The 144,179-nt window shown below is 39.6% G+C and overlaps 4 protein-coding genes and 2 long non-coding RNA genes across 13 annotated transcripts; 1 reads left to right on the top strand and 5 right to left on the bottom strand.

Moving 5' to 3' along the window:
- Nucleotides 1-36,543: 36,543 nt before the first annotated feature.
- Nucleotides 36,544-45,193, bottom strand: LOC138105701 (uncharacterized). 2 transcript variants are annotated; one of them, XR_011148624.1, is made up of 5 exons: nt 45,000-45,193; nt 37,413-37,576; nt 37,246-37,290; nt 36,911-37,002; nt 36,544-36,804 (listed from the first exon to the last, which is right to left on the bottom strand). It is a non-coding gene; the product is annotated as an uncharacterized lncRNA (long non-coding RNA). The 2 variants fall into 2 exon arrangements; XR_011148623.1 differs by lacking the exons at nt 36,544-36,804; nt 36,911-37,002 and having other exon boundaries at nt 37,070-37,290.
- Nucleotides 45,194-47,248: 2,055 nt separating this feature from the next.
- On the bottom strand, nt 47,249-57,357 carry LOC138105700 (uncharacterized). Its single transcript, XR_011148622.1, has 3 exons — nt 57,234-57,357; nt 51,180-51,230; nt 47,249-47,335 (listed from the first exon to the last, which is right to left on the bottom strand). It is a non-coding gene; the product is annotated as an uncharacterized lncRNA (long non-coding RNA).
- A 275-nt stretch (nt 57,358-57,632) lies between these two features.
- STK31 (serine/threonine kinase 31) lies at nt 57,633-70,607 on the bottom strand. Its single transcript, XM_069004754.1, is given in 9 exon segments — nt 57,633-57,698; nt 58,460-58,580; nt 58,582-58,637; nt 61,305-61,423; nt 67,009-67,169; nt 68,015-68,129; nt 68,959-68,962; nt 70,043-70,210; nt 70,563-70,607. Coding segments are annotated over 9 exon segments (855 nt in total).
- Nucleotides 70,608-79,576: 8,969 nt separating this feature from the next.
- On the bottom strand, nt 79,577-87,921 carry FAM221A (family with sequence similarity 221 member A). 2 transcript variants are annotated; one of them, XM_069005810.1, is made up of 7 exons: nt 87,813-87,921; nt 86,032-86,205; nt 85,377-85,567; nt 83,137-83,343; nt 82,213-82,323; nt 81,473-81,561; nt 79,577-79,754 (listed from the first exon to the last, which is right to left on the bottom strand). In XM_069005810.1, the coding sequence occupies exons 1-7, from the start codon at nt 87,866-87,868 to the stop codon at nt 79,692-79,694; spliced, it is 891 nt and encodes a 296-aa protein (XP_068861911.1). In that variant the 5' UTR covers nt 87,869-87,921; the 3' UTR covers nt 79,577-79,691. The 2 variants fall into 2 exon arrangements, with proteins under 2 accessions (XP_068861911.1, XP_068861910.1); XM_069005809.1 differs by lacking the exon at nt 87,813-87,921 and having other exon boundaries at nt 86,032-86,294.
- A 6,835-nt stretch (nt 87,922-94,756) lies between these two features.
- On the bottom strand, nt 94,757-111,826 carry CCDC126 (coiled-coil domain containing 126). 4 transcript variants are annotated; one of them, XM_069007120.1, is made up of 5 exons: nt 111,776-111,822; nt 111,362-111,479; nt 99,665-99,798; nt 98,638-99,041; nt 94,757-96,359 (listed from the first exon to the last, which is right to left on the bottom strand). In XM_069007120.1, exons 4-5 carry the CDS (start codon nt 98,873-98,875, stop codon nt 96,178-96,180), a joined length of 420 nt encoding a protein of 139 aa, XP_068863221.1. In that variant the 5' UTR covers nt 98,876-99,041; nt 99,665-99,798; nt 111,362-111,479; nt 111,776-111,822; the 3' UTR covers nt 94,757-96,177. The 4 variants fall into 4 exon arrangements, with proteins under 4 accessions (XP_068863221.1, XP_068863222.1, XP_068863223.1 ...); XM_069007121.1 differs by lacking the exon at nt 111,776-111,822 and adding an exon at nt 111,660-111,716; XM_069007122.1 differs by lacking the exon at nt 111,362-111,479 and having other exon boundaries at nt 111,776-111,826.
- A 3,640-nt stretch (nt 111,827-115,466) lies between these two features.
- Nucleotides 115,467-140,949, top strand: TRA2A (transformer 2 alpha homolog). Of its 3 annotated transcripts, none has more exons than XM_069007119.1 (8): nt 115,467-115,680; nt 124,611-124,744; nt 126,292-126,451; nt 129,965-130,153; nt 138,273-138,388; nt 138,913-139,020; nt 139,730-139,797; nt 139,974-140,949. In XM_069007119.1, the coding sequence occupies exons 1-8, from the start codon at nt 115,645-115,647 to the stop codon at nt 139,982-139,984; spliced, it is 822 nt and encodes a 273-aa protein (XP_068863220.1). In that variant the 5' UTR covers nt 115,467-115,644; the 3' UTR covers nt 139,985-140,949. The 3 variants fall into 3 exon arrangements, with proteins under 3 accessions (XP_068863220.1, XP_068863219.1, XP_068863217.1); XM_069007118.1 differs by having other exon boundaries at nt 115,468-115,680; nt 126,286-126,451; nt 138,916-139,020; XM_069007116.1 differs by having other exon boundaries at nt 115,469-115,680; nt 126,286-126,451.
- Nucleotides 140,950-144,179: the final 3,230 nt, after the last annotated feature.

Genomic DNA, 144,179 nt, shown 5'->3' with positions numbered 1-144,179 from the left:
CCTCTTATCTCACAAAAAATGCAGTCAGAAGAGAATCTATCCCATAAGCACAAGTAAACATTTAAGAGAACAGACAGCCTGTAACAAAGAGTTGGAGTCATTAAAAATATTAAATAATAATTAATGACAAGATAGAAAAGACATGTGTGAAAACAGCAAATGCCATGAAATTAGCTCTTTACCCTCACTGAAAACATAAACATCAGGATATAGAAATAAACTAATGAAAAGAAATGTATTTTGAGTAGCAAAATGTTTCCTATGGCATTTTGTTGGGAAAGATGCTGCCCAAAGATACCATAAAGGCTAAGTATCCTTAAAAGAATTCCCCAAAGACACCATTTTCACAGAAAAACAGAAGCCTCTAAGTAATATTTGGCACATTAAAAGATGAGGGATTTTAAAAAATACTTTTTAAAGTATTTTAGTGACTAAGCCAAAGAGTAATTGTGCTGAATTAGAAGGCACCTGCCTCTCTAGGAAGATTATTCCATAGCATCTATCAGTGGGACAAACTTTCCCCTTCAGCATCTGCCAGCAGTGTCAGCCAAAGAAAGAGTTGGTCTGAACCCCCTTATTTTACAGCAAGTCTCACTAACTGCCTCTGGCAACTGCACTCCTGGGAATGAGAAAATGCTGTACCTGTGCCAAGGTTTATGCCAGTGGCATGTAAACAACAGGCAAACCAACACACGCTTGGCAAGGGGCTTGTGAGGAAGAGCACGTGTGCTGTACTTCCAGCTGCCAGCACCAGCCTGCCCGGGCACGAGGGCTGGCTCCAGTGCACGTGACGGCTCCAGCAAGAATCACTGAGAGCACTGATCACTCCTAAAGCAGCTTTTTGCCATCTCCTCACTCCCAAATGCTGCTCCACGCTCCCTGACAGTGTGTATCCATCACGCCCGACCCCGCAGAGCCCTCTCCTGCAATTATCCTATTACACCTAACACACTTAAAAATTAATTAACGCTCCTCTGCACTAAGATGCCATAATTAAACTCTTTCTCTTTTCATTTAAGACTGAATTTAAATGGGGGTTTAGTGGCACTGCAGTACAGTAACACTCATGAAGACAACACTGACCTGAGACTTTTGCAATGGGTTTTGGCCAAATAATTGCCGAGGGCTTCCTAGAGCACCAAGATTTTGACCTTCAGCAATTTACATTTATAATCACCCCAGCTTTCAACAATATTGGCTGAAACATACACATGGGTGATGATAGAGATCTCTTCAAAGAGAAAAGTGAAGTCTTCAGGACTTTTTCCCCCAAAATGAGTCCCTCTACCTTTCTCTCATATATGCAGAGTAGTCACCCAGCCTTTGTGGTTGAATATGGAGAAGAATAAGATGATATTTCCTGACCTTTAAGAAGCATTTGCTGATCAGCACTAACTGCACCATTTCACTCATCTTGTTACTTAGTAGTTTTGCTATAAACTAAAAAAGAGAAAGCTGAATTTTGCTCTTTATGGAATCCCACAAACATTGTCCTGTTCTCAGTGCTGTCACCACACATCTTGAAAAGAAGGGGGAAGCCCTGAATTGTTGTTTGCATTCTGCTCCTACTGAAGACAGGAAGGCTGGAAATACCTGGCATCAGATTAATGTACATACATAAGAGAAGTGGATTTATTAAGTTATGCATAAAGAAAAAAGATCAGCTTTTGGTCAAAATGGACAGCACATTTTTTTTCTTTCTATTTTTTTTTTAATTAAAGCTCGAATAAAACAGTAGTTAAGAACAGATACTCCAAATCTAAATAGCATTTCATTTAACTCCATGTAAACAGTATATTTTCTTAATATATCCGTAGTCAGCCACACTAAGAAAGTTAATCTTCAGTGCAGATGGAACATGGTACTGCTGTTTACCTGCAGGCATAAAGACGTCTCTGAACCACCTAGAGTACACCCTTATCACACTGTGGCCAGAGCAAGGTGGATATCAGTACTGACTGGCTTTCCACATGTTCAGCCAGGACCCTACACAAGCTTTGCAACTTGCATAATCACAGTTGATGGTCTCTGTTCCCAATGCACAGCTCTGGGCCACTCGGCGCATGCACTGATTCACCTGGACACAAAGGACCATTCAGCATCCAAGAGGGCACTAACACACTGGGGGCACTGGTAGGCCTTCAACTTACTGCAAGGGAGTGTTTTGGCAGTTCAAGCAAAGCCTCAGGGAACAGAAATGACTAATTTCTTTCTCAGAAAGGCTGATTTCATCTTGAGATGATGCTGACTGGGGATTGCTCCCAGTTCCTCCCAGGGAACGTCTGTTCTCTCAACACCGCCTCTGGGTGGATGAAGCCTTGTGATGGGCCTTTTAATGTCCCTGTGGCACTCACCATGCTCTACACATCCTCTCAGCACTTCTTGATATAAAAAAAATTACAGGGAGCTTGAACAAAGCACCAAACTTTACCCCAAAACCTACCTGCATGACCACTGCCTGACAGTGTTATTATGGGTATTCAGAGCACTGGGAACGGACTCACCCCGAAGAGAGAAATGCTTTCAGACTGCAGGCCTGAGGAAGAGTTAGGGAGGAAAAGAAGTATAAGTATTGCTGGGCAGGATGGAAGAGTATGACCTCATTTTTTGATGGGAGATTCTTGGGAGTGGGAAAAGGAAGCACTCTTCTTGTCTGGACAGCCATGGGATTAGTGCATAAGGGAAAGCCTTTTTGTCTTCCATTTCCAGGTCTTGTCTCCCACATGTACATCTGGATTCTAAAAAGAATAATTAGGAATTTGCAAGAGTTTGCTTTGACCAGAATATTCAGCTGCTTTCCCTCTCTGCTGACCACTACCACCAGTAATTATAAGTGTACACTAGCAAGATAACCCTATTACTAATTATGATATCAGGACCTTTAATTTCCATATTCTCACACTTTGATTACTGCACACCCCACAGCTCCTTTAGTATAGACAGACCCCTGTCTTTTACTCATGCCATAGATTTTACATATATGTACACCCATACACACATACCTCTTTTTTTCTTACATATGCCACACATAAATATATTTTATTTATCAATCATGCAATCAAACAGCATGATAGCAAGACCAACTTTGTTGGCAGTTTTAAAGTATGTTATAGAAAGTTGAGAAATAAGATTCAACTCCTAAGAAGTGGGTGGAATACTAGGGAGTGGCATTTACAAATACTAGATTTGGAACAGGAAACACAAACCAATAAAAAAAATCTGGAGTTTAAGAGTTACTTTTCAGTATTTCTGTCCTCTTTTAAATTCTTTGCAGTTCATTGTTGTAAGTCTCTATTGACATTCTTAAAAACATATCCTGTATTCACACTTTTAATGAAAACATGTTGTCATGGGATTTACTGCTGAGCAAGGGTGAAAAGTCACATTGTCCTTGAGGAGCTAAAACCTGCTCTGGCTGTAACCCTGTCAGAACAGGCTCATCTGCTCTGACTGCTTTCCTTTGCAGACACCCAGAGAAAAGTGTGTGTGGAACTATGCCAGTCTACAAAACCCCCTGGCCTCCCTCCTGAAGTCATCAACTCCATACCATCATTTGGGAGGGCCATTCCAGTGACCATTCACTGGTTCATTAGTTAACAGACTGATCCAGTGAGGATTTCTTTCCTGTGTCCATAAGAAAATCAAATCCATGGATTAATCCTCTTGTCTCAGTATATTTCCTTCCTGTTTTCCTCCTTCCTCCAAAAATATATTAAATATCTTTCTCCATCTTCACCCCTTCATCCCATTAAGTTCAGGTCACCAGAGGTTATTCCTGCACTTCTCAGATGCACCTAACAATGTTTCCATTTGCTTGTGTCTTAACAAAATGGTTCACATAGTCAACATAGGTTTTTATCAAATGAACGAAGAAAGAAATCAAGTCTTTCCACTACTTGTTCAGTGGATGATTATCTGCATTTATGGTTTAATATTTGTGTTCACTTATGCTGTGCAGGTTTGTTGCCTCTTATGTATACTACTATTGATGAATTAGGTGTGCAAGATTTTCCTACTTCTTACACAAATCAGTAGAAACTTGGAGCCCAAATAAACATGGAGCTAAGAGAGAAATTAAATTACTGTTTCATGGTTGCATGGACTGGAAGGAAAACAAAAAATGAGATTAACAACCTTAAAAACAAGAAGCTGGAGGTACAGTAAATAGTACAGGTCCATCACCTCTGACTTGTGACACCTCTTATAGTGATGGGAGGGAATCAGAAGAGTGGCCTTGAAACATAACGAGGTAAAATCAACAGAGAAGGCAGGAAGTAACACAGTTATGTACCCTGTGGAAAGGAAAAGGAAGGTAAAACAGAAATTCATTTCCACCACTGTGACCCTTACAAACCATGACCAAGGAACAAACCAAGACAACACATCTTCATAGAGTCAATAGCCTGCAAGAAGCATGAAAGCCTGGAGAGCACATCTCACGTTAGTGACCACCACCCCTTGGTCAGCTGCCATGGCCCACCAGGCACCACAGCAAGCTACAGTGAAGGTTCTGAGTAGTTACTGAATTTCAATAGAGAATGAAAGTTCCTATTTCTCCATTCCTTGATTTCTCATGAAGACAAAGCATTCCAATTTCATTCCGCATTTATTTCCACACTGTTTGGGGGCTTGGTTTGTATTTAAATAGCAATAAAGTAATTGTAACCAGCAATCCTAGGATGAAACTGTTGCATCACACTTCTGTCCTTGATCTTCTGGCTTAGCTCAGTGGGATGGCTTTTCTCCAGCATTAACTTTTTTTTCCCCTAATTTTTTCTCACTTTCTTCATGTTCTCTGTGCACAAAACTACAAATTATTATTTTGAGATAGACTTTTGCAATACAGCTTCATCCCATAACTGCCCTAAAAATTACAAGGAACTCATCAAACAACGCAACTCTCACCCAGAGCAAGCATACTGTATTCTCTCTCATTTGATGAGTCTAATTAAAGTTTTCAAAGTGGATACACAAACTGATTATCTGTTCTACAGGGTTTCAGAAGGAGCAGAAAATGTTTAAATCTCCTAAAATTAGACTTATTTGATTAAATGCCCTAATTGTGCTTCAAATATTTTTAATTTCCTTTTTTTTAAAAAACAAAACATACATGTCTTGGAGTGGGGGATGCTATTTTTTTTTTTTTAACAAGGTAGCTGTATTATTTGTAGCTATCTGTTTTACATAAATATTTATATAGAGATAATCTTCTTCTTCCCCTCAAAAAAAAAAAAAAAAAAGACCCCATGTACCAAGTCAATTCCTACTTTAACTGTCGAGGGAACTTGCCTTGTCATACTATTTTGCAGCAGATCCCTATTGTTCCAAATTTTCAAGACCTGAATAAAAATGAGAAGCTATTATGCAGCACAGAATAAAAAGAGATTGCTCTGTAAATTTTCTTAGAAATTACAATGTTTTATGCAAATCAGCACATTTCAGCCAACAGATTTGTTCTGCAGCTTCAGCATATATAATTTGATTCCACATCAGCCTGTGGGCATTTTTCAGGTTAATCTCCCCTCATCTTTTGGCCACATCCTTTTAGTGTACAATAAAAATCACAGTAAAGCTTCAGTGGAGTCTAAGCAGTCCCAAGAGGTTATGGCTCTCTCTGAAGAGCATAGTCCAGATGTAATTTCAGAAGAAACCAGGTAGGATTTGCATTTCTGAATGTACATATGATAGATCTGTGTCCATTCAAGTAAAATCCTGTAGCTTCTTCCAGCAGTGTTTCCTCCCAGTTGTGCTAAAGCATCCTTATCACCAAGATACACATGCAATCAAAAGGAAAGTTTAGGGTTTGGAATTTTTTTATTTGTTTCTTTTTCTAAACACATATTATGTATTCAACCCATTGCACAGTTCTAATGGTTTAGAGGGAAGTTTTCTCTATTCTTTTTGTCTTCTACACCTTTTTTCCTTGAAACTTCTCAAGGAGGAACACTTGCGCTGCTGGATTAAGGACAGGTGCAGTTACTGTCCCAAGGGTGTTCGCTGTTTGCATGCATTACTGTGAGAGAGAACATCCCTTAGGAGGGATAGGGCTTCAGGCTAGGAATCTGATTCTCTTTAGTGCAGAGGGTACCATGCCTCTGATACACGGTTTGATCTCAGCTACTTTTCCGAAAATATAGATTAAAGGAAAAACACACCATGCAATATGTCAGTGCCCATAAAACACTTACCTATTTCTGCCTTTTCTCAGCTGTTACATTTCATAGCATTCATGCCATCCATATCCTTCCCCCAGGCCCAGAAATATCCCCTGCTACTTCCAACATCACAGCAGTTTTTGTTGCAGAAGAAAATGCTGGGTGAGGCAGTCAAACTTTTGTCCTTGTTTGATTGTAAAGGTCTGAAAGCTTTGAGTTTTCTATTCCTTAACTATACACTGATGAAATATTTTGACAAGGCTGAATTGAACTTTGGTTCATAGACTATGGTAAATTTGATCTTCATTCCATCACTGGACTCTCAAAAATTAATTTTCTTATCTCTAAACCACAGAAATATGAATTAGAAAATTGTGGAGCATTTATCTTACGTCAAGATAAACTGGCAGTCTGAGCAGCACTCTTTCTTCTTTTGCTACTAACACCCACAAAGAAATCTGTTGACCTGGTGTAAGAGCATTCTTCCTTTTCTACCCACCAGCTGAAGCATTCCTTGGAGCCTCTATTTGTCATTATCATTGAAAATTGATTTACAAAATCTCTGGAAAAAAATGCCTGTGCAAAATCCACATTGATGTATTGATTCAATAAACATAAGTTTATCACACAAAAGCAAAAATTTTACTTGTCTGTCATTAGTCAGTCTTAATCAAGACCTTTTCAGAAGGCTGAATGGAGCCATTTTCTGTAAAACTGTTTTGGCACCTTCTCTTTAACAAAGGTTTTACATCAAAATACAGCTGAAAATGCTGTATTTTGTTAGTAGAAGTTCAAAGTTATGATTAGACATAGGCTTCCAAGGAATATTAAAAGCAGGATGCCAGGCACCTTCATTAACACCTTCCAGTACAACACACAAAGACATATGAAAGTGGATGACAGCACAGCTGTGCAGGCACATCACTGTTGCATAGAGAAATTACTGCAGGTAAAGATACAGATCTCCAGGAACTTAGACAAATTATACATGAAATACCCACTCACTACATTTTTGCATGTATGGACACATCTGCATATAATGCACTTGTAAAAAGCTTTTTCCCTAAAGTTTTCCATGAGATTTGCTGCCAGAGAGCTGCAACATGACTGCACTGCAGCCAGCTGCTCACACAGGTGCAATGGCTCCAACACTGATGGTTTAGCCAAAATTTCTAAGGCAGGAAGGTACTCCTTGATCATCTAAACCAACCCCCTGCTCAAAGCAACATCAGCTTCAGCAGAATACACAGATACACAGGTTTGAATATGTCTGAGAATCTCATCAGCCTCTCTGGGAGACTCGTTCCAGCATTGACCACATTTACAATAATAAAAGGTTTTTCGTATGTTTGGGTGGAAAATCAGTGGATTTCCTGTATTTCAAATTGTGCCCATTGTTTTTGTCCTGTCAGAAAATAAGAATGAGAAGAGCCTGGCTTCGTCTTCTTTGCATCCTCCCTTCAGGTATTTATACACATTGGTGAAATTCCCTTGACCTGAGTCTTCTGTTCTTCAGGCTGAACAGTCCTGGCCCTCTCAGCCTCTTCTCATGTCAAATGTTCCAATCCTCTCAGCATCTTTGTGGCCTTTTTCAGAACTCCCAGAGTCTTTTCTACAAGCTGCTTGTTCACTTGTGCAGATTTCCTGCCACCTTTCCTTTATTTCCTGCTTGTCAGGATGGACCACTTCAACTTGGACGTCATCCTTGACAAATGAACCAGCTCTCCTGGACTTAATCACATGGGCTATTAGTGCCAGTGTTAGTCCAGATCCACCTACTCCCCTGACCAAATCACCAAACCCCCCAGCAGCAAAGCCTGGCGTGCTATAAGTGATGTCTTGGGAAGAAGTATCAAACTCAAGGTCCAACCCTGTGGGGTCATCAGCACACTGCTAAAACAAAGTACTTAACCCTTAGGTGTCCTCAGCTATCCTGAGAAAACTGACCGTAAGGTTGATGTGACACTTACCCCACATAAAGCTGATGTGAAACTTACTCTACAGATAAAATGAAATTCACACTACAGGGTATATTTGAATCCTGGATAACCTAAAATGAATCATGTAAGATGTGAGGCCATCCATTTTTCCATAGGAACCATGATTTCTGAATTTCTGAATTGTTTGACATATCCCTACATCTGAACTCTTAATTTTCCCATTGAACACAGCACTAATTGGATTCATGACTAGGTTTGGTATAAAGACAGCTACACCATGTCAGACAAGAAGCCTGTTTATTCCTGTATCTTCTCTTTGGCAGTCAACAGATGCTGAAAGAATGTGAGAATACTCTGCCTGTGTCCTGGCTCTTCTTGTACACGCGTTCCCACTTTCTGCAATCAGTACCACAGGACCTTCCTACAAGGCTCCACGCTCCTTGAGAAGCAACAAATAATCACTTGCCTCTCCACCCCTTTGCTGTCCCATAGATTTTTCTCATTTCTTCCTTAGTCTCTTTACTACTGAAGTCCTAATCCAGTTAGTTTCCAGTCAAGAAGAACCTATGCCATGTGCTAGGTCATTCCTGTTTCCCTTTTCTGATGCAGTCCCCTTGCTCAGCTAACTCTCTTTTTAAATAAGGTAATGTTCGAGATATAAGGGCAGCATGTGCTTATACAGTGGTAAAAATATGTTTCCTCTTCAGTTCTCACCTTCCTTCTTAATTAATTTCTAACAGCTTATTTGCCTTTCTGACCACTGGAAAGCGCAGAGTTGGTATTTTAAGAAAGCTTTCTGGTATAATTCCTAGTAATTAGAGCCCATAATTGTCAAGGTGCACTGTGGATTTTTTTCTTCACATGTATTATTTGTCCTTTGGTGACCTGGAGCTCCATCAGAGAGCCAGCACGTCTCAATTTTGCCCATGATCTGGTGATTCTGACTGACTATATTTGTCTGTTCCTATAAAAATACCACGTGAGGTGTTCTGAAGTTATTGTAGCTGTGTGGTGGATGGCCACTAGCACCAGGGAACTGAGTGTCCTTTCTCATCACTCTCTAGGTATCAACCACCTCTTTGCTATTGCAGTTGGGGGAGACCACCACAGGGTTGGAGATGCTCTGGCTCCATTTTATGTGGAAAACACCTAATACAGCTGAACTAGAATTACAGGGATCACAACTTAGCAAACACCACTGTGATATGGCCTGTCCCCATCACAGTGTGGGAGGTTCTTCAGCCAGCTCTAAAGCCCCAGACTCTGGCCTCACTTGTATCTTTTCACAGACTCTGAGCCACTGGAAAGCTAGAGCTGAATTAAATGGAAGAACATAAACATTATTCCTCTGATACTGGAACAGCAATTAATTTCCCATTTTTTTCCAGGAGTCTTGTGTCCATTATGTGTATATATATACATATATATATATATATATATATATATGTATCATTGCCTTTTCTTTCAAAAGTATTCAACATTTTCTAGGGCTCAGACCTTCATTAATCTCATACCAAGTTGTCTTGCTCTACAAACTCTGATGTTTAATCAAGGATTTTTAGAAAGAGGCTCTGGGAATAAAAGTTCAGCTTTGTCACAGGTAAACATTTCAAAGCCAGAGACACACCTTCACCCTCACACACATGCATGCACATACCCATAACTACAGTGCTGTGTGTACATAACCACATAGCAAGTGCTAAAAACTTCAGTATTTAAAAATACACTCTTCCCTGAAGTTTTTTTTGAGAGTGCTTTATGGAATGTAATTCTAAGTGATCTGAACATGAAGGGAATGTCTCCAAGATTTCTTTCATTTTCTCCTTCTCCATTTCTCCAAGGTATTTTTCTCATGCTCTCTTCAGCCAAACAGGATTGCATGGACTGCTATTTGTTTGAAAATTCAGCAAGAAAAGACCAGCAAGAAATTTCCCTCCAGAGCTATGACCAAAAAAATTATCTCCAGACGGGGAATTTTGTGTTTTTGTGAGCTCGTAAAAAAGTACAATATTTACTCTTGTATTCCATAACGTTTACTCTTGCTTTAATTTTTTTGCCTAAGTTTAAAATACTGGTTTTGACATTTTTCCTCAAGAATGTGTTGCTTAATCTGCCAAAAGGGAACTAGCATGAGCTCAGGCTTTATTGAGGAGGTGAAATTTTACTGTGCTTCTCCCACTTTTAAAAAATTCTGTGTTGTAAAATCTGGCATTATTGTATATTCCAAATTCCATATGTACCAAACAAGCTAATCTAGGACAATGCAGACCAGATAGGCTTTTAAGCAGAAACTATTCCTGGAACAAAATCTGACAGGTCTGCACAGCTGGAATAGGTTTAAGCCCTGCCTCTAAAATATTTTGGAGAGGTTTTCTCTCACCATATGGACTTTGAGAACACAAATTCTCTGGAGATGATGTAAACTTCCAAGACCAGATCCCTGCAATTTCAGCAAAGAGGCTGAAAGCTAATAGCAAAAGTTGTCATCCACAGTGAAAGAAGTCCTGTGGGACTTCTTTGGGATACATAAATATATATGTCCCCATATCCATGAGTATGTGGAAGGTGTATGCAAAATAGAATTTGTGATCATTACTTGTGGTTTGCATCATTGAATTTGTTGTCTGCAGCCAGAGCCCTAAAATCTATACCTTGAATGCTTTCTTCCTATGAATGCCTCTCATAATTTACTCTATACCCCTGAGAATTCTGTACCACTTACTCTCTTTCATAATATATTTGTTTACTATTCAGTAAACCTCTTACCCTGCTTTGCTGCAAAAGCAGCTAGAGCCCTCCTGATTGTTTTGTGGCTCGTGTAGTACAAACAGCTCTATTGAAGCTTAGGAAATTTCACAATGTGACCATGCAAGCACTATTAACATTGCTGGGAGCCTCTTGTTTTTGTCCAAGGTAAAAATCCATCCCTTCAATAATGTACATCATGTTGTGTCTGAACATATCCTACTACAAAATACAAAGATGTGATAATGTGGAGCCTGTAAACCTGCAGACCAGTATTGCTCTCTCCTTTTGCACATATTCCCAGCATGTCATCTTCTGTGCTAACCCTCTGAGCCACCAAGGACAAAACATAGGGTGGGATGCCTTTTGTATTTCATTATGTCTCCAGATGACACATTACTCATGCTTAGAAAAACAGCACCTTCAAGGAATATGTTTCTTCCGAGACCCTTGCAAAAATAATCAGTAGTGTTGGGGTTTATCTGTGCAATCATCCTGCAATCTGGGTCAAAATCAGCAATGTTTAAATGGTAAGGTTCCTTTTCTCCTTATAAAAATATTAGTTTTCCAGCCTAGAGTTAGAAAATTTCAGATCTAGAGGATCTGTCTCACAGATCTAGAAACACTTCTCAAGACCTTGAGTTTGGGGGCTCAGCACTCCTAGTCTACCAACAGCATCCTCCTGCCAAATTATCACTCCAGACGCACATGAACCTCCCTGAGAGCCCCATGGCCAAGGTGCCCCATGGGAAATAAAGTACTGTTGGTTACTCCCCCTCCAGAGGAGACAGCAGAGTGCCATAGCCACCAGAAAATACCACTGCTTTCAGCCGGAGCTAGTTCTGACAGAGCATTTTTAACCCATCCTGTGGGGAGACCTGAGTCCTGCTGCCTTGCAGAGGCCAGCAGCTTTGCTGACTCACCCTAAGCAGCAAACACATGAGGAAAACCTTCTTAAGTGATAAGCCTACAGCTGGGCAGAGACAATGTGGAAGATCTGGAAGAGCTGTGCTAAGGAGAACACTGGGAACATAAAACATCCAAGCCGTCTTACAACACAAGGGCACTCACAGTGCCAGCTCTCCAACAGTACAGAGTTAATGGGAAACTGTTATATCCTGCCTCTGTCTGTTTCTTGGCAGTCTCTCAACTTCATAATTAAGAATGATGCAAGTGTGATTAGAATATTCAGCAAAATCTGAATAGTTATGGTTCCTACTAAGTTATTTCCCATGAATCTGAAGAGCTCATAAGATCATTCTGAATAATAAAATAAGTTATTCTTATAGGGACAAGGTATCATTATCTAATATTCATCATGACAGAATATAGTCATCTTACAATTTATGCTGCGGTATCCAAGATATTATCTAACAGCCATTATCAGTTATGTCTTGAACTGCCTATATTACATTTATTTAAAGAAATTCAGACAGGTGAGATGTTCTACAGAGAAGCCATTTTCAAACAAGCAAATGGGGGAAAAGGCATTGACTGCTATAAATGCAATAAATTCCTACTGACGTCTCAAACTTGTTACAGTTCACTAAAAAGTATAAGGCTGGTTATATTATAAAATAAATAGAGAGAAATAGCTTCCTTTCCTTTATAGGAAAGGAAGTGCAACAGCTACTCCTTATCTGCCCAACGTGTTTCACATCCTTTTTGTTAATGCTGCATTCATAAAATAGCCCATTTTTTCCCCTCTATTTTGTAAAGCCAGGCATTGAACACAATTTAGGATATAGGGAATGCAATTTGAGAGCTATATTTACTATTTCTAGGGAAGTAATTTAACTGATCATTTCTTTTTCAAATCCAAAAAATTAAAGAAATTTTGCAGTACAGTTGATATGCCAGTTCCTCCCTCTGGCTTACCAATAATCAGATGCCAATGAGATTAAATTTAGCAGCATGCAACTAGGCAACTAGAGTACCAAACAGGTTTTAAAAGACTTGATCCTGTCAAAAACCTCACAGAAATATAAAACCCACCAGGTATGTAATCAGTGGTAGAAGAGTTAGATCATTCTATTCAATCATCTTCTCGACACAAACTAGCACACTGAAACCCACATGATTTGATAACCCTGTGGAAAAAAGCTATTTTGGAATGATAATGGTAAATATCAGTTCAGGTAAAACAGACAGGATCCTGATGTCAAAATATATACTTGGAAAATACTTTTTTTGTGGTGAGTTTTTTCATGGTTTTCCCTTGCACATCATGAGGATTTAATCTTGCCTGAAATTTTCATAGCTGCTTTCTTATTGATGATGTTAAAAAGACAAGTCAGACTTGGTAGGATGCTAGAGGTTTCCCTGGAGCCTGGGAGGAGTTGAGCCAATTCCTCTCAGCCCGTGGATGAGCTTCAGTACCTGTTCAGGGGCAGGCAAAGCAGGCAGTGAGGCTGAGCCCTTCCTCCCTTCTCTCCACTCTGCTTCAAAATCCCTCAACTGCCTCGATAAAGCACAGTTTGCTAGTGATGCCAGGATGCCTGAGGAGCAAACAGGGCAGATTTACCGTGCTGAGTGCATCTATTCAAAGTCTTTCTGGTTTTGTTTTCTAAATTATTGAACAGCAGAGTAAAGTAAATGAAAAAGGGACATCAAAACACAGCTGCAGTCAGACATCATTTAATGTTTTTTTTCCTCAAGGCCAGATATATATCTTCATGTTACATAATGCTGCTATAAATCAATTAATAATTTGACAAAATAACTGATTGTTTGCTCATTTAAAGATTGCTTTTCCTTATGCCAGTCCCATTTTGATGATGAGACATGCACATCAGGGCCTTCTTAATCTCAAGCCACAGCCATGCTAGGATTTTTCTGAACCAGAGCATATGGAGTCAAGGATGTAATACATGGGTGACATTGCATCTCAGAGCAGTCTCATCTGAAACATTAGTCTTTTAGCTTTCCCCACTGAGAAAGAAAAGGAACAGAATAATTTTAAAAACCACCACAAAAACAAGAGTACTGGGGAAACTTGAAGCACTCATCTCCTTCTAAAAGTGTTCAAGAAACGACTGTGTGTGGCACTTCGCACCATGGTCCAGTTGACAAGGAGGTGATCAGTCAAAGATTGGATGTGATGATGTCAGAGATCTTTTCCAACCTAAATGATCCTGTGGTTTTGTGAAAAGACTTTTGGCAGTGCCCCAAAACCAGCACCTGGCCTAATGCCCTAGAAAGGCCAAGGGAGTGCTGGCCTGCCAGCACCACCAGTACCCAAGGACTCTGAAGCAGAGGTGTTCCATCGCTCTTCCAACAGCCATCACCAGGGGCAGGAGCTAACAAAAATGCTGAATCTGTTTGGCCATAGGATCAGGTTTCACATATCTCACTGAAGTAAAGAGAAAAAGTGCTGCAGGGGGTGTAAAAGGAAGGCCCCAGCCCTGCAAAACTTTGCGCGGTGGAAGGCCCCTGTGCCTGCAGTGCAACTTAAGGGTCTGGGGTCAATAGACACTTAAAGAATCCCTTTCCCCATTAATTCAAGCCTTTTCCATGCTGTTTGCAATTAAGGGATAATGCATTTAATCACTAATTGCACCAATCAGTCTTGATTTCCAAAAAGTCAAAGGAAAGTCGCTTTCCCTTACTTCCACTTACATAATTGGCAAGCACAAGCCAGTGTGCAGACTGAAACAGTAAAAGCAGTGGGTTTATCTATTGGACCCAATATCCTTCTTCTGTTCTAGGCTGCTTTGGTGACAATGATTCTGGCTGGACTTCTGGTCCCTTGCTGCACAGTAGTTCTAAATTGGAAAAAAAAAAAAGCAAAATAAACATTGCGGAGCAAGCATTTCTTTTATAAAAATACCATCCTATCTTTAAAAAATAAAACATAAAGACAAAAGCAAATATGCAAAAGAAAAGGAAAAAATGTTCAACCTCTTAAATACAAGAATAAACATCCAAATCTGTCTGTAAATTGTTTCAGAAATATGTGCTGTGGTTCAAGTTTGGCTGTAGCACAGGAAGCTAGTCTCTCTTGAGGAGAGATGCCAACAATTTTGCAGTGAGCAATGTCATTCAAGTCTTCCATGTGAGCTGCAAGCCTTACAAAAAAGCTTTGCGGTGTTTCTGAGCTGGTGGTATTATTAGGCAACAGCATATGTAAGCATCCTTGACACATAGAGCTTGTCAACACATTTCAATCTCAGGAGGAGTCTAAATAAAATCTTTGCCTAGCATGTTCAATACTGATCTCAAGAGGTGTGAAGGAAAGGGGAGGGTAAGATTAAGGCATATAAACTGTGGAGATCTTGGATTTTGAATCATCCAAAGCAATGAGAATCAGCAGTGGCTTTCTTAGTCTTTTATTTCCTTTCCATAATGAGCCTTCCTCTATGAATGCAGTTCTCTTGCCTCTCAGCTGTTTTTTGCCACTTTATAAAGCAAACACAGCTTCAAATTTGACAGTTTTGTTGTTGTTAGCTTGTGTTCTGGAATGAACTCTCCTGTTGATCTAAAAAGCTGGCAACTCTCAGTCCCATCCTGCTCTCATTACAGTCTTGTCTCTTCAGTGCAAAGACTTTCTTCAACTTCTTGTTTTTTCAGTACTTTACCTCCGACACCACAAACTACTGCCACATTTGCATTTCACCCTTAACCTTACAAAGGGAAACCAAAACTAGCAATGCTGCAGGGCAGTAACACTGCATACTATAAACTGTCTGGTCTTCAGCTGATAGAAATTTTTCTGACAAAACTTCCACTGCAAAAAATTTTGCAGGACAGGACAGCCAGTAGCAAATTCTACCAGTCACAGCAGCATTACAAACACCCACAGAAAAATTGCTTGCTTCTTCTATCAAACAGCTTCTGAGGGAGGACACATTTTGGGAGTTGTCGCTTCTTAAAGCCTGCAGCGTATGAGCAACATTAGCTAGGTTTGTAACCTCTTGTTGGAACAGCTATATTTAATAAGAACAGTCCCTCAGAATGTGACAGAGGAGCTGTCTACTTCACATCCAGACTCCCACAGCAACAAGCAACAGATGCCTCTGATACAGAACAAGTACTGGGCAAGTATGTCAGGATACCTCCCCCAGTGCAACTTCCCTGCTTCAAACAGCCTGAAGTTTGGGCACATCCTCAAACAAAAATATGATCTACAGCTTAGCAGGCAAAGGATTTTTCTTCTTTTACTTTTTCTATGTTTTTGCATAGATAAGCCTTTGCAAATAAAGCCTTCTGTAACAGTGATTCTCACTGTTGGCCAGATGCTGTGTAAAGAAGGGCCTCTTGGTTCATTTGCAGCCTTCACAGACTGATTCAAGACTGCTCATTTTTGTAGTATAAAAAGTTATAATGACAAGCATTACCACTGCATTGTTCAAATCATGGCATATGCAGCATTTCAAACCTGAGCATTTTTTCTTTTACTCTTCAATTTCAGTTAGTTTTCAAATTCAAAATACTAAGCTCAGTTGAAGGATCCTAAATACTCATAAAAACAGCAAACTAAGATGTGCAGTTTCCAACTTCGTTAAATTCATGAATTGTTTAATTTTAAACAAATATTTCTTTTTTTTTTTCTTTCTTTTTTTTTTTTGGTAGATAGTAGAGATGAAGACATGTCTAACACTTACTGGGAGAAAAATCTTTTTACTGAAAGAAACTTTTGGATATATGCCTGGAAGTCAGGCATTCAAGAATGATCTAAATGTATTTTAACCCTGGTGACTGGCCACCTAGTTTCATGTAAATCTGCTTGAGTGTATGCACTACCACAAGAAAGATTTCTGGCCATCCCCTATTAAACAAGGCAGATACTGATGTGGCCCATCAACCCTTCCACATGCCATCTTCTCTGCAGAACCTCAAACTCCAGTCTTGGGCCTGCTCCAGACATGTGTTGAAATGAAGGGAACATAAGAACATATGAAAAAATCAAATTGAACTGTGGGTTTGCTCTTTCTCTTAGGGTAAAGTCCCAAGAAGGAGTCACAGTTACTTTTCCCTTATCCACTTCCCAGGGTGTTCAGCACACACAACTCAGTACACTGGAGTCAAACATCCCTACTCCCTAACACACTTATGGCTGCTTCTAGCGCTGAGCAACTGTCCCCAAAGCAAGGTTAATAATGCATGTAACCCATTTGTGAATATACACTTTACAAAATGCTTCAAATCCATCATCACTTGTTTTTTAGTGAAGAATGCACAGCCATGCAAACTACCCCATTTGCCATGTGCGCACACGTGGAGAGACAGGAAAAAAGATGTTAAGAAAATGCTTCTATTTCAAGGGTCTGATGATGAGACATTTCCCAGCAAATAGTGTTTGGGCCTCAAGACAGAGAAGCAAAAAAAAGCCCCAACTTTAGCAGCATCAGTTTCAGTGAGCTTTGGTAAAGCATGGCAAAAACAGTAGAGACATTCCAATACTTACAGATACAACTTTTTCTCTTTAAATTAACAAATTATGAAGAAAATAAAATGCTAAGTACAAAAGCTGATTAAAAATATCACATAAAGAGACTAATCAAAGCTTAAGCATGACTTGCGTAAATTCACTCACAATTATTAAATTTGTTGTTAAAGTGGCCCAAGAATTGGATTTTCCCCAGACAACAGTAACAACAGGTAAAAAGCACTACTTATCAAAGCTCATTGAGAGAAAAAAAGCTTTCCAGCAGTATAGGAGGGCTGTTCAGAGGGGTATAAATACCTCTTACAGTCTTAATATGTAAGGGCTATTTTGGGTGGTACTATCTGTTCCCCCTCTTTCTCCCATACAACTCAAGAGTTCTCATGATGAGCAGCGCTGCCAAAGTTAACAAAGCAGATTCAAATAAACATGTTCATTACCTGCCAAGCTCCTCAGTCCAGCACATCTGTCTATCCACTCCTGGTGTGCTTTCAAAGTTGGATGAGGATCATCTAAACCTGCATTCTCATCGGAAGGGGCAGAGCTGTCCCCAGCCATTTGTTCATCCCTGTGCCAGAGGCTGGGCTCACACAAACATATGGCTGTCCAGATTCGCAAGCTGATGCACAATTGAAAATTAACCCTGAAAAATAAGGTTCTTGGCTGAAAACACATTCAGGTCACTGCACAGCTGCCTGTAAGTCATGTTGACAGAGGGAAAGGAGCATATGAAAGTATGCAGACAAAGGGCAGCAGTGGCTGGTTCAAAGATGGCTTGGACTTAGATTGAACCGGACCTGTCAGCAAACTGCACCCTGAAATCAATCCCTACATTGCTCATGAGGGCCTAGCTCCCAGGGTTGTCAATTTTGTTACATCTTTTGCTTCATAATGTGTGTTTCTAGAACAGCCAGGAACTTCCCTACCCAGGGAAGTAGGGGACAGAGCTTGGTCTTCCACCTGCCTATCTCCTCAAGAATTCCTATTCAATCTCCACTGCTCTATGCCCCATTCATAGTGGTAGTAATCAAAATTACCTAGATCCCTACAGATTAGTATTTGAATAATTTGAAATAATGATCATCTTTGTAAAACTTCTCAGAATACACGAAAGCACAAATCCTCCTTTCCTTTTGGTACAGCTTCTCTTGAGGCCATTTCTCTTAGGACCACATGCAGCATAATGAATCATTTTTCCTTGCACTTACACAGTCTACCTTCTCCGGTTTACCTGGTTTGGTATAAATGGGACATTCAGCACAGGTTATCAAATACAAGTATCTGAGATTAATGCCAGGAGACAAAATAATTGTTGTCTGAGTTGGTCATCAGCTCATTAACTAATGATTAGCTTCTTCCAACCTGAGATCTCTTGAGATTCTGCCTGAATACCAGAGGTCCCTTCTGGTTAGCAGACTCTTTATTAAAAAACACCCTAAAGTTACAGACAGAAGACAAATCAGAATTTGGAATAAAACTGTAGTTTGGATCACAAGTACGTCAGCCATCTGGCTCTGTGCAGATTGACCATCTCACAACAGAGAGGCACTTACAACAAATACAAAATGAGGGAGAGTCACGGTGCAGCATCTAACCCACAGATTATCCACAAAACTGTTTCCCTCAAAAGTCTTTCTCAGTGCTCAGGCAACAACTCTGGAGGTGTGTTAAATGGGACAAAGCTCACTCCAAGGAAGGGAAGGTCTAAGAAACAGACACTATAGGAATATAGCCACTTTGTAAGTAGGTCCCATATAAGCATAATTTTAGAGGCCTGGTGGGAATAGGTATTGCTTTGATCTTTATGTGAAAGCAATAGATAGAGAATATGCAAATGAAGTTTAAGATTATGTTTTTGTCACATTTCAGGGCTTTAAGATCTCCACATGGTGAGGTCCTCAGGGTATGCGTAGCAGATAATTCAAACAAAAAGCCAGAGGAAAAAATCCACTTTCCAATTTCAGAAAATAAAAATAATCAGAGAAAAATTATCAAACCTTGAGCTATTTTTTCCATTTGAAAATAGAACAATGCAAGAGTTGATGACTGAGTCGTAAAAATTAATGATTCAGGCTTAACATGCTTTAGAGGAGATAAACTTGAATTTAAAACAGTTTTGTAAAACAGGGCATGAAGTTGCCAGCCACCCAGTAAGGGAGGGTTTGCCTCTTATTTGATTACTGACATGAAAGTCACTAAATCCCAACTCTCCTGATGAATCACTGAAAGTGGGTTAAGATAAGCCACAACTCTATATTTTTTGTTTTTTCAAAGTTTTGTGTTACAGTCCAATAAACGAGATTCTCTTGAGTCATCAAGCAGTCAGCTATCAGCATTAGATTTATTCTGTTTGCTGAAGAGCATTAGCTGCCACCATCACTTAAGCCAAACAGCTCGTTTTTGCTAAAGTAGACAAGAAATATTACTTGTTTTAACAATGAAAGAGGGCGATATTTTTAAAGCTAGCATATAGCATACTTGTGGCAAAAAAGTCAAGAAACCTTGATCCTTTTTGAGCACCTCTTTCTCATAGAGCCTGGGAAAGCAGTAAATCACCAACACATCTGGATATCAGAGTCTGTATCTGAAGGGATCCATTTTCTTGATTATATGATTTATAGCCATTTATTACCACAGCTTGTAATCTACACCTGTTTGTCCACAACACTCACAGCAGTACAGAGTGGACCAAGAGCATCTATACAGATTTAGCTCTACAGGGGATTTTTGATAGCTGTCAATATCTTACATGGTAATATCATTTCCAAGCAACTAAATCCTAGACAGAAGCTGTCACTAGGCCCTTGCTGGGAGGGAGAGAAGCTATTAAACATACATCAAACCAGCTGCCATGCAAACCTAAAATACAAGAAAAAAAAATGTACAAATAGACTTACAGAAAATGTCAGGGAGAAAAAACTAAAACCAAACAAAACCCAGTGGTTTGAGGCTAATAGTAACCACAAGTTTCTCAAAGTACATTCATATGCAATAAAAACAGCCTTCAGAGATGACAGCCTCTGCTCTCTGGCCTTTCACAGGTCAAAATGCAAGTAGGTCCTTCAGAGTGAATCAAGGCAAAGAAAGCAGAAACAATTTCTAAAAAGGAGTAAACCAATCTGTAGCTGTTAATCGTTGCCACACTTTAGGAGGAAAAGTGAATAACTAGCTCTTTTGATCCTGATTAATTTTTACCAGGTTTTACCCAAACATACAGTTTGACACAAAAAGTATGCAACCAGTCTGGGACCTAGTTCTCAAAGGTGACGATGCAACTTCGTGTTCATGCAAGTTGCATGTCAATGGGAATTGGGTGTGATAAACACCTTTCTGTGGTGGGAACATGAATGCAGGCAGAGCATTTCTCCATTCACTCATAGTCTACTCTGTGGGTGGTTTGTCAGATCTCAGCCTTGGTAGGAAATGTGTTCTTTCTCACAGACCATCAGCTCTTTGCAGATACTGCCATTTTTGCATTAGTCTAATCTATCACTGTTCATGGAAAGAAAGGGCTCTTTTCAGAAGAGTTACAAGTAAGGAAGGTTGTGGCATCCCCCTTCCTGGAGATATTCAAAAGCCATCTGAACATGGTTTGAGGCAGCAGCCTGCATTTGGCTCCACTTAAGTGGGACCAGATGATCTCCAGAGGTCGTCCCCCTCAACAGCCTCAACCACTCAATGATTCTGTGCAACCTCCTCTCAGGCACCTGCAGAGGGATCTGTAGTTCTGAATTACAGAAAAATGTTGCCAGAACAGAATTAACTTTAGAGCAGCAGTCAGAGCATTCGAGTGTCACATATAAGCTACACAGCAAAGAAACTCTGTCTTCAGGCCCAGTCTTTCTCAGGGCTTAAATACCTGTATCAGTTTGGGATTTACAGGTTTTCTAGATCACAACAGATTATTTCTAAAGCAGAGCAGAAGCCATTTCAGACACTGCCTGGGAGCAGCAACAGCCCCCACTCTTTGTATGGTAATATCGCTGCCTGAGCATCCTGGCTGCACTGCTGGCAGGACTTCTGCACACCTGGCATCAGAGAGGATTCAAACCCACACACCTACACTCCTAAAGCTACTGGAATTTTGCAGAAGTTTAGAGGGAGAAAGATTTTCAGCCTGTCAGAAGCCACATTGTTGGACCAGAGCTGTGCTTGTTCTTGTGAGTGAAAGAAACCAGCAGTGTTTTTGCAGAGATGGGAAGAGCCGTTCCCACTGCAGCATCATTAGAGCGAGATGCTGAGAAGGAAATGGCTGGCTGGCTCATGCCAGGTGTCTCATTTCCCCCAGATGAATTTCATAACCACCAACCAACTCCACATACATGGGGACAGGATGCAACTGCCCCTCTTTTACCCAATTGTTTGGGTAAAAGTGTCTGGAAACCACTATTTCCAGAAGAACATTTAGATACCAGCTGCTTACTTGCAGTCATAGAGACTGACAGATATGATGGAAATTCTACAGCCCACAAGCACACTCATCATTTGGGTCCCAAAGGAGGCTTGTAAATGTCTCAAAATTACCCTTTGGGACTTAGGCACCTAATTTTGCTAAACCCTAAATGACTAAACCTTTTTGTATTTCTCTGAGATATGACTGCAGGTAGGGATGTATGAATTAGAAAAGACAAGAATGAGAACAGATTAGTATTGAACAAGCAATATAATATAGGAGAATATGAATTATGCAGTATCTGATAGTTTATTAACTCGCTTCATTTGGCATTCTGCAGTGATAAATCTTGAGGAAAGACTGTTAGTGCCATTTGGGGACAGAAGTCTGAACAATTGAACAAGATTGGTTGTGCCTTTGGAGAAACAAATATTGCTGCATGTCACTCTTCAAATCTGGCAACTGAAACAGGCAAAGCTACCAAAAAGAGAGAACTAAAATAATGGATGTTAAATAATGGCATATCCGTGCCATTTTTAAACTCTAGATTTAAAATTCATCTAATTGCAAGCAGAATACAATCTCCCCAATGTATCAAATCTTACATTTTTCACTAATTATGAACAATATAAATTTAATCTTGACTCCATAAAATGATCTTTCTTTTTCTCAGCAATGGCCATAAAGAAACATTGTGCTACTAAAGCTACCCAGATTAATTTGTGAGGATGGCAATACAAAGATACTGCTCCAGAAGCAGCTTTAACATTTACCAGTCACTCATAGATTTTTATTTCCAGTCAGGAAGATTATGACTATATAATCTGGGCTGCTATGAAGCACCAGTTACAGGCAAACAATTTCTGCTTCAAAGCCCATAAATTCCTGTTGAGACGCCTCCTCACTTTCCAAGGGCCATGTAGATTTACAGTTTTTATGTTATCTTGTGGGACACAGTGGCTGTTAGCTCTTTCTGTCAAGTATGTACCCCACATGCATAAATAGAGGGTCTGTGTATACACATGCATGGGTCTTGGGCTATAAATTAAGAAATCTTACATCTTTGAGAAGAAGCAATTGGATGTACACTGGAAGTCTACTTGAAGTGTCCTTCTCTTCCCTTGACCCACCCCCAAATTGCACCAATCAAACATTGTGACTGCCTCATCACCTGGGGCAACATTGTGACTTCATCTTCTTTGTAAAACCTGGACCACAAGGGCAGGACACAGGCCCAGTCCATGTCTTAATAAATACATCTCCATCAAGGCGCTGTATTGTTAGAAGCTCCGCGGGACGAGGAGCCTGGATCCCTGGCGGGGGGAGCGAGAAACAGAATCCAAACCAATACGGTTGATAAATGAACTCCCTTTATTAACAGTCCAAAGGCACTTATATAGTATACCAGCTTGTTAGCTCCTAAGTGGCTTATAGCTTATCAAGACACATTTCTATTTCTACATAATTGGACTACATTGGCAAGTTTCCACAGTCTTGTTATGATCAAAAGAATTTTGTGCTCACCTCCCTTGTTCACTCCCGGATAGCACAGCTGCAAGTTTTTCACTCCCTCTCAGTTTTCTCAGGCCTGTTTGTTTCCTTCACACAGGGACTTTCCCATGGAAAGTTTTTCTCACACACAAGCCTAAAAACTTCCAGGCCTATTGCTTGCACAGTTCTTTTATTGATCCCAATAATTCTATTTCCCAGCACTGTATCCCCTGAATCAGCATTTTCTTGCTATTAAGGGATCTGTGGGTCCTAATACCTCAAAGGACACCAAAAAACCTTTTTCCTAGAAGTACAAATGCAAAATCAGTTTTTGCATCACTGTGGCAGGAACTTATGCTGAAACCAGCTATAATATTGTCGCAGAGTAGAGTAGTTGCAAGCTTATGGCTTTCCCTAGGTAATATCCTTTGGACCATGAGCTGTCTTGAAACTCCAGGCTTTCCAGAACTGAAGGCGAGATCAGTCTTCGTGAACAAGTGTGGTAGTGAAGGTTTGACAAACAGCCAAACTCCCACCCAGCTGCTTGTTCTCTCCCTGAGATGTTCACACCTCCCAGCTTGTTCCTGTCCCCACAACTGAACTTATTTTACAGGAGAGTAAATAGGAAGAAGAGAAATAAAAAAGCTTGTGCGGTGAGATAAAAATGGGGAGATCACTTACTGTTACAAACTCAGCTTGATGAAAATTAACCTAATTTTTTGCCTACTGATTAGGGTGGCAGGAAACAAAAAGACAAATACTTGAACAATACCTTTCCTCTTCCCACCTTTCCCACAACCAACCTCCTTCCTTTTCTCCTGCCTCCTCTACCCATACCAGGAGTCTTGGCTGTAGATGAGGATGGACAATTATGGTAAGTACACAGCAGTTCCTATCTGCTACTCCCTCCTCCTGACATCTTCCCCCTGCTCTGGCATGGCTTTCCATGGGCTACCGTCCTTGTTAAGGAAGTCTGGTCTGGCATGGTCTCTCCCCAGGCTGTGGTATCTGTTTTGGCACCTGGAGCACCTTCTTCTCCAGCCTTGTTGTTGAACCCAGTTGTTTCTCACTTTTTTTTCCCTCCTCCTCTGCCTGTCCAGTATTTTCTGCCCTTTCTTGAGCACATTTTCCCAGAGGCACCATCAGTTTGGCTGATGGGCTCAGCTGTGTCCTGCAGTGGGTCCACTGGAGCCAGGTTGTGCACGGGCAGACCTTGGTCTCTTCTCACCGTGGTCACCCATGCTGCTGACACCCTGCCGTGGTCACCCAGTACAACAGGAGGCAGAAGGAGGCAGCACCACACTTCCAGTTTCTGCACCACCTGACTGTCAACACCTGCTTTGGGCATTTTGGCACCTACCAGATTGAGCGCTCATTTCCGAAATCTGCCACTTGTGAGGCACTGGAAACACTGGCAGAGCACGAGGTTTTACTATATAAAGCCTTCTAAGAAAGAAATTAGAATGGAGAATGGAGTTATTTGGAGAGAATGTCCTTGCTGGTTTCAAAAACCTGCTGTGTAACTGGGTGGAATCCAGACTTGCAGACAGCAGAAATGGAGAAGGAGCTGGTGAATCTGAAATATCAGAAAATAGAGGAAATGTCTTTTCAAAAAAATGCAAACTTATTGGCACTGCAGTAGAGAACACGCAAAGATTTAATTTTCATATATTTAAATGGTTCTGAAATGTACAGGGTGGAGACACCAGGAGTGCATATTCCCACACTAAAAACAGACTCCTTATTCTGCAAATTACCCTTATCATCCACATGTGGAATAAATCCCCTTGTACTATCTTCTGTCACAAGAAACACTGAGCTCCAGTGAGTCTTTTGAAGGCATCAGTGCTTCCTCAGGTGAAACTTGGCAAATGCTACTGCTATATATAGCATCTACTAGATAGGAAACCCCCTCATCTCGACGTGATCATATGTTCTGCATCATAGCAAAGAAAAATCTCTAAATCTGAAGAGCAAGATTAAGATGGAAGAGGCTGGTGGAAGGAGTGCTCTGTGCCTTAAAGAATTAGACATGTTTGTTACAGAATTTTCTTAGTCATATGAAAATACCATGTAGGGGGCTTAATTTCACTCTGTTTTTCAGTATTAGACAACGTTTGAAGGCATTTCAGGCAGCATTGTGGAATGAAATAATAAGAAATAATTATTGGTCTGTGATTAAAACATTAAAATGTTGCAGCTAGAAATCAATTATTATTCTGATCACTTTGAGCCCCTTTGTAGGACTGGAGCTAAACTCTGACCACAAAATTCTGCACTTCTGAAGACTGTCCAGTTCTCAGAAGTATGAAAATGCTCAGGGAAAAATAATCTGGGTCTCTACAGGCAAGCTAGAGTTTAGGTTTGGTAATACTCAAATAATCAAACAAAAAAGGCTCTCTCAATTTTCTAGCTGTAGACAATTTCTCTCAAGAAAATCGAAATGAAGTATGACTGCACCAGTTTTCCAAAGGCTTTATTCTTTGCTCTGCCCTACTTTTTATTTCTTCCCCTCAAGTAATGTCCCAGGCTTTTCTGCTTTATTCTCATCATGATTTTGTTTAGCAGTGGTCTTTCTACACCAAATTCAAATAGTGCTGCTGTTTCTCATTTAAAACTGAGAAGGTCTCTAACTACTTTAAGATCAAGGAAAACTGGATAACCAGTACTGGTAATGCTCTGGAGAGCACCCATGTGGCAGGTCATCTAAATGGGAGTATACAGAATAAAATCTTTCCAGTCCTCTCCAGGGCTACCCCATATTGATCAGTGTTCCCAGAAACACACTTGTCTTTTTCCAATGCCATACAGCCTGATGGGAACCAAAGAAGCACAATGTTTGATCACTGACTTGTATGAGCACTGAATCCAGAGACATGATTTCAAGAATAATAACACAGAAATGTAACATTTGCTTCTAAATATTTTTTCCTTTACTACCTGGCTGGAAGTTATAGCACTTGTACTTCTTTCTTCTCTGTTTTTAAATCCTTAGCAGTATAAGTAAATGCTGCACAGTTTTGGGCTCAGCAAGAACAAGATAAACATTGTATACAATTTTAGGATCTCTGTGGCTTTCATGTAATCCTCAATATGTAGGGTTTGGCATCCAAAGTCAAACAACATTTCTGAGATTAGGCATTGGAGAGGAGATGAAAAGCAAGATAAAAACAAGCTGAAAGTTTCATCAGCACAAAGCCAGAGGTGGGTGAAGGTGGGGTTTTGAGCTGTTTTCTTCTAAACATCTGCTAAGGCTGAGGCACTGATTGAAAACAACTGCATTTGAGCGGCTGCTCTGACTGCAGTAATTAGTCCTACAATCACTGCATGCAGGTGTTTAATTACTGAGGTCCCGCTAGCGACATGGTTTTATTGAATTGGCGTTTTCCTTTTGTGGCCTTCACCGATGTGTGTTCAGACTTGATGGGATGATATCCTTGAGAGAGCACATCTTTGACCTTCAGGGTTTATTTCAGCTGTCTGAAAACAGGCAGCCCCACAGGCGTGCATGAGCCCAGGGCTGAGCATCATGGGAGCAAACAGGCTGTGCCAACAAAGGTTACTCACTAAGGCACATCCTGGGGGAGGCAGGGATTCACGTTAGCTCCTGTCTTCCAGGACATGCATCACCTTTTAATCAGCCACTCCAAGATCAGGATTAAAATTTTCCCTCATTTAGAGCAGCACCGAAACTATGTGCACTCTGCAAAGCCATTTTAAAAGTTTGGTTGTTATCTCACATTAGATCAGAACCTTCAGGATAAACAACACTTAAAAGTTCTTTGCTAGTGTCCATAAAACAAGAATAAAAGTGTATAATCTGTTTTGCTGCTTTAAACCATCTCTTAAGTGTCTCAAAAAAGGAGCTCCTTTTTTAAACAATCGGTTGGAGTCAGCTACACATTTCTTTCCCAGAAGCACAAAATTCCTATTCCAATGTTATGAACAAAACAATCTTCATGCTGAGACTGACAACTACATGCTTAAAGAGTGGTGCAACCACCTTCACTTTCACAGCAAAAATAACCAATTGTTTATGAGGTTTGTTATTCTCTCCTCAGGAAGGCAGGTGATTTGAAAGAAACAGAGAGTAAAGTTGGCCCAATAGAGTAAGCAATGTTCTTAAAAATTTCTGCAAATGAAATCCAATGTTCACTAGCATTTGGGATGAGCTTTTGTGTATTCCTCTCTCCTTCCTTTCTACATATGCTGCCAGTGACCACAACTGAACTTTTGAGACCCTTCCTTGGGAATTCATCCCCAAGAACAGAAGAAGTACACTTCCCTGAAGATGTTCACGCCAGAAGTTCCAGCACTAAACTTATCAGTTCTGTCAGAAGTACAATACATTTCATAAAGACGTTTAACCCTGCCTTGAACCATGGTAGATCTATCACATCCAAGAGTAAGTTGTCTCCTTTGTTACTTTCACTTTCAATCTTGTGCAACACACAAACTCCCAAAACTGTATTGTCATGGTGTTATCCCCTGAACCAGTCTCCTCACTACTACAAGCTATCTGCTAATCTTTATACCCAGTGTTCTCCTCCTTATGCAGAGATTTGGCAAGGTTGAGCACCAGCTGACACTCAGCTTTCTCACCTTTTAAAGCATTACAGCAAATTTTTGATCCTCTCTCACCATGTGCACAAGAATATTGGAGGCATTTTTATGAGAGGAAGGCTGTCAATCAAGATCAGCTCTTTATGGAAAGGATGTGATTTAATCAAATGGGAATTAATCCAGCGAAGCCTTATAAACCAAGCTATGAAGGATGTCAAATATGACAACTTGGCGTCTCTGTCACTGGTGTGAAGTTGCAGGCAGAGCCCTGAGCATGTGAAGCCCATGATGAATGGACACCTAACCTACACCCCATTCCCATGCTGACAGCTTCAGGATGCCCTGGGATGCCAGAGACAGAAGGCTCTTCTCCTGGCTGCCATTTTTTGGTCCTCAATAACCTCAGATGGTTAATGAAAGCTGGAGTGGTCTCCTCCTGTCAGCCATGACATTGTTTTCTAAGAGCTGTTCACTCAAAATCTGCTGCCAGAACTACCCTGACCATAAAACAAACAAAACCCACAGTTGTATGTGTAGTGTTGGCTTTACAAATCTGCAACAGAAGCAGTGAAATTTGCAGCTCTTGTTTTACTCCTAACAGAAGAGAAAAAGAGAAACATCACCTAGTGCTGGAAAGGGCAGTGACTATTGCCATGAAACAAGCGTATGCTGCTGGAAGTTTGCTCCATCCTCACCAGTAAAATTTCTGGAGACACACAGGATGCATACAAAATGTATTGGTAGAAACATCAGGATTAATTCTGCAGAACACTCAAGAGCAGTGCTGTGTTTACACCCCAGACCAGTCCAGAAGGTGCTCTGTGTCTCCTCTTGTATCAGCACCAGCCTTCACCCACGTAGGGACATTCAGGCACAGGCTGTGATGAGGAAAGCTGCACTGTCAGTGCTCCTTACACTACCCTAGTACCCACAGGGCATGTGCTCTGCGGACAGGAATGAGAAGAGCAGTGCTGGACACTATTTGCCTGGAAATTGCTTTCTGTAGCAACAAGCTGCATCACACAAAGAGGTTTGACGATGGAGCGCAGTGGGAAATCTGAGCTGTCAAAGGGCCGAGCAAGGCTCACCCGGACAGCCTCTCACCCACAGATGTGGTCACTTCCTAAACGTAAGAATTTTACGTGACCTCTGTCTCTCCCAATAAAAGCAACAACTCAATTCACAAAGCAGGACCTTTGTTTTTATTCATCAGGATTTCAGAAACAAAAATACGGGTCTGAGCAATTATCCTCAGAGAAAAAGCAACAGCGAAACTGGAATGCATTAGCCATAAATGAGGCAATTAAGTCTAACCTTTGCTAACCTGGCAGGTCAATGGTATAAACAGTATGCTAGGAGTTATTTGGGTCCTATAGATGTCCTTTAAAAAGCCAATTATCTGGAAATGAGTGACTGTCAGATGACAATATAGCAGTCCTTCAGAAAGTGCTGGGAGGGGGGTGGGAGGGGGTGTCTCTCTGCCTGGGCCCACATGCAGCTTTCCAGTATAATTGAACAGCTCTCCTCGTTCAGAGGAAGGCAAAGGTTTCTTTCAGTGGAAGGTCTTTGAAATTAATTACACTGCCTCTTCCTGGGGAACAGTAGGGCACCCTTGCTTGGATGCTATGTCAACATATGAGTAGGTTACTAAGGTGGAAAAAAAGGGTGCAAATGCAAAGCAAAAAAAGACAGGAGACACAGCAAGATGTATGAGAGTGCCAAGTCTCAAAAATGCCAGGATGAGATGAAATACAACTAACTCAGCTTGTGTTACTAAAAAAAGAAAGAGGAAAGCACTAAAATGGCTGTCAGGGCACGTACACAAACAATGGTTATGAAGCAGATAGGACAGGCATGCCCATCCAAGGACAAGAATAGAAGGTGAAAGGAGAGCCTTGATTTCAGTTTGGCTTTTTAAACAAAAATGCACATCTACATGCTATTTCAGAAAGAGCAACACATCAGTCATGGGACTTCTCCAGGTGACATGGCTGACCTCACAGCAGGCATCCCTGTCAAGTGATGGGGATTGGATTCCAGGTCCCTATACAGATTTGGGCTCAATTATTTTGCCTCATCCCTGATTTTTTTTTTTAAGTTCATGAAACAAACTAAAACTACACTACCCTTCTAAGACTCAGCAAGGGAGAATCAGGAAAACCTGAAAGAAAGGCAATGAATGACATTTACCTGTCATCTTTCTTCCTATCTACTGGCCTCTCCTCTCTCTGCTGTCTCACTTATTCCCATCTTGCCCCATCCTCACTTGCCCCGCTGCTCTGAGCATCCCTCCCATCTATCCTTCACTTTCACTCTCCAGCATCCTCAAGCAACAGACTGTAAAAGGGCATCAGAGACCATGTTCATGAGCTAGCACTGGGATGCAAGCCAGCATGTGGGCACACATCCAAAGGATATTGCTGCTGCTTGTTTGGGATGGGCCCTGATTATCTGCATGATGGTCAGGGGACTCATGATGCTCTTGGAGACTCATCTTGTGCAGACCACTTCTTTCTGCTTGTGCAGGATGACAGGCTGGTTCTCACCGGCCCCAGTGACACACTAGAGCCATTGCATGGGAAGAGCCTCCAAAGCTGTACGAGGCTGGTGCTGTCTGGGGTGATGAAATTACGTACAAAAGCAGTGTTGCTGGTGTAGGCTCCTGTCCGTGCATGTACTTGTCTTCACGGGCCAACAAGGGAGAATATGAAAATCCTTAAAGCAGCAGCAGAGAGCAATCAGAGAAACATGAAATTGTAAAACAGTGAAGTACTGCAAAGTAATTATATGCTCAATTTTGACACACAGACTGTATGGCTATAGCTTTGGAAAACAAAACATGGTTATCACAGCATCCAAAGAAACTGAAACAAACAGCAGAACTAACCACATCCATCAGCTCTGTAACTATCCCATACAGCCCTGCCCCAAAAAAAGCTTTTAATATTAATTTGTTTCCCACCCCAAATTCAGATTACATCAGTAGACTGTTTTCTCCCAGGAGGCTGTAAAGGACTCACTTCACTCACACCCCAGTAGCCGCTGCTCTATAACAACAGTCTCTCTGTGTGTCAGGCTGTTACACAGGTGACCTGGACAAAAAGCATCTCCTGGGGTATTGCACATTTAATGAGCTCAAGACTCTTAACAAAAACAAATTTTGCAAATTTTATATTTAATGGAGCTTTCAGTGTATGTAACTACAATGCACAAACCATTAATTAAGCTGCTTTTTTGGTTGATTGTATTAGTAGAATTCTCTGGTGATCTGACTACACATTACCCCTTACTTAATAGCAGCAGCTGTTGGTGTACCTGATCTGACGTTCATAGAGCTTTACAGTTCCTTTTCTAAGAAAAAACATCTCCAGAGAAAGTAATTCTGTGGTCCTTCCAATGAACTGTAAGACAAAGAGCACACTAAGCTCTTCTCAGCAACACCACTCTCCTCTGTTATTAACTTCCCACTCAGTCTACTTAATGCACACCCCACTGACACTGGACCCAGCAGCTTGTTTCTTGGAGGTGCTTAAGCAAGGTCTTACCAATTCATCTCTGTGCCCGTTACTACCTTTTTTTCATTTCATTAACTGCTTAGGTCAGGTTTTTCCCCTCATTTATGTTATCATGGCAGCAGTTTCCATACACCTCAAGCCACCTTCTGTTCAATAATCACCAAAGTCTCAATAGTGCTCTCAGCTCCGTGTTGACTCGGTCCCGCTGAGACAGCCCAAGATTAGGTCTGCTCACCCTGCAGCCTGGACACATGCTTCCATTGACTCTCAATGGGAAAAGCATTAGTACAGAGGGCAAAAAAATCTTACAATCTCTACTTAGCACTTTTGAAATCAATAAGGGCTCTCGCTCAGATCTGGCCTTCAATCAAGTACACAGGACAACCACAAAAAAATCCCAAAGCCTGAAGGTTACTAATGAGCACTGCAAGTAAATCTCAAACACCTAAGAGACACCCTTTGGAAAACAGCAGAAAATTTGGAAGGCAGACCTAACCTAGGTGTTTGGCATTACTTGTGCTCCAAGTTCAGCAGAGCAGACTTTCTTATTTATGGATGATGTGTGAATCAGCTCCTTCTGCCATGTAAGATTTACCCACTTCAAGAAACTGGCAAAAACATGAAAAATAGAAGGCCCATGGAAAAACATTCTTTTTATTTTCCTTGCAAAATAAAAATTGTGCTTGATTCTGCCTCAAAGTAGTTGCTTTTTTAGCACAAGGGAACAAATCCTATTCTCCTGATGTCATGGCAAGGCTTTTACTGAAAAGCACCATAGTGTTTACAGGTCTGTCTTCACACACATGCCTTATAGGCTGAGATTTCTCTTCTTTCCTATATTCTGCATTCAGTTCAGCTTCTTTTCACATGGAAAAAGTGACCACAACAGTTTAGACATCCCAGCAGACTTGTGCTTGCACATGTAGTGTTCAGACACAGTTCTCATTAGATATTGTACAGAAATAAGCTTGATATTCCAGAGATTAACTCTACAGCCTTTGCACCACTGCTCCATTTTCCCACAGCACATCTCCACTCCTGTTTTTATGATGCTTCATCTAATGTTCAGGATCTGCAGACCTTCAGCATCCTCTCTCTGCTGATTCTACCCATGCCTGACCAGTGCCTGCAGTCCCCTCTTTCAGAAGCTGGAGAAGTCATCCTGCTCAGAGAGGTTTCTTCAGCACCACAGTCTGTCCAAACCCACCATCTCATGTTTGACCATCTGAATTCCCTCAAAACAGCCTCTATACTGTTTTTTCTTACTGTCTGCCATAAACGCTCATCTCTCATTTAGCTCAGTCCCTTAGATACTCCCTGCATGGGAACCCAAACGGATCTGCACTGGCCATCCAGCATTTCTTCCTAATTTAACTCTTTCTCACTCTTCTGTACATATTCTTCTTTCACAATTCATTTATCCCATTTCTCTGGTTTTAGTCTCTGTTTCCAGCCATTACCAATCCAAATTTTTTTCTCATCCTTTTAAAGATTTTAAATATTCTTTGCTGATTAGTTACCTGTTGCTCAGTTGGTTTTGGCCAAAGACCCAAATAACAGGTCAGAATCAGCACACTGTAGCATCATAGCCTATCTCTCTGTCCTCGTTTGTTAACAAGACTTCTCACCAGCACTGTTTCAGGGTACCAGCCCCATTCCCCATGGTAATTAATGACCATTCATGAACTTCTCCTGCTGCTTACACTCCAAGAGGACTGTGTGTGAAGTCAGTGCATATGAGTTCTTACCTCCAGCTGCACACAACAGCCAGAGGATGGATGGACACTGGTGTTGAACGTTCTCATGAGTGAACAGTTTTGATTTCTCCCTGGAAATCTCCCAGCTTCAGAAGAGATACCAAGCACTCCTGTCACCTGGAAGAGTTAAACACATCACGGCAATGGGGAGCAGAAGGTACCTCAAGTACCAGGAGGGAGAAAACTGGAAAAGGGGAATAGAAACAAGAACAAAAATCACTTTATCTGAAAGACTCTTAATCAAAAGCAAACCTTAACAGCAATGCCCTGAAATCACAATGCTCCTTCAATATAATGTCCATGGTGGCAATTAAACTGAAGGGAAAAACATGATAAAACATTTGAGTTTGGAATTGTTACAAACCTTTGCCCTTAGGTCTGTACTAAACCCAGTTTGCCTGCATTCATACAGGAAAAGTAATCAAGGATTGGAATTACCTCTATTCATCTGTTTGGGTTATTCTTGCCCCATGGTGCTGTAACAGACACAGAACTCCCTATTCCTTTTTCCCAACAAAACCAAATGATTGCCAGTTTGTTTCCACACTCAAACCTGAAATAAAAACAGGGATCCCACACACTCCTTGTGCAGCCTCTACAAAGGGACTCTTTCTTGGAGCAAATTACAGTAATATGGATCTTCTAAGGCAGGGACTCAGCAAACAAAAAAAAAGCGAGGGTTATCATCTCCTTTTCTTTTTTTATGTACTGGAAAGGCAGAACAAATGGTTTGTTTTGCTGGATGTAAGGCTTCTTTCTGTATAGCAATTTGTTAAAAAAATTTAGGTATGTGAAAAATGTTACATCTTCACTCCAAAACAACCCAGAAATATCAGGTAGGAAATAGGGTTCTGCATGTTTAGCATTGACAGCTTTTCTTCCATTTGCCAGGACTTTAAGATAAATCTGGTTTATAGACAACCTACAAAAGAGAACTGTAAACAGCCTTAGAACAAAGAATCAGCCTGCCTCAGTTAATCAAATTCATTTGTTTATAATGTATGATCCTACTAGTACTCTAGTCTTTCACAAAAAAATGGGGTAGGGAAGATAATCTCACATTACAAGAAGAAACAAAAGAAAAAACTCTAGGCATCATTTTAGCACATCTTAGAACAGCAACAAGAAGCCCTACTTTTTCTATTTTGCAAATGATTACATCAGTAATTTAGGAGCTGCACCATCATTTCCAAATGCATTATCTACAACAGGAAGCCTCAATTAAATCAGTTATTAAACCTAATTAATTAAAGTTGCATGATTTCTTCACAGGTGCACTTGTTTTTGTTCAAAGGAGTCTTACTTACTCTTGGTCTTTTTTCTAATCAACCTAAACAAAATCGATATATGAGAGTTGATACCACCTGTTGGTAGTTGAAGAATGAATTCCAAGTCATTTAGTTACAATTAATTTGGAAACACTTTCTCTACTACAGAAAGCCTACTGAAATTGCCTTTCTCTGATGTGAGAATCAATAGTTTCATTTGAAGATGGGGAGGGTTGAGGGATACAACCCTTCACTCTGCAGTATTAAATGACTAATTAATGCTTTCTAGGTAACATTTGAAGTTAAGAGGAAAAGGAGAACTTAGATGATAACAACTTGTCAGAGCTTGAGGAAAAGCTCTTCTCACACAAATGGCCATGGTTGTTTAGCCAACACCAAGAACTCCCACGAGCTGCTCCACACAAGGCATAACACAGAAAGGTTTGCCGTAGTTTTGACTCATCTTCCCTCTCTTCCCACTCACATCCCGCCAGCTTTTCCAAGTATTCTTCATTTAGCTCTTCCATTCAACAGCTCCTTCAGATTTTTCTCATGGCTCCTACATTCATTTCTTGTCCCCTTTATATCCTCTCTTCTCCTTCTCTCCCTTTGTCTCCTACCTTCTCCCAGTTTTTCTCCTCCAAGATAATTCCCAGGCATTTTAAACGTGGCTGCTCAGCAGTCAAGCAGAAAGGGAAAACCCAGGCACCAAGGGAACCTTACTGGCTAGGTCTAACCTGAAATAGACTGACATGGGAGCAATTAGAATGTAATTTTATGTAATAAGATGATTTATTCATTAGTACAAGGCAGGGATAAAAGCTTACAGCTGATGAGAGAAGCAGGTTTGTTACAGCTGTCAGTTCCACCAGCAAAATGTATTAGTCATTTAATTTCTTTTTTTTTTTTAAACACCAAAAGCATCCTATAATTACATGTATGTGCCCTGCCTTATAGCAGGAGATTTTGCACAGAGTTCTTTATTTTCATAATGAAAGAAGAACAATTAAAATGTCATGAGATGATTTGTCTGTCAGTGAGTTTGATTGACCATGTACTACAAAAAAACGTATTTTTAAATAAATAGTAAGATGTTGGAATCAAAATACCCATACTTTTTCATAAATGGAAGGTTAATAAGTATCAGATACCTTATCCAAGAGACCTATATGAAGATTCAGATGGTTTCTTTTCAAGGACAGCTGCTTTAACAGGAGTCAGCTCTTATTTCTTTACTGCTTTCAAAGCAATTTCAGTATAGAAGTCTGATTATCAACATCCAAAGCACTTCTAAAGCTGGGCTTCCAACCCATACTGATTAGTCCCAGCAAAGATTGCCATGGAAAGCCTCTGAATCCTTGATGATGTGGAAGAGAATAAGAAGGTCAAGGCTTTGGTTCATCATCTCACAAACCAGACAGAAGGCCTGAGACTCTGCAGAAAGTAAAGAGCACTCTGCTTCATCTCTCAGTGATCAAAACTGGAGAGCACACTTCCCACTTCACAGTACCTCCAGGTAGAATTTATGGTGGATAGGAGTACTCAAAGCTTGTCCCTTTCCTATCTCCTGGAGAACAGGAATGCTTAGTCCTCAGCAAAACCATAGCTGAACAATGATTCAGTACTTAGTGGGACTTAGCTGGCAGCAAAACGTGGCAGAAAGGACCCTTGACTAGTACCAAGTTTCCCAGGTCCCAGGTCATTCCACCCTCCCTCTACTTCCTGCCCTCCAAGGACTTGGTGTTCTTCAGAATATGAAATTATGGACTAGACACCAAAGAGAGGTGCTTATCACAGAAACACTGGTGATGCTTCACTTTAGGCAAGATTCTCAACCTGCACCAACCAGATCCTGCTTCTGCTATTCACCACCCAGCAGTGGAGAGCAGGAGCACTACCACTGCACCGTTGTGGGAGGATTGGGTTGTTTTTATGTGTCAGATCTCAGTAATTATATTAGTATGTGCAGCCCTGTTAACACTTCAGACACCAAGATGAAACCACAAAGAGCCAGCCCATGATAAAAAGGAAGGCTACTGGTGTCCTGATCCTCCCCAGGGCTGTTCTTTCTGGAGTGGGGTGGACATCTTTACTCCTGTTCCCCTCCATGACTTGCCAACACAAGCTGCCAGCTCATGGTGGGACCTTGAGCTTGCCTGGGGTTTTCCTGCATCAGGAAACTGCCCCCCTATCATCATGATCCCCCTCTTATCTGCTGAGTGTGCCTGCAACAGAGCCGATCACCGCAGAAATCCCTTGTCATTCAAGCGACAAAAGATTTTTCTTTCAGTTAAACTACACCAAGTATTTTCAGATTCAAACTTTCCCCCATCAGTCACCAAGATCACGAACACATACAAAGTACTTACACATCTGCTCATCTCTGCAGGTGTGCAGCAATGCATTCAAATACCTCCTCCAAGACATCTCAGGTGGGATCTTCCCTTTACTGGGGCAGAGGGGAAGCACCTGCCTGTGCCAATCACCAGCAGCTCAAGAGAGGTGATCCTTCCCCTTTACTCAGCACTGGTGAGTCCTCTGTACCATGAAGTCCAGTTCTGAGCTCACAACTACAAAAGGGACATGGACATACTGGGGGAAGTGAAGCAAAGATTCATGAAGATGCTACATAGTCGCCACACCTGGAGAGGTGGAGAGCTCACAACCTGAAAACAGGAAGGCTCAAGGGTGATCTTACCAAAGTGTATAAATATCAGATGAGAGGGTGTAAACCAAAGTGAGCCAGACTCTTCTCAGTGGACCCCAATGAAAGGACACAAAGGGCACAAACTGAAATACAAGAAATTCCATTTAAACATAAGAAAAAGCTTTTTTTTATTGTCAAGCTGGTCAAATAATGAAACAAAGTGCATGGAGACATTTGAAGTCTGCATCTTTGGAGATATTCACTACCTAACTGATCATGGTCCTGAGCAGCCTGCTGTAGTTGATCCTGCTTTGGACAGGAGAGAGGACTAGACAATCTCCTGCTGCCCCTTCCAACCTTGCAAAGAGTGAGGTGGGTTTCTTTACCTTCCTCTGGTTCAGCATTCCCCCTCAGCCTCTGATCTTCAGTTTCTATTAGAAAGACGTTAATAGCAAAAATACAGTATGAGCTAATGGTCTGGAACGCTTTGCTCCCTTTAAAAAACAAGTCTGCTTGCATCATACTTGTGCATTATTATTAATATTACTCCTACCAGGAACAGCTGAACAAAAGCAGGAGGTGTATTTCTCAGAAGTTCCCCTCCTTCTGCTGCTTATTTCTCTGTCTGAAGGCAGCTATGACTGGATCAACATAAGTACCTCTGCTGCAGATATGCCAAACAAGCACAGTAGAGGGAAATCAACAGCAAATTATGACCTGTATAGAAAGAGACACTGTTTTTGTAGTCAGGTACTGTTTGTAGAAGAAGAAGAGGCATAAAAACAGCCTGTAAGATTCTGGTAAATTCTCTCAAGGGACAAAGCCAGTCCTGTTTAAAGCAGATATTTGGGAGGCAGTTGGGTCCCATGTGAATACTCATGTAAATGCAGTTTCCTGCCCAGCCCGATTACAATTTACCAGAGGGCAGTGTGTTATCTGGCAAATGTTCCCCTGTGAAAGACCTACAGGCAGCACACGCTAAATAGAATGTTTTCCAACAGGATGAGGTACTTGAGGGTATTTTGAGCCTTGTATCCAAACAAAGCTCAGTATCTCACTAATCATCCACCCATAACATTCTGGCCAGTGCAGCTTGCAGCAATGGATTTGACAACCAGCTGAGGACAACAGGCCTTTGCATAAAATAGATTAAAAACTTTAAAAACTGATTTAGAGATGTACTGAACAAGACTTTATAATGGAGAAAGCCTTTGTTGAAATCATCCTTGCAAGTAGAACCTATTAATTGGAGTGCTGCAGGTCTCTGCAAATGTCAGGTTGCCTTTGGTACAAAGCAACTTGTGTGCAGCTTCCAATAAAGGAAAAATGTCAGCCACTTTTTAAGTTTTCTAGGGCTGACAAATCTCAATTGCACACAGTTAACCAGGTCTCTGTTCCCTACCGTCTGCAAAAGAGAGTTTATGACACAGGTTTCCTCTTTTTAGTTTACCCACTTCAAGGTACTTCGAGTTCACACACTTTTTTCTTGCTGATACCAGCCTACCTAATAGTGATGGCTTAAGGCAATGTGATACATTAAAAAAAAACCACAAAAGACAGAGCCAAGTAGAACAGAAAATATAGTTCTTCAGCCCAGCTTCCACTCAATACTAACTATACATACCTATGTCACTCTGCCAGACAGTTACCTTATCTCACTACTAAGCCATACATTCCAGAGTTTAATTATGCTGAATTAGAATGGGACTTTTTTCCCGCCAATATCATAGAGTCATAGATTGATTTGGGTTGGAAAGGACCTTAAAGATCATCTAGTTCCAACTCCCACCAGCTATCACTAGACCAGGTTGCTCAGAGCCCCATCCAACCTGGCCTTGAACACCTCCAGGGATGGGGCATCCCCAACTTATCTGGATAACCTGTTCCAGTGTCTCACTCCCCGCAGAATAAAGAATTTCTTCCTAATATCTAATCTAAACCTACTCTCCTCCAGTTTGAAGCCATATCTAACTTTAACTTCCTTTGCTGTAAAATTCAATCTATTAATCCCCAAAGCAAAGACATAGGAACAACTCCATTTTGTTCAGCTCTGTTCTAGGTTTCTGCCTCTTTGAAGAATTAAACCTTCTCTTTACCCAAGTCTTTTTTCTAGCCCATAGATCCCAGTTTGTAGACATTTGACTTTCTTATACTCCTCTCTAAACTGTCTCTGGTGAGTTTTTATTCTTCTTTGGTGACTGATGTCAAAATCTGGAAAAGGTACCTTGACTAATAAGAGTTTCTCTGTTATTTTACTGAAGCAAGAGATCATAGCACTGAGGTCACTGCACATATTTTAACTCAAAAAATTCCGTTTTCTCCAATTGTTTATGCTGGTTACTTGGCATTTAACTTGATGAAGCTAACTTAACCTGGTTTTTAGGCTACTAACATGACCAGTGCAAGGTCAAAATAGATGATTTTGCATACTCTTTAGAAGTGACATAGTCTTGCACAGCAACTTATGCAAATGGAAGTTAGTTATCATACTAAGATTAGTAAAAACAAGGAAAGAATTTGTAGATATTACACAGTGGCTGATAGTTCACAGATTATTCCAGAATTAACATAGCTTTTCTAATGGCACAATTGAACCACTTTTCACGCAGCCCCACAGAGCAGGGATGTAGGTGAATGAAATGAAAACCAGAAAGTAGCAGTCATAGAAGAATCTAAATACAAACACCAAAATGCATACATGTATGCATGCATGTCATGGACAGACACGTGGCAGAGAAGGACCCTGCCAAGCATTTTAAAAACCCAGGGTTTGGGGCAGTGAAAAGTGCTGCCTCTTCATGGCACACTGTGATTGTATTGTTAATTTGCCAAGAGCCAACGACCCAGCACTTTCAGCTTGTATGACATTTACCTTAGCATAAGCTTATTTATTTATCAATGTCTATCAGTATCTGAAAGGAGGATAGCAAGAGGATGGAGCCAGGCTCTTCTCAGCAGTGCTGAGCAATAGGACAAGAGGCAATGGGCAGAAACTGATGCACAGAAGTTCCACCTGAATACGAAGAAGAACTTGTTTACTGTGCAGGTGACTGAAGACTGGAACAGGTTGCCCAAATAGTCTCCCTCACTGGAGATACTCAAGAGCTATCTGCACACAATCCTGTGCCCTGTGCTCTAGGAAGGCCCTGCTTGAGCAGGGAGGTTGGACCTGATGACCCACTGTGGTCCCTTCCAACCTCATCCATTCTTTGATTCTGTGAACTGAGAATACTGATTTTATAATGAATAACCAGAGCTTCAAAGACCCTGGTCATATATTTATATGCCCCTAACTTGTTTCTTCTTGCCACACTGGTTCCTGAAAAAGCAACATTATTAGAGCAAATTCATTCTCCTGAATTAAGGCAAGTTCTGATTTAATAATGTATCTCCAACTACCTATCTATCTAAAGACTGATCCTTTCTGTAGGGCTTTTCAAACTTCAAGTTTAGTTAGTGGCAGGTACTGTGGCTGGCATGGCACCTAGAAAGAGGGGACATTCCAAAACAAATCACACCACCTGAGGATTTTAAATTGGAAGTGAATCCACAGAGAGTAATGGAAAAAGCACAGTTTCTGCAGTTAAATTAGAGACATCAACTATTCGAGGGCCTGACAGTACTTCTGTAGTAGCACTGACTTAACATTAAGCAAATGCTGATCACTTCCTGCTTAAGTCAGCCCAGGATCACTTTGTGTGTGTCTGTGCACTGATCCATGGTGGAAGGTCACCTTCAGCAAATGAACAAATGCATTTCTAAACAATTTGAACAAAATATAAATTTTAGGTTGAGGTAGTGGTCATTTGATAATCTGAAAGCCTTAATGAGCTAGTGCTCCACTGAAGCACGGGAAGATGTTTTGCAGATTTAAGAGGTCAGAGGGACAGATTTACTATGTTTGTATAGGAACAATTAGACCTGCCTTCTCTCCTACAACCGGGGTGAGACAAGACAATTCTGCCACCTTACTGTTGAGCTGTTTATCTGACGACACACTAAAAAAAGAAATGAATAGATTTATGAATCATAAAATTATACTAACTGCAGCGGATGATGAAATTCATGACTCAGACTACTAAGATTACCATGTTCCAAATTATACTACTTGCATTTCTTTTATTTATTGCTTTGCATCTAGTATAATTTGTAGTTATCATCAATTAAATGACAGTCATAAACGAAACTTTTAAAAGATAAAAAAATTGATCATGATGTTGAGCGGAAAAGCAAATAAAAATGTCAAAAGATTAACTTTATAAATTGCCTGAGGTATTAAAATATTAACGCAACTTGCTGGCCTGTCAGCGTGCTCTGACTAGAAAATTTTCAATACACCAAGTGTTCAATAAACCAGGTTCAGCATTTTGGCTTACCTAACAGCACACACAAGTTGTTTCCTGACACTGTGTTCTTGCAAAAGACTAAAACTGTAACTTCTGATAGAGTTAAGAGCAGCAGGAGCTAATACTACCCCCCGTGTTTGAAGCAGTGTATGGGTGGTATGTATAGGCACTATCAAGTACACCTCATATAAACTCCTTAGAGCGAGTTCCAGTGCATATTTATTAAGCTTCCTATCAGAACCTGTCTTTTTTTAGAGAGGCTTTCACTGAAACAAAAATACCCAGAAGGAAAAAGAGGCATTCAAAAACCAAGTCATTGGTATCCAGTATCTCCCCAAGTTCCCCACACCATTTCTGTCTGCAGTAGTAGGAACAGAAGACTATAAATAAGAGTGAGATTTTTGATCCTATCTTTAAAGAATAGCTCTTCCCTAGGAAAACAGTGAGAAAATCTGCAGCACGCATGCAGGCAAGGCTGGATGTCTATTATTAAGTTGGAGGGAAAAAGGCTGCTCCGTGACAAATCACTACAGAATATCCAAATGTTCAGCCTCACATTTCATGCACATTAGCAGTCACGTTACTTGCAAACGGCACCATCAAATAAATAACACTGTCTCCAAGAGAACACTAGCACCAAACCCTTCTCACAATCTACAATAGCAACATTTGTAGAGGCAACATAGAGAATTCATACTGAAATACAAAGTCTGTCAAGTCATAGTGACTGAACTATAAATCCTCAACAGCAAAAGGTGTCTCAAGAATGTAACAGCTTTGCAGGTATGTCCCTGTAATACAATAAAGTCAGGCTCTGGTTAACAAAATACTTCAAAAAAAATATTAGGAAAAAGGCATTAGTGTAAACATACTGTTGTCCAACCAGAACAACTTTGAAATATTTCTTTCTTTCATGTGATATGTTGGAAACTGTGGCCTTAACTGTGCCTGCAAGTCACAACCAGCCCTGAAGGAGAGCTTGGCTTTACTTTTGTGGAATCACCATTTTGACAGTTATGTTAAATTAGGAGAAGGAAGAAAAGTTGCTGTGGAACAGAACTGCATTTCCCAACAGCAGATTTCAGCTTCAAACAAAGTTCTATGAGGAAAAAAAGTTTTTGAAATAATACCACTTCTACTTCCAGCAGCCTTCACCTGCATCTCCTGATCTAGAGGCCAGTGGGCTTTTCCTTTGGCCTATTCACCCAGCTTTCATCGCAGTAGCTGACCAAAGCATCTTCAATCTGCTTTCTCCAAAAGAATTCGCCCAGTTTCTCTCCTGAGGGAGAGTAAATCGATCCTGTGAACTGAAATGCTTGTACACAAAGAAATCCTCTGAGTTGTGCTGGCTGTACAGATTCACATGTGACTTTTACGCTGCACAAGGCTTCTTGTGTGTTTATTCAGTGTTTCAGCTGGTAGGACTAGCACAGCTTGCAATTAGTACAGTTCATGCAAACACAGCATAAAAATTTGAAGTGTGTTAATTGCCACTTAAAAATCCTTCTACAGAGCTTCAAGACACTGCAAATACTGTCTACTGGATACATAGCTCTTATTCTCCTTCAAGAATTGTCCTTGTGTCTACTCTACTGCTGCCTTGGCAGGCCAATAACTTAACCCACCCCAGGGTACATCAGGTAACAATATTAAGAACTTGAATTTCACAGATTTTCGGATTCCAGTAACATCACAATAGACTGTCTTTGAGAGCAACAGAGAAACTTTATTACCAGAGTAGGGAGAAAGAACAGAAGAAAAGTTCTCAAGAATCTGGTTAGAAAGAAAAGCTGCAGCAATGCATGGAAAGCTCAGTAAGTGATGGAGAGGAGGGTGTATATGTTCACTTAGCACTTGCAGCTAACTGCATGCAACCAAGGCTGTAACACACACTTTTACACCACAAGCATCCTAGGCCACGTCTGGGAGAAGAGAAAACCCAAGACACACCTGATGAGGGCAAAACCTGCTGCTGAGGCATCTAAAGGAATATCATCTTGCATCTCAAAGCCCCAGGGCTCACATTCACCATCTTCTTTGACTTCTGACAAGGACTCTTTCTCCAGAGCTGTGAAATCTGTCAGTATCCAGCGTAACAATGCCAGGCAGTACAGCTCTTGGCTTTGCTGAAGCACCAGGCCATGGAGTTGGAAAAGGAGGTCAGAAAGAAGCCAGAGGGCTGCTAAGATGACAGATTAAACTTGCAATACCATATTCAGAATACCAGAAACTTGTGGTCCACATTTGGAGTGCCAAGATGAGACAGAACAGATCAAGAAGACTGTGCTACCAATTGTTAAGGCTGCAGGAAAGTTGAACAGCTGAAGGTTCACAAGAGAAGAAAGGTATGTCAGGGAGTTTTGGCAAGCTTTCCCATCTCTGCATTGCAGCTAGTGGAAGGGGGTCTCAGCCACAGGCAGCTAAATAGCTACTGGCAACACAGCAGGTGACAAATACAAAACAGCATCACATCTTCACACAGCAGAACAAATCTTGTTTCTCTCCACCTGTTGGTAACATAGCTTTCAGCATTAACACAGAGATGCTAGACATATATAATATACTAAAATACAATTACAAAAAGTCCAATTCATCATTTTAGCTCAGGCTTCTACATGGTGGGGTCTTGACGTATTGCAGTCCCTGAATCTAAAGCTGCCAAAACCCAACTCCAACACTTGAGCCCACGTGCCACCACCACGCGTGGTAACAGCAGATTTAGGACAATTTGAAAATTGTTTATCTAGCCATGGGTGTCTGCTGTGAAAAACACACAGTCCAAGACAACTCCTGCAGGAGCTGTGGCACAGCACATTATCTTAGTGCCTGTCAGCACACACCCAGAAATATGAGGAAAGTTTTCACCAGAGTTTTAAATTATGTGAATGAAGATCAGGCTCTCAAACATTCATCACAGTCTAGAAAGTCATAAACTTGAAAGCTGTTGGACTCCTGATTTGAAATCAGGATAAATTCATGACAGTTTCCTCGCAAATTAAGCGACTGCAGATGAAATCAATCTTTGCCCATTTAGGGGAAGTTCTTGAGGCAGTTACCTATAAAATTATATAATTTAACCTGCAGACTATACATACTTGCATGAAAAAATGGTTAAATTCCCAGTGAGTGTTGGTAAGAAGGATTCTTATCTAGTAGAAATCTATTTTGAGGTACAAAATACCCACCCCAACCCTTCTCAAAACTATATAGGCACAAGTGTTAAATACTAATGAAGTGAGCAGAAAACTACCTGCAAAGATGTAGTAATGTTATTATGGATGTAGGCACTAAGATTAAGAGGTATTGAACAGAAGAGCAGGAGTCTCCAGAACTGAGCAGAGATGCAGCAGTCAGAACTGAAATAGTTCCTCCTGCTCCACCCAAACCATGGAGATAAGAAATGCTGACGTTCTCCCAATCGGATGAAAGAACTCCTCTTGCCAAAGAAAACCAGCCCTACCGCAGGGCTGCAGGCTGGGTCAGGAAGAGCCAGAGGAAATGGTTGCAGGTGTCTGAAGAGAGCATTTCCTCCGAGGTAACTTTGTTACCATTTCTACACCCTAGAAGGCAGCTGCACTGGCCAGCTGGGTATGATGTACTGAGCAAAAGCCAAGACTGATTCCAAGGCCTAGCTGGTGAGCATCAAGGTGAGGAGTGCGGAGAGAACAAAACTCTGAACAAGTAACACGGGTACCAGTCCTGACGAAAAAAGCTGTCAGTACCAGGGCTGGAACTGCAGGCTTACTGTTAAAGGCTGTAAGGAGCCTTGGGCCCATGACAACTGAATTCCTTACCTCCAAGTAAAGCAATAGCCAGCCCCTGATGGGCTCTCCCCATCCTGGTGTGTGCAAGGACACTGCTCAAAGCTGCAGGTTGCTGATACCAAGAAAGAGTGAGGCAAGTTTCTTTTGGGCTTCTTAGAAGCAGCAGCAAGTGAGCAAGGAGGCAGATGGTTCCTACAGGATCACTTCAGCCTCCCTTCCCTATCCTCCAAGTACCCATTTCTAGCCGGAAGAGACACAGCTGAAAGAGATGTCTCAAACTACACAGCAGGCAGTTCATTACCATAGATTAGTATTCAGCTTTGGCAGGAGGGCTGTGCAACTTGACCCTGAACCAACCTATTTTCTTAAGGCCTCTGGCAAATAAGAAATGAAAAGAAAGCCAGATCTACAAAATTACCATAGAAAATGTCAACGTAGAAACAAACAGAACTGGTGACACTAAAACTTTAATCAACATTTAATTCAAATAGAAAAGGCTCATACATAACAAAAGGTTTCGTAATACAGCTGGTGAAGAAATTTTGAATAATCTGCAATTTATTTTTCTTTAATCAAGCATATATGAAGACTTCTGGTTCCAGAAAACCAAGAAGGTTAACATTTTGGGAATTTAAGTACACTTTAGTTTGCATGGACTCTGGAGCAGGAAAACCAGGCAAAAATTTATCTTAACATTTATTACAGAGCATGATACAAACAATCAGGTTAGTCTAACCTCTCTTTAGTGTTTAACATTCATTGAAATTAGAGTTAGCATTTTGTTAATAGTGAAACACTGCAATCAGTATTTGGAAAGCATTCCACAAAACTTCTAAAATATTTACATTCATTGAAAAGGTATTATTCTTCTGTGATTTCTGTAATGAAAATATTTATCACATTGACCAAAAATTCTACATAAAAGTACTTTTAAAAAATATTTTACTGTCATTGGTTACACACACATTACTGAAATAAAAAAATCAGCATCATTTAACAAAAAGAGGATGAAGCATCTTACAAACTATTCCATATAAAAACCCCTAATTTTGGTTTAAGGATAGAAATCCAAGTCTAATATCAAACAAGAGCCTGCCAAGGGTATCTTCTATCCACTGTGGACCGTATTCTTGTACCTGAGGGCACCCCAATTTCCCTGGTGCTGCTGCTTGCCTATTACATACTGCATTTTGACATTCTTCATCCAACAACAAGCAGCTTCAGTAATTCTTCTGCAAAATAGCAGTCTGCCAACAGTGCTGTCCAAGAGCAACACCCAGAGGCTAAATATACTGCTACAGCAGCACTGCACACTCTGACCTGCTCCTTTCTGAGAAGAAAGGAAAACCTTCATAAAGATAAACAACAATTTCCTGTAAAGATAAAGAGCTGACAAAACTTTTCAATAGAAATATCAACAACAAAGTGGTGCAGGCACACAAACCCATTCATGAAAATCACATCCTCATAGCTATCTCAAATATATACACACAGTGATGCAGAGCAAACAAGGAGTTGGTTTTGCAAAGGTGTGTGTAGAATATTTGGGTTGGCAGCAGCACAGCAAAGGAGCAACTAGAAGAATTACTGCTCTCTAGAAAGCCAATTGCATTTTTCAAAGGCAAAAAGAAAAGAGGAAGGGTGCTCACCATTTCTTTTACAAGTTGTCAAAGCAGTATATTGGGTTTTTTCCTTAAATCCTAAAGGCAGTTGCTTTAAGAACAGCTGGTCTATGCAATAAAAAGAAACCTTCAGCAAAAAATAATGCCCTAGACCGTCTTTAAGAGGAATATGTTATCTGGAATCAGAGCATGAAGAGGGATAGAAAACTCAGTAAGAAACCAACTCACTAAAGCTTCATCTTAAAGATCTCTGGCATCTAACAAGTCTAGTCTCTGTAAATTTAAAGCCCACACACAAGTAAAAGTAAAAGGCTGACAAATCAAGAACACAATCAATAAAATCACACTTATAATCCCAAATACTTAATTAAAATAAAATTTACTTTAAAAATAAACCAAAATGAAGACTGTATAATCTCAAAAAATGAATGCACCTACCAAACCTTTTATTCTTTGATATTTCAGATCAGGTCAATTATTTCAAAACAAGTCTCAAACAAACACCTGATGGAAAATTTTTCATCTATTGAGTAGGGTTTACTCCATTTCCCTTGGTTAATCACTTTTTTTTTTTCCACCTGTTTTCTCAGAATTTTGTTTTTCATGTGTCTCATACTCTTCACCTGCTTGCAGTGAAACTGGAATCGCACCAACTGTGAGGAAGCAATCATTCCTTAGCACCTGCTCAGGCATCAGTCTGTTACAGCAGAACAAATTCAGGAGAAGAGATTTAACTTTATCATCCTACAAACAGAGGAAGAAGGATTTCATCAGTAAGCAAAACAAACTCGATTACAAATAACAACCAAGCATTTGATGAACACATCTTGTAAGTGCTTAGGGCCTAAAGCCTTCACAAGATGTTGTGCCATAGCATTCCCAACGGAGAGCAACGCTTAACATCATAGTGCTCATTAACAACAAAATTCAAGCAAATGTTCAGCACCATCTCTGTCAACCCAGTGCCAGCCAGAAGAGTATGAGGTTTTGAAATTTTGGAATATGAATTCACTGAACTACTATAAATTACAGAAATACTCAGTTTGGTCTTTCTACTAAGAATGAATGAAATAGGTGCCATTCACCTTCTATAACTTCATCTTTTTAACATTTGTCATATTGTTTTATCTCTCTAGAGGAGCACATGGGGGAAAAAACCCAAAGTAACTCCAAACCAACAGCAGCTATTTTGCTATTAAACCATCACTTACACTTAGGCTCTTTGGATTTATCAGAAGGGATTACATGCCTAAATACTTAGCACATTAACAGCACTAGACTCCATACACAAAACATAAATCCACAGCTCTACACACATGCATAAACATCAGCTGTTGAGGAGGAAGAGCACACACTGGATTTGGATAAAGGGACTACTAGAAAGACAATCTCAAATGCTGATCTAGAAATCTAGATTAACAAAACTCAACAGGAACAGAATCTTTCCATAAGAAGGCTTGCTTGTTCACAGTCTCCAAGCCAGGAACTCCTCTGACACGGGTCAATATTAACAGCAAAATACAAGACAACTGTACATCTCTCACCTATCCCTATTTCACACAGACAGAAGGATATGATGTAAGGGATTGTACACAAGTAGTCAAAAACTTGAAGACAGAAACAAGCGATTTCCAGCTCTCACTAGTTATCAGAGTGACTCCAGAGAATTAGTCACTCCCCAAGTAACCTGAAATCTGGGTTAAAAGATGAGATCTGAAAACTGTGGATCTTGCAGGCATAAAGGATTGTTCAATATTTATAAAACATTTTAAGTAGTCAAAGGAAAATCTCTAGCAAAGAGGATCCAAACACATGCAAAGAAATACAAGAGTGAACCATGGCTGCACACTTAAAATTAAAGTGAAGAAAATCTGAGCATCTGAAGAGCTTGAAAAGCTTTGTACTTGTGTATTTGCATTTCAAGATACTGTCAAATGTCTGTAAACAACACATATCCCCTTCTCACCCTAAGGAAACTGAAAATTGATTCTACAAGGAAAACGGCTGTAGGACAACATTTCATCGTGTTTACTCCATTTCATTGTGTTTGATCTTACTTGCTTTTTTTATTTTTTTTTAGTACAAAAAACTGGATGCTGAAACACACTGAACATTGAATCTTGTTGTGGCTAAATGAGTGGCTGCAAGATCTTACTGCTAAAACATTGCTCTTGCTACACAGTTACCTAACATTAATGTCCGTGTTTTAAAGCCCTATGTTATTTTCCTGTGGCAAATTTGCATTTGCTGAAAACAACAGAAATTTTGCTAGTTACAAGTATACAATTCCTCTGGGCACGAGATTGAGATGGAAGGGAAATTACCAGTCTGTCAGGAGCCTGCAGATGGGCATGGAGATTAATTCCGAATAAGCTGATTATAGATAAAGCACTTTGAAGCAAAATAGATTTTCCCCAAGAACTGGGACAAGGATTAACAACCAGAGGTCTAAAAGATTCCCCAAGAAACAGCTGAAAGATATTTATTAGTATTACAGTTCTTGGTAAAACTCTCATCTGTATTTCTGTGCACTGCAGGCAGCACAGATTGCTTTCTGGTAGACTTTAGTGGTTAGGGCACGTGCATGCACACACATCCAGAATGAATCCTTAAAAACTGCCAGCAGTGCTATATTGATTAGGATTGTATCACCTGACAAAGTCAAGATCAAGTACTTCTTTATCAGGTAGAAAAAGTCAAAGAAATTTGCTCTTATTAATAGCTGTAAAATGTATTAATCCCTGCTAAAAACAATACCAGCTAAATTCATTAATGGTTCTTGAGATAAGAGCAGCTCTTTGCACTTCAGAGGGTACCTGTGACAGAAGAATACAGAAGTATAATACCCTGAAACTGGCCATTAAAATTTTGATTTGCATACTTCAGATCTTATTTATAAAACATTATTACAGCAGAAATTTTATGGGAAGCAGAAGTGAATCAACTAGCTTTAATGTCCCAAGAAATCTTTTCCACATCCTTGAAGTAAGTTTCCTTTATGCATGAGAGAAAGTTAGGGGGGGGTTAGTATCTAAGGATTATTATGCATTATCCTGACTGCTGCTCTGGGCAGATGGTTCTGTCCAACTTTTGTGAAATACGTTTAAAACCCCCTAGCTGGCCTAATATTCAGTCATGATGTACTGAATCTTCTTTCCCATACTATTGTGTGTTTCATGAGATTCACTTAATTTTTAATAAAAAAACCAATCAACTATTATGAACTATAAGACATACTATTTACTGGATAACCTCCCTGCTCAAATGCTGCATGTTTTATTCTTCTGTTTTCTGTGGTAGAGCCCCACTGGAAATAATTTTGTAGGAGGATTTGGTAGACAGTCCTGCAGTAATGCAGACTTTCACCACTGCAGAAAACAGTTGAAGCTATTAAAAGACACTGTGGAGAAGTCATGTAATAAAACAAGATTACTTACAGTACTGTATCAGTGATAGGCAGTGATACAGTGCTGGGACACTGGAGCCACCACAGCGGTGTTGGCCTGGTACTGTATCATGACACTTTCTTAACCCAAACACAGTAGACAGGATACACTAAGCTCATAACGAACACAACTCTTGTAAGTTAGCTCTATGCTTAAACAGTCACCTCTGTAAAGCTGGCAAATCATTAATACACAAGTATAACTAGGAAAGAGGGATTTATTATTTGGTCTTAACTCCTCACCAGAAGACTGAAAGATTATAGGAAATAGTTACACAAGAAAATGAACCCAGGGAAAGACAAGCACTCAGGTAAAGAATGCATAGATATGAGGCCCTAAAATGATGTGCTTATAATTAACATCCAAGAGAAAGATAAGTTAGTGAAGATTGACATCAAAGCTGGAGAGCCAAGCTGTGAAGCATGAAGGTGCACAGATCTACTTCTTATTCTCCAGGAGTCACTGAAACACTGGGCAAACATAAGCTTCAAAAAAGGGTCTGCAAACAGAGTTCAAGGAGACACCAGCTGCAGTTGTAAGGCAGGCGGAGAATAACAGTTGAGAGTAGAAAGAATGAAAACATCAGCAACAATTTGTATCATGCAGATATATATATATACCTGTAGATTTGTTTCAGAGGCATAGGAAAACTTGCTGCACAAAAAAAAGAAACCCAAACCAAAGACTAAAGGGCACAGTACACTTTTTCAACTGCTTTTACGTGATTAAAATTGAATTTGGCGGGTTTATTAGTGTTCAAACACTGTGCAGTCATTGTGTAGTGAGACAGATGAAAAAAGTCAACTTCCTGACTTCAGAAAAAATAGATTTCTAATATCAATACCTCTTTTGAGGCTGAATCTCAATGACTTACTCTCCAAGTCTATAACATGGTATCATTCAATTATTAGTTGCTCCTTCTGAGATCTGAGTTAAATATTAAGAAAACTCTGGGGCTTTCTACCTTCTCAATTGTTTTATTTGTGCAGGCTATCTAGAATTATGCAAACAGGCAATTAGGAACATTTTCTCAGCCCAGCACTTAAAATGAATATTTCACTTTAAAATCCAATCAACCACCTCTAAACAAGGACAATCTTATCATCCTCATCTGACAATTAACATATCATGACAACACCTACCTCAGGTGTTTCATCTTCTTTTATGCCAAATTCCTGGGTTTGAATGCAAAGCTGCAAATGAAAAGATATATAATACATGACATTGGTGGGTTTTCCCATTTAGTTAAACAAAAACCAAACATCAGTCAAGGATATTCACCAGGTTCCAAATGAAAACAGATTGATATGAAAAGATGGCAAGGAAAGATTGTTTTCTAATTTTACAATAAGGTAAAACATGCAAGGGGCTCAAGTTTCCCTTACACAGAAACAAGAGGGGAAAAACAATGAGGAAACTTCTAGAGGTCAAAAGAAATAGGCTTTTTAAAATATGACTGAAAAGTCCATGCCCAAGTTGTATGTTAAAGAAATGCTGAGGGATAAACGCACTCTGACAAATGTGAACTTTGTACTCATAAACCAAGTAAAATCCCCCCAGTCTTCACTATTGCCTAGAAGCACGTTATGAGTACATCATTTTTCAGACACTGCCTGCAGGTTAAGCTGAATATGCCTCTGTTCTGAGCGATTACATAAACAGCAAAAGGAAATGTGTTTAGTCAGTGCTGGGCTCTTGGGACACAGATGAGCAGAGCTCTTGGAAAAATCACTGTCTCCATTTTAGAAGTGCCACTGCTACTAAATGAGGGAGAACACAATTTCAGGTTCCCAACATGAAACTGGCAACTGCTGAACACAATACTGAGAATTTTCCATCAAATGATTGATGCAGCACCAAGTCTGAGATGAACATCAGTTACATGTGGAGCAATCTGAAATTCACCCGGCAAACTTGGATGAGGCTCCCGAATGCCTATCTCGCTGCATTCCAGATATTCTCTTCAAGAATCAGTCATTTGTAAAACTGTCTTTGTTTCTTTTGGGATTTTTTTGGTTGGTTTTGGTGGGTTTTTTTACATTTTCTTTTGTCCTCACTTGTATGTGAAAAACCCTCTAGCACAGAGCACGATCTGAATAATGGTAGCAAAAGTGTTCTAACTAAATCCTACCATGTTAATAATTTATAAACATCTATGATATCAAGCTACACGTTAGTTAATCTATTTCATCACTCATTCATCCAAATAGAAAAATTACTTAATTTTAAGCAACTGCTCTCTAAATGGGGAATAAAACACAATGAAGAGTGACTTTTATATGAATCAGCTTCATCTTCTCAGCACAGTGGTTACTGTAATGGACAGTGGTTACTCATCACCTTGCAGTCCACATCTCTGTTAGGAATTGTTCTTAAAATGCAACAGCATTTAAGGAGAGGAGGATTTACTGAAGCCATTCTTGTAGAGATGATGGAACTGCCAGGATTTCCCAAGAAGACCTGCCCACATACCTGGAGCTCCAGCTGGTACTCTGTGAACCAGTTCAAATATATGAATTGCTCATGCAAAATTGCTGCATGGGAACATGAGCACTTACTGGGTAGCTTGTGGCTTTTCAAATTTGGGAGGTTTCCAGAGTTGTGGAGGCAGCAATACAGTGCCAGAAGACAGCAAGGAGGTGGAGGAGATGCTGTCCAACACACCACCTAATGCAGGAAAGTAGGCTGCTTTCTCCTCCCTAGCATACCATGCACTAAGAAACTATTAAATCTCATAAGGTGGCAAAGAATACAAATTTCAAAACTTCTCAAATTAAAAAAAAAAAAAAAAAAACAACAAACAAATACAGAAAGACTTTCAGCAATATTTTGAAGAACTTCAGTTCTGCCAGGTTGCTTATTTTTTCTTCTCCACGTTTCTGCTTTTTACCTACTAATTGGGACTGTCTACTGTCAAAATAAAAGACAGGCCCTGAGATTCTATCCCCTTCCATGATGGCAGCCAGCACCAGCTCTGGCCAGACTGGAGGAGTCTAGTTTGCAGGTTGGCAGGAGCCCTTGGTAACACATCAGTGGCCAGCTCCATCCTTTTGTGATTACACAGAAAGTAGGAGCACTGAGCAGTACTGACACCCTTACAGAGAAGGCCCAGACCTGATCCAGGCTGTGAACCATGAGTGAAACTTCCCTGCTCTGTCACATGAGCTGCTCATTTCAGCACAGCCCATACCTGCAGGGAGGTGTAACATTTTCCTCAGGTCTTGTACTTTTCACAATTACACCATCTGTACCTAGAATCACCTGTCAGAAAAATCAGCTGTCAACAAGTAGTACAATTCCCTATGACCGCTGGAATTGAATTTTATGTGAAGTAAAAGAGGAAGTTTTTTATGTCATTTCAAAATCATTGTAATCATCAGACTGCATTAGGAATAGCAAAGTCTGTGTATAATTCTCATTCTACTATTATACCAAGCAACAGTAATGTACTATACCAGGATTTAAAACCAACTTCCACATAACAGTTCTGGAGTTGAACATATTCTCAAGTGCATATTTTACTCAGTCTCCTTTCTGGAAACCCAGGAGAATCTCTGAAAACCTAATCACTGAGAAAGGTGTTCCCTTTATTTAAGTGACAAGCCAAATGTTCTAGCCTTTTGCCTAACTTGTTTCCTAAGTCAAAGAGCTTTTTTTAATTTATTTTAATTAAGTGGTCACATACAAAAGTAACAGAGATGTCATTAATCTACCAGCAACACCAGGTTCCATAATTCATTCACTTTTTTCTCCCATAAGCAGGCATTTTCTTCATGTCACCTCATTATTCAAGAATCCTTTTCCCAATAGGTTTCCTTAGTGCATCTCATTTTAAATCCCTCTTGGGAGCTTACTGCCCCTTTACAATGCTTAGAGGCAAAAGTGCAGGTTCCTTTTTTCCTTAAGCATCATCATCAGAATAATTAATGTGCAATCGAGCCAACAGCAGTGAAGATGAAGTAGTATTTACCTTCTTTAAACCTCTCTAAGGAATAGTGGGGAACCCTGAAAACTGGAACAGATGTTGACTTCTGTCAACAAGGAGAAGAGATACACATTATCAACAAAGTTAAAAGTAATGAGCACACCAGAAAGGGTTGGACAAAACTGTTCAGGCTGTGAACAACACCTGTCACCAGAGGGGGTTAGTTAAAAGCACAGTGCCATGGCTGGAGACTGAAACAGAAAAGTCTGTGTACTTGGTTTTTTTCTTGATGGTTGGTTAGTGGAGTTATTTTGTTTTTTAAACCGTTCAAGGTTGGTCTCAGGGGCCTGTAAAACTTCCACACTGAAAGGCAAAAACTGAATTCAGAAAACACAAACTGTTCTACATAGTTACCACTTACTTGGAACAGACAAAATTAAAGTTTCGTAACAAATCTGAAAACAACAGACAAAAATAACAACATTATAACACTTTTATACTGTCTCAAAGTTGTTCTTTTCAAACAGCTTCCACCTTAACTGGGCCCTTAAGCTTTTCACAGTTTTCTTAATAGATAATAAGTAGTTAATTACATGTCTTCTTTTCAGCCATTCCTCTGCCTGGTTTTTTGAACTAGGAGGAAAAGAAAAAAATCAGAAATTGTTAAATCTTTCTATTTTAATATTTTACTCAATGCATTAAAGAAACAGCCTGGAGCCTATTTGAATTCAGCTTTTCAGGGTCTTTCCCCACAGAAGAGGAGTTTTATTGTGTTTCATTTTAATTACATTAACAATCTTCTGAAAAACCAACATTCTCTTAAAGCTCAATCCCCTTAAGCTGCATACTGCTGATTTGCCACAAATCTAGAGATTCCAGCTTTCACTGCTTTATTTTTTAAGAAAGTATCTTTGTATTTAAATGTATGAAATGAAGTATTGGCTAAGGCAATGTACCACTGGGATTCTGAAGCTTTAACCCAACCAACCTCTCATCACCACTAGACTCCTAGAATTTTCTTCTAAAAAGATAAAGGAACATTTATCAAAAAGAAATGTATCAGAAAGGGTTGCCTGTACAGATCAGTGTGATAGAAATAAATAAGGCATAAGTGACCTCAACACTGGCCAAGTAACTTTTCTGTATTATAGTGATCATACTTTGCTCATGGTGAACATTATATATAAACTTTATTTTAAGTACTCATAATTAGTCCCTTCTATGCTTCATCATGCTCCTGGACTGAGTTAGAGAGAGAGAGAGTAAAGATTGAGAGTCATTCTCCATTTATACACACCAATGTTTAAGATGTAAAACCTTTACTGAGAAATTCCATTATTAATGGGAAAATTAATCTATCAGATTTTTCTCTCTCTTCTTATAGAGATTCTAAGAGGGAAGTTAGCAAGTCCAAGAGTTCATCCAAGAGTTTCAACAAAATAAAACTGCCTGGAACTTCTACACAGAAGTTCAATTTCATATGCCACATGCTACTAAAGAGGTTTTTTTAAGGCTAGCACAGTTAAATAGATATGGAAGATTAAAGCACACAACCATTGAGAGTCACTGGTTCTGTCACCAAGAGCATTCACAAGCAGGCTAAACTACTGGGGTTTTGTTAGTATGACATCAAAGGACGAGTGCAACATTTACTGAAATGGCCATTCTCTGGCACAGCAGGGACTCTCATTGCAGAGACAATGAAAGTACCTCAGAGTCAGCAAAAGAGAATGGAGGAAAAGCTTACTGGAAAATGTAAAAAACTGAGAAAGGCTAACACCAACACAGGAAAAGAATACCAGTAAGGCAAGAAAACTTGTCCCATGCAAAATAAAAGGGACGAAAAACTGTAAATCTCCTCAAACTGGAAAAAGGGAATTTATGCATACACGTGGACCCAGAGAGACAATCCCATTATTCCAAACAGAATTTTCACCTGTATTTCAGCACATGCACCAAAACTTGGTAAAGCTCAAAGAAAGCTTCTCAGCACACAGAGAGGGAAGAACCAGTTTTCCCAATATTTCTTAGTTAAGCCCACTCAAACTTTTCAAGAATTTCATCCTCATCCCCACTGCAAACCTCTTCCTTGGAATCAGAAGATGCTTCTGGCATCAAGCTACAACACTTCAAAAAGCAGAAAGGCAAAAAAAAAACCAAACCAAACCAAACCCACCCAAGAAATCAGCCTTGCAATTGAAAATGAGAAGTTAGCAATCAGACAGCAAAAACAAGCAAGAAATGCAAAGAGTTTAACCTACTGGAAATATAATCAGGATTCATGTCAGATCTCACCTCACACTTGAGTAATGTAACAATTTCTAGAACTAACAGATTTGAGAATCACTAGGCAAAAATGAAGTTAAGCATTCCCTTGATTGGTTTTTATTTTCCTAATCTCATTTTGCTTTTTATCGAAAAATGAAACAGTAGAAGAATCAAAATCCTTCTCCTATTGATTTTCATGTCAAAAATCAACCTGTGCTGCCCACACAGCAATACATAAGATTTCCATTCCTATATGGTACTGCCTGAGATGAAGACACATCCTGGGATCTATTTCACAGTTTATCAAGTGTGGCATGAGGTTAAAGATTTCACCAGGAAACCATAAGTATTTTCATAAAAGTCAGAAATAACTTCAAGTTATAAAATGTAGAAAGGGACAGAGAAAAATCAGTAAGATCAGCTTTCAATTACACTGAATATTGTTTTCAGCAAAGTTTTGTTGCTCATATCTGCAGGAGAAGAGATATTACACTGGCAACCAGAATTAAAATAGAAATATGGTCCTGTGTTTAGCATGCAAGATACACAGTCATAAGACAAACCTGCAAACCCCACTTTGTTCATTTACCTATCAAACCTGTGTATTCCAGTAAATATTATGAACACTTTTGATTGTCTTAACCTTAAAGGAACTAAAAGTAAAACTTGAGCAGTGAGTTCAGACAGTGTTGCTCCTGAAAGCCTGGAGATGCATGCTGGGAAGGATTCATACCGCCTGGGAAAATTTCCTGTCTGTCACTGACCCGTTTCCTGTTGTATAGATTTTTATAGATGTTACAGTGGATGAATTTGAATTCAGGAAGAGAGGAAAAGGAGTATGTCTAAAATAAAGAGAAGGGAAACACTTCAAACAAGCATTTCCTCTACACAATTGCTCACCCCCTGTTTTAAAGGAGGTAGAAGTTAAATTGCAACAGAAAAATTGCATAGCAGAAGTTGAAGTGACTAGGAAGGATAAATGAAAATTTCCACCTTGACCTACCAGCCAGTGCTCTACGAAGCCATACCAAATTTCTGTACTTTTCCTGTACCTATGAAGCTTTTGCAGGAAAGTTCAGATTTGAAATAAGTAAACCAAAGTTGTCACTATGTTAACAAACTTCAGCCATGATTCTACGTGCAGAATACCACTCTGAAAACCCACCTGCATGTTTGTTTGTCCCCTCTAATAACATGATTATAAACAACTGTAAGTAATTATATTCATTAACATTATACTCCACTCTAGTATTATACAGTAAGTGCTCTGGGTACAATGAAATGCAAGAGCAGAAAATTTATTCACTGTGAGAGGGCACAACCCTTGTGATTATGTACAACTCAGGGGCAGGGAAGTTGTGCTGACACAGAACATTTATGTGGAATAGTGACAAGAAGGAGATCAAGGAAACTGGGCCTGCAGGAATGGAGAAGCAGCAGCTGACAGTCTTTCCAGGAAGATTGAGGCCTAAACTGAGAAAGAACATAGATATTAAGCACAGAGATAGGAAAGTCTCAAAGTTACCTCCCTACTTTGTGTTTTCCTTACAAGCTGAACTCAATGAATGGTAATCCACTTGTACCATGCACCTCCTTTTAAGACAAATAACCTGCACCCAACTTCAATGCTCCAGACCTCCTACAACTCAGACTGAGACAGAGCATCAGAATGCTATTGCAGAATGGTGTGTGCTTTATTTGTATAAATTCTCCGCACTCAGTGTTTCAATGAGGAAGAAAATCTATATACTTGTCTGCAGCCTGTGCCTACATCACATCCAGTCAGATTGGCTGCTCTTTACAGTAGTCTTTCATCACCACCTTCAACAACATTTTTGAACTAGAACCTTTTAAAATCTGAAATCTTTCTATCCAAAAGACGCTTGAAAGAACTAATTAAAGCATTTCAGTCACACAACCAAGATGGAAGAGCGCACCCAAAATAATACTTGCATAAAAGTACTGACATCTGTGTTTTCTTTTGAGAGGACATCTTTTGTGTAAACTCCAGCTCATTGCACCAAGAATAAAGGAAAATTCACACTCTATTCCTCAATGCATTGCCTTTCCCTCTGTATTGAGAAACTGAGATTTAGAGCCATTGTTCATAAGCACAATCTCCCTGCCACAGACAGTTGTCCCTACTAATGCCTATTCCTCACAAACTCGGATAGACAGTGTCATATTTAATCATTTTCACCAACAGGAAAGACAGATTGTTCATCTTACCTGTAAGATGTCACTGAACCAGTCAGCAAAAATTTGCAGAGTTTTGCCCATATTATTTCTGACACAAATTAATTTCTTTGCTTTAATGCCCTTCCATTCAAAGAACTATTGAAATACCTCCTGAGTCATCTGCTTCAGAATTTTGACCATACATCATCTCCAGAGAAGCTGTCAGCTCCTGCGTGTCAAGTGAATCAAACAAAAACAGGTTTGCATACCTGATGAATTCTGTGACCACATATGACCTACTAAAATCAAGATTAATTTAACACAGAAAAAGTTAGCACTATCTGGTGGTATAAAATTACTTTTACTACAAAAGTCTCTTTCTACATCCAGTGAAGTATATTTTACTTTATTTTACATTCCACTTTCCTGTGAGATCAAGTGCCAGTATGTCTACTAGAAAATGCAACAAAGAAAAGAGTCTCACACAGACAGAAATCATTGCCTCTGATTTTTAAACTGAAAGCATGGAAGAAAAATACACCACAAAAAAAAGCTTAACAGCTCATAAGAACTTATTAGTATTCTCATTACTTCTCCCCAGTGGACTTTAAATTCATACTCATCAAGATAAAGAGACAAATGGGGTTCAGTTTATAATGCTCCTCAGAGAGCTGCTCAAACTCAGAAAAAAAATCAAAAAATTAATTCAGAAAACAAAGTGAATTTGTACTAAGAAACATGGTGAGCAGCCAAGGAATGTTTCTGAATTAAAGCCTTTTGACCCTTAAAATGCAGAGGTAAGAGAAACCAAGTAGAACACCAAGTAAAATGACTGACACCACCACCAGAGGCTGGACCAGCAGTGGCCTCCCCTTTCTGAGGGCTGCAGGTACTGTGGAGGTGAGGAAGTGAGTTTAAACAGTTTTGTAGAACTATGCATGATGATGCCACAACCTGAACTGGCACTAGACACACCACAGCAAAAGTTCAGATTGGGGTCAAAAGAATAAGAATTTCCTCACATTATATTTACTGAATACAGTGACCAAAAAAAAAAAAAATAGCCAACAGTATTTTATAAAAATTATAAACCTACTTTCATAACAATAGCTGCTACAATGAGCAGCATTCATTCCATACAATCAGCTGTTTAAACAGCAATTTCCAACTGAGCCAAGTGGCATGAGCATTGTACAAATATGCTTCCCTATAAGTAAGTACCAGGAAGAGGTTTGTGCTATATTTACAGAGACTATTTAAATCAGTCAAGTTCACAACAGAATCTCCTTGCATTATTTTGAATAGCTGGGATTCAATACACCAGGAGACACATGGGTAGAAAATGGCAGGGCAAGGTAAAAGCCAGGTTCAAATGGAACACTCTGAAGGAGAGAGAAAAAATCCCCCCTTTTAACAGCAGCCAAAAGTGGGTAATAGAGCAGAGAAAAGTGATCGGTAACAGTTTCATATCCAATATCACACTCTGTTTACAAAAATAATAGCACTAGTCACACCAGAAGAGTATCTGCATGTATTCCATCAGGCTGTCCTCGAGGAAGGAATCCTGTAAGTCATGTCCTATTTCTTCCCGTTTATTTTTCATACTATAAACACAGTTCTCTAAAACACTAGCAATTTCACAAGCACGTGGATGCAGAAGCAGGTTCCAGCTCCTATCACAAGACAGGACCATCAACACCGTTAAGTTAAAGCTCAAAATTCAGTCAACACACCTACTAGCAGCATTTCAGTACCTCTTCAAATATTTTCAAAACACTCTTAAAATTTCACTGCTGTACAATTAGCTAAAAGATGCTTAATGCCTACCACCTAGTGGATTCACATAGCATAACCTTCAAGCATGCACACAGAAAAAAAATACCCAAACCAACTATAAACCAGTAGAAACCACATGCCACAAGTTTTTTCTCCGTCTGAAGGAGCAGGGTGCTCACAGAGCACCAGCGATAAAGAGCCACGGAATACTACCTATCCAGTATCTTTTCCAATTTGATACCAATCTGTATATCAGACCATTAAAAAAAAAATGTGTATCAAACATTTTTTTAATGGCATTGAAAAATAATTCTGTTGGCAATTGAGTAACTCCATGAAAATTTGAATGCTTCAATTCATTACTGCTGCTCCAACCTTACACAAACTTATGTGCAGACGGTAATCTTGGTGATCATTCATAAGAATGCAGGCTCATATATGTGTGGATTAATAAATCTCTGGAATTTGTACAGACAAAGTGCCCAACTACTGACAAAACATCACCTTCTGCACATACACTTGCCCAGTCAAAATTAAGGGAAGTAATATTGCTGAGGTAAAAAAGAAGAAAATTAATTATTTCTAAAAGCAAAGGCCAGAAAAATTGTTATTGGCAAAGTCCTCTGCAAAAGTTCTTACTGCTACTATGGAGCCTGTTTCCCCATCTATATCCTTACCTTCTGTTTTGGGTTGGCTGGGAGGGAAAGAGGCTCTTGGTAGGGAAGATACCATCCAACCAACCAATACACTACCACAATTTACAGGATAACTGCATTGACTTTTTAATTGTGGGTTCTCTCATTAACACTCAACTTCTAAATATTCTGTGCTTTGTGAAGTCTTGTTAGTCACCAAACACAGTACCATAAAAGAAAAGCTGTTGCTCAAATCCAGGATCTAGATAATAATTTGCCTCTGGAAACAAAACCTCTAGGAGACCAGGATCAAAAGTTCTATTAAGAACCACAGCTGTCAGCTGTAGAGCTTCACTTGGAAGTGTAACCTAAAGCATCATCTGCTGCTGCCGGGTCTCCAACCATAAAATGTTTCACATTGAAGAAACACCCTCAACAGGTTCTCAGTGTTTCAAAATCAATACTGATCAGAGCAGCCTCCTCACCTGTAACGCTCTTGAGTGCTCAGAGAGGGGCAGTTGATCCACCTCTGAAATTAATTCTGTCACTACTGAGTACAAGTTCTGCTGCACCTCATCTCACTTGATAATCAATTCATCTCTTTCTTCTTAAACAGAAGGAAAAGCAAGTCAGCAACTCTCACCCAAAGAACGTAGAAACTGATACCAAAAAAGCATTAATCCTTGTGAAGTATGCATAACACAATACATGCCTGACGAGAAATTAGTGAAAAAGCAAATTTTTTTAACCTCTACTCCTATGACATGACTGCCTTGCTTCACAGAGTAAAAGCATGACTACATGATCAGACAGCTAAAGGAAGAGTTTCTGCATGACTGCTGATAACTGTGGGAGTCTTAACTGCCACTGAAAACATAAAATGTCCTAGTTGTGCTCCAGTTTTTGATTATATTACAGAATTTAGAATTTGGATCATCCACACTTCCATACCTTTGAAATAACATCCACAAAGCCAGACTGCAAAAGATTTCTTGCTGGAAAAGAATTCTCTAGAATAAAAAAATTCTTGCCTTCTAGCAGGAAGAGTAGGTAGCCTGTGAACTCCCTACTGATTATCTGCAGAAAGATCATTAAACTAAAGATAATTTTCTAGAAACAAAACAAAAAGCTTCCTTGAATGACTGGCAGGATTAGTTAGAAGAACCCCATATTCCTATCAGACAAGGGACATATCAGACTCAGCAAAAACAAATCTTTTGAAATGGATGAAGTTAAGAATCCACACTCAGACAGAAACAGCAACATTCTTTCCACTGTAACTTAACCCAACATGCCCACAGCAATATGAAAATATATATGAACATGGAAGACCAAGCTACAGTTTTACAGACTTGCTGTAAAGATTTGCTGCCATCTCCAAAATAAAAAGGTAAGTAAAATGATTGAAGTACCTCTAACACGCTGTCCTGGCATGTGTTCTCTTCCCTACCACACGCACACATATGTGCCTTAAAATCTTGGAAAGTCTGGCGTGGAGGGCAATTAGTGAGGAAACAGGACACAACAGAAGAGTTAACATGGCACTAATAGCAGTTTCACATGGAGCCAAAGAACAATCAAATTAACATCTCCTACTAACAAGCAATATGTAATATAAATGTTTCTGCAGATACCTTTGAAATAAATATACAAAAACACAGGTTCAAAAGTGTTTTTAAATTTAGTTTATCTAGTGAAATCTTTAAAATGGACTTCATCAGGAATTTTAAATATCAATGAAAGATTGACTAGAAACCTTTTACCTGTAACAAAGGGCAGAATGAGATGCAATGGCTGGAAATTGAAAGATGGACAAACTCCAACTAAAAATAAATCCCCAAGTTGTAGGACAGATTGCTTTAAGTACTTAGATTAGCAATTGAACAGTTGCTGTGATTCAGCCAGACATTAATGGGCTGGATTACAAAAACCAATGGATTAAGTTCTACAATAAGAGGTGAACAGAATTTATTGCTTCAACACTTAAAAATATGAAACAACAACAGAAAAGATTTAATAAGCACTCCTGCACTTTGGGGCATCTCTGGTGACCAAAAGCACACACTTTTGTTACAAACTTCCGTCAGTTTTTCCTGTGTAAGACAAGAGCTACTTTGAAAAAAAATTCCTGTAGCTCACTGCATTAAAAATAATAAAGACCCCCATCTCATGAAGAATACTTTCCAAGACAAGATTTCTGCAGGATATTACAAAAACTAGAGCAATAGAAACTTAATGTAGCAGAAGATTCAACCGGGCAACCAAAATCCAGTTAATACCAATTCAAGCACTAGAGAAAATTTAACAGTCTACACATGACTAAATGAAAATCCAGGAGCTCAACAGATGGCTTGGGGGCCACTGGACAAATCTCCTTCCAGCCTGTGTACATGAGACAGTTCATGGCTCAAATAATGCCCATTAACTGCACAGACCATTAAGTACACGGGCAGCATTTTAACAGTCTGCTTTACAAAGATGCGAGCTCTTCACACTTGCAAACAGTAGAATTAAATTCCTTTAAAACAGGCTAGAGGCTTCTCAAACTGCAAAATTTAGTTTATTAAAGAAAACCCCACAACAACAACAAAAACCACCATGCAAACAACCCCACACAAACAACCACCAACCAACATACCAAGCTAGCTTACCACCACGTTTCTGATAACTATAGCAATGCTTATGAAAGTTCACAAGAGCAGGTTTTGGCTCCCTTTAGTGCAAGGTACTATTTTGCAGTATACAGAATAGCTAAAACTAACTCTGGCATCAACTTGCATCCTTAAATGGTTCAAATTATCCCACCCTCCCCCACTTTTTAATTCTGATGAGCAACTGAAGAGTTCCCCTTTTTTAAACATTAACATGAATATTTTTTTAATTCTTCCCACAAAAAAAAAAATGCTGAATATGTACACGACAGTCTCCAATAACTTTCAAAATTGTAATCACAAATTAGCAGACACATCCACATAAAACAAGCTATAGTGTCTGAAAAGCCAGTATGTATATTACACCCTATTACTATGAGTATCTACTTGACCTGCAACCAAGGGAACTTTTAATTACCCCTGCTTTTTCATCTGTGAAGCTGCCATCCTCTCAGCAACATTTCATGGGAGAGCTGGTAAAGTGGTCAGCACCATTACATTCCTCTTTGGACACTGAATTTACATCAAATTCTATCCATTTTGAAATTATTTTTAAGCATTTCCACTCCAGAAGAACTATCTTTGTTATTCTCGTACACACCATGTCCCAGTGATATCCCAGTCCACCGATTATCTCCTTATGTTTCCAAGACACACATTATATAAATACTTTATTAAGAACAAATGTTCCAGTCACTCATCTTTATTTTTGGGACAGTATCCAGGAGAGGAACAGTTAAACCAACATAAGCCAACTAAGAAAGCACAGGCAACGACAACTGAAATAATGCCGTTTACTCTGCACTCAAACTTTATTGGGTTTACTCGCACCTGTGATAGTTGTTTGGCATGCACCAGGTTTCCCCAAGGCAAGTTGTTCAGTTCCAAGAGCTTCAAAACAAGTGAGGCTTGTCACAGTGAGAGAGGGCACCAGCACTTTGGGGATCTTGAAGGAATAGCACATTGCTTAGGCAACTGAACAGAAGATTTAACTCAGTAAAGCCAATTTTGACAGTTAGGTTGACAGATTAAGCAGAATTAAACAGTCTGCTTCAGTTTAATAGCCAGCTATCTCATCCATCTGTTTGGGTTCACTGGGCTTCCTGTACAATGAATTTGCATGAACTTCATTTTAAGTGAGCTGGAAACAAAATCAGTGACATCATCACACTTGGTTGCACTATCAAAAATATTTGCTCACCTACCTACAGTCAGTATAGTTTAAGTGGGTATGACAGGCAGAATACTAAACATACCTTTTTACTGTGTGCATCTTGGACATTTCTTCTGTTTGAAAATACTGTAGCCAAGATTCTGTGGGATGGTACAACACAGAAAATAGATCCTTAAAAATTACTCTCAGCAAAATAAAAAGTTGAATCACTACACTGTGCATTAAAACAGGACAACTTTTGTGGCTCCACAGCTGTAGCACGATGCCAGAAAAACTTGTGTTCTGTATCCTTCACTTACCAAACATTTCAAAATACTTAGAACAAATCCCACAAGAGTCTTAAAATGGCCTGCTTCCAGCTGCTACTTAGTCATCTTGAAAACTGCATTAATTCTGCAGGGAGCTCTACAGTTCCACACTCATTACTGCTTGCATACCCTTTGCAGCACTCAGGCACTCTGGGGGACACCTGACATTCAGCAGAACTCCTGTCTTCTTCATTGTTCCTCATTTAGAATATTTGTGAGATTGCTATGATAACTTCCCCACTTCAGAGAGCAGGATTTCTTTTTTTTTACAACTGCATGTTCTTGAAAAGTCAGAGGATTTCATGTCACCATTCATTTTCACCTTAGCTTAGGCAACCAGGAATAGTGTCAGAATGGATGAGGAGATGGGGTGAGGGCTATGGTGTTCCTGAATAAAAATAGTTTTCAAGCCACACATGAGGCCACACACTGTCAACACAAAACAAGAGGACTACACAAATACATGTGGAGCTACAAGAAGCATCAAAGTGCTGTAAGCTCCTTTCAGCAGCATTTCAAGTATTTTGGCGGTGTAAGACACAATGTGTTGTGCAGACATGACTTCAGTGTTAGCACAATTGAAACAGGTGTCAGTGTCCGGACTGTCTAATACTTCAACAATTTAGTACATCACTCAAGGAGTCTTCAAGAATAAAAGCCCTTTACATGATGTTTATCATGGAATGCTACTTGTTGGGATTGAGAACACAAAAAAAGGAAAAAAAAAAAGCAAACCCAAAAGCACAACCCCAAAACACCTCACACACACTGCCACCAGAACGGCACCAAAGAAACTATCTCCTCTATCAAATGAATGACCTTGAGACTCTCCAGTCACACCACTGAATCTGCATCTGTTCTAACTCTGATCTGCATTAACAATTTTCTTTCACTTTATCTCCAACCCAACTGAGTCAAAGCCAAACTGGACAATGGGGTGAGAACAAGTGCCAAGACAGCTTTGCTTTACTCGTGGACTGTTGTTTAACATGGCTTATGGACCCCACTGAGCTCAATCACCCTCATAATCTCCAGAAAACTGCAACTGCTACTATTTCACGTGGCATCAGTAAAGTTGTTTAAAGTCAATCCCTAAACAGCCCTGTCTCACAACCTAGCTATTCTTCTACGCACTACTCCCCCACACAGGATGCAACACTAAAAATGCACCTGCTTATTAACACTTACCTTAATGTTACCAAGTTTAAACAATGAAACTGGGGCTTAGCAAAAAAAATAATTTCTTTTTTCCAATAGCAATCAAATGTATGTCATGCTCTAGATGTTTTCCCTTCACAAGCAACAAAACCAGAACTTACTTGGGTTCCCCTTGTAGCTCATTATTTTCTAGTCCACAAGCTGTTAAATTCAGTATAAAACAGCAAAGCTTCTTAAGCAAACACATTTAAAGTGGTTTAGGTTATAGCTGAAAAGAGCCACAACGTATTTGCTGTCATTCTCCCAAATGCACAACTACCATCCCTTCCCTGCCTTTCCACAGCGCCTGCCACAGACGGGGGAGCCACCCCGCTCCCGACAGCAGCACAGCCCCATCCTTACCACACCGCTACGCAGCACACGCCGGCAGCTTTCTTCAGGTCTGTGCCTCCAGAGAAGTTGCACTAGATGGCAGCTTCCCCCTGTACAAATCCATCTTCCCATCCCACCGCATTCCCAGCCCGCTCCCCCAGCGCCTCCCCATAGGAGGGGAGCACACACGAAGTGGTGGCATTATGCTTTTGAGGACAGGCACTGAAGCTGCGCAGCTGAAGCGGTTTCTAACTATTGCAGAACAGAAACCTTTTAGTTACCTTGTTCTGATTTCCTTATATTTCTTTACAAAAGAAAGGGTGTCAAGAAGTCTAGGTTTAACACACACAAAAAATAAAAGTGCACCAATACATCAGTTGTGGCAAAGGTAGCAAAGCTTTTGATGTTATCTAGCAAAGGACAGATGTTTTCATGCTGTGCGGATGCTGTCTGGTTACATTTATAACCAAAATACTATGTCAATAGCTGTTAAATTCTGGTTTCTAAAAAAAACAATAATTCCAACATACCACATTTCTGCATAATTAAATACTCTTTTGAGTTAAGCCATACTCTGTCTAAGTCTTGTGCAATTTTTCCAAGGAACACAGAACAGTGAGACAAATTTTTGTAACCACTTTTATGGCTTGTAAGGACTGCTCCCCAAAACAGTTGTTCTTGTTTGTGGTGCCTAAGTTGTAAGGAGGAAACAACATTTTGCCATGATTTTTTTTTTCCACAACTCAAGCAGTTTAAAAATTAACTCTATTCAGGCCCCTTGAACTTACAGATTTTCAGATAATACCTGTCATGTTAATAATTTAGTTTCTTTCAAAGGTAGCAGCAGCAATTTGTCTCATGCAGCTGTTAAATCATTTCTTTTTCTTTTTTTTTTTTAAAGCAAAGAGGAAGCACCAAAAATACATTCATTATACCTCAGTACTGACCAGGTTGTACATGACAATTCCCTCCTGCCCCTAATTACCTTTTTGTCCTATTTCCTCTCTTGGTAATTTCCTTAACTCATCTTTCACACACACATATTCCAGTATACATTTTCCCTCTTAAAGGAGCTGATGGTCACTTCTATTTCAAGTCTCTTCCCTCTGCACTTTTGTCTCTTCTTTTAAAACTAGCAAAGTGATTTGGGCTACCCAAAGAGATACACCTCTCACAGCAATACAAACACCCAAGGAACTCTGACTACCCAGTTACTTCTAGCAACTAGATGCATTTACTAATTAGCATCTTCCTTGGAGATAGAATTAAAAGCTCTTCTAGTAAAGGGGCAGAAGGGAACCAAAGTCATCTGATAAGCACTGAGAGGCAGATAATGCAAATTCCAAAACGAGCTGCCAAAAAAATCAGGTTTCAGCCATGCTTTTGGGAAAAACTCCCCTCTCCATACATGCAACACTGTATTTTTCTTAGAAAACTAAGAAAATTAAACTTCTGGGAAACAAAAAAGCAGGCATGGCTTCAAGAGATAAGCAAGGCAATGATTAATAGTCCAATTTTAGAAAAAAAACCCATACCTAGATGTTATCGATGCTTTCCCCCTAACAGCCAAAATTCTCGTTTTTATTTTAATATAAGTATGTAGGGTTTGTTCAAAGCTTTCAGCAGTTTTCTTAGATGCTTCCTTCCCTATGAATTATTTATCATTTTTGGAGCAGCGTTTCAACAAAGTCAGGGAAAGATACATCAAGAGTCACAACAGCCAACCAGCCCTACTAACACACAGACCACAGTCTAGACTTTTGAAAACTAGAGATAAACACATACAGAGCTGGCCCTCCTCAAAACACTAACAAAATGCCTAGAAAGACATACAAACCAGTGAGAATAATTTTATTTTCTTCAATAGTTTTGTAAAGGTTAATGGTTAATTTCCTTCCTCTCATTTCAGCACTGCATTTCTCCAACTACTCCCCATTTGCTAGCAAGTCTCCAGAAAACATGGAATTTTTTCTTCCCCGGCTGAAGATTCCCACCCATTAGTTCAGGGATATCAAGTCCAGGGCCTCATTAAACTCCTCACTCCCAACACTGCCACACATCAAAGTGGTGCAGCAAAACTCTCACTCTATGTACAGCCAGCCTGACGTTCCTACAAGGAATATTCTTACCACAAAATAAGGAATATTCTTGACCCAAGAAAAAGCCCAAACACATCAGGCCATATCCCTCAAGGGGCAACCTAAATTTAAAAACTCTTGCTCTCATTCCACAGAGATGTTTTTATCAAGTCCCCCTTAGGTATTGAAACAGTCTTTAAATGTTGTTAGCCTTTCAGGCTCACTTATATGATATTAATACAAACAACAAAACCAAGAATGCCAACAGAAAAACAAACACACTAAACAAAAAAAAAAATAGAAGGATTTAAATAATTTTGTGTTTTCAGATGTGCATCCAAAGTCTTATGATGGCACTTTAAGTACCACTCAAAGCTGCCACCACCAGCACAAATCACCCTTCTCAAATAAATCATTGCCTACCATAGTGTTTTTAGCAGTGAGCAAATATTTTCTCACTTAAGAGAGTATCCACAACCTTTTCATTCAAAGTAATTTAATTGCATTCAAAACAAAACAGTAATTAAAATTTATAGAAAACGGTCTTTTCAAAACATCATCAGACTGTGTGTAAGATTTCCTTACATTCAAATATTTTTTCTTAGCTGCAAACATTTGTTCTGTGGCAATTCAGTTTGCACAGAAGTGCACAAACATTGTATCTTCAGTGGATGGAGGATCCATGCAATGACAGCCTGGTTTATGTAGAAACATAGATGTTCTAGAAAAAGTTAAGCAGATAGCCAAGCTGGTTATGACTAGTTTTAGTCTGCAAGAAAAAGAAACAGCTGAGTGCAAGTTCAGGTTTGGGGGGTGCCAAAGGGATTTACACAGAGGCAGATTTTCCTTTCGTATCTGTTGTTTGTACAACATTTTTCTGAATTCATGCAAACATAACATCTTTCCACACAATCTCTTCATATACCTGCTGTTTATCACATTTTAAATCATTCACAGCCTTTTTAGCCATATCACTAACTATTAGTAAGTACTGTGCTTCTCAGATAATGCCAGGAAAGAAACAAAAGCATCCATTTTATTAGGCAGCAGTTAAGGAAATACTCTAAAATTCCACAGCATTCCGTGATGCTTAGGAATTCTTAGCCAAACACACAGAAATCTGTTTTTCCCCCTATGTAGGGAAAAAGAAAAAAACCAGGCAAAGATTACATCCTTGCACAAAAGCACATTTTTAATCACAAAGTGATTCCATGGTCAAACTGAACACCTACATCCAAACTAGAAGCTGCATCAAGTGTGGTGGCAGGCCAGTACATACACCAAGTGGACTGCAAAATATGTGCTAACACACTGTGACTGCATCTCCTGGACCAGGGCAAGACAAGTGTTCACTCAACCAGCTTAATCCTTCTGTGTTCCAAACAGCAATCCACAGCTGAACTGCAGTGTGATGAGACACAGCACAGAGGTATTGTCAGAAACACTCGCAGTGAGGAGTGTCCACTTTGCATTTCCCCATACCTGAAGTTTACATTTCAGCTCTTGAACCTTCAGTTCTAGCTCCCTCTCCCTCTGCAAAAGATTTACACTCTCCCTTCTGAGAATTTGTTTCTCTTCAGACAGCTTCTGATCTGGTCTTATGTGTGCCAGTCTGGTGTCTGGCACTGAGGTAGAAGCTAGCATCTTTTCCTTTTAAAAAATAAATTAAGAATAATTAATTTTAAAAATACATAATTTACAGAAAACCCTTTGTGTTTTCCCAGTCACTAACCAGAAGTCTTTTTCATCCACAAACCGTCTTACAATACACTTATATCTTAAAATACACACTTATAATACAAGATCTGAAAAATCAAGGTCCTTTGTAGCTCAAATCTCCCATTTACTAAATAAGCCAAAGCACATTAGGATTAGTGTGTGGGATCTCTACCCTAAAAGTTGTTTCTGTAACAAAAAAGAGTGATGTGAAGCAATCTGAGTACTGTGACGATACTATACACTACCAAAACTCCACTACACCCCACATGGACTCCATCCTCACCTGTATGGCTTTGGTTACATCCCAGCTTGTTTCCTTCTCAGGCATGCTAGCCCAAAAATGTCTGTGATGTGCAAAACACACAGAAATGGAACAGAAAGTCTGCTGGCTGCTGCCTGCTCAGGCTAGTCAGGGCAGCTTTGTACATAAAAGTATCTCAACACAGTGCGTCAAAAATAACCCAAAAAGCCCTCTTCCTCTTTTAAAATCAGATTCACAGCACAACTGTAACTCAAAAAACAGAGTATCAAAATAATTCAGTATGAGGCATTTTACTATAAATTTAGACTACTTTGAAGAGCACCTAGTTTCATATTAGTATTTGTTAATAGCACAGACTTGCCTAAACGATCTAACTTTAAACCAGAATCGGAAACTGTGCTGGTATGTGGAAGGGTGTGCCCTCAGGTGATTCATTAAAATGTTCAAGAAGCTCAAATTATGGAACATTAGCAAATTCTAAACAAGTGTTTTTGGAGAACACCATACTCCTTACACCATCTCAACTTTATAAATGCCAAGTACCGTTTTTCCCACCCACAAGCATTTTCCTCAGCAGCCTGTTGCCATGGCAATCCTAGCAACTGCAGGACAAGTCGCTTTAAAAAGATTTCTGACAACAGCTGTATCTGCCAACTTAGCAGCACCTCTTGTCAATGTAATTACAAGTTGCAGAGAAACCGTTATCCCCTAAAGCTTGCTTCAAACTGTGATAGCTGGCTTTATTTCATATAAGCACACATCGTTACATTCCCACCCAACTAAATCACCGTAATATGTCTGTCCTGGTAGGCAAGTATGCTTTTACAATCCATATTTCTGTCCAGTGAGTTTTTAATAGAGATAAATAAAGAGGGGAGAGATACAAAAAGGCGCAAGGACAAGCCTGTGGAAATTACACAGATGCTAAAATAAGCATAACTGCATTGCCTATCACTGCAAAGTCTGACTAGAGGCCTAATGTCCTACAATCTTGACTTTCAACTAAGCTTCTGTGACCAAGGGAGGACTTCTTTTCCTCAGAAGGGGAAGAAGCAGAAGTACTTTGTTTTCTCGGCACCAAAAGAACTTGGGTCAGCCAGAAATAGACCTGAGGCAAATCATACTCTAAAAACCACTTTCCCAGCACAACCTGAACCATTTTTGACCAAACCATTTAATTTCTAGAGTATGTTCACGGCAACAGATCAGACAGTCCTTCCCTGCTCTGCTTTCAGTTAAACAGACAACTCCTCCAGGGAACACTGTGCTGGTATTTGCGAGCATCTGCCACATGTCCTGTGATCTAAATGCTTTAAAATTTGTTACTCACCTGGTCACACATGTTTAAGTTCAGATCAGCTGGTGTCTGCAGTGCCCAGAGCCTGTACTTCTCATCAATACTCAGACATGGCAAGTTTGGTGGAATTTTAAATATGCTTAGTCTATTCAGAATTTAAGATTTTCCACAGTCAGATGATACTGCTTTGTAAGATAATATACAAATCAGCAGAGATTATGCAAACATCTTACAGAAATGTGCCCTGACAACTACTAGAATACAAGCATGCTGCAGAGATCAGAATCTTCCATACTAAGGCCAGATACCCTTCAGGGGAAGGAACTGAGAGAAATCTGTTACACTGGCATTTGTCTAAAAGCTTAGTGACAAAACTTTAAGTAACAGAACAGATCTCTGCTGGCAATTTTTTCTCTAAAGGCTACAATTAAGAAGCAGTGAAGAAGACTTTCTTCATGACCTGCAATGTAGTCTAACATTTCCATGCCAAACAGCCTGCCTAGACAATAACATTTTAAGTAGGAACTACTAGCCCTCTGCACCAGTCTCCTAATGCCGATTAGCAGCTCTTTTAGGTCATTTCCATCAGTGCTAACATGTCACACAAAGCCTACCATTTTCATCAGTCAGAAGTTCTGAAATTAAATGACATTGCTTACCAACATTAACTACCACTCATGAATCTCTTTATCAAGGGATACAAACAGCACTTTGCAAATATGTCATGTTTTTCAGTCTTTTCATTAGAATTTTTTTAAAAACAGGTCACTTGAATTTGTGTCCCACACGTATATTCACTGTTTTAAAATACATTCACGTAGCAGGTTTCAAAAAGAGAAAGATTCATTTATTACTATCATTTTGTATCTAGAACTGAAATACAATTGAAAACTTTAATAAAACAGTTCCTGCCTATTCACTGTTGATCTGTTGCTCTGCCAACATCTGTCTTCAGAAAAACAGCTGCCATAAATTTGGAAATTAGGGAAATTAGGAATTAGGAAATTAGGAAAAAAAATATCAGGAGTACCATTGGGAAAATATAAGCATACTTCAAACTGGTATCTGTGGAATGGAATACAGATCTTATTTTTACACTTTCCTTTAAATATCCCCACAGCACTATGGAAAAAAAGTAATGCGTTTGATATCCTATCGCTCGTAAAACATATGCTAATGCTTCAAAAACATAATCCTCTAATCTAAAAACAATAGATCAAAGAAAATTTTGTGACTAGAAAACACCAACACATTACACAGCAGCCTCACATGGTTTTTCTCTTAATGTGTTCCTACAACATTTTCTTGACACTGACGGCTTAATACACCTGACAAAGGAACAGCCAGTCACAAAATAAACATGCAGGGTTGGTTTTTTCCTTTCCCAAGAAGAATGTAGAAAGTCATTTACCTACACACACAAAAAGTTCAGACACATCTTTTAATTTTGGCTTAGTTTGCATTAGGCAGAACCACCAGTAGTTTGCACACAAAACCAAAAGTTGCCATCACCCTTGTTATGCTTGTCATAGAACTGCTGCTAAATATGTCCTTTTTGTCTTCTCAAGAGTACTTTGTCCAACACATTCAACATTACAGTTTTTTACAAGGTCTTTTATAATTCTTGAGATGGAGCAAAGAACCATTTTTCTTAAAAAAGCATTGCTCTGTTGTTAAAGAAAGCCCATAATGTATACTGGACGAAGAAAGAGAATTCAGCATTCTGTATACTACCTTCTTGTAGTATTTCCTGAGTGTTAAGAAAACCCAAAACAGTGTTTCCATAATTTTACAGAAGTGTGGAGTGCAGCAAGATTTGCTCACACAAAGTAAGTTTTTTCTTTAGGAGACCAAACATTTCTTGATGAGAGCTTAAGAGAATATAACCCCCAGCACAATCAAAGATCAAGCAAGTACCTTAAAAATGGTTGCATAGAATAAAAGCTTTTACATCCAGGTGAAAAACAAACTCCACACATAAACAAACTACTTACCTTACTAAAACCAGGTTTGCCAAAAACTGCATTAGTCCTAGGACAAGCTTCAGTCAACGCACGACTTGTTTCCAAGAAGTCATTACATTTACTGACATTCAAAGTGTGGAGAGAAAATACAAGTTATCATCTGTCATTTTTCATAGATGCTTGACAGCTTACAACAGCCAAAAATTAAATCAAAACAGTGGCACTGCTGTTAAGACAAGTAATGCCCCACCTTGAGCTTTCAGTCTTTATAATTTTAGGTGCATTTGCAAGCCAGGTCTCATCTCCTTCCAAGAATCAATGAATCGGATCAGGACAGGTAACGTACCTCAGAGAAATAGTTTGCAATGAACAGTTTTAACAGTTTAATTACCAGCTAGCAGTATGCAAATCTTACTTATCAATCCTTTCTCACAAATGTTAGCATGTGTGTGGTATCCATTCTCTTTCTCTCCTTAATCAAAGGAGACAGAAGTTCTGGCATACCCCTCATTCTCCTTACATGCAAGACTCAGGGTTTGGGTTGGCTGAGAGAAGAATCATTTCTGCAGTTATAACTTGGTATCTGAACCACTGTAAAACCAAGCCAATTCCAGAAACATGGCTTTTGGTAGACAACATTCTACCTGTAATTCAAAGGAAAGGATCCAGAGTTCGGAGCTGGAAAGAAAACACCTATGCAACGGAACATTTCAATAACCTTAGAAGCACACTCCTAACCTCTGTACTTTACAATATTAAAGAAAACCCTCTGAGTCTCAGAATGCCAGAAAGAGAACCCCAAGGAGAATTACCTATGACTATTACATGTAAAAACCCCCTTATTAGCAAAAGTTATTCCATAAACAGAGTGAGTAAAGTTTGGTCCACCTCCCCAAATTCCTACTGGGGACATGACAACCAGCATTACCTCCTCCAACTGGCTCAAAGCTACACAGATTCTGACCAATATGCACACACCAATTAGCCAGCAGACCAAAAGCACTCCTGGATTTTTCCCTCTCCCTGCTACAACCCTCACATTAAAGAAAACTATTAATTTGGGGGGGAATTTACTTTTTCTCACTCCCCCCTTCCAACATCCTCCTGCCCATCTACACAAAAATTGACGCTTTTAGGGCAGGAGATCGACTCCCAGCAGGACTCCTACTGCCTCCTACAGTATTCTTCAATCAACAGCAAATATTTTATCTTTCAATTTATCTATTTTTTGGCCTACCAAATAGTCAAGGAAGCATAGTTACAAACTTATTTGTGCAACAGATTCTCATTCATCATGTGTTCATTTGATGAACAGTTCTTTTTGACATTTCAGAAAAGAATAACTGATGGCAATTTGAAGGGGAATAACAGTACTTGAAATTCTGAAATCTGAATTAGATTATTTTTCTTTTTCCAAAATTAAATGTTATCTTTTTTTCTCACTTAAACAGAAACTTGCTGGGAGAGGGAGGATAAGATTAAACACCTCTGTTAGAATCAAATAGTTTTGAACTGTGCTCAACCAGTGTGTAACAGGATACTCTGCCTGGATTGGGGTAAACCAACTTTAACACAGCCCTATTTGTAAAGCTATCCATGCTGCTTTTGGTGTTGAATAATGCTGAAGGCAGACTGACTCATTAGCTCCAAAGTTAAACATCCTGAGAGTGAGGTGAAGATGTAGCTGGCCTGGTGAAGTGCCCGATAAAGGAACAAAAAAGTGATACTACTGATAACTTATCTAAAGCTGCTGAACTGACACAGCTGGCCTGGACACATCTGGGTGACCAGTCCCACTCTTTAATGGCAGGGTCTCCTGACACTTCTTGGAGTGTGTGTGGAGATCCTCTGTTGGGTTGGGGTTGCGTCTCAAGGTTATTTCTCAAGGCTGAGCAAAAGAGATTTGCCCATGGTCTTCGGTGTGAGAACATCAATCTCTACTTATTAATTGCTTTTGCTAGCTTTCCTGAAATTGTGTCAATATTGCTTAAAAACAGTGCACTAGACTGTGCTAGTAGTTACAGCTTCTACCCTGTGCAGTAAATAATTATGATTAAGATATTTTCATCTAATTATTATCATAATAAATTAAATACTTTATATAAATATATCTGGTTTGCCATCCTTAATTCTGCATGACAAAGTTGTACAAAGGCTCAATTGCACCTGTATAATCCTTTAGACATAAACTGTTGACTGAGTCTGGGGCTAAGATTGGATCCAGTCCCACCTAGACTCCTCTCTGAAGAGTTCAGAAAGAAAGGGGGTCCTTTCTGCACCTTGTGGGTCAACTAATAACCTTTGTGTGAGCCTTCCATTCTGCTTGTGACACAGCATCACACAGGTGACAGGTTATGGCTGAGCCTGGGACCTTCCCTAGGGAGGTAACTAAAGGAGCCCGTGGGATCAGTGCCCAGGCATGTCAGTATGGGTACAGTGAATATAAAATCAGAGCTAAAACCAGTGTAAAGCAAGTAACAATTCCTTCTACTAGAAGAGAGATGCTAAAGGCTCCAAAGCAAGAGTAGGCTTCTAGACAAAAATAGTATATTTAGTTACAAAAAAACCTGTAACAGATACACCTGTGCAAGGTCTTTTAGACTGGAAAACCTTTGTTGGATTTTTTTCAATTATATTTGTGCTAAGAGCAAATACTATCACCACCTGCAAAGTTGTCTCCTTTCTTAGGCCACATGGCTACAAACTACTTCTAGAGAGGCTTGGGGACATACAGTCATGAGACCTGCCAACCATTTAGTATGCACAACATGCTGTAAGGACACTGACAACTTGACAAAGTAACTGCACGGATGCCATTACTGGTTGTGAATTCACACGTCACGTTCCCCTCGCTCCCGAACCTGAGACAGACAGACGTGGTTTGTATTTAGCACCAGAAACACACAGAACGGGGAGGAGCTCCTTGCGCCCCACTTAGGATCACTGACCAGTGTCCACTATCATAAACATAAGGTGCATCTAAGTCTTTTCACAGGATGATCAAAACTAGTGAAAAAATGCTGTTGTACCCTCTAGGAAAGTTGTAATAATGGCAAAACACTGACTTGAAAGCCACCTATTTTAAAAATAAGACATGCTTAAGCATTGCCCAGGGCCTGTGCAATTAGGCTTTAGCATCTTAGAGCACTCGTGTGTATGAGAACAAACCCTTTTCCCTGTGCCTGATTGCTTGGATTAGGGTCAGAAACAGTTAATGCTTCCAGCTGAACGACAGCTACACGCCCGCCCAATAAATCGCACAGATGAATTGGTAACTTATCTGTCCCATGATATTTTGTTCAAAGTTCATGGCTGCTCTCAGGAAAACAAACCATCAGCGAGTACCTGTTAAACCAAGCTCTTTATTTAATGACCACTGCTAATGGCACACACACTAGCATTTGCTCTCTGCTTTTATAATTAAAAAAAAAAAAAATCTTTTCTAACAGATGTATAAAGAAATTTTTCAATAGAATTGGTGGTTGCAATTGTGATCCTACAAAATGATTATTGTTTTTTCAGGAGAAAGTCAAATTTCATTTAAGATATGACATCAGTGTCCAGTTTTCACAGCCAGCAAAGTTATGAGATATATTGCAGGTGGTTTTTCATGTACAGATGCCAATAAAAATTCAGCAAAAAAGTACTATGCAAATACTAAGAAGTCAAAACCATGCCTTCTAGTAAGGACGGCGAGTTTCTTTTCCTTGGACATCATCAACATGAGTGAAAAGTGGTCAGAACTCCTAAGCAATATTTAATGCCATTTATATTTTTATGATCGAACCTGTTACCTATTTTCCAACTAAAACTAAATATCATTAAATAAATGTGATAACTTTTTTTTATCATTAGAGTGGCAACATCAAAAAAGTTAAAGCACAGAATAAATTGTTTTAAATTACTTTAGTAAAACCAGTTTGTGATGATCAAAGTACAGTTTAGTAGGACTGAATTTGGCAGAAAAATAACAGACAAATATTGTCAATTCAAGATGTAAAAAATTACATTATTTCCTGAAAGTTATGTTATCAGTATCAAAAAAACCCCACGAAATAAAAGCTTTTTGTAATTATTAAAACCTCTCTCTTTAGCAATACTTTGCTGTGAGAAAGCTCACTGCTGCAAGACACACATAGATTTCCAGAACTGCATTCCCTCATGGGTATAGTCATGGGGATAAGTAGGAAACTGGAGCGAACTTCCACTATTAAGCTTGTAATAATCTCTTTGGAAACAGAGATAATTTTTTCCTGTATTTTTATTTGCTTTTCTTTATGAATGCTATTTGTATTTGTTTGTTTCTTGCGATTACACTGTGAAAACCCCATTTATTTTCAAGACCAAGCAGAGGATGTGCAGAATGGATTGCCTGCCAGGGCCAGAAGAGGGAGCTCAAATTAGTACTTTCATTTATTAGGCTAAAGCAGCATGTAACTGTAGAATTTAACAGTAAAGGTACTTTCAAAGCATTAATTAGACACTTTGATGCATCATTTATTTAAATTAAAGTAGCAGATTAGCCTCTCTGATTGGCATCTGTAGTAGTGGCAGTATAGGTCTGAGTTAAGGTAAAAGGCTCCCTTAAAACTGAGCCCCGACACTGCAGCTGATACCTGAACAGAAACCAAGTTGCCCTGCAATAAATGCCTTCAAATCCACCTCTTTTCCTTTGCCCATCAGGCACATAGAGGCATTATTTCCAACGGGAAATAAAGCTTTGTAGGCTTCTCCCAGTTCTTGCTGTAGAGTCTCAGTACACATCCCCCCACCCCCATAAAGTCTCGAGTCCAAGAGACATCTTCAGGTATTTTTAAGAACAAACTGACTTACACCTCTCTGTTCTCAAAGGAGAATAAGTTAACTCAGGCTTTACTTTTGCCTCCTAAGCTGCACTCCGTGCCAGTTATTCTGTTCCAAGTTCTTGCTGTGCTGCTTTGCAGAATTAAACCACCACACAGTCACTAAATTTTATATTTTCCTGCCCACTACCTTTAATACAACCTATGTTGCCACAGTTGTGAATATGGACAAAGAATACAAAAGCACATCTCCTTGAGATGATCCAGTCTTTGTTGGGTTAGACAGGATGAATCTGTTGGATAAATAAGTTTGTACCAAACAGTATGCAATTGTTGCTTTACTTGCTATAAATAATATATCCATTTCCACTTAAGGTTTTCAGAAGTTTAGTGTAATAATTGTTATGGACAGTGACAGACAAACAGAATTGGGAGAATTGTACCACCAGAGAAATCTGGGATAAAGTATACCAGCAAGATCCCTTCAAGTAGCTCATAAGTGTGGAAATGGGTTTGCAAGTGTACAGAATGACTTTTTTTTTAAATATATGATGGCAGGAACGGAGACTGCAGAAGTGTGAGAGAAGAAGGGTATGTTTGAATTTTATGTCAAGGCAATGAAATCAACAGAAAGTGGAAAAATATTTAAAGAAAATATTAAAATGCCAGTATTAACAGAATAAATCTCACCACATAAAAATCCATAATAAAGATAAGTTTAAAGGACTCTACAAATAAAACATATAATGAAAGTCTAAGAATAAGACATATCTTTTCTTTGCCCTCCTACAAGCTAATATTTAAACACAAGGTTGTTCTCTCAGACCTTAAATAACAGTTCTGCAACTCTCTAAATACGCTTCTCCATTCTCAAAGAAATATCTGTGTAACAGTTCTGGAGATTAGAAACACATTGATTAAAGAAACCAATTTTATTACAACAAGATAATTTTAAATTAATTTCAGCAAAGGAACAAAACAACAGAATAAATAAATGAATAAATACAAGTATGCGGGTAGGCACAGAGAAAAATACTGAATGTAATAATGAACAATGTGCCAAATAATAAATAAATATTTATTAATCTCATGGCTTCTTTGATGGCACTGGATTCCTCTCTCTCCGTTTAGCAGCTTTCTCCATTTTCAGCTGTAATAAAAAAAGACACCAGCAGTGGTTCAAACACCGATTTGCAAGCTGGCTAACAATGCAATATTAAATTTCTACATTCAGCCACAAATTTACCAGGGTGATACATGCAGTGGACAAAGGTAGAGAACATTGTTATTCCAACCTAGCGCTGCTTACATTTGTACCATAGGACAAAGCAGCACTTCCATGGCACTGCAGCTCCTCCCTATTGAAACCAGGGCTGCCTTATCTCTGATAATGGCAATCTAGGGATTTAAGAATCTCTCAAGGCCAGTGTCTCTCACTAATGTGCACGGGTTTATCTCTATGTCAATGAAAGTTAGAGCATTTTTATTGCAGATGTCTAACAGACACAGCTAGACAAACCAACACACACAAAACCACACAGGAATGGAGCTGAACCTTCATCTCAGTGTTTCCCTGCTGACCCACAATGCCATGACTTCCTCTTCCACTTGTAAGATCTTTCCTACACAGCAGGCTCTTACAGCATGGTAAAATTTATCAACACCTACACGTTCCACTCTGCCACTTTTGTAGTAAGACTATTAATCCAAACAAATGTATCTGTTGGTTTTAGAAGCTACGTTTTTTCTCAAGTATTGTTACACTAGTAAATGAAATCATATTTAGAGCAATTATATAAAAAGGATGTGGAGACTTTTGCATCTCATCTAACACACATGCTGCTATCAAAAATGCAAGAAAAAAAAATTAATATGCTTTTTCCTACCATAAAATAAAATCAAAAGGAAACAAGACCTCATTTAGCTGTCTAAAAATGAACTCACTGCTAAGAAAATGTTGTTGGTCTACACAGAAATGCATTTTAAACCACTTTTCCCTATTTGAAGGCTTGAGGTTTTTATCTAAAATTCCTACAACCTTTTAAAATAAAATCTTGGGAGAAAAAAGAAACAAATTTGAATTCAATGTTCTCTATGAACCAATGTAATATTTGTAACATCCATCCATATTTTTGTGATTATTTACAAAACAAAGAAAATTATTTAAAATTTCAGAAAGCTAGAACAGCCTTCTCCTTTACAAACACCTTGTTGCCAGCAAGCAAAACAGCAAAACAGTTTAGATTTTAAAAGTTAATTCTGCAGCATTGCCTTACGAAAGAATTCATAAACAGTTGAGACATACTTCAGCTGAGATGGTGGAGCTAAAGGGCTAATGTGGGGAAAGAATAGGTATTTAAACATGTGAATAACCTACACTGCAGGGCACTTAAATTGAAGGTAGTCAGTGAGGTGGAGGAGACACCTCTAAGTGAGTGATACAGATCATTTACCCTATCAGATTTAGCCAAATTTACGCAGACATTCATTTAAAAAAAAGGAACATTATAAAGTTTTATAACTGAAGTAGCAAACACACAGTCCTAAATGTCACTGGGGAGTTTCCATGAGTCTGCACTGTTGTTTCTTTTTGCCACATAGTAAAATGTTTTGGTTTTCTGTAATAGAGAGTCACCTCAATTAAAATCTGCCTGGTTAAGGTAAATGCTATCCCACACATGACTGATCTCTGAAATCCTGTAATAGCTCATAACTATATTTAAAAATTTATGTTAAGAAGCTAGCTTTCTCAGAAATTGAGAAGGAATTATATGATGCATTTATATGCCACTTAAGTAATACATTTATCAGTTTTAGACATCCTCTTTGAAAGTGTATTTAAATTAAGCAATAAATGTAGTAACTTGCCCGTTCCTGATAACGTTTTTCAAAGTAAGCCATGTCATCAGCTTCTAATTGTTTTCCATGAGAAACTTGCCCTGTGGCCCTTGAACTACCTGAAAAACAAAACATAAACAAAAAACAAAACCCCTTTTTTCATTAATGGTACTTGCTATTCCATTAGCTGTTTTACATTTGGCAAAACCCATTTAAAATGGGAACTCAGCTTTACAGGCAAGCACAAAACCCAGCAATTGGGACCAAAGATAAACCTTTTTTAGTCTAGGCTTGCACCTATTATAAATTGTCTTAAAGGAGTTCAACAGCCATAGTAATTGCTAACTTGTTGTACTAACTAAGGGACATAAATGTAAGTGATCCACAGTCCCATGTAGAAAAAGCTTGCTGGCAGACGGCAGTTTCACAGGTGTGCTGAATATGTACAACCCCACTCAGACATGATGCATTTCTAAGAGGAATTAAGAATTTTAAAACCTGATCCAATGAATACATGATACCATTAATGGAAAAGATAACAAACCCTAAGAAAAAAATAATTTAAGGTAAAAAAACACATCACAAATAAAAATAGCAAGGATTAAGTTATTCTAAGCATTTGAAATTCATGAATGTCGTACTAACTTATCACATAGCAAGGCTTCAATACTCATTTTAATGCCCTGAGCATCCTTCAATTCATTAATAACATCAATTAATTTTATATTAAATTCTTTTTGTATAACAGTATTATCCTACTTATACATCACCTGCTATTTGCGGCATGGTTTGAGCGGAACTCGAAGGCCCCTGAAATGCTTTTAGAAATGGATGATCCATGCTAGTAATAGGGGCCTCTAAAAGTGCAGCAGAAGGAGCACCTGTTAGAAAATAAGTTGAATGAAAACAATAATTAACTCCAGGAGATACAGTCCTAATACACATGATGGGGTCAAAACAAGGTTACAGATTCATATCTACAACTCTCAGTGCAGACCCCATAAACTAGAGTTAACAAAAGCATTACAAGGATGGCTTCAAAAGGAGTGAAAAGCTTTGTTTCTTCAATTACTGCAGTAATGTTGTAGTTTCTAAACTTCAGACAAATCCAGGAATCCAGATCAGAATTTAAAAAATAAATAATGTGTATGTAGCAATAATAGATAAAACAGTATTTCAGGACAAAACGTGTGTTATTAAATGACACAATCACAGAGCAGAAAAAGTATCAAGACCAACTAATGTGTCTGTTAAAAAGTTCTACCAATTGCCTCCTTTTTTTATGCTGAACAGCTATTAACCTTTGAGTTTGGAAACAAAAATGTTGTAAATATATAACCAAGAAATCCCTGGGTAGTATTAGGCTAAAGGACTAACATAAATAGAACGTGGAAGTATTAGGTTACAGGAAGTATTAGAAGTTAGAGGTTCTTTCCATGGATATGCTGCATTTCAGCCAGAAGCAACTAGGTTGAACACCAGAATTGATGAAAAAGAGTTTTTTATCAACTCACTACAGGGAGTGGGACAACTTGATCCCTTAACACCTGAGGACAGCTGGAAAGGAACAGTCTTTCTGCAGTCCTACTCCTATTGATCCAATTTGCCTTCAAACTTTGAAAATCTATTTTGATTTAGTACTTTTCAAAAATTAGGTGGAGAATTAAATTTCATCTCAGGTCAGCTGCACATACCTATTCCACTGTCATCAAGCCTCCTGTAGCCTTCTGCTAGAGAACTAAAACCAGTCAGTCCTCCCATAGCAGCGTAAGGAACATCATGCCCCACAGGCCTTCCTTGGGCTAAGCGCTCCTCTTTTGTTTCCACGACTGTTTCATGAGCATATGCTGGCTGACCACATGCACAGGTAAAGCAGCTATGAAAGCCTGAGCACTTGGAACCTAAGAAACAAAAAATGAGCGAGATGGTGATGGAATTTAAGCATCCAGCTGTATGAAAAGACCGTACAGAAGAGAAAGGACGACTCTTGGGATTAGATCATGAAGGCCATCCAGTTGCAGTCTCTTACAAGTTTCAAGTACCTCTAAGGATGGAGATTCTGCCTCTCTGAGCAGCCTGGACCAGTGGTGGATCAGAAATTTCTTTTCTGATATCTAACTGTATTTCCTATGTTGCAATTTGTGTCCATTGTCATTAGCAATACCCCTCTCCATCCACTTACAATGAATAAAAGGAAAAGAAGTTCTGACACTGGGTAAAGCTGACAACCTGCCAGCATTTTGGCACCATTCCCTCCAAAGGTGTATAGCATGTGTCAGTGTTGCATGGCTAAGAAACTTCATATCACAATTTATTACAGAAATCACAATTTAAATGTCTTTTAAAATTAGCAAAATTTTCTCAGTAGCAAATAGAGACTGTGGAAGCAACAAAACGGGTTTTATACAAGATTATCATTAGACTGACTTTCAGGGTTTTTTTAAGCTTACACAGCCACAGGATGTAACTGAAATATTTATAAAAATGTCATGGAACATTCAGAAACAGAGTAAAGTGACGTGTCTGCTCTAGCTACATCTAAAACTGTCATCAAAGCCCCTCTGGAGCAATGTGACCAATAAATTGAGGAAGTGATGTTGCAAATATTTCATTATTCAAATTACCCTGCTTCCAACTCACAGTTCATTTTGTGGAACACCAGGAAAGATTTCTTTTAAGTCTTGTGCCATATGTTGATCACATTCTTGGAAATGTTAAAGGTTTTTTCATATTATTTTGGGTACTCCTCAGAAACAGAACTCTGTGTTTGGACACAGAACACAGTATATGCAATATATACAGAGCAACAAGCAGTTAAGGTTTTCAGTTATAACTTATCTATCATATTAGACTTATCCACACTGGACAAGACTAATATCATTACATTAAAACAACACAAGTCCAAAAGACAAGCAATTCTTGGCACTTCACTAGGAAATCTGTGAAGCCCTCAGAAGTGTCTGGTATTTTTGAGAAACAGTAAACAAAAGGCATTATATATATTAATATTGAAAACACTGTGTTCTATGGATTCAACCTGAATAATCCAGCTGCACATTTAAGATTTTCACAATACTTAGGGCAAATTCTTGAAAGGCTGTCATAAAGATATTTTATGGTTTATTCTGTGGGATATGATTCTCAACCAGCAAAAGTTGCTTACAGTTTTCTCTGTACAAAATAGAGACATTCTATGAAAGAAATTTAGTAACAGCACAGAATTCTAGCAAAAAAACCCCTTCGTCTTATGTAATTTGAGGTTTCAAACTAAAACATCTTTGTGCTTTATTTATTTCCTGTGGTTAATAATTACTGCTGTTTCACTACATTAACCTCAAACAACTGTAGTAAAATGCTTCCTCTTAATCCCTCCTCTAAGATCTTGCTGAAACTCCATTCCCATTTGCATTTCTGGACCCACAATCTGTATACTCATGAACTGCTTTGTTAGAGTGCTAGCATTAGTATTATTTGGGAACAGAGTACTACTTCCTGCTGAGTTGAAAGAAGATACAAAAATATATTAATGTTATAGTCAACTAGGCAATAGAGGAATGAAGATCAACACTTCTCTCTCTCAAATTACCAAGTTCAGGTAGAAAAGGCACATGCATGCAGCTGGAAGTGACATACTGCAAACAGGGTGCTTTCATGTGGTGTATCTTCAGGCATCCATCTCCATAAGCACTATCTGAAGCATTCGGAGATTTAAACTCCTTCACAGGACCTGGGGAAACTAAGGATGTTGTTCTAAACCCTCCTGTGCAAAAGGTGCTGTCTTCCTTCCCACTTCTCATCCTTCCTCAAGGATGAAAACGCACATCGGTGACAAGTGCAGCACATACCCAACACCCGGGGCAGAACACAGATCCCTCACAGGCTGTTCCTGTTGAGTTTCCTGGCAAAGGACGCTGCAAGCCCAGCAGTAACTTACAGGAGTTACAGGGAAACCCAGGTGCTGCACTGTGCTGATCAGCGAAGTGTTTGCAGCGGCAGCGGACGGGCTGGGTGCCATTCAGGGGCACAAACTGGTAGGACTGGCACGGGCAGCGTTTCACTCTGCAAGGCACACAGACAGGCCGCTCTTTGGGAAGCACCTCATAGTCAGTTTTGTGTTGTTTATACCTGTAACAGGAAAAATAATAACTTTTATAACTTTGTTAGCATTTATCAGATAGCTAACTGAAAGGCTTATAATTTACTTGACAAGTTTGGTTTTGAAGCAGTTTTAATTATATTGTTCATTGTTAATTTTCAATTAAGTGCATAACATCAGATGCTTTTACATCTATTCTTTACATAAATATCACATATCCTTATGTTTCATTTTGAAAGCACTACTAGAATCAATCTGATCTATGTTAACTCATGCCTTACAGCTGAATTTATTGAGACTACAAAATCATTTTGGTCTCAAAAATATATTGACATTTACATTTACTAACAGTTCTTACTATTTAAAACCTAATTTTCTCAAGCCTTAAACCTTAAATAAACTTGCCTATGTGCTACTGTAATGTGTCTGGGAGTATTTCACATTTTCTTGATTTTTAAAAATATTAAAGTGCAAAAGAAGGGAAACTACCCACCGGTGAGTGCAAAAGCACAGTGTCTCTGGTCCTACAAGCTTACAGTCCATACCAGTTGGTGATCTCCAGCTGACATACAACCTGTTCTGTAGCCGAGCTGGTAATACTTTTCTTTTGTACTCCTCGTATTCCTCAGGAGTAAAAAGCTTTCCTCCATCATCATCACCTACAATTCTGTATACACGACATAAAAAAGCCATAAGAAAATGAAGACAATAAAAGTAGGTTTCTCCAGACATTTTTTTCAAATAATATATAGCATCACTTCTTCTGTAATTGCAAAATAAATCTTTTATTTCATATTACTGTTCTAATAATTTAACAGAACTATAGCTGATTTTTAGAGAATATTTTTTGAATAATGCTCTTTTAAAAAATTTGTTCTGATGGACTGAAAACTAGTTCTAAGAGAAAAGGAAAAAATTAATACAGCAAACTACCAACGGTTCTTTTGGCAAAAAAAGCAATGAGCATCAAGGGTCACATAGCCAGCCAACCCTGCCTCAGACTTCTTGACTGACCTCTGACAAGTCCCTTTACTCATCTACACCCAACTGTACTGCAAACTTGTATCAGGAGATTAATCTTAGTCTAGTCTGAGTATTCAACTGCAAGCAGGTAACCACACTGCCACCAAAGCAACAAACAACACATCCAAGCTGTCTTCTGATTTGCAAGAAGACTAGGCCAGTTTCTGCAGCTGAAGTTGGTGGGAGCTGTACCCTCAGTTCAGACAGGCCCATTTGTTAAAGCTATCACTGTGTTCAAATTCAAGGGCACTGAATAGCTGGAACTCTGGAGCAGCATCCAAATTCTGCATTTATGGAAACAATTAATGACAATATGTAAAACATGTAAAATAGAGTTGAGACTTAACTGCAGCACTTACCTATGCTGAAAGTGATTTTAATAATGTCTGTAAATATTCCAGTTATTCTTTACTGGATATGCTAAAATATGCTGAATGAGTGATTCTTTGCCAAATATTCTGTGGATTTGTGCACTGCCAGCACTGTACAGCACCAGAATAATGTGCCAACACAACGTTATCATTTGCATGTCAACCCAGCCAACACCCACTGAATCACTGCACATCTTATGTAAGAAATACCACTGTGCTTTCCTCTCGTGTTTTACTCAAGGTTTTCCTAAACTAACTTAAGACCTCATCTCGGCACAATGACTGTGTTTATTTTTGTTCAGCCTGTCGAGGGGACTGCTGACAAGATTAGCAAAGACATGCAGCAGTATAACGGATTTATACAATGCAAAACTTGGAATTCGTGATGCACAGAAGTCCTTGTATTCTGAAAGAGCAGTACGGCTGGCAGATTATCAGATATTGGCTTGGATCGGACGGGACCTTAGAGACCACTTAATTCCAACGCCCCTGCCGTGGGCAGGGATGCCACTAGCAGACCAGATGGCCTCTCACAGCACATCGCACAGACACGCTGCCGGGCGGGCCCGGATGAGAGGGACGATGCGTGACTTCACTGCTGACAGCCAAGGTTTGCAACGTGTCCTCTCCAGGGCACACCAGCCACGGCAGCTCCGACTGCGACAGTGAACGGCGCCCGCTGCGTGTGGCTCAACGCAGCCGCCGCAGCCCCCGAAGCAGCCAGTTCAGGAGGGCCGGGGCGAGCATGCCTCCCGGAGGAATCCCGGGCCGCGGGCCGCCTGCGGGGGACGCGACACGGCTGCCGCCGGCACCCTTGGGCCGGCTGGAAGCGCCCGGCCCCCGCCCCAGCGACCCCACCGCGCCGCCCCTGTGCCCTCACCGCCGGTACTCCGCGTACTCCTCCACAGCCTGCGCATCCACCTGCAGCCGCTCCATGCCCGCTGGGCCGCCCGGCGCCGGGCGCTGGGAGACGGCAGGGCCCCGGGAGCGCCGGGCGTCGCCCGCGCACGGAGAGCTGCGGGCGGGAGGCACCGGCAGGCACCGGGAGGCACCGGGAGGCAGGCGGGGGAAAGGTGGGGGACGAGGGGGGGACAGGACAGGGAGGCAGGCGGGAGAAAGGTGGGGGACGGGGGGAGACAGGCGGGGGAAGGCGGGGGACAGGCGGGAGGCACCGGGAGGCAGGGGAGGGAAGGCGGCGGCAGGCGGGCGGCTCGCCCGCAGCACGCTCCGCACCGGCGGCCGAGAAACGTGCGGGTCCGGGAGGTCTGTGCGGCGCCCGTGGGCACGGGCAGCCCCGAGCCGGGGTGTTGTCCCGGGCGCTCGCTACCGGGCGCGCAGCGACAAGTCACACACCGGGGGAGGTGTGTTTTGTTTTATTCTAGTTTGCGCAAAGCAGGGAGCTAGGGTGGTAACTCACAAAAGGCTAGATCATCAAAACTTTACACTGTTTATACATTTTAACAAAGGCATCAGCATTCACTGACTATAAATTGCGTAATTTTTCCATTAATTAGTATTCAACCCCCTATTTACCAGTCATATATCTCATTTGTCATGCTAATTGGTGCATAGGGACGGTTCTGCCCATTTGAGTCTGGGGTCTGTTTTGAGTAGGTGGTCGCGATTGCCGACATCTGGAATTACCTTTCCCCCAGTTACTGCTCAGTTCCGCTGGCTTCACTCGTGGTGGCTTTCATCCAGACAGACCATTCATCTTGGGATTGTCTTCTCTTTTCCTTAAAACAAAAAATTAGCCGAGCATACAACATTCACAATGCAATTGCCCAATCATTACTGTCCAGCTATGGCTACTGATTAACAACTAAAACAATTGCAAAGTTTGATTCAAATCTTGAGGGGCTTGATATTGAGGACAGGACAGGTGTGGTGTGCACACACTCCCCAGGAAGGCAGGCACCCCTGTGCCCCTTGGGATGGACATGCTCCCTGAGCAGCAGTGCCAGGGCATGGCCACACACATACCCACCCACCCACAAGCGCGGTGCCTGAGAAAGACACCCGCAGTCACGGGTGCCACCAGCCACACAGCACAGCACCCAAGCCCTCCCAGCGCCTGCCTTGCACCCCCATTGCCCTCTGCTGCTGCTACTGTTTAGACCACCACATTTCTGGTGGGTGGATGAGTGGTATTTTTGGTTGGTCACTGATCCCTCTTCCTTTACAAAAAAAAAATATATGTTCCATTAGAAAATATATGTTTTGTTCATAGTTCAAGACTACATGAGGCCAACTTTGGGAAACATTCCTAACCAAAGATGGTTCTTAGACTAGCAACCTGCAAGTCCCAATTCTTCTCCATGTGCCACAATCAATTGTCACCACACTGGAACAACTCCTCCAATGTGTTTTTAGTGAATCCACCACAGGCTGCTATTTCTGATACTGCACTATCTGTGTAAATTGACTGCTTCCCCTTGATACAAACAGGCTGGCCACAAAGTGACCAAATATGTGAGGAAAAAGTATAGTATGTTTTCCTTATCCGAGCTTTAGGAAATTGGTATTTAAATTGGGCTCTGCCCACTACCATAAGCTACAAGCCTTCAGACTGTGAAATTGAATCCAAGAAGAAAGGCTTTTTCCATACCAGACAGTGATGCTTCCCAAAAAAAAAAAAAAAAAAAAAAAGATACAGCTATTCAGGGAAATCTCCACATTGTTTTGATACAGCTATTCAGGGAAATCTCCACATTGTTTTGAACTGGGCAAGCCACTAGCAATGCCGCAGAAGGTGAAGAGGAACGTCACAAAGACCACGGCAATGTTTTGCCAAAACATCCCTCAGAGAGAGATGAAACAACAGGGACACTCTCAGGTTCCCAGCAGTATCCAAATAAGGCGACAGGGCATATGGTCTGGGCATTTGTCCTGTGGCTATGCCACATGTATAAGAAATTTCAGCAGAGCAGACAGCACTGCAACACAACACACACATTCTGTCACACTCAGATCTGAACACTAACAGGTCACCCTCAAAGGCAGGAAAGATATGGGAGCAAGTCCCCACTGCAGTTGATTCATCTTCAAGAGAGCCAGTGGAAGAAAATAAAATCACACAAAAAAAGTCAGGATTGTCTGGGGAAAATCAGGGAAAATTCCTCCTGTGACCAAAACTTCGAAAAAGAAACAGATGGCAGAAAGGGGACCTTGAAAACAGGACAAGAATCTCTGCAGACAGGGAGTTTGAACATACTGAGGAACACACTGCTGCAGAGGAGCTGCACAAAACTGAAGATCTCTGAGATACCTTATCTGTATGCACATTTCACTGGTGCCAGAGATCCCAGCACTGCCAATAAATGGGGAGGTGTGTGGTGGGGAAGTGCTCTGGCAAGCCTGGTTCAGATAGAATGAGCAGAGCTTCTGTGTCATGGGTTGATGTGCCTCATCTGTGCAAGATCTTTGTTAAAAACAGTCCTCTGAAATACAGTTTGGGTTTAGAGAGAAGAGCCAGGTTTCTTAATAAGGCAACTTTCAGTGAGGGGTACAAATGTTAGTCTATATGCCACTCGTGTCAGTGTTTATGCATGAACAGCCAGTGAGAACTTATTGAGAGTAGGAAATCAAGTCATTTTTTGGGAGGCATCTGTCCTATGAACTACCTCTCATCAAAATAATTAAGGATCTTTTTCCTGGATTAGATCACAGGAAGTGTTTTGCAATACAGTGTTCAGTTTATTAGCACCCAGTGCAAATAAGACCCCCCCAAGACCTGCTTGGATTTAAATCTGGATTGGTAGATTTGCATGGGAACAGATATAAAAGGTGAAATACTTTGTAACTCAGAAATGGAGTTCTTAGCTAATACAGCTATCTCAAATACTCTCTACTGTCATAGCATGAGTATTGGAATACATTTTGAATTTAGAAAACCCATTCCTGTCTTTCATCCCTTCTAAGAGATTGTTAATAGACATCCAAAATAAAATTCATTAAAGACTGCTCAAAACAGAGGGGTTTTTTTGTGAACTACCAAATAATTTTGAATAGAAGGGAAGAAAAAAAAGAAGGCTTTCTGCTATGGTGAAGAAGCCACGACACAAGGTAAGTAAAAGGAACAGGAATCCAGATGGCATGTTTTACCTCCTATAGTTGTGATGTAGCATACGGATACTGCTGGCCCAAGATCCCTGAACACATCAAAGTGGGTTGAACATATGGACACATACTTACAGTACAGCTCTGTGAGACCTAAGGTGCTGCCTACACATCAAAGGCAACAGCTTAATGCTTCATAGGGTGTTGACAGTCTCTCTCAACACCCTCTGTTAACAATAAAATGTGTGACCCTTTAAATTTTTAAAAACCCTTACAAGTTTGACAAGTGCTTGAAATTATTCTCAGTGAAACATCTATAAATTCAAGATAGCCACCTCACAATGCAAAATAATTCAGGAAAAACCTGTTTTAATATTTTAAACCTCAAGTCATCATTTTGAAGTAGTAGTCAGTCATTCTATTTCTATGGATCTGGTCAATTACTATCTGATTAGCTCTTCTGAAAACAAGAAGCATTTAAGTGGCATAAAGAATAACAAACAGTTTCCGTCAAATTGTTTCTTCCCTCCACACGTGTTATCAATATCCCAATATACTTAAAAGCAAATCAAGCAGTACTCACTTCTATAAACTTCTAACCATGAACATACACTATGCTACAATAAAAAATTAGTTTGTGTATTACTAAACCTAGTTTACAGTATTTAAAAATGTCAACATGCTTCTCTTCAGTTTTGCCATCAGAAAAACAGAACCCTATTAGACACCGACAGAGTAAGTTGATGAATGCCACGGGGAATATGGAGCTCATGTGCAAGCACAGATCAATTAATAATGAAAGATTTTTGCTGGAGGTACTGACAAACATAGTTAGGAAACTTGTAGTAATTAAGATCACTTAGAGATAAGATAATTCAGCAGCATGTGACGCCACTGCTGCTTAAGAGATGTGATTCCACAAATGTATGCAATGTGAATTTTTTTTAACTTGGGTTTCATTTTAATAACCTAAAGGATATTTTCAAATGCCTATGTGCATCATTCCTAACAATCTGAGATTAGTGAAATACCCATTCAAGCACTGGTGTTTTCCACATGAGAAACAGCAAAAGTCTAATTCACTTTTTTGGCTGCGAGAAAGGGAAGTTTCCCATTTCACTCTTGCCTTTGAAGGTGGCACACTATCAGATACATTAAATTGAACCCCAAACCTAGCAGGCTCTTTGTTTTGTAAAGTACAAAACCATGAAAGAGCACAATCCTTAGGTAAGGAAGTCATATTTGGATTGTTAAATATATCAATCAACACTCTGTATCACCTTTAAAAATACCACACCAATTTTACGTTAAGACTGTTTTAGACATTCAGCTCATTTAATTAGTCAGCGTATTTTTAGGAATGAAAATATTTTCAAGAAAATATAATAAACTGGGATCTTAAATCTTATGCAATCATTTTTCTAAATAATCTTCTTGATAGAGGTTCTAAAATTTACTCTGCTTCTGCATTCCCACAAAGGCTGTGATAGCAGCAAATACCCCCAAAACACGTACCTGCACAGGAGGTGCTTGGTTGCTAAAGCAACTTACACACATCACAAACATGCTGCGGCTCGGAAACCTCTGCACTACTAAATATTTTTAATTAGAATTCAGATATATCTAGTCAACTTCTTTAAATTATTGTGTTATTGAAAAACAAGGATTTAGCAGTTCCTTGGGAAAACAGACAACTGTGCAGTATGTGACGCATAATACTGGGTGCTAAGGATACCAATTTCACCACACTAAACACAAGAACCTATATATCCTTGTGCCATGTTTCTGTATTTTTAAAATTAGTTCATTTTAAACAGATCAGCAAAGTTTTGTGATCCTAACAGTGCATAGGCAGTTTGTTAAGAGCTGTCTCAGTGTGTTTCACAGAGTCTGTCCATCCATTCATCCCAAAAGTTCTTCAGTGTGGAACCACTTGGCACTTTTTCTTCTTCACACACAACTGTGAGACAATGCTTGGATATCTTCATTATGCTAAGGTTACTATACAGAGATTCAAAATTATTTATTTAGATGAGAAAAGCAACAGAAAGAACAAGAGAATAAAGACAATTTCCCCAAGATTTTTCACTGCCAGATATTTAGTTGTAGAACTCGAGGGCTGTATTGAGACCTGTGCTGTTTCTGTCTATTTAGACAGCAATCAGTATATACTCTTTTCATTCCATTTTTCTTCATTAGAACTTTTATTTGGAAGTGGGTCTTGAACATTTGTTGCTACCTACATTAAGCAATCACTCAGAGGCACAGAAGTACTGCCAATTACCTAGTGAAATCAGCTGATAAACACTCAAGAGGCAAATTACAGCTGGGAAAATTGAAGTCTCCTAATTTACCAAAAGATTTCAAGACAAAACTAAAACACTCCCCCATCCCCCATATCAGCAGTTCTTTATATAAGAGAGGTCTCCTGCCTTCCAAAGAGTAGAAGAAGAAAAGGAAATAATACCCCAAACCCCATCCAGCCTAAGAACCAACAAAGCATAAGGCGATTCCATAGACACAAAACTTGAATGAAGTCACTTTAGGGGGCATTGTGATATCATCTGAAATGGGAAATACACAGCTGCATCATAAAAACTGCAGCACAGCAGAAACACTACTTAAATACTCCTCAGAAAGAAAAAAATGGCAACACAACCAAATGCTGTGATACTGTCAAGCATTTTGGACCTGGGGGAAAGTTGTAGGCTTTCTCCTGCTTCTTCTTCACAAGCCCTTGGGTTCTTTACACAACCTCCTGTCTTTGTAGGGCTGCCACACTTCTCACGTGTCCTATATAGGAGGCTGCAGGCTAGAACATGCAGATGTTTTCTTACTACTGTTGCTAATAGGAAAGTCAGCTGAGACCCTCCCTTTATCCCTTCCTTACCCTTTTTTACCTTAGTCTGCACACCTTAAGTTTAGTTTTGCCACTCTGAAAAGCGTTGTCATCTCAGCAAAAACGATGAAGGTCAGCTTTCACCTTCTGCACTGCTGGAGCACAACTCTTTCAACAGTATTCATGAATGGAACTTTTATGCCATAAGTGAGGTAGTTTTTTCTCTAAATAACTATATATAACATTTTGTCAAGTACAAACCAATTCCAGTGAGCCATTGGGCTACCAAAACATAAGAAAAAAAACAACTATTTGCTAATGGCCCCAGGAATTACCACGACTGCATGTATCAGTCTCCAATATAAAATAACCTGCTTGTGCACACAGCGACAAAGACTCAGCTTGCAAGTCTTGTTATGTTTATTTAAGATGTGTCAATAGCTTTGAGGTTTCATATACCCTCACAAGACAAAAAAGGTACTTTTGTCTATACACACAAGAACTGTGTGTTTATAGCACAAAGGTTTTGGTTTGTAACAATCAAGTATCTAGGAAATAAACCAGACAGCTAGATATAAAAATCTATCTATCTATCTGTTGTCAACATGCAGGTTCAAAAGAAGTTCTGCAGGTATCTTCTTCACTCTTAGGTTAAACTCTTCATTCTTAGGTTTGCCATTAAAGATCTAAATCAGTTGTTTTATTTTCATTTCTTTCTCCCCTCACCTCTAACCTGAGGAAAGTTTCAGGGCATTAGAATTTCAAGAGCTGAAGAACTCAGTGACTGAGAAGGAAGAATACCAGAAAGAGTACTACTAAACCTCAGAGATGTACAACTTTCCAACCCAAAACCAGATAGAGCACATGTAGCAAGAATGACAAGACTATTTAATAACAAAAAAACCCACCAAAAAACTCCAAACAGGAACATTTACAAGTACAATTAAAAATTTATTTTTCTCTTTCTGTATTGAAGTGAGTATATGTTTACACACAATGTGACAAAAAAAATCATCTGGATACTAAGTAAGTACTAACTAAGATTGCAATTGTATTTTCCTTTATAACCGTTGAGAATATCAGCAGGGAAACAGAAGAAAGAAAAAAAAATACATAACTTTGTCTGGTATATTATCCAGCGCCTCCGGTTTTACTCATCCCCAAAACCTCACTCACAGGACACTTTTGGCAGAAGTCCCCGAACATTCTGTCCCCTCCAAACATTCAGTACAATTTAAAAAACAGGTTCAGTGGCACTTTAATATGATTTCAGTAACATTTGAGATACAGTGCACCCACATGGCATGCAATTCACTTTGCTGTAAGGCTGACTTAGACATAAGGCAAACATTACCTTAGCTCTCAAATATTCCATGATAAGACACCCTTAGTACATATACCTCTGTTAAATGCAGAGATGCCTTGATTCCCGTCATTGCTTTTCCTTCTGATCTAGAAAGCAACTCAGGGAGATGGTGTGCTATACTCAACACAAACTGCAAGGCATTCAAATGTTAAAAACAAACAGCAATGAATAAAAATAAACTATATTCACATATCCAAAACTTATTTCCATCACTTAAATAATTTTTTCTGCAATTACAAAATACATACACTTAAATATCTTTTTAAGAAAGAATCATCTAAGAGATCACAGATGATGATTTGCTTTTGATAATCTAACTGCCCTATCTCTGGCATAAAGATAAACCTGGACAGTGTAACTACCTAGAAAGTTTTCCTATTATAATAAATTTTCTTAAATATACAGTAAATTCTCTAACTATTCTGACAGTGCAAATAAAGACATTCTTTGGGTCACAATTTAAAAATATTACCACCAATGCTATCCTCAATTTAATAGTGTTTTAGTAAGTAACAAAATATTTTAAGTGTACACATTTTCTAACATTTGTTTAGCAACACATTTTCCTCAGTTACCTCGGCTTAATGCAGATCACAAAAAATGAATAAGCTACAATACTGCTCGCCTATCCAAAAGATATGTTATATTCATACTTAAATAAATATATTTAGAAACCTACCTATAAGCTTCTCATTGCTTTCCACATATCGTTATTATCCAATGGCCTACTACACCAAATCAAGAATATCAAAATATCTTTAGAGACAACAAAGATCACTTCAGAAGCACTGCTCAAAGGCAATGAAATAATGCTTTGAGAACCTAAGCACATGTTAGGCCTACATAGATCCAAGCACATTGTAGAATACGATAGTTTACGTTTGTTTTAGAGTCAACTACTTCTTTGCCCTAGACAGAGATAAAAAGCTTATCTTAAATATTATCCATCAATGACGTAGCTACACAAAGCAGCCCTGTTTGCTATCTAATGTTGCTTGCTGGCTTTACACGTTTATTTGAAGTCACTGGCACCTGATGATTAGTTCCATTAGTGGTATTTGTTGCTGAGCCATTCACAACGATGTAATCAACCTTGTTTTCCAATTTCACGAGGCGTTGTAAGATGTCATCCAGAAGAACAGCAATTGTTCTCTTAAGATCAGCTGAAGATAATGGAAAAAACAAATTACAGCCTGTTATTTACTACATGTGGAAAAGAACTGCCATTTCAACATATTCACATCTTAACACTTGCTATCCTCCCTACCACACTTTTTGGAAAGGAGTACAGATTGGTGTACAAGTACAGAATTAAACAGCTGCTTGATTTTTCTTTAATACCATTTCTTTGTTATTTTAGGGAAGGGAGATACCACCATAACAGGGAACGGTGAAGGCAGCCAATTAAATATTAGAGTGTAAGAACAAAAACACTAGTTGGAACATTAGAAGTGACTATTCAAAGGTATTATTTCAAATTTCATCCAGACAACAGCACTGGAATACTCAGATATGTCACCTTTTAGCCTTGGATGCAAGAGAATATATCTAAATATTTTCCAGCATAAAGAAGGTAGTTAATAGCTTTCCCCTAAATGACAGATTTAGCCCATAGAAAAGCTGCTATTAGAAGGTATCTTTTTGCTTCTTACCTAAGCTACAAAGCAAGGGTAAAAAAAAACTATTTACATATTTATTGACTGAAAAATAAGAGAAAATATAGGAAAAAAAAATCCCATGCTCTGGAACACAAAACCAGTAACATCTTTCATCAAAAGCTAATTATGCTGTTTCCAATCACCATCTTCTTTCAGATTTGAAAAAAAATTAACAAACTTACCAGATTTTACAAGGTGCCAAGACTCCCATTACACATGAAGACATCTACAAACTCTGTCTCTACCCCCCACCCTCTAATTTGTTCTTAACTAAGCAGAAATATTGGGGAGAAAGATCACAGGCATCAAAGTGAAAAAATAGGAGTAAAACAGATAAAATTAAAAATCAGTAGTAAATTAAGTTTAAAAAAAGAGAAGTCTCAGGTCAGCCCCTTCCTCTAAAATTAACTAGTTCTTGTTTAGTAATGTTAACTTTGAGAAAATAAAAAATAAATTGCTTATCAATTCAAGCCAGAGCAGGGTCTACTGCCAGTAACAGAGGGTAGGTCATGTACTCTGTAGTATAATTCTGTGCTCAACAGTCTGAGGGAAGGAATTGTCAAGTTTTAATTCTGATGATCAGCATGTAGATCAAGAGATTACTTCGTTTTTTATTAAATTTCAGACAAAACCTCAGAAGACAGGTCTCATTTGGAAATACACTGTAAGACTTATAGAGCAAGAGAAAGCTACAGTACAAAAGGATTTTTCAGGGTTTTTTTTATGATAGAAAAACTTAATTACACAGTAAAGGAAGGAAGTCCTTGATGACAAAAAAGAAAAGTGGAAGGAGAAAACAGGGAAGAAAAGAGAAGGCAGTCTCTTACTGTCATAAAAATTAATTTTAAGAAGGAAAGGATTGAAGGTTTAAACACTTTTTACTGTCCTACTCCTCTTGGGTTGCTCCTGCACATCTTGTCATCACAGACTTGCTTCCTTCTTCCTGAGCAGCAGCAAAAAGACTTCAGACACATTTTTGCTGCTTACACTCTTACCAAATGTCTATAAAGGGCATCCTACGACAGGCACAGGCATTTAAGGAAATCTTAAGAAGGGGATCAAAGTACATTACTACGCATCTTTTCAGATACTACTTTTTTAAAATAAACATTTTTAGTTATCTTTTCAATATTTCAGAAGGTAGTGAATACTGGCCACCTATTTATCAAGTTAGGTACATATTCACAAGACAGGCAAATCAGACAGAGAGATATGATGCAGCAAGTATTAAAGCTCACAAGACAATAAACCTTATCTGTTATGGCTACTTCTAAAACAAGGGGAGATTCTGCTAAATTCATAATTGCCTTGCAGTCTCCAGACTGCAAACTCAACTAGTATGTTGCTTTTTCGCTGCTTTTTTAAGGAGAAGAAAAGTCAAGAAATAAAAGTGAGAAATTAGCAATGAGGTACTAGAAGAACTGGGAATGTTGAAGTGACTTAATATAAAACTTTGTCCCTGTATCATGCACATGCTTATTCCTCAGAAGCTGGAGATTCAGAAAAAGCATAATGTAACTGTTACTTCTGTAAGTAACTGTATTCATGTACCTGGAGAGATCTAAAAAAAAATCCTGGAAAGTGAAATTTCATGTCTGAAGCCTGATTTTGCAACTCATCTTAATCTTCAACTTCATTGAATAAACTAAAATCAAATCAGTTAATATAAAGACGTTTTTTCTGCTGAAGAGCAGCATATACTACTTTAAAAAAAAAATTATAACTTTACAGTTTTCAGAAAAAGAATATATTCAAGTAACTAGTATGGCTTTTTTCCTCTTACCATATCCTGCCACAGAGGCTCCACCACCACCATTCATTAGGTTTTTATTTTCTTCTGCCAGTGCTTTGACATATCTTTTACTGAGATCTAATATCTGTCCACGCAGCTCAGCACTGCTTTGGCGTCTTGGATACTGGAAAGTGTAGCGTAGCAACATCAAACCCCAAATGATTCCAAAGACTAGTAAAAACATACTCAGTTTCTGGGACATATTTTTTCTTGGAAATGTTAGAAACATTTCTGATGAAGGCCACAGGCGTGTCCTGATTTCAAGGTAAGTAACTGAACTTGGCTTTGTCAAATTATATTACATATTAAACAAAAATAGTATTTCTATGAAGTGACAAATCTTCTAGCTGGATCATCTTGAACGTATCTTCTCATGTTTTAGTTGGTCGTGATTCCTGAAATTTGTAAAGTACCACTTGGTTATTCAAAACTGCTACAGTTGTTGAGATCAAGAACAAATATCAGTTTCCAAATACAGTATCATTGCATAATCTAGCAAAAAATTGTGGGATTTTATCTGCTTAGAGGTTCAGTTATCTTTCCATCTCACCTGTCATTTACACGGTTTCCTCCTCCTATGTTTACCTATTTTTATTCTCCAAAAATCAAAACTTCTGTTCTTCCACAAATCACCTTAAGTATTTTAAATACCGGAATTTAAACTGACATTAAACTCAAATGCATTTCAAAGAAAATGCAGTATCTAGAAGAGACCTGTAAAACATTTCTGTACAACATTGTATGAACTATACACATACATCTACACACAAGATCTTGTGCAATGATTCACTTGATTCTTACTCTTCACTTCGAGGCACAGAGCAAGTATGAACAGACAACATGTGGAATGATGTTTCTTGATTGGTTAGCTAGTTCAAAGTTTCCTCTCCTGGTTTTGTACACCATTAAGATTTATTTGTTTTGGTGTTTTACTACTGAATAAAAAGATAAAACCAAAATAAATTGGCACATTGCACCTACCTTCAGGATTTTGCTACAACTTTAAAAAATATCTTACCATAATACCCAATTCTGATCCTTCAATAGACTAAGGCTTCAGGAGGAAAGCAAGTGGTAGGAAAGCTTCAGCAGTTAAATAACAAATGTTCAGACAGTTTGAAGCAGTTTGAGCCACACATCTTCAAGGATGTACTGGGAAAAAAAGAAAAGATTTAAACAAAAAGTGAAGATATCTTCATTTACTTGTGAAGTAGTTGCAGTTGAAGGCTTCAAGCTACATGCTTTTAAAACAGAAACACATTTTAAAACCTAACTTCAAGCAACTGTTAGGGAAGAACATAGAATTCATTTCCATTTTATTATGAATGCATGCATTTGAATGCCCAGTAACTGACTTCAACTTTTACTTTTAAAAGAAAGCTTGGTAAGAATCTCACTCAGCATTTCCTTCTTCTTGGGTTATAAGACAGTGACAACAGATGTTCAGGATTCATAATATATGTACATGCACATATAGTTACATATGCATCATTCTCTTACTAATTTTACCCCTCAAATGTATCCCACATTTTCAGAATCTTTCCATGTGTACCTTGTATTTCTCATTTTTCACCCAGCTCTGAAACTACTCCAATTATTCAATACTTTTTTAGAAGAGAATTTCTATTATTTAACATAGTCCAGACAAAGCTACTCATTTCACACAATAGTTACACTTTTCCTCATTATTCCCAGTTCTTCCCCACATATTACCTGACACAAGCACTTTTTAGACTGATATTACACATCTAATAGGGTTCCTCACCAGACTTTCTGTAGTGGCACATTAGGCCTTGGTTTGTATCAGAATATCGAGACCGAGCATCTTGTACTCCTGAGCTCTCATCTAAACCTGACTTTGTCTCCATGGCATCTTTTGTCCCCTCCACTGACCAGTTCCACCAGCCTTATGCTGACACCCTGCTGTCTGCTGCCAACACAAGTGTCACTGCCAGCAGGGCCCCGAGCCCTGCTTGTCGCTTACCCTTCACCTTCGCTCTTCAGATAATCCTCTCAACAGGCAAGCCAGCGTGCCTCATTCAAGTGGAAAATTTTTGAAGTGCTCTAAAATCAACATGCATATCTCAATTATTCTGAAAATGATTAACCCAAGGCAGGGAGACATAAGGACTTGGACACCAAAGTTGCTGTAAAGTAACAACGTGCTGTGTATAAAATGCCCTATGGTAACCACTGCCAGTACATAAACTCTTACTTTTACTGCTGGGTGCACTAATGCAAGTGGCAATCCCAAGTCACTGAATGAGGAAAGCTCACTTCATCCTCCACTGTGGGGTATGACTGTGCACAAGGACAGACAGTCAACACACAGTAATTTGAACGCCCACTGTAAATGCAGTGGGATGCACTTTGTTCAAGGAACGTGCTTATCCCCTCCTAAAACTGTTTTAAGATACAAATTTGTCTTAAGTACATAAAATAAGACAGAAAACAATAAAAACTTACATTCCACAGCATGACTATCTGGAATTGTGTGGTTTAAGATTTCCTGAAACAGATCTTCCCTAAACATGCACTAACCAAAACTTCTTTTCCCTAGCTGTTTGCCAAACCTATGGCTCTGCACTCAGACTTTAAAGAACAAACTGCACCCACATCGTTATGTATCTACATAATCTCTGAACAGTATTAAATATGATGGAAAACATTTATGAGGTCCAGGAGTAGAGCATTCATGTGATAGCTGAGAAGACCAAACAGTATCCCTCAAGAAGAGACTCTAAGTTTCAACCCCCATTCCCAAAAGTCTCTGCTTCTTCTATTAAACAAAATAATAATTAAAAAAAAAAAAGAACAACCCAACAAAACTGAAAAGAACAAATAGCTCTTACAAAACTTGAATTTAGTTCAGCTGTCCACGTATCTCCAACCATATCTCAACCTGAAGCATTTAGACAAGATCACTACAGTCCTTTGGAGCAGAAATAACTCTGCCATCACAGTGTAAATAAGACCACAAGCCAGGATAAGAGGTCTAGCCAAGAGGAACAGATTGAATAAACTCCTGCCAAGCAGCAGCAGGAATTGCAGACTGGGCCATCGCCATGTAGATCTGATCCACAGTGCACATGCTGACTACCGAAACTAATGGAAATCAAGGACTTAACCTGCTGGGAAATTGCCTAACACCCAAATACTGACACTAGGCAATGGAACTGGGAGCAATGTGTACCAAAATTAAGAGAACTATTTGTATTTGTCACTTTTCGTACAAATTTTTAAAGGCCATTCCCCCTTAATGAATTCCAGTGTAATCTCAAAGTTCTGGAGATTTGGTCTCCTCTTTCCCCCTGAAGCATGCACTTCTAGTGACCCATAACATACTCCCTGCAAGACCCTTCCAAGATTACACAGTGTCGGGGAAAAAAAAAAAAAAAGCCCAAGCTTATACCCACATGATTTGGAAGTAGGAAAAACACAGTATCGGAGCAGCAGAAGCACATATTAGGAAGAAAATAGCACAGCAAAATGGATGGATTGGAATATTCTTGTACCTCCTGTTGCCCTGAAGGGTCACCACTTCTCTATGAGAACATTATAATTTAAACAAAACTTGGACTCAGAATGGACTTTTATTTTCAATAATTCAGAGGTAGTATCCCATAAGGTAAAGGCACACATGTAAGAAAGAACATTGCCTCTTTCTGATCTTTATTACCCTCATTCTCTCAAAGTACAGAATATGCTGAGTTGGAAATCCTCCCTGAGCAGGAAAAAAAGGAAGCTGAGACTTCCTTCTTCACACTGATTTATCCTGGAGAGGAATGCTGGCATACCACTCTCCCAACCACAACTGAGGGACTTTTGTGGCAAAGGCAGTCAAAGCGCTGCAGAGAGCAACAGGAAAAAAGGGTGCATCAGATCTACACCTTCTTGGAATTCCTACCATCCCTAATCACGGAGACTGAGACAAAAGGAAGACAACCATGATGATGAAGGAGTACGACCAGAACAAAATTTGAGTATGTGAGGAGGGAAAGAAAAGAAACAAAACCCAAAACCAACAAACCCAAAACAAAACAAAATATTCAACATAACAAACCCAAATCAAACAAAACTCCTGAGTAGGCTGCAAGCAAAATGGCAATCCAAGAATCCATGAACGTGTTGACCTGGCATGGCCTGTTTTTTCGGTAACAGTAAAGGGCCACAGAATTAGCTTCTGTGAGAAGCTGCTGGAAGCTTCCACCATGCCCAGCAGAGCCAATCCCTGATGGCTCTGAAGATGGACATGCTGCTGGCCCAATTAGAGAGGTTGGTATCGCCTCCGTGATGGCACATTTAAGAACAAAATCAAAACAGCACGGGGCACTTTTTTCCGGAGGGGATGAGGCACTGCTGCCAGGGTATCCCAGCGCAGCCCGTGGCAATGCCCCACACGCCCACCGTTTCGGCAGCCCGCCGTGAGCCTGGCCTGCCTGGCTGCCCATAGCCAACCACACCGTGGCGGCCGCCACTGCCTGCACGGTGCCGATGCGGAACCTGGACGAAATCAACCTCTCAGCGCTGCGGGATCCTGCAAGAATCTTTGAATTGGTGGTGGCAGGTTTTTTTCTAGCTAGAGAAGAGGAGGAAGTGAGGACGTGTGAAGGAGAACAACATGGCGGCAACAGGGTCAGTGGAAAAAGAGGGGGAGGAGGTGCTCCAGGCGCCGGAGCCGAGATTCCTCTGCAGGCCGTGGTGAGGACCATGGTGAAGCAGCTGTGCCCCTGCAGCCCAGGCAGTCGACGGGGGATGCAGAGATCCACTTGGAGCCCGTGGGAGAAGTGCTCACACCTGAGCCGGTGGATACCCCAGAAAGCTGTGATACAGTGGGAGACCCGGTGGAGAGAGGGCGCCCCTGCTTCCAAACTAGAGCAACCTATCCATAGTGGACTGCACTCTGTGGAAGAGTGACCCACACCGCAGCAGTTTTGGGAGGACTGTTTGCCTGTGGGAGCGACTCGCGTTGCAGCAGTTTTGGCAGGACTGCTGCTTGTGAGATTAGAGCCACGCTGGAGAAGTTCACGGAGAACTTGTCTCCCGTGGGAAGGACTTGCAGCATTGCAGAAGAAAGACTCCTCTCCCTGAGCAAACAGAAAAAGATCTCAAGTGACAAACTGACCAAAACTCCCACACCTTCTTTCCCTGCACTGTCGGTGGGAAGGAAGAAGGGGCTGGGAGGAAAAAAGGTGTTTTAAAGGCTTATTTTATTCTCATTATCCTCCTCTGACTCTGTTAATAATAAATTTACTTTATACCTTTAAATTTGAACCTGTTTTGCCCTTAAGAGTGTTTTTCTCTCAGTGCTCATCTCAACGCATGAGCCCTTCATTAATTTTTTTCCCTCTCTGCCCAGCTGAGAGCAAGAGAAGGTGAGCGAACAGCTTTCATGGGTGCCTGGCGTTTGGCCAAGTGTAAAACCACGATGATGAAGAAGAGAATATTTTCCAGATAATCCTTTCAATAAACACCGATTCAAGTGCCAGTTTTCTGAAGTTCTTTAAATCAGCATGCATATTTCAATTATTCTGGAAAGTACAAGCCCAAGCCAGGAGCAACATTAGAACTTGGAGCTACAACCAGTTCCTGAATGAGGATCTGACACTATGTTTGCCTTTCACAGACATACAAAGAGCTTGGTTTTCTTCACTGTTTCACTGCTGATTGTCTAAGAAAAGTACTGCCAAAACCTACCAATGTGGATATGACTTGGTCCAGTGCTAGCACAACACTGACATACATCTGGCAACAAAAACAATGAGCTAAGGCACTCATCCACTCCAAAATAAAATCCTGTCTCTATCCTGTGACCTGTATTTCAAAATCAGTCATATATAAACCATATTATTTACTGCATGAAACAAAAGGAGCAAAGGTAAAAGAAAAAGCTACAGAACATGCATTGTATGTTCCATAATAAAGCAAAGTTCTAGTAGCTCTGATACTACTTAACTAAACAGTAGCATTGGACTTCAGTTTGAATACTGACCCCTCTCCATGGAAACCAGCCCATACTTAGAAAACAGCATTCTTGAATTTTGTTGCAAAGTCTTCCTCAGATTCTGCTTTACTCATTCGCAGAAAAACCAAGAGATTATATTAACATACAACACAAAGGAATGCCTCATACATCCCCTGAAACAACCTCAGGTTATCAGGAAAACAAGGCATACCTAAATCCTTAAAAGCTTATTGTACCTTACAGCACTGCCACTTCTGCCAGTCAGCTCATGGAAGACTGGTACATACTCAGCATCATTTTTCTAGCCTACCCAAGAGATGGCAGCCTTCCTAAACCACTAGAAATGGTTACAGGGCAAATTTAAACCTGTCCTGCAGAGATGATTTGTGTACTTTCTAGTTTTGAAAAATGTACAGGACAGATGACGATAATTATTTATTTTTAAGAGAAAAAGCAGCAGGTCCATCAGGTATTTTTGGTAGTTATTAATAAGCAGTTTGCAAATGCAAAGAATACAGAAAACCAAAGCCTGAGAGAATCCCATTTGATTCAAAGATCAAAAATACTTTTAAGGATAAAGAGAAGAAAAGTGCAGTGAAAATAATACTGTTAACATACAGTCCAATAAAGTCACCTCTTTGGTCATATATTTTTGAAAGATAGAATCTCAAATACTAAGGCAGTAGTTCCTCAGTGATACTCTAGATACCTAGACAGGTCTCTAATGAACTAATATATTAAGAAAATAGGCTTGATAAGTGGGAATTTTACTCAACCTATTACTACCACAATATTTATCTGTTCCTCACTTCCAAATTATGATGAGCAACAACATGACACCGTGAATTCAAGAGCAGGTCTGGCTTTGCAACCAGTTATTATTATTAACTGCATAAACAGAAGAAGTGATTTATCAAGACAGAGCTTAAAAAAAAAAGCGATACACAGTCATAGAAGCGTGCATCCAATTACAGAGGAAGTGGAAAAAATCTTGTAATAGAACAGACAGCAGACAGAAATCAGGACAGTACAAAAGCTGACATTAATAATTACTATAAAATAATTGTAGAGTACAAAATTGGAATTCATTACCATCTCAGTGGGAGCACAAAAAGTTTCTGAAATTATTAATGATTTAAAATTACCACACTAAAATTACATCTGTAAGAGAAATAACTATTAAATTCATGGCCACAAACATCCCTCAGTACAGAAAGGGTACTGTATCAGTAAACAATAAACTGTCTGTAAATACACAGGGTGATATCTCATTGCAATAGCCAGCAAACATTTCAGGAAGACAAGAATCACTGGGCTTTACAGAATACCAGGAAAAAAATTCCACAGTACCATCAAGCTCCATTCTATTATTTTCCCTTTTTTTGCATCTATTTACAGGATGCACCCTCTGGCCCATTTACCTCTGTGACCTCCAAAATATTTTGTTTTCTAATTTTCCAACAGAAAACTTTGAGCATCACTCAGCCGACAGGAATCAGTTGTGCTGACCATTCTGAGAGCAGACAGGCTGGTTCTACGTTATTCGGAAAACCATCTGCAGTTTCTGTGCAGCAATGAAAATGGGAAGTCTAAGGAATAACTGACACACCAAAACAGCATAGAACATATTCACTAGCCAGTTAATTGTAGAAGACTGAGACAATGAAATTAGCACCTAGAATCCCAGGACATCACATGCTGAGACTTTTTGGAATGCCAAAAATGAAGTTTGTATTCTGGTAGTTTGCAGTCTTAGATGGCTGTTGGTTTGGCAGTAGGTGCGATTGTTGCTTTGGCAATCTGCATGAGGTGCAGCTGCCAAACAGGTGCCCAAAGAAGTGAAGTGTTTACACAGAGCCCTGTTTAAAACCAGTGCATAAGGAAGAATCACATTCCTCGTATTTTTATGAGTGCACGAGTTCTTGAGAAGATGCCAATAAAACTACTGTCCTGCACTGGTACATCCATACTGGTGACTGTTGCAGACCAACACTGTCCTTTGGTTCCCAGGTTCACTCAGACAGCTGCACAGCACCATAGAAGAGCAGGATATTCTACTCAGAACCAACCATTAAAAGCAATGCCAGTTCCCAGACAAGTGAAACCACATTTAGCTGTCTTTTGTTAAAATTTACTCTTAGCACTTCAAGTATTCCTATTATTGTTGCTGTAAAACTTGGTCAACAGAAAAACATCACAGCAGAGAGGGAAAAGAGGATAGATACTTTACTGACAAAACTTCAGCAATCCTGACATAACAGAGCCCACCAAAATGTGCTGATGAAACCCAAGGGTCTTTTCAAACTGCATTATAGATGAGCAGATAGAAGAGACCGTTTACATTAATAGCTGCTAGATTCAAGTGAAAATACCAGTACTATAAAACACACTGATATCTTAAGAACAGGTAAGAAGGCACATTTCTGGGCAAAAAAAGGCTGCTCTGTCACTATGAAGGCTGCTGGCCTGCAGGTTTTAGCAGTTCTGTACCACTTTTAGAGCGTGCTGCCAAAGGAGTCTGCCTTTGTGTCTTTTCCAAGGCATCTATCTTTATACCTTCTCCTGCAGCATGTGTTCCTTCATTCCCTGCTTCTACATGCCCAAGACTTGCAATTACCTTGGCATACTGAAAAAAAAAAATCCTTTTGCCTTGTTGCTAGGTGTCTTTTGGGGAATACCTTTAATGGGTATTCCAAGTGAAGGAAACATGAGGTTTAAGGGAATAGCAAAAATGGGTAACTACCAAAAATACCTATTTTTCTGCAAAGAAAGAAAAAAATCTTGTGTGCTCCCAACAGTTCCTGTCTCTCAATGCAGCCAAAGGATATATGGGCCAACAAAAGTCACAGCTCATCAAGCAGACACAGTATTGCTGCTGATGAGCTGCTGGGACTACCTCAAACGTATCTTAAACCAGGAGTGGTTTTACCTCCTACAGACTTCTAAGAACAGCACCAATTTGTCTTGTAGCTGAACTTCGAGTTGAAAGCACAAACATATTGCTTTTGGCTTGAAAACCCACACAACAAGCTTACAGTGGCTCTGGTATAAAATTATCTGAGAGCCCAAACACTAGACTACCTTTTGTCAGTATTTTAGAAATACTGGAGAGCTGTTTCTATTTAAATGCATGCAATCCTATTTTAATTGGTTTTGCTTTACACCTACTACCAATAATTATTTTCATTTTGCATTGTGTCTAAGGACTCTCCTCAAGTACTTTAGAGTATCTTTTTTTCAGCACCTTCCCCCTTTATTTTGCCTACTACTGCCAATGAATGCTTTTAAAATAAACCAACCATTTAAAAACAGAAATTCTTTGTTCCTTGCCTGTGGGCAGTCGGCCAAGATTCAAGATTTTGAGAGGGGAAATGGCTTGGCAAGGCTTGTGAAGAAAATTAAAGCAAGCAGATATCAATAGGGACAGTATATCAATAGGGACAGTATTTTACACTTGCTGAACTTCCCCTCCTCCCACTGGGTCCATCTGGGCCCCAAAACATTTCTATATCTCTGTATCAGGTTCTTAAATAATAATAATAATAATAATAATAATAATAATAATAATAATAATAATAATAATAATAAATATTTTTTCAAAAATCTCAGCTTCATTTTCCCTGGGACACTTTATTTTCTCTTCATGCCTTATTGCCACCATTCAGGTCACTGTAGGACCCTTGCTCCTTGATAAGAGTCACTTATGACAGAGCACAAGGGACCTTCCTGGCTTCTCGTTTCCCAGTAACACTGCCACAGTTTATTAATTGCAGGCTATGACAAGTACTCCCACAGTACCTCTGCTCCCTTGTGAAATCTCACAGCGGTCTTTGTATCACTCTTTCCAAAGCCCCTGAGAGTCCAAAACTTCCTCCTGAGATGATAATGTTTAGCTAATTTTGACTAGTTTTATAGAGAGCCAAGGCTGCAGGATGATGCATGTAGGTTACTGGTAAAAGAGGGACTTTGACTGAATGTTTTAAAGAGACCTAAAAGGAAGGCAGGTGTCATTAAAGAGAATTAAGAGGGGAGTGGGGAGACAACTAACAAAGTGACAGCTGCAGTGGGGGAGAGATTGCCACTGCTCACACATGTACACACAGTGCACCACACAAACACTATTCCTGTAGAGCGGCAACAAAAAAAGGACTTGTTCCACTGGGGAGAGAGGAAGAATTTAACTTGTCTGGTTTTCTTTCAAGAAACCTGAAGAATTCAAACTGAGTATGAATTTGCCCACTAAAATTATGTTTCTATGGCAAATCTGCAATACAGACGAGGCTTTGGATTCATGCTCCTTCCCAGTAGGCTGACCCAGGTGAAGATTTCAGAAAAATAACACTGGAGGAAAAATTAAAGACAAGTGATTTCTTTTATTCTACATCTTTTCTTCTACAATCTTATTTCTAGATTGACTTGTCAGCTCATCTGAGCATAATAATGGATTATGACAGACATTAGTTAACTGTAACACCTCAGTGGTATGCACTGCAAAATATTTTCTTCTTAACATTAAGGAGGTACCCAGAAATTTAACTGGATTATTTATATCATTGTAGCCTCCTATTTCTTCAATATTACTGAAGAAACCAATTTCATTTGAGCAAGTTTTACATTCCCTTGTCTAGCCCTCTAGTCCAGGCCCTATTTTATGTAGACAAAGTACTCATTCAGTTCTGAGCAATCCAAAATTCATCTTCTAAATTACATAGGCAAATGCTAATACACCTACTTTTTTGTAAAGTTTGTAAAGTTTTTTTGTAAATCATAGAAGAAAATATAAGAGGCTATTATTAATAATGCTCAGTTGAGAAAACCCAGCCCATAAAATGGCACAAATTATTAATCACAGGTGAAAGAGGTTGTTAAAAAACAAATAGCATATAAAGTACATTTTAGCAGTAAACTTGTACCAGGAAAAATAAATTTATTTGAGTAACTGAGCATCACAGATTTTTCACAGCTACTGAAAAATGGCTGGTTTTGACACTTACTAGTCTTCAGATACATTGACTACACAGCTGACAATTTTAGCTGACAGCATGCATTTATCCTACTTACAGTTTAGGCATGATGCAAGAACTAGTCCCCTTTACTATTCTCAGAAAATGTACAAGTGATCATGAACTCCAGGGGAAATATCTTAATTTTAGCAGCTAAATGACATCCAATCCCCAAGATACACCACAATTTGTGATTAGCTAATACCAGTGCCTCCTTTAAGGAGATAACAGCCAAAAAGTGTCTAAAATCAGATACTACAAAAGCTTTAACAAGAAAATGGGGGGGGCTGGGGGGTGGGGAGAAGTAGCTTTATTTCCAGCTGTAAAAAACTTTAGGAAAAAGACCTATTTACTACACCAAAGGAATTCCAGCATAATTGCTTAATTCTCTGGAGCTCTCAAGTACCTATTAAACAGCTACATATTTTAACAACTAAAATAATATAAAGAGGCCAGAATAACTTAGGCTTTATACACATGGGTATCTGCAGTCAAAACAGGAACAGAGATAACAATAAATTTCTACATTTGGTCTAAAACTACAACCACACTGCTTGTGACTCTACCAGAAGATGCTACTCACAATCTCATACTATCCTCATATTGTCTCCTTTCTCTGATATTCTCACGAGACCAAAACAGCAATTCATTACATTTGTTCCAAAATGAACACTACGTCACAGTTAGTACAAATCGCATGCACACTTAACTATGATGTGCATCATGTTCATATTCTGAAGGTTCTTTTAAAATAAAAAGTTGCAATTCCTACAAAGATCACTTTTCACAGTGAAAAAACACACCCCTCTGCCCCCAGTTCGCCCACTGAGGGGGCAAAACAGCAACAACAAAAACCAAAACAGCAACCAAAAAGAACTAGTTAACCCAATCTGAACTGTTCTAAGGAAACTCCACGTCATGTCATAGCATAGAAAAAAAAATACTCTCTGCTTGTTTTGTGGCACACAAACACAGAAATTACACTCCACTTTAGTTGTCAGTATCTTTTAGAGGACAAGAGACATAAAAGAGAATTTACAGGATGCTGCCATGTTAGGTTAGGGAACCAAAAAGAGAGTTTATTAATAATGAATGATGAACAGAGCTACAGAAGAAAGGTAGAGATAATAGTACGTTATACATATTTACCAAAATAAACTTAATTGAAGATAAGTGCAGCCAAAACATCATCAGATGTTACATATAAAAGCAATTTTATTATATTGTAAGAAGGAAGCGTTATTCTACAACTCTCGCTGTCAGGAAATTTCATATATTATAATCTCCTAAAACTGAATGTTTCAAACCTTGCAGACTTCATTCAGTATTATTTTTACCTATTTCTTCAATAGCATCAAAGAGACCAATTTCAGTGAAATATTTACTCCTTTGTTTTGGGTTTTTTTATGCAGACTTTTTAGTGCCCGGAGATCACTTAATCTGACATTGTTAAGGATCCTGCCTTTGCCTGAATACGAATATTTTTTTTTTTTTTCCATCCTGTAAGTTCCATCACATCGCTGAAATCATGCTTTGCCTCTTTGGAAGTTATGTCCTTACAGTAGAAGACATCGATCTTGCAGAGTCACTGCAGTCATAGCTTAAGACTGGAAGACCACTGCTAATAGTGAAGGAAACCAGAACACCCTCGTTTCCTCCGCCGCTTCCTCCCCACCCAAGGACACTGCATCACAGCCCTGGCACACGGATCCCGGCCGGAGGGAACCCCGATCCCGGCACAACTCACCGCGCCGCGCCCCTCAGCGGGGCCCGCAGTGACACCGCCGCAGCCGCCGGACAGCCGCGCAGGTACCGGGACCCGGCGGGAAGGAAGCCCGAAGGAAGACAAGCCTGTCCCGCAGCTCCTGAAAGAGGGGCGGGCCAACGCGGGCGCTCAGGGGCGGTGCGGACCCGCGTGTCCGGGACAGACGCAGCCACCCTGCGCCAACCCGGTCCCGCCCGAGCCTGCAGCCACCCCCACGCCTTCCCCCGTGAAAACACACACGGACACACGGACACACGGACACACGGACGGACGGACGGACCCCACCACGCTCCCGCTGCCCCGGCCCAGGGCGCGCCTCTCCGCCTCTGCCAGGGCCGGGGCGGCCCCCCCGCGCCGCCCCTCGCGCAGCGCCCCCCGCCGGCCGCCCCGCGCTACCTCCGCTCGCGGCGCTCCCGGCCCGCACCCGCGCCCGCTTCCGCCCCCGCCGCGCGCCCGCAGCCCCGCCCCCCCCGCAGCACGCGGCCCCCGCGCCGCCCGGCGCCGCGGCCGCCCCCCAGCGGCGGGAGGGAGCGGGCGGCGGGGCCCGGCTCCGCGGGAACGCGCCCTCAGCCCGGCTCTGGGCGCTGTGACCCGCAGCGCCGGCGGAACGGGGGCTGGGCATGCTTCGTCTAAAGGAGACTGAGAGCGGGTCTCATCAATGCGTTTAACTATCTCAAAGGCGAGTGCCGAGAGCATGGTGCCGGACTTTTTGTCGGTGCAAATGTTATTTCATTCCTCTCCTGCCATTCATTATCTGTAGACAGTCCTTTTGAATTTAATTTGCATAGCTATTGCTCTGTCCTTTTCAGATATGTATTAAGAATTTCTTCTCACAATATGTTTAAACTGCTGAATGGTAATGGCTAGAGAACAGCACACTAATCAATATGCTCTGCGATTAGCATAGCTTCTGCTTCCTCGCTTAACCAATTAATCCTATAATCTGTTTATGCAGATAAGAATACATGCAACTTTATACTTGCCTTACTGCCACTCCTATTTTTCCCTCTTCCTGATCCCTTACCAGTTGTTTTGTACCCCCCAAAGTGTATTTTTTCCCAAAACTGTGAATACTCTATACTTATTACTGCATTAAAGCTAACACTGTACTACCAGTATATTAATATTGCTTGAAAAACCTCTATAAGGAATGCTTGAAGAACATGTAATTATGTCATGTTAGTGTATCCTTTAGGCCATCTCTAGATGTTTTCTGTGCTCAAACCATCTTCCATTTAACAGAGACCCAGATCAGCTTTGCAGTCTTACTAATAACGAGTGAAAGCTGAAATATAATATAAAATAATTATTGTCTTTATGCTCCAGGAAACTACAGTGAAGTCGTAAAGAACAATGAAGGCAGATAAGTCATGGGAAAAAAATGGTGAAGGCAGCTTGTAGTTTTCAATTCAAAATGTAAAATTGATTAGACTTTTTAAAAATAGGTATTTGTATCAGCAACTGTCATTTTTGTTTTAGATTTAATTGCCAGAACATTTTAGGATAAGAGGAATGAAAAAAATTCTGCTGGAATAATGCAAATATCTTGAATGTGTGCATTAGTTCTAGTCTAACACTCAGGAACTGAAATCACAATGTGGACTGTAGCTAGATCTTATATATGCACACATTACAAAAAATGTATTCCTGTCCTGTATTCTCCTGACCTTTCCCTCTCTCCCCTGCTTGGTTTTGTTTTGTTTTCTTTTTAGTGTAACCATTATGTATTTTTGGTAGGTCCTTCATATTCCTTTATTTTTCAGTGATCCATTCTATGGTACAAGACTGATTAGCATTTTCATCTCAGAATTTAAGCATGTCCTTCATGCTCATTCAGTTTTGTTCCTGTAGTTATAATATAGGCAACATCGGAGAGGATCAGCATATGCCAGAACAGTATGTGATCTTGCAGTAGATTAAGTACTGTGCTAATAAAGTTACATTTGAAAAGGGAGATGAACAAATCTCTCAACCAGAGCTGAATGGAATAGAGCTGTTATAAAAGACAGATTATGAAATGGATTCAGAATATTTTTTGGAAAGTGAGACATCAGCAGAGGCTAAAATTCAGACCAGCCTCCAAGGAATGAAAATTTAATTGTAATTAAACAGGAACTGACTATGGAGTTGACTGAAACTTTTTAAGTGACATGCAAGAAGCTTTTTGCCAAAATTAAATATTTTGCAGACCTAGATGACAAGGAAGACGTTTCCTCAATACTGCCTTCTTTACCATTGCAAGATAATTTACTCTTTAATTGATTATTTGCTTCCAAATCACCAAGGAAAAAGAGCAAGGACTGGCATGTACAGTTCCAGCCTTCCATTTACAACAGAAGCACGAAACCATCAACATAATTTATGGTTCAGGTAGGAAGAAACACAAAACATTCCTGTAAAGAATGCATGTCAAGGCTCTGTTAGAACCTCAAGCTGTGGTGACCACTGGCTACCAGTGTCCATGTGACTTCTCCGCTGGGACAAAGAACCTGTTGGAAACCCAGTGCTTTCCTGCACTGACAGAGCAAGTTTAGCTGCTTCATCATCTTTGGAAATTTTCTGACTTAAAGAACTACATGCTTTGTCTCAAATGCCTGCAAGGTATGAGCAGCTCTAGCTTTGGTGCATGCTGGAGGAGGAAGCACCAAAACTGCACAGGACACAGGAGCAGGGAAACCTTTCTGACGTGACTGAGCAGAAAGGCTAAACCTTTTAACAAAATCATGGTTAAAATGCAGTTCTCTTGATTGCAAGTCAAAATTTAGGCCTTTGTTTCGTAGAAGCACTCAAGACCGACTGCTGTGACTTTACCTCCACGTGTGTACAACAATAAAAGCAGCCCTCCAGCTTTGCATATTAAATATCCTCTTGCCATAACAAAACACCCTGATGATGCGGACCCAAACAAATTCATATGGTTTCATAAATACATCTGTATAAATGATCTTCCCCACACCGCGAGACGAGAACCCCAGAGAATGTGCTGGGGGAGGTGGGAAGATAAGGGGAGCCAGGAGCAAGGCTGGTAATTTTCATGGCGTGCAGGAGCAATCCTTGTAGGAGAGAGGAGGAGGCCTTTGGGCATGGAGTCGCAGGAGGGGTTGTCACGTGTTGTCCCAAAATAGGTTCTTTTCACCCGGTGTGCAAGAGGCCAGTCCGCACACACAGTCGAGGTATTTGATTTATTTATAATTCTGCGCAGAAAGGGGTGCTGGGTGGGAAATCCACAAAGCCGTCACTGCGACTATTAAAACTTTTCACTATTTATACGTTTTAGCAAACAAAGGCGTTAATGTTCATTGGCTACAAGTTACCTCGTTCTCTTACTAATTAGTATTCTACCTTCTATTGGTTAATTATTCTCTCGCTTCTCATGTTAATTCGTCTGCATGCTCAGTCTTTTCTTCTTTTGAGTCGGTGGGTTTCTTGAGTCGGTGGTCTGTGAGTCGGTCACAGACCTCCCCCTGCCGGAATTAGTTTTACCCAGTCGGAGCTGGTTTCAGCACAGTTGCCGAGTTGCCTTTATTAGTTTCTTCCTTATCTTGGGAGTTGCGCCAGATGTCCTAGTGGTCTGTAAATTCTGCATTCTTTGTATCCACTATCAGTGGCACGTCCTTCTTCCCAAACTTTGTTAACCTCTCCCTAGGTCTGAGATCACTGAAACATGTTGAGCCCTCAACCTTGACGTAAAGCAACTTTACCTACAACTGATTTGTCTTTTTAACGCCTGGACATCACTTGGAGCTTGCTTGTCAGCTGCTTATTTCAGGGATTAAATCTCTCTTCTCACTGATTAGGCTTGAAAGCTCACAAATATCAGACATCAAAGAACATCCCTTCGTAAGAACATTTGCTTACATATTCCACATTTCGCAGCAGCGCCCGCACACCTGGCGGGGCGGGGCGGGGCGGGGCTGGGCCGGGCCCGGGGGCAGCGCGCTCGCTCCCGCCGCGGCGGAGGCGCGCTACTGGGGCGGCGGGGGCGCGCATGCGCGGCGGGTCTCCCCGCAGCGTTCGTCGCTTCCTTTGTGAGGGGCGGGCGCGGCCCCGCCCCGCGCGCGGTGCCGGGCGCAGACGGAGCGGCCGCGGCGGCGCCATTTTGCGGCGGTGCGGGAGGCGCGGGCGGGAGGCGGCGGTGGTGGTGGTGCCGGTAATAGCGGCAGTAGCGGTAACGGCGGCGATAACAGCGGCCGTGGGTGTTGCTGCTGCTAATCGGGACTAGCGTCCCCCGTTCGCCCCAGCCCCGTGGCCAGGACTCTGCCGATATGAGCGACGTGGAGGAGAACAACTTCGAGGGGAGGGTGAGTGGCCTCCCCTGCGCGGGCCATGTTGAGGAGGGGATCGGGCCCGAGGACGGTGGGTGGCGGTGCTCGGCAGCCTCGGGCCTAGCGGGGGTGGGGGCAGCGCAGCTTGGCTCTAAAATGGCTCCTTCAGGCGCTCGAGGCTTGCCTGGGCCGTGGGTGACGGCCCGCGTCCCTCTCAGCTGCCCGCGTCCCTCTCAGCTCCCCGCGTCTCTCCCTCACACGCTCCCTGCTCCCATCGCCCCGGTGGGGCGCGGGTGCCGAGTCCGGTGCTCCGGGCCGGCCCCCGCCCAGGCAGCGCAGGCTGATCCTGTGCAAACGGCGCTGCTATAGCCCCCGGCGTTCTTCCCCGCTGCTCTGTGTTCTTACCGCTGTCCCGAGCCGCCTTGTTGCCCGCCGGGCCCGGGGGTCGCTGTCCTGCCCGTTCTCGCCCCCCCGGCCGTGGCCGGGCCTCCGAGGCCTCCTCCCGCCCGAAAGAGGAGGGACCCCACGTTCTTTTGTGCGAGGTGCGCGGTCTCTCCCGGCTCAGGAGCTGCCTCGGGCCGGGCCTCCTCTGGCCGCTGGGGAGGTCCGGCCGTCGTTTTTAAACCATTGAAACTCATCGATCGTGCAGCTGAAGGCTTCGAACGAGCTGCTGTGGCTTTGTAACCTCGTTAGGCCTGTGTCTTCCCTCTGATGGTTGAGGGTTTTCATGTACCCATGTGACAGGTCCCTTCTATTTTCAGTGTTTCTGTGGTTTTGTTTTTGTTTTTCTTAGTGATGATCAGGGCAAGCAGGAATTAGAAGCTGCTTGAAACAGGAACGAACTGTGTGCTCCTCCATCACAATTTACTTTCTTTTTTGATTTTGCGGAGGTTTGTGGGTTTTTGTTGTTTCTTTTTTTTTTTGTTCATTCTTTTAAGAGATTCTGTAGAGGAGCACCTGAGCATCTTCTTGGTGACTCTCTCTGATGAACCAGTGACAGCAGCCTTGCAGTTACTTTTACAGTTACTATCTGGGGAAACCAGCAATAAAATTTTAGAAGAATGGCATTGCGTTCCAAAAATTACTTTTACATGACTATTGTTGCCATTTTTGTGGTGATAAAAAAAGATCTGCAAGTTCTTTACCTAGCTATGCAATAACTGCTGCTGCTTCCTCGCATGAGGTAAACAAAACCTGTTGTGTTGGTTGCCTGGACAAAAGGTGGCTGTGCAGCTAAACAATATTGGGGTAAATAAACAGATCTTTGAAGGGGAAACAACTAAGTTTCAAAAACTTGAGCAGTGAGTATGCTTGGTTGGTTTGGGTTTTTTTAAAGATGTTATCAGTCTCCCATTTTACAGTCAAGATTTATATCTTGAAGGATCAAAGTCTTTTCTGTATTCCCACAGTGGGTTATTGTTAGGAAAAACATGATGTTAGGTTAATTGTCAGAATTTGGTCTTGGATTCCTTGATGGATCTGTTGTTCACGTTACAAAGCTGTTACAGCTCTGTAATTCCAGTATTTCTGCACACTGCCTCCTGCCAAATGTAAAATGTTTCGAGAGTACGTGAAGTCTGAAAAGTCCTACAGTAGCAGTTTCTGTGACTTCTGCTTATCAGTTGTTCCTTTTTTTTTCTTTTTTTTTTTTTTTGTGATGGAAAATTTACCTGTTGGAAAGAACTGCTGACTGTGTTAAGTCTTCATTTGGAAAACTTTTGGTTTTGCCCCCTACACTGAAATTTCTAAATTGGTGTGGCATAACTGAGCATAATGACAGACACTTGATTGATTTCTAGTTTTTCGGTTCTACTGAAGAGCATTTGTTTGTAAGCCTTTTTATTTTTCTTTTTCAGTAATACTGCTTTGTTGTGATGGTAGTATAATACTTGCAATAAGAAATTATATTTCAGATTAATGTTGTATGTTTCATTTCAGTTGAAAGTGCTCAAGAGGCATAAAATGAAGCCCATGTAACTCTGAGGCTGTAGTGTTTAGTCTGCTGTTTCCAATTGGATAGGACTCTGTCAGGCACTGAATGTCCTGGTGTTTCAGTTTGCTACGTCCAGGCACAGGGCACCAAGAGCAAAAGTTTTCACTGGGAGAAAGAACTGCAGAAACTGGAAGAAAGTTTGTAAAGAACCTGTTTTCCTGGAAATTGGCACAAATAGGAGTTCTAAGTACCCTTTCAATTCTTCCACCCCCTGTCAGTTTACATGCTAATTAGTGTGATGTGCTTTCAAAAACTAAATTCCAAAGGAGTAAGGGAGTTTTAAGTTTAGTTTAGGGTCTTTTATATTTTTTCTGTGTAGATGCATATTGTTCCAAAAGCACTTCGGTGAAAGTTGAGTATGATCAGAATTATTTTAGAAGCTAATTTTATCATCAGTAAGATACTGCCCACTTACGTACTTTGTCTCTAATTTAGGACTTTAAAATCATATTAACTAATCTGAACAGGAAATTGAGAGTGATTATGGAAATAACTTTCCAGTGAAATTGCTTAGTTTGCACTCTTTTAAAACTTCCGTTTCTAAAGTATTGGGTAAAATCATTGTAGATCTTTTCCTTCTTGAACTCACTCCTTTATTGACCTTTTTTTTAAAGCAAATATTAATCAAATATGCTCAGACTAATCACCATCTGGTCTGTTTTTGTGTTATTTTGTTTCAACTTAAATAAGTTCTCTATTAAGAATGTGGCTGATTGAACAGAAGAAAGCCCCCCCCCTCCCCCAAGCATGGTGATTTAATGGAAAGAAATAGACAGAGGAATTAGATATAAAGTGGATGTGGTAGAGCTGAGTTTATGGACATTAAGAAGAAAAAGAGATTTTAAGTTGTGCTTCTTATCCAGTGACTTGGTTTTGGAAACATCAAAGTAATCTATCACCATTGAGTGCTTCTTATGAGCAGATTAGACAAATTCTGTCAGATGACAGGCAACTTTTGCTTCCTTTCATATTTTTTGCTATTTTTAATAGGCTGTTGTTTATTTGGTGTTGAGTCTGTGGTGCGACTTTAGATGCTTCCCAGAGCAATGAACAAGAGGGAGTCTGAATAAACCTGCACTTCAGTAGCTCGGCTTGAAACTTTGATTGGGTTGCTGGGGTTTTTTTTGAGCTTCTGGTAACATTTGATTTCTGCAATCTTAAAAGTTTAGTAGTTTTTTACTGGTATTAATGTGCTGTTCGTCTAAATGGGTAAAACATTTTATCAGAACAAGGGTAAAATTCCATTTTATAGCTCTATATTGATTGTCTTCATTCTAATGAGATGCCTTCTCCTGCTCTGTGCAGGATCTTACAGTGCGATAAATAGTATAATGTAAAAAATACTTCAAGAAATACATGGTTTTGCTTGTGGCCCACCTTGTTGAAGGAAGTATCCGTGTTTCACAGGTATGCAAGTGGCTTTTGGGTCAGTTTAGCTGTGAAAGTGCCTTATATTTGCTTCATGAAGTTTGGATTTAAATACTTAAATACTTATGGAATTACCTAACTAATCAACTTTGAGATGATTTCTTGGGGAAAAAAAAACCCAACGATGTCGGGGTCAGGCTTGCTCAGCTATTGTATTCCATCTCTCCTGCGGTGCCAGTCTGCCACCTGTGTGGAAAGGAAGGCATGTTGCTTCCCATACCTTTTGAAACACAGGCACAATGGAGTGCTAATGCTCAGGGGTTCTGCATTTGTTTGGGGAGTGTTGTGATCACCCTGCAGTGTCTAATGACCAGTGTGGGAAACGAGAGTTTTTCTGGAAGTCCAATTTTTATTTTTTGTTGTTTTTAATCAAGCTTAATAACTTCTGGATTGTTCTGGATCTTGTCAGCTGGGAAGACTGCTCCTTTTGAACTCAAATTCTTTTTACTGTCTTGCATGTGTGGTAATGGAGTGACTACAGAGCCCTCCCTGAAGAGGTGTATTTTCAAGACTCAGTGAGAAGATTAACTTGTAATTTCAAAAAGTTTATTGCTGAAGCCTCTTCTTTTTTCTTTCTTTTCATAAGTGGGATCATTGAGAAATACATAAGTTTGCTTCTGTTAGTAACTTTTGAAACATCCATGTCTTCAAGGTAACAACTTCCAAGATGCTTTTTATACAGAAGCTTATTATGTGTACTATTCTAATATTTATAGAAGAGTAGCTAATTAAGGGATTCGTTCTTAGTATAGTGACAGATCATAGTATGAAGCAAAAAGGATTTAACTTCTCTTGTGAGTTTCGAGGAAAGTTGGTAGATTCATGTCAAAATGTAATCTTGTCCTTATAAGTGAGATGTCACTAGCTTAACAGTTCTATCCAGTGAATGTGGGCTGCTGCTAAATTCATGTTTCTTTTTTGACTGCTTACATTCTTCTGTCCCCTCTTAACAGAGTTTGACTTCACTTATTTTTTTAGTTTGGGTAGGAGTTTTTAACAGGATTTTTGGAAATGGTATTGCTAGACTACTTGTCCTGTCCTTTTTTTCACCCCAGGTCAAATGAATTTCACCTGAAATTTCTTGTGTGATTTAATGATTTTTTTTTTTCCCATTTCCCATGCTTTGCTGTAGAAAGCTTAATTTAAATTTACATCATTATTTTTAGTTAGCATCTTGCTCTAAATTTTGTTAGCTTTTCAGTCATACTTTGAAATTGTAAGGTGGGAGTTGAGGTAAGGCATGACACGTTCAGGAGAGAAGAGTAGCATGAAAGAACAGGGGGTTGTTTTGGTTGGTTGGTTGATGGGGGTTTTGGTTGGTTGGTTGGTCAGTTTGTTTTGTTTTGTTGTGGTTCCTCCCCATGTTCTTCATCATACCTTCTCTCGATGGGTGGAAAATGGAAAGAATACTTCTTCAAGACTTCTGCAATTCTCCTCTGCGTAAAAGTGTTTTTAATGCTTTTAAAATAGTAATTATGTTGGAAAGTAGAATTTATTTTGAAAGATGCAAGGAATTTAAGTGATAGATAGAACTTGGATCAGTTAAACAGTTTGACCAGTATGAATGAAATACATGGACTGACTGATGCCTTGCTCAGATGGATCATCTAAAGTTGTTGATAGTTGTTCAGTGACTGGGTGTATATGATCACGGAATAATGGGGGAGGAGAGATCCTTTCCATATCACTTCGGTTTGTTATTCTTCCTGGGAAGAAAGAAGGTAACAAGGATTCAAAATACTTCTCAGTGCTCTCTTTAAGTGCTTCTAGCTGTGCATTTTATCCAGAGAGTCAGTAACTGAGGCTGCAAACCTTAGATTTTGTGTTTGTCTACGATTTTGGCTCCAGCTTTTAATTCTTGGTGAATCATTAGTCCCATCTCCTGGTGTGTACTTAAGGAAGCCAGTACATCTTCCTCTGAAGAAGCACACTGTTACAATTGAGTTGGGGTTTTTGTAATTATGGGGGGGAGTAATATTTTTTTTGTTTAGGTGAGGGGTGGGGTTGGTGTTTTGGGGAGAGGTGTTTCCTGGGAAAAGTGTTTTTATTGGCAGATACAGGATTTGTTTTGAAAGGGAAATCTGATCTGAAGAATATTACAAAGCTCTGTTTCTTTTCCTGCAGGCTCTAGTGACAGCAAATCTAGGTAATGTGACATGGAGATAGGGAATTACCTGCCTACAAGTTTGTAAGGGTGAAAGTAGTGACTGGATAGCTGCATAATAAAGCCCAAGGCATTAAGATAGGTACTGTTTTGTAGGAAGGTGGTGGGATGAGAAGCTGAGCTTAAGGTGAGTCTCATCTGTGGCCCTTAAATGACTGAGGATCTTTAGAACAGAAGGATAGGGAAGTGCATAGGAGCCAAAGTGCAATTTTATTCTTTTCTCTCCTGCACAGTGTTTAGTAATTCTGTGGTAAGAATGGAGCTAAGATCAGACTGGTACAGAATTGAGAGATTTTAGTGCATTGGGATAATAGAGTTGTCTGTTTTCTTATGTTAAAGATGACATACTAAGAATGTTAAATACTTTTGTCATACGTATTGCAGAATGGATATAAATAGTTTATGAAGAACAGTTGGGTTGGTCTGTGCTATAGACTAATATACAGCTTGCTAATTGTTTAATTATAGTAGGAAGTAGAGGAGAAGAATTCTTTTAAGATCTCCCTTTGTGACTCCTTGAAGCTATGAATCCCTTAATCCCTGCCTATAGTCTTGCTGATATAAGTATTACTAGGTACTTTTTCAGCATCATCCTTAAATCCTTAAACTTTTGCAGGTTATTGTGATTCCCTTAGTCTCCTTTTGAAGCATTGTAAGAGTTATAACTAGGTGAACTATGTTGCATCAGAAGATGAGATGTAATTGCTTGCCAATGACAGTGTTCGACTGTTACCAGGTAATCTCTCTTCAGCTGCAGTTTACATCTACAGTTACTTGGTTAAGGAAGTTTGAAATCTCTAAGAATTTACACTGTCCTTTCTGTCACTCCAGTTTTCAAGTTTTGTATTAGTGAATGCATCCCTTAAAGGTCATAAACATACTTCCTAAAGGACTTAACCTATATGAAATTATGTAATATTTGCTTCTGACAACTTAATACAGCTTTGCTGTCATAGCTGATATTATTAAAGGCTCTGTGAGTGGTATCATAAGATGCTTCAGTTGAATAGCTAAGGACACTAAGCTGACTTCTACATTGTATGGGAGCAGTTGGGTCCGTGGTGTTTTTGGCCCCTATCGACACTTCTAGATTGTGCAGGACCAGGGCGGGGGGTGGGAGAGGAAGGGGGGTTGCCTTTGTTCAAGTTTCCAGAGTTCTTGTTCAAGAATTGATCTTTCAAATGTAAAAAGTATGGACAGTGCAGTATCCTTAGGTAAAAGGAGTGTCTGAAGAGGGTGAATTCTTTGTCTTTTTATTGAAGGGTGTTTTCTAAATCTGATGTCACTTGAATGTTTTTCTTTATTACTGACTGTTTTTACTAGGGAGAGAAATTGGCAATTGTTGCAAAGGATGAGTTATAAAGGGAAGAATTTAGGAGGCTATCAAACATTGAAGAGCACAAAGAGGCGAGGTGATAAAAAAATCATGTTAGTGGTTCTAAGAGAAATTTTTCTTTATTGCAAACAGTGGATTTCAAATGTCAAAACACCAAATCAAATCTGGTAATATTTAAAGGCACATAATTTATTTCAGTGAAGTCACGTAGTTAGTTCAGCACATAGCCATCTTCATAAGGATAACCTGTTATGTAGACCTGATTACATGGTCCACCTGTCACAGCCAAGCATTGAATTTGGCCATCATTGTTAAAGTTGGCAGGCCTGTCATCCTAATAGGTGACATTCTCCATGTGTCCTTTGTCCTTTTTATTGAGGTAAAGGGGAATGGTCGTGTGGCTGTAATAGTTGTTAGTAATGAGCCTCTTAGGTTCCATTTCTGGTGAATTTACTGTCTTGAAATATGAGGACAGCATCCTCTGAAAAGGACTCCAGCCCAAAGTAGTGAAGAATTTTAACTGCAAAAGAAAGTGCAAATCTGGACATAGGTAGAGTAAGAAAGCAATTGAGAAAAAAATAGTGAGGACAGTCAGGAGGAGAAATCATGCAAATGCAAATAAACATGAAATGTAACACCTTTGGGAGGGGAACTTGCTATGCATTTTTTCATTAAGTATTTTGTGAAGTTACAGATGTATATAGCATACTATTCTGTAGGGGATTTTATAGCTAAACTCCCTAGAAATGCTGTACACTATAAAATGTGAGGAAATCATAACCTGCTCTTTGTTTGCTTGTTTTCCTAGTTTTTCTCTTGTGTGCCTTGCCATGCAAGAAAAAAAACCCTCCTGTTTTTACTTTTATTGGATTGCTTTAACTATACTATTCTACATCTTAGTTTATATGGATTATATAAGGAAAACAGGATAACAATGAGGAAGAAAAAATAGGAAGAATAATAATTTATGTTGCTTAAATGTATGTGCATGTATTATGTGAGTAAGTATGTGTATAGATAGGTTTTGATTGGAAATCTTTGGCTATTCTGTTAAATTGAGAGTGTCTTAGTAATCTGTAGGAGTAAAATTTGGGATATTCAATACTGAGAAGCACGTAGTTAATATTTTAGGGGGGGGGAATCTCTGATATCAATACTTCAATATATTTGTGCTAATTAGTTTTTAGTGTATCTATGTATCTTACCAAAAAAAATCTCAGAGGGGAGGAGGGTAGCTTTGCAAATACAGTAAACACTGAGAACTCAGTAAGCTTATTGTTAGAACATAGACACTTATACAGTTTTAAAGATACTTTTTTTAAAAAGTTGTTTTATAAAATAGTTTCTTGCACTTTACCTGCTGGCTTTTCAATTTGGTAGATAACATCTGAACTCCAGCAGAGTTTTATAATCCCCACGTGCTTAAATATACTAAATGTTCTTTTTCCATTAAGGTTAATGTTCGTGAAGAAATTGAAGAGTTTTTTCCAAGAATGTGGAAGATAAATCAAGATAAAAGAAGGCTAATGAAAAGTATTAAAGATCAGAAAATTAAAATTGAATGGGGGAAAAAATTGAACAGAAGATTGGTCAGATAGAAGCACTTGAATATTTTTTTAAGGCTATAATGAATTGTTTGAATTGGGGAAGAATACACGAAGTATGAAAAATGAAAAACTCAATGAAGAATGAAGAAAAGTAGAAAGCAAGAGTGAAGTAGAATTAAAAGAATCTGGAAGAATGAATGGGTCCTAGGTTAAGTAAATGTATGGTTTATGTTCCAGTGTCTGTATGATCAAGTTGTAGATGAATTTGCATGATTACTTAGTTAATAGAGAATTGGTGATCTGGTTCAAGCAGGGAACTATTTGAGGCAAGCATACAATATTAACAGTGGGTTAGCAAAATGAAATTTGTTTTGGAGGGTATTACCTAACCATTTGTTTTTCAGGAGCAATCAATATAATAGAATTACTGTACTTTAAATGTTAGGAGTTAGGCATTTACACAACCAATACCATTTTTAATACTGTCTTTTTTGTTAGGAGTCTCGCTCCCAGTCAAAATCTCCAGCTGGGAGTCCTGCTCGTGTAAAATCAGAGAGCAGGTCAGGATCTCGCAGTCCATCGAGGGCTTCCAAACATTCTGAATCGCACTCTAGGTCAAGATCAAAATCAAGGTATGTTCAGAAAGTTATTCACGTCAACTCAGCGTTACTGCTGTTGTTTTGGTAAATTGATGAAATTTCTCCTGTTGTAAAAGTTAAAAACTTTTTGGGATATATTAACAGGGATATGTTAATTTGCATGTTTGTGCTCATATAGATGGACAAAGTTGGGAAATGATTTCATGGGTATGAATAGAGAAAGTACTATGAATAGAAATAATAACATAGAAATCACAAGTGAAATGTGTAGGTTTGTGCCTTCCAGAAGGGAGAAAATGGATTGCATTTCAATTCTGTGAAGCTCTTGCTTCCTTCTCCCAAAATTGTTCATGGGGGAATTCTTGTGTAGACCTCTCCTTTAGGGGGGAAAAAAAAAAAATCCAGTGAGACCTGGTGCAAAGGTAGTCAGGGTTAGATAAAAAGAGTAAGCTCTCTAACTGTTGGAAATATTGAAAAACACTGCTTGTGAATGTTCTTGACACTTTTTCATTGGAGGCTTTAAAAACATAATCGAAAACTAAGTCTTAAATTGGGTGTGGATAGGTTCTTGATCTATGAGAGTTTTAAGATTTAATTTAAATTTTTCAGTGCTGCACATGTCCTTCTCTGTCCTTTTCTACCCCAAGTATGGATGTGTGGAGGTAAAACTTCATAGCTCTCCGTTCTAGCAGAGCTTGCATGGATCAGAAGAGGAATGTTTTGGGCTTTTTTCTCTAAGTATGCCATAAATATTACCTGGTTTATACTACCTATCTTCTCTATTCCATTTTACCAACATACTAATGAAAATGGGGAGAACTACTGAATCTTTCTTTAATCAACCAAGAGAGAAACTAGAAAACAGCATTTGTAGCACTAGAGACGAAAGAGGAATAGTCTTAAGTTGTTTCTCCTTCCCAGAGACATCAGTAACACATCTTCTCTTATGCACTTCATTCGAGAACAACTGAAAGAGTTACTGTGCTCTGAATTGCCAAAGTTCAGCTAATGTTGCAGTTTCTCTTCTTGCAGTGTTTAGCCAGATGATTACCTGCCTGTTTTAAATTGAGCTTATCATCAGCAAGATGTGTGCAAAGAAGTGCTTGAGGAGTTAAGCAGGTGTTTGGGATTGTTTGTTTGTTTTTTTTTGTCTGGAGTAATTTTCATGTCTAGCAAACCTTACTGGTAGATATTGCAGCACTGTAGTCTTGCCAGATTTTTCAATTTTTCAGTCAAAACAGTACTTTACAGTGTGGCATGTCTAGTTTTTGTATCACTGTGCAATTGTTAGATAAGCAGCCAAGCTGATGTAAGTTTAAACTTTGAAATTCCTGAAAATTGTTGTGAAAATAATCCTCAGTGTATGCCAGAAGTACTCTCAATGAGTTAAAAATGGTGCTACCGAGCAGGTTATTGGAGATCCATGCAATCTTTAGATATGCAAGGTAGAAGAAGCTTAATGGTTTTAATTGTAGGGATCATCTGAAAAAAGATTTTTCAGTAGAAAATGAATGGTTTACAGTTCAATGCATTATGTGCCTATGACCTGACTAAAGGCTTTCTCTTTGTCGAAGATCCAGGTCCAGAAGACATTCGCACAGACGTTACACTCGTTCCAGATCCCATTCTCATTCCCATAGGAGACGTTCTCGAAGCAGATCGTACACACCAGAGTACCGTCGTCGAAGGAGCCGTAGTCATTCTCCAATGTCCAACAGGAGAAGGCACACTGGCAGCAGAGTATGTCATGTTCACAAAGGCTGAGTATCAAGAAAGCAATTGCTGCTTGTATCAGTGTAGTCCAGGTTGCCTGCAGGCTGAGCTTGACCTGCTGTCTTGTCACTGGGGGATACGGGAATTGGGTGGGAGTGGGAGGTATGTGTGGGGCAATCTCTGTCCTTACATCTGAGCACTTACTTCTTGGGCCTGCAGCTGGCAGAGAAGTTGTAGAAATTAGTTGAAAAACATTCTATTGCAAGTCAATATGTGCAGATACAGTGACATCTGCTTCCATCAGCTCTAGAAGTTGAGCTCTTCTGATGCTACTTCTGTTACAGGTCCAAGTATATGTAATCTTTACAAAAATGAGATTACCTCTGTGTGTGCTAGCAACCTGACAGTATTGATAAGATTGACATGGGGATCCATAGAAGGAAATTCCCAACTGTTTATTTGCTTATAGAGCATACATTGAAGGTTGCTTGTGATTTTATACTTCTGATTATTTAATTTGGTTTACCTTGAAATAAAGCCCTGTGTTTTTAGCTAATATGTAAATCTTTATAATAGACTAGAAAAATTTACAGTTGTGAAAAGGAGGAGCAGTAAGTCTCTCAAAATGTAAATGAGAAGTGTCTTTGTATGAGCAGGAGAAAGTATAGCTGCACCAGCCAAAGTACAAATCTTGTCATTTGGAGAAGAGATTTCTCCCAGTGTCTTCCTCTGTAATAGCAGAATGGTTGGGGTTGAAAGGGACCTTTGGAAATCAGGTAGTCCAATCCCCCCCCCGCCAAAGCAGGCTCACCTAGAGCAGGTTGCACAGGATCACATGCAGGCATCTCCTCCTCTAGAGAAGGAGACTCGGCAGCCTCTCTGGTCAGTGTGTTCCAGTGTTCAGACAGCCTCAAAGAAGTTTTTCTTCATTATTTAGATGGAACTTACCATGTCTCAGTTTGTGCCCATTGCCCTTTGTCCTGTTGCTGAGCAGCACCCAAGAGAGTCTGGCTCCATCTTTGTGATGCCTGCCCTTGAGATACTTGTATGCATTGAGAAGATGCCCTCTCAGTCATCTCTTCTCTGGTCTAAACAGGCCCAGCTCTCTGAGCCTTGTTTTATAAGAGAGGTATTCCAATCATAGTACCATAGTCCTCCACTCCAGTTTCTTGCCTAATGTGTTTCAGTGCCTCAGCTTCTAGTTTCACATCACTTCAGGCTGATCTAAATGAGTGTCATTGCACACAGCTACACAGCTCTGCCTTTTCCTTGTTGAGGGCAGTGGTACGTTTCTGATCCTTTTAGTTTTAATCTGGTTTAGTCTGCAAGTTTTTTTATTAATTCTGTCAAAAAGCATAGAGGGTTTTTTTGCATGCCTACCCTGGTGAAGTAGATCACTAGGAGCAGGTAATAGCAATGCGAGGGAGAAGACGAGAGTGCGGAAAGGGCAAGATTCCAGCAGTGCCAGCATGCAGTGGCTCAAGCTGTTGTGAAACAATGTTCATAGTAGGTTTTTATGGATTGTTGCCAGCATGTAATCACTATGAAGGAAACATTAACTTAGTGTCTTGAAAAACTGGCAGAAATAGCTGAACTTCAAGCGGGTTAGCCGTCTTTGTGGTGAAAGGTGGAAGAATCCACTTTACTACTTTAGGAAATACTAGGATGCTTTGCTATGTGAAGGCGTTTTTCTGCGTTGGAAATGACTTTGTGAAACACTACGAGTGTTTTCACAGTGAATTTCTTGGTAGTTCTAAGGAGTAGTTGTAGTAGTGTCAAAATGAAGCTGAAATCAGACAGATTTGAAATTCCCTTAATAACAAGGTCCTAAAGACACCAGGGAAATTGGTAGCAATTTTGCCACTTTTCTTGTAGAGAGAGCTTGCATACTGGGTTGATGGGAGGCAGTACAAAAACATAATACAAAAGCTGCCCTTTAGTCCTCCACCATCAGTTTAGGCCTTACAGTGGTGGTGTAGTTGGCACTTGGCACTAGGGGTCTGCAGACTGATCTCAGTACTTCTCTTGCCTCAGCAAAGTTAATAGGGTTTAAGTGTAAGAGGGATGTTAAAAAAGGGCAACAGGTGTGGATGTGTGGAGGAATGTACCCAAACAATGATTTAAAAGACAGATTTCGTTATACTCACAGGAGTTTAGTAATAAAATGAGTATAGCTGCCAGTGCAATTGAACTATCAGATAGATAGAAATATGGAGTAAAAATACATATATTGATGTGTATAATTAAAACTTTTTAATTACAAACTGCCAGGTCTTGTGCTCTTCAGCTATAGTGAGGAATTGCAAAAGATTCATGTCTTAAAGCAGAAGTTTGAACTTTGACAAATGCAAAGAAAGGAACTTCAAATATATGAGTAGTGCGGGCGTCTTATTTTCACAACAGCTTCCTGAACAAATGTGCTGAAAAAATATTACAGAAGATCTAAACCTTTTCACTCTTTGAATCAGGCTGAAAAGCAGGTTCTGAAGCATAGATTACTGTGCACAGATCACTTACCTGAAACTGAAATACAAATTTCATCTGTGTCAACTTCCAGTTGTTATTTTGGCAGAAACATTAAATCTCTGTGCTTGTTGCTGGTGTTTTAAATTGCTGCATCTAGTATTAAAGGTGCCAGAAGCTTAACTGAAAAATGTGTATTTTGATCAAAATAATTCTAACAGAGGATTTGGCATCAGATACGAATTCTCTGTCATGTAGAGTAATTTTGATCCTAAAAGAGAACTTGTACCTTGTACTATTACATATTTGACTTTGTCTAGTTGAAGTGAAATTTATTAAGTATCCTACATCATGTTAGAGAGTTGAGAGTTTTGTGCTAAGGAAGTATGCCTGCTTTTGGATTACAGTTTCACAGAACTGGCTTTCAACACTTGTTGCTCTCTAGATGAAAGAAACAGGTGACTTTCATCCAGTTTACAAGTGGAAAGATTAACTTTGAAATGTAAATATTGACTTTCAGTGTAGTTAGATAGGAAATGCTGAGGGGGAGGAAGTTTCAGTAGAAGCTAGGTTATAGTTCAGTTGTCTGTGCTTAGGAGCTCAAGTGCTCACATACAGTGTGGGCAGCTGGAGGCAGTGTGCACTCTTTAGTGCCTGTGATTATTGTGCAGAAGGGCTGAAGGTGGGAGTTCAGGCTGGCAGAACTTCTCTCAGCACAGATTTGTATATGGTGTCTGCCCCTTGTTGGTAATTTCAGTATGAAATACTAATAACATGGGTTCCTGTTGCTCTGTAGCTTTTTTGTAAATCAGAATGCTTAAATTTTGTCAACTGAGTTTTTTTACCAACATCAGAAGTTTTTCTTGGTCTTTTTTTCTAAAATAAAAACCATTGAAAGTAGTTGCTTTTTTAAATGATCTTACAGTTAGAATGGTAACTGTTAGAGTGTTAAGATTTGTATTAACCTGTTCAATTTTCTTCAGATTAAATTTGTTTCTAATTGATAATTTTTTTTATATAAGATTTTTTTTTTTTTTTTAACTTAAATTAATTGGAGTTGAACATTTGTGTTACCAGGCTAATCCGGATCCTAATACCTGTCTTGGAGTATTTGGTCTCAGTTTGTACACTACTGAGAGAGATTTGCGTGAAGTCTTCTCCCGTTATGGACCTTTGACTGGTGTCAATGTGGTTTATGATCAACGGACTGGACGATCAAGAGGATTTGCTTTCGTTTATTTTGAGAGAATTGATGATTCTAAGGAGGTAAATGCATGCTTTACTATTTTTTTCAGGTGTGCTCTTTATGCATTATCTTCATTAATTGTCTAAAAAACCACGAGTTTTTGAGTGTGTATTCACTAACAGATTCTCACAGTGAGATTAATTTAAAATGCTTTGTTCAAGCAGCATGGCGCTTTTAAACAAATGAAGCATTTGCTTTCAGTGTTCAGATGCGTGGACAGATTTTGAGCATAAGCTGTCTATTGAATCACTAGTGAGCACTGGACTTAGAGTTTAATCTGTTACTTCAAAATGCAAATAAATTTTTGAGGCTTCTATATCAATAGTATTTTTGAAACATTTTGGAAATTAACTTTTTAAAGCTGTTTTCTGAATCAAAATTCTGGAGATTCCCTTCATGTTTTCTTCTCTTAGGCATGTCGTACGTTTGAAAAATAGTGGGGTTTGCCTTGATTTATGCCTTAATCAGTTGCTTTCCTAGTTGTTTAACAGATAGCTGTTAATAGCTAGACTGAGTTGTTAGTGTAATTGATCTATAAGGAAAGAATCAAAGAATATGAACAGCAGCGTGTGCTATGATTCACCACAATATACAATAAGCAGTAGTTGTGATACTGTGAACTTTACCACATTTACTGAAATTTGTAGGTAAAGTTGCTAGTAAAAGTAAAGACACACCCTCTAAAAAAAATGTCTTTAATCCTGCATTGTGTGATAATCTCTTTCTTTGGGATAAACTGAGTCACAGACTTCATCTTGTTTATGGATTAATAGGTTTGGGCAGATGTTTCAGATTTGCTGTTTGATTCTTTGTGCATTTGATAAATTTATTTAGAAGGAGATATTAAATATGACTCCTCACTTAATAGATCATTTAGCATTGAAGGCAGGGAGGATGGCAACTCTGGAACCTGTCAGGAGCTGAAAAATAAGAACTTTGATGATACTAATGATATTTTAATGAAAAAACACAGTTTTCTGGATTACTTGATTGAACTATGCTTAGTTCTTATCTTTGACTTCTGGTGTGATCCAACTGAGTATCAGTTTATAGGAAGAGTAGTCTTTGTAGATATATATGTGTGTGGTTGTTGCAGGTTAATAGAGGTGAGTAAAAGGACACAAAACTTCCTTTACTGTCCCTTCTATATTTTCCTACACTTTCAGTTGGACAAGTTGGTAGAGAGGTTCATGGCGTGGATAGCTGTGTATCCATCTGTCTTTAATGGCCCACTCTCTTCTAACTTCTAGCCTTGTATTTCTTCACACGCTGGATTTGTTGGGATTTTGAAAACGCGACTGTTTTGTAAAATATTTCCCATCCAAAATGTTCACACAGTATTCTTTGGCACATTCATGTACCAGTTTTACAGCTTCATGTGTCTTTAGAAGTAGTTTTTTCCTGCTTATCATGGGCAATGGTCATGCACGACACCATGCATTTCTTAAAATGTTCCAAGTAAATAGCATGAAGTAATTTGTTTAGTATAAAGCTGTTTTGGCAGATGCTATGAAACTGGAATGCAAAGGAAAACAAAAAGGGATGTTACTTGCATTCAGAAATACAGAAGTAAAGATTAGGGCCTTAAGCAGGAACTAAAATAATTTGGAATGTAATTAAACCCATTTTTCTTTTCCCCAACGGGTTGGTGCCTGAAGAGGGGGAAAGGATGCAAACCCTCCCAGCACCTGGAACTTAAATAACTGGAATACTTTAGCAAGAAGGACAGAAGAGAAACTTGTTTATTTGACTTGTTTCACGGGCCTTGAGGACAGATTTGAAGATGGCAATAAGTGGCAGCTGGTACAGAAAAAGAGGAGATACATAAATATAGATAGATTTATAGATATATATATATAGCTGTAGGTGTGAAATCTTGTGCCAAGCCTTGTAGGAGAATCCTGAAGGAAATGAAGCAATTCTCTGTTTGGAAGATAGTTTGAAAAGTTGAGTATGCATAAAAGCGGTGACACTTAAATTACTTCTGTTCTGAGTAAGTAACTTTCCTCTTAAAAAATAATAATTTTAAAAAACTCCAACCAACCAAAAACAATAACCAAAATCCAAAACCCTCAACAACCTAAACATCTAAATCAAGAGATGAGATGTTGAACTAAATTCCAGTGCTTTTAAAGATCAGTGGATTAAATGAGAATAGAACTCTACAGAAAAATGAGGATTTTCCATAATCTTCACTATTGCCCTTCAGGAGGGCTAGCGCAAGGAGGCTTCGCAGCAGACAAGATCTGAAATACAGGTAATACTAAAATTTAATATCAAATTAGTTGTGAGTAGTTATTTTTAAACTTTCATAACTTAAAGATTGATCAGTGTCAGTTGTGCATGGATTCTCTTGCAGCTGAAATCCCTCAGGATCTTTGTCATCCCTGTTACTACTGCTTTTACAAACTGGATCAGTTATTGCGCTAGTTAAAATGTTGCTGTGGGTCTGATTCTGATACCAGGTGGTATGGTGTCCATATGGTGGTAAAGACATTTTGAGTTGCCAACTAGCTCCATGTGCTGGAACTCTGAAGACAATGTAGAATAGCATTTCTTAAAGGTGATACTTCTCAGTGTCCTAAAAACACTGAAGGGGCAGTTTTAAAGTTTCTTTTACTTATACGCTTTCAAAATTTCAGATTATGACACTGTAGCAGCCTTGTTGTTAGCTGTTCGTGATCCTCTTGGTTATAAAGAGGAACACAGGCTTAGCTTTTGGTAACTACTAGACAGAGAAGCTGTCAAAGCATCACAGTAGCTTCAGACATTCCACTTTAACAGGAGTGAGAAAGAAGTTTTCAAAGTATGTGTCCAATCCAGGAGATTACTTGCAGAATATGTTCTATTCTGTTTGAAACTCTGCTGAGGTTAAGATGAAACTTTATGATCAGACAGAAGGTTCCTTTTCCATCAGATGTCTTTTATTGCAGTGGTATAGTGTTTGCAAAATAACACTTGACAGGAATCTTAGGTTTTGACCCATATTGAAGATGCTTGTGGACACTGTCTTTAGTTCAAAGTGTGGTAGCAGACAGTAAATGTCAAGGACTGATGGATGTCTAGGAAACATCTGATGAATGTCTAATGGTTGTCTAGAAACCTGAGGTTTTGCTGTGCCAGTGTTCTTGTCTGTGGGCTTGTTCAAAGCCTGTTTTAAAAGCTTCTGTTGTTATCTGCCTGTTTTTAGAATGGGTATAGTGGGTTTCATTTTTTGTGAAGTTGTTTTATTTCAAAAAGTTGATGGTTTTTTTAAAAGTATTTGGTATCACCTTTTTGCTTGAGTGGTGCAGTGTCTTGTCTTGGCCACCCTTTTCCAAGTCCTTAGAACTACATGTGCAACATGCAAAGAGCATTATCTGTAAACATCTTCTAAAGATTTGTTTCTTGCTTTCTCTTAGATAGCTTGCAGTATTGGCATGGAGCCAGTGTTGTAATGTTTTGCAATATTTTCACTAAATTACAGAGGATATTGATCTGCCCATCACATAAGGATTTTCTTCCTGTGTTTAAGAGGATCACAAACTTCTATGTACTAGGATGAGAAAAAAATTAAGTTGTTGGGGGAGGAATTGATTGTGTCAGGGTTAACAGTAAGTTGAGATCATGAGTGAAAAGTGCTGGCTGTTCTAGGGACGTGGTTCTTATTAAAGTTACCAGGGATTTCATATACTGCTAAACCAGCTTTTCAGTAGCTCAGACTGTGAAGTGTTAGTTGTTTAAACTGAGGCTACTGTGAATGTACTGTCTGTAGGAGGAACTCATCTTAAGAAGTGTTAGCTACAGCAGCTGTTGGCAATATGGAATTTTCTAATGCTAGTTAGATAGTTAGAAAGTTAGTTCTTCAAAGAGTTTTGATCATCTTTCCAGAACCAAGTACTGTTCATTAACAATCAACACAAGTCATTAACATCATTCAGTTGCCAAAGACCAGAATAATAACAGAGTTTATCAGTTCAGTTTGAAAAACATACAGTCTGTGGTGCAAGCTTAGAACCAACATTATTGAACAAAACTCCCATGGCTTGTTGAAGAAGTGGTTTAAGTATTGTTCATGGTATCAAAAACAACCCTTGATATACCAGGAAAGAGCAGTAGAAGGTCTCAGATGTTTGGAATTACAAGTTACAGACTTCTAGAGACTCTGAAATACCATGAAATTGCTAATACTTGCAGAAACATGCAGTTCTTCATTCTGGTTGTCTAAAATCCTGTATTTCTTGACTCTGAAGCTCCAAAGTATGCTTTAAAGATAATACATTGAATCTATCAATGCTTAAGCTCATCATTGTATATGTTTAAAAGTTATCATTGACAATATTGTAATTTTTTTTTTTAAATCTCAAAGTAGAGAATGTAAATTGAGTGTTGTTCAAAAGTGAAATGGACACTTGAATTGAACTTGGCATACTGCAGCAAGTGTAAAGATGAGTTTCTTAATTTATTAATTCCATCAGAACGTTTTTTTTCCCCAGAATTTTCTTTCAGTTGTTCTCAGTAAATCCAGAACTGAACGAGTAATCGACATAGTGGAGAGGGGGATCTAATCCATTGTGTCTTTTATCCCTTGCTGTACCTGTGATAGAGTGGAGATGATGTCTTTATCAGTGGCATTAAATGCAGTAGGGAAGAACTTCCAGTAAAAAACAAACAAACAAGAAACTCCCCAAAACTACAGTGAACAAAAAAAAAAAAAAGACAGTACCTTGTATAGTTATTTTTAAATCATGAAAACACATTTTCAATATAAATCACAATATAAACTGCTCATGTTTGTCTATTTAAGTGTATTCAGTCTGTATGTTGCTAACTTTGTAGTGATGTCAAGTTGTTGAAGTAGTTATCCAGACTGAAAGTCTTCTAATTTTTTCAATGAGTTCTTGATTGCTTAACTAATACCAGCCATGCATTGAAGTTTGTGCACTTAATTAAAAGTTGTGTTTCCAAACTTGTTTTACTCTACATAACTGCTCATACATGTGGAAAACATCATGTAGTGTATTAAATATCAAATGAAATTGAAATCTTTGTTAAATTTAATGCTTTCTGACTTTTTTGATCCACTGGAGATTGTAACTGTAGTTCGGGAACTGCTCGTTTTGTCAAACTAACACCTTATAGATAATAAGTTTCGTTATTATGGATAGTCTGCTGAAGGTTTAAAACTCTAAAACTTCAAAAATGTGATCCAAGATGGAACCTGTGCCATTCCCAACCCTAATTATGTTTTCTGACTCCAAACATGTAGATGTGTATTCTAGCCTACAAAAATATTTTTTTCCATAGAATTTGCTACCGAATTAATATTATGTGTTGATAGGAATGCTGTTTTCTTGCTTACTGTCCTCTTGCAAAAGCCATGCAAGTCTTCTAACAAACAACATTCAGATACTTGGAAAAGAATCCAGGTTGTAATAAAAATAGATTGTTGACAGTTAAAGACTCCTTAAGAGGGCATTGTGTGTCTTAAGCCCAAATATTACTTGATTTTTTTCTTTAAAAGTTCTGTTTGACCATCTTAAACAGTATTTGAGAATGTCTTCTGCATTGTTAGAGAGAATATGCAATTTTTTCTCTTTGGCACTTAAATATTTTTAACACAGCAGTCATGCCTGCCCAGAAACAGCAAGAAAAGGAAACTGAAATGTTTTGAATATGACATACAATAAAACTGTAAAATCCAAAATGTTCTTTTAAACTACTTCAACTTTCAATAAAGCACAGAAGTGCCAGTGATTAGTATCACTAAGATATTTTCACAGTCTTCATCCAAAATAAATACTGTTGTATCAGTTACGTGAACACAGGTTTTCAGAAAGGGCTTTTGGTCATCTTGCAGCAGTCCTTACCTACTAATGTCAACTTAAGTACTTTACTTCGAAGACCTGAGATGTGCACATTAGGAGTGGTGCAGGGAATCTGGAAACATCTTGGAAGGAATTTCCAGTTGTTAATTACTGAATGTGAGTGATCCATACAATTAATTATTGTAGGTTTTGGGTTTTCCTCATTTGAGGGGTGCAGTCAGAACTGTAAGAGGCTTTATTATTTTTGTATATCTGTTAAAGATTTTATTTATTTTGAATTTTTTAGGTGGCAGTTATTGCTGGAAGTGGCTGAACCACAAGAAAATTAATGTTTTAATATTGGGTAGGGCATTAGACATTATTACCAGGATGTCGGGAGTTCCATGCAGCCTGGTAACCATGAGCTAATCTTTATCCACTGAAATGTTACACATTTCCTGGTATTTCTAAAACAAACAGTCAGCTCTCAAAATTAATTCTTCATTTCTCTTTCTGGTATGTTGCTCTTCTCTGTACTGCTCCCTCTGTCAAAGAACTCTTCCTGTTGAAGAGGTGTTTGTTGGCTTAACTAATAAGACATGCATGCCAGATGTTCTGGATTTGAGGTGGCTTCTTGTCAGCTAGGGTTACTATTCTGCAAGTTGTTGACTGGACTTAAAAATGCCATGAAGCAGAAAATTCTTACAGGTTAACTTGATGCATCTCCAGAAAGATGCTTTTCATCATAAAGTCAAATTTTCAGCCAAATATTTGCAGCCTGCATTTTTAGGTTTGTGCACACATAGTTTCCTAGGATGCATGCATAAATTAATTTAGATCTTCATTGTGGAACAGGACATTAAAAAAAAGGTGTTAAGGCTAGGAAACTAAAGCTGAGCATGTTTTAGCTACAAAATATACCTGAGTGTATGTTGAAAGACTTGGAATGCTCTTTGCTGTGCCGTGCAGTTGGCTAAGTACAGTTAGTTTTGTACGGGAGCACAAATCACTAGGTGGCGATATAGTATGGACACAAACCGCATTATTAAAATACAAACTCACTCTCAATAAATACGTTAGTGATCATCAGTCACTTCCAGTTTGGACACAGCAGTTAAATCATGTGGATGTCAGGTTTCTGTATCTCCTTTATGACTTGTATGTAAGTTCAGTAAGGGTCTTGTTAGAGTTGAGATTTTTTTAATAAATATTTTATTAAAAAAGAAGAAAAAAAGAAAAAAATTCTCTGCTTAGCGGCACCTTCATGTTTTGAGCTTGGGTGTTGTTTTTTTGTAGCTAAAAAACAGCAACGTGGTTATGTTCCTTAACTCAAGATTGAAACAGTGTCTCTTTTCCACACATGAAAAATTAAAATAATGTATATTGGACTAAGTGCCGTGCTTAGTGTTGAGAAGTAAGTGGTGTGGACTGGTATTTCAGAGATCCTGTAGCAGCTAATAAAAGCCATTAAAATTCAAAAAGCAAATTTTAAAAACCTTTTTAGTCTGGAATTAGCTGTTAAAATTAACTGTTGTGGGTTTGTTGGGGTTTGGGTTTTTAGGCTACTTTTTGCGTGAATATAATTCTCAAAAGTACGTTGTGCTCCTTTGAAAAACTTACTTTGATGGTTTGAGTTTGTGAAAGGCCATTGTATTGATTCTCAGAGTGGAGAAGCAGGGGCTGGAACACCCAGCGGGTGCGTGCAGGGGCTGCGGGCGGGTCTGAAGGCACCGGCGTCTGAGCGCAGACCCTTGTGTGTATCACTTAAGCGGGCTGCTATTGTGAGAGGGAGTGGGGAGGAAGGTTGTAATTAGGTATCCATGTAGGCTGAACCCGCCATTTTACTAAGCTCTGCTGAAGTAGGTCCTTGTAAGGGAGATGGCAGGAGGCTGGGAGAGCATGAAATGGCAGCCGACGAGCAGTAATCCGGCCATATGCACCCTACAGGAAGCCACTGTTTTGCACAGCTTTTGAATCCGCCCGGCCCCTCTGGGTCGGAGACGGCGGTAGGAAAGATGCAGTTCTCAGAAAAAAAAGCTGTTTTGACTTTCAGTTTACCTTTCAGATGGGTGGAAGATAAAGTCTGGGGAGAGTGGCCGTGTTAGTGGTTAGGCTGTGCTCCCTTAAGAAGGGATTGAGAGTCGCATTAGTCCGGCACCCCAGTAACACCACCGGCAGACAGGCATGGGGACAAGAGATGAGCCATTCACCACAGTGGGGCACTAGTAACCAGTCTAAACAAGACAAGTTCAGGGCTTGTTTTTCTGGTGAAAAATAATGTGTTTGTACATAGCCTTCCATAGTTACCAGTAGGTTGCAGATTTCACATCCCTGTTCCTTGTCTCTCCTGCAGGCGATGGAGCATGCAAATGGAATGGAGCTGGATGGCAGGAGGATTCGAGTGGATTACTCAATCACCAAGAGAGCACATACACCTACCCCAGGCATCTACATGGGCAGGCCAACACAGTAAGTTCAATGGATTAAAACTGAATGCTGGATTCTGGTTGAAGAAATAGAACTCCAGGTACTTCTAAAAAGATTTAGAGTTATACCAGTTTGTACTTTATCACAAAGTTACTAACATAAAGAATGTTGTTCTGTGGTTCACGTACACTCTTAAATTCTACTGTGGTTTATCATATCTTTCTTTATAAAAGTCTTGAAGGAGGTATTATTAAAAAATAATACCCAGCATAATTAATTAATGTATCTTTAGCCTACTGAAATACTAAGGTGCCCATTTGCCTTTGATTTTGATGGGAATTAGACTCAAATCCCTCATTTTTCTGGGAGTTTTTGAAGGTGTTTTTATGAAAATATTTTGTTTAGCGATTTGTTTTGTGGTATAGTCTTAAGTGTCTGATTTACTACAAGACCACTTTAAAAAAGATTTTAAATAATTTATATTTATTTATCTAATAATTTAAATCAAGACAAAGAATAGATATATAAAGGGGTTTTTGTTTTTGTTCTTTCTTTTCCCCTAATAGCAGTGGAGGAGGTGGTGGCGGTGGAGCGGGTCGTCGCCGGGACTCATATTATGATAGGGGGTATGACAGAGGATATGACAGATATGAAGAATATGATTACAGATACAGGTACCTACTCTTTATTTCTGTAAGAGCAGTGGATTTGTAGGGAATACTGAAAAGTTACATTACAAAACACGTTACTCAGTTTGCAGCAATATTCTGCATACATGCCTTTTATGTGTTAGGGCCTCCTTCCCTTAAGTTTTGTGGGATTAAAGTAGTCAGAATCTTCAGTGTTTATGTAATTTGGTTTTTCAGTTGGGCAAGGGGTTAATTTTACTACGTGAAGGAGGTAGAGAGCATGTACCCCAGGAATCAAGTGGACAGATAAAAAGGGAACTCATTTTTCTGTGCTGTATATAGAACCAGAGACAGCTGATACACACTGCTGTTTAAAAAGGGATTATTTGTAGATGGGGTTTTTAATGCTTGACATTTCATAACCATCTCGCTGTTTTGAAAGTTATCTGGTTTCAGAGAATGTTGTTCAACAAGAATTGTAGGCATCTGGAAAAGCACTTCATGTGTTTGTAAGGCTAGTGAGAGTTTATTAAATTCTTTGTCTGGGAATATCATACAGTTTTAAACACATCAAATAGAGAAATATAAAAGCATTTGTTAAATAACCATAAGCCACCGCCAAATAAAGCAGAAATCATTCATGGAGGCCAAGTCTTTCAGTGCTAAGGAAGTGGTTCTGTTCTGTAGAAGTGATGTGAATAAGGCTTCTTTCATAATGGATGTTGTTTGGTTTCTTTTTTAATTTCCTTTAAAGGAGACGATCACCATCGCCTTACTATAGTCGATACCGATCGCGATCGAGATCCCGTTCCTATAGTCCAAGTAAGTAAATACAAGTGAATAAACAGAATCTGGCTGACATAAACATGTTATATGAATTGATCAATGGAAATTCTGAATGTGAAAGCAAAAAAAGCTGGGCACAGTTAAGCTGAGATAATGTGTACAGTTAGTTTATGATTGTGTAATTAGTAATTGTGTTATCTTTTTTTTTCCAGGGCGCTACTGAAGATCAGAAGAGTTACAGTTGAGGACTTGATTTTTAAATACAAAGTTCAGATCTTTAGCATCCCTGCTGCTTTCCCTTCCATCTTCCCTTTCTTGTCCTCCTTCCAGCTCTTTCACAAGTCTTTGGTTCATTTAGAATATACATATTTTCAGTTGAAGTATTCCTATTTTCCATCCCTCCTTATTGTAATACTCTTAAATATTGTAATTGTTGTAGTTTTTGTGTAGTAAAACATCTTGAGTAAAATGAAATAGAGAACCCCAAAGTGCTGATACATTTTGGAAGTCATTCCTATTTCGTTTTTAAAACAGTTGGACTCCTGACTAATCAGAAGAGAGCATTGATATTTTTAAATCTTGCATGTCATATGTAGTATACACACTCGGATACTTTAACATAAACCTGCATTTCCAAGTAAGTTGTTAATCTTTCTGTTAAAATGTTTACCTATTACTTTGATAAACAAGTAATGACTTTGAGCCTTTTCTGTATTGATGAATTTGCTTAGATAGTCATGAACCAGAGGATTTTTTTTGTATTTTTTTTTGTCAGGTAGTTGCTTTGGGGGTAGACTATTTGAGCTAGAGCAAAATTTGGTATTTGACTGACTGGGAGAATAGATCCTTGTACACTCAAAATTAAGGCTGTGTTTTATAGAAAAAAGTTTTTGGATTGCAACGCAGTGGATAACAATTGAAATTAAAATTGTTAAATTCCTGGGGTCTTTGTGGTACTTGGTTGAATATTTCCCCTTAATTGGCGCAGGAGAAAAACTATTTATTGAACATAGCAATTAGTTATATAATTTGCTGTTCATGAAAGAAAAAATTGCCAACTTTTTGGTATTGAAATAATGATGGAAGAAGTTTTGTTTCCAATCCTTTTTGAACTTTTGGAAGTATGGATGGAAAAACTTACAGCTACATGTAAACCTTTTTCCCCTCAATAAAAGTTAAGTCCACTGATCTGTGGTTTCTTGTCTTTTGTTCTGCATTTTGTGTCGCTTTGGAATAGTGGTTAAACAATACCTGATACTGGGGTATGGGTGATAAAGCTTTTTATCTGTCTTCTCAGGAGCCTTGTCTTTCCTGAGAATCAGTAAGCAGTTACATGGGATGGCTAAACAGGGTTGGGTAGTCCAGCTGTCTCTTGAGCCATCCTTGTCACTTGCTGGAGTTGTGGTGAGATGGTTGAAAGAGGGAAGTGCTATAGATATTGTTTAATTTTCTGGTAAGTGGCTGGTTGAATGTTGATGTTGCCACAGCAAAAGGAATAGGACCACAAAGCCCTTGCAGGGAAGGCCACTAAAAGAGTTTGTCATGATTTTAAGAGGGTAAGTATATGAGATGTAATTGCATTAGCTATTTCGGAGTGTTGGTGCCAGGAACTATTAACAAGTAGTTAAAAGAAACACCAGCACACATCCAACTAGCTTAAAAGATTGATAGAATATGCCAGAAGAAATTGGTGACAAAAAAGTTCTGTCTGGTTATTGCTCAATACCTTTGAATCCATATTTTTTTTTCCATAAATTGCAGTTTAAAACTCTAGTAAATTGAAAGCAGAGTAGCTGAAACACTAAAGTTAAATCTTTCAAATCTGATTAATTTACCAGTATTTATTGGTGATCCAGGCAAATTAGCATGGGTTTAGGAAGGGCAGGTCCTGCCTGACCAACCTGATCTCCTCCTATGACCTGGTGACCCACTTAATGGAAGAGGGAAAGGCTGTGGATGTTGTCTACCTGGACTTCAGCAAAGCCTTTGATAGATACTGCCTCCCATGGCATTCTCCTGGAAGAGCTGACAGCCCATAGTTTGGTGTACTCTTCACTGAGTAAAAAAATGAGTCTGGATATCTGGCCCTAGAGGATCAAGGTGAATGGTGCCACATCCAGCTGTTGGCCAGTCTCAAGAGGTTCCCCAGGGCTCAGCTCTGGGGCCAGCCCTGTTCCATATCTCTGTCAGTGGTCCAGATGAGGGGATTGAGTGCACCCTCAGCAAGCTCGCAGATGACACCAAGTTGGGTGGGAGTGTTGATCTACAGGAGGGTAGGAAAGGTCTGCAGGGGGATCAGACAGGCTGGATTGATGGGCTGAGGTTCAATAAGGTGAAGTGTCAAGTCCTGCACTTGGGTCACAGCAACCCCAGGCAGCACTGCAGGCTGGGGGCAGAGGGGCTGAAAAGCTGCCTGGCAGAAAAGGACCTGGTGCTGGTCTGCAAGCCAGCTGAACATGAGCCAGGAGTGATCCCAGGTGGCCGAGAAGGCCAGTGGCAGCCTGGCTTGGGTAAAGGATAGTGTGGCCAGCAGGACCAGGGCAGTGATTGTCCCTCTGTACTGGGCACTGGTGAGGCCAGGCCTCAAATCCTGTGTCCAGTTTTGGGCCCCTCAGTTCAAGAAAGACCTTGAGGTGCTGGAGCATGTCCAGGGAAGGGCACCGGAGCTGGGAAAGGGTCTGGAGCACAAGTCCTATGTGGAGTGTCTGAGGGAGCTGAGGAAGTTTGGCCCAGAGAGAGGAAGCTCAGGGGTGACTGCATCACTCTACAACTGCCTGAAAGGAGGCTGTAGAGAGGTGGGGGTCAGTCTCTTCTTCCAGGCAGTAAGTGATAGAACAAGAGGACCATGGCCTCAAGCTATGCCAGGGGAAGTTCAGCTTGGACATTAGGAAAGATCTTTTGACAGAAAGGGTTAAACATTGGAATGGACCCCCTGCCCAGGGAAGTGGTGGAGTCACCATCCCCGGAGGTGGTGTGTTTCAATGTGGCACTTAGTGCCAAGGTGATTGGTCAAAGGTTGGACTTGATCTTAGAGGTCTTTTCCAGCCTGGATCATTCTGTGTAAATTACGGAGAGTAGTGTGCAGAAGCAGTGAGGCAGCCAGATGCAAATGCACGGGGAGTAGCTGCAGTGCAGTGAGGGAGGCGTTCAGGCTCAGGGAATTAAAATAACAGGAAGCGAGAGAGAGAGAGGTGGCTACTTATTACCATTAGTTTATGGTTTTTGTGGCCTGTAATTGTCAAGGCTTGAGAAGTTGTATTTGCCAGCTAGGGAACAGTTCAGCAAATATGTTGCCTGAAAGCTGAAGGAGTGTTGGGATCCTTAGCTTGGAGATTGTTGCTTCCAACAGTTTGATCTGTTGACCTAAACATCCCACTTAGCACAAGTCCATGCAAAGTTACCAGTGGCAGCAGCATTGTGTTACATGGTGCACTTTGTGCTTCATGTTCAGTGTGTAAGGCAGTCCATTTGAAGAACAGGTGAAAGTGGTAATTCTTACTGTACTGGACATACTTGTAGATGTCTGAAATGTATTAATAATTGCTGGACTTAATTGGCCATCTCTAAAACTGACAGTCCTGAAATGGAAAGGATAATTTGCAGCTGTTTTCTCACTTGTGGGTGGGGTTTTTTTGCGAGGTTGGTTGGTTGGTTGGGGGGTTTTAACCGAGATCACTTGGGCAGGGATCTCTGTGTTAGCAGGGTTTTTTTAACTTTGTGGCTTGCATTCTCCCCAGGAATGGGAGTCTCATCTCTGCTTTGTTGTGAATAGATTTAGGAACATTGTTTCTTTAAGCTTCAGGTTCTGTACATGAAATTAAATAGCCAAAGTAATTTTTACACTGTTTCTATACACACAGGTACTGAAACAGATACATATTTTTCTCTAGATGTTTTTATACTTTGTTTAGTCCTAGATGAATTGTAGAGTAGTCAGAACTCTGAACACATACTACACTTTTGCAACAAAGTAAAAATAAGTCAAACCTAAGTAAAAAAACTTAGTGTTACTCTGTGCTAGTACACAGGAAGCTGAGGTTCAGAATGATTTGCAGGGAATATTTAAGTACTGACTTTAGACAAACCTGACATTTATCTAGGTTTATGTATAGCCTCAATTCTAGGCATAGCTTATAGAATGCAAGATAACACTTGCTCTTAAATATGCCGTGTTCCCAAATACTTCCAAGAAGTGGCCACAAGAAGTTCACAGCAGCTGCTACCCAGGCTAGTCCGACACTGGGTATGTAATGGAAAATTTGCACCTGATGACAACAGTTAAGAGACATACTGGTTTACATGTGGAGTCAGAATAACTTCCAAGAGGGAGTGTGTGTATAAGGACAATGCCCATGAGATGCAGTTTATTGAGACTGTTGTTTAGTCTGTCCTATACAACTATACTTCAAATCTCTAAT

This window comes from Aphelocoma coerulescens, chromosome 2 (assembly GCF_041296385.1).
Source record: "Aphelocoma coerulescens isolate FSJ_1873_10779 chromosome 2, UR_Acoe_1.0, whole genome shotgun sequence".
Taxonomy (NCBI): Eukaryota; Metazoa; Chordata; class Aves; order Passeriformes; family Corvidae; genus Aphelocoma; species Aphelocoma coerulescens.
The sequence above is the reverse complement of the archived record's forward strand: the minus strand, read 5'-3'. Positions and strand labels throughout refer to the sequence as shown.

Excerpts from the sequence above, each read along its gene's own strand:
- FAM221A (XM_069005809.1), bottom strand. The coding sequence starts at position 86,270 with ATGTCTGGAGAAACCTACTTTTATTGTCTTCATTTTCTTATGGCTTTT. Across the intron at positions 83,344-85,376 it reads TGGGTTTCCCTGTAACTCCT|GTTCCAAGTGCTCAGGCTTT; the intron begins GTAAGTTACTGC and ends TTTGTTTCTTAG. Across the intron at positions 81,562-82,212 it reads AACCATGCCGCAAATAGCAG|GTAGTTCAAGGGCCACAGGG; the intron begins GTGATGTATAAG and ends TTTGTTTTTCAG.
- CCDC126 (XM_069007122.1), bottom strand. The coding sequence starts at position 98,875 with ATGTTTCTAACATTTCCAAGAAAAAATATGTCCCAGAAACTGAGTATG. Across the intron at positions 96,360-98,637 it reads AGCCTCTGTGGCAGGATATG|CTGATCTTAAGAGAACAATT; the intron begins GTAAGAGGAAAA and ends CATTATCTTCAG.
- TRA2A (XM_069007116.1), top strand. The coding sequence starts at position 115,645 with ATGAGCGACGTGGAGGAGAACAACTTCGAGGGGAGG. Across the intron at positions 115,681-124,610 it reads AGAACAACTTCGAGGGGAGG|GAGTCTCGCTCCCAGTCAAA; the intron begins GTGAGTGGCCTC and ends CTTTTTTGTTAG. Across the intron at positions 126,452-129,964 it reads GAAGGCACACTGGCAGCAGA|GCTAATCCGGATCCTAATAC; the intron begins GTATGTCATGTT and ends TTGTGTTACCAG.